General features: G+C 44.3%; 3 protein-coding genes across 12 annotated transcripts; all 3 read left to right on the top strand.

The window, feature by feature from the left end:
• The first annotated feature begins 63,274 nt into the window (after positions 1-63,274).
• On the top strand, positions 63,275-97,838 carry GPR132 (G protein-coupled receptor 132). Of its 4 annotated transcripts, none has more exons than XM_054828326.1 (2): positions 63,275-66,017; positions 96,212-97,838. In XM_054828326.1, exon 2 carries the CDS (start codon positions 96,236-96,238, stop codon positions 97,349-97,351), a length of 1,116 nt encoding a protein of 371 aa, XP_054684301.1. In that variant the 5' UTR covers positions 63,275-66,017; positions 96,212-96,235; the 3' UTR covers positions 97,352-97,838. The 4 variants fall into 4 exon arrangements, with proteins under 4 accessions (XP_054684301.1, XP_054684302.1, XP_054684304.1 ...); XM_054828327.1 differs by lacking the exon at positions 63,275-66,017 and adding an exon at positions 82,192-82,291; XM_054828329.1 differs by lacking the exon at positions 63,275-66,017 and adding an exon at positions 93,031-93,087.
• Positions 97,839-113,177: 15,339 nt separating this feature from the next.
• CDCA4 (cell division cycle associated 4) lies at positions 113,178-120,925 on the top strand. Its single transcript, XM_054827815.1, is given in 6 exon segments — positions 113,178-113,235; positions 116,183-116,231; positions 117,003-117,083; positions 118,925-119,084; positions 119,087-119,202; positions 119,345-120,925. Coding segments are annotated over 4 exon segments (1,071 nt in total). The 5' UTR covers positions 113,178-113,235; positions 116,183-116,231; positions 117,003-117,044; the 3' UTR covers positions 120,101-120,925.
• Positions 120,926-128,847: 7,922 nt separating this feature from the next.
• On the top strand, positions 128,848-143,767 carry LOC129207128 (SERTA domain-containing protein 2-like). 7 transcript variants are annotated; one of them, XR_008577381.1, is made up of 5 exons: positions 128,848-129,090; positions 132,071-132,189; positions 132,868-132,932; positions 134,403-134,494; positions 135,477-135,772. XR_008577381.1 is itself a non-coding variant. In XM_054827598.1 (5 exons), exon 5 carries the CDS (start codon positions 140,135-140,137, stop codon positions 140,984-140,986), a length of 852 nt encoding a protein of 283 aa, XP_054683573.1. In that variant the 5' UTR covers positions 128,905-129,090; positions 132,071-132,189; positions 132,868-132,932; positions 134,403-134,494; positions 140,131-140,134; the 3' UTR covers positions 140,987-143,767. The 7 variants fall into 7 exon arrangements, 5 of the variants coding, with proteins under 5 accessions (XP_054683573.1, XP_054683576.1, XP_054683574.1 ...); XM_054827598.1 differs by lacking the exon at positions 135,477-135,772 and adding an exon at positions 140,131-143,767 and having other exon boundaries at positions 128,905-129,090; XM_054827601.1 differs by lacking the exon at positions 135,477-135,772 and adding an exon at positions 140,131-143,767 and having other exon boundaries at positions 128,905-129,090; positions 132,828-132,932.
• Positions 143,768-144,179: the final 412 nt, after the last annotated feature.

Below are 144,179 nucleotides of genomic sequence, written 5' to 3'. Positions count from 1 at the left end.
AGAATGAGCCACAAGAAAATGTGCTTTGAAGTTATAATCCAAAGCAATTCTTCTTTGACAGGCTGACTGCTCAAGTCACACGCAGAAAGTCCAAAGTAAGGCTGGTTTTCTGTGGGTTTGGTTTGCTGTGGGTTTGGTTTGGGTTTTGGTTTTTTTTTTTTCCAAAGCCCAGTTTGACTGTCTGGAGGGTATGTGAGCCATAGCTAAAATCTCTTTGAGTTGGGTAGCAGAGACTGTGGCTCCAGTAGCTGCTCAGGGATTTTGCAGCTGTTCTCCAGCAGAGATGTGCAATAACTACGCACAGTAACATACATGTATTTTCTTTCATAGTGGATGTTAATTTATGAGCTCGCTTAGAACTTTAACACTTGGTTGGTTTATGCTGCACCTTTTTTTGTTACACATAGACAGCATTTCCTGAACCAGGACGGCAACTGGATACGGGGTTGCCTCAAATCCTCAGCGAGGTCTGCTGCTCAGAAATTCCACCCTAAACCCAGCCAGGTCTTTTGTCACAGAATATTATTAGTTCCCTCTAAAAGGCCCTGAAAGTAACAAAGTACTTTTGTTTTTTTAAAACCCAAACTTATGTCAAACGGGAGGGAGAAAAAGTGATGGGAGGCTTATTTCTGGTGAGGAGATGCAGCCTGAGTATAGGATGCTTTTCTCTGGTGCTCTCTTAATATGTGACACATCTGCAGGTCTCAAAAGAAGCCCTCCTCCCGTTATATCTGGCTCAGCATTGCTAATATAAGAAACCACTTATTTGCTTCAGGGTGGAGATCACATCGCATGGATTTCTGACAGCCTCCCGGCAAGCTAAAACCTTCTGAGAGGGACCCTAAAAAATAGGTTTCATGCAGCTAGCACTCAGCAAAATAGGTGCTTGGGCGCTCACCCAAAGGTAAGGAAGGAAGAACCAAGGTCTATGTGGCTCTTCCAGTGCAGCAAAAGGAGATTCCCATGCAGTAGGTGGGCATCCTGCTCGCTGGACTGCAGCATACAGGTAGCATCCAGTCCCTGCTTCCCTATCCTACACACACTTCCAAAAACCTCCAAAAATCTAGTCCCTTTCCCTCCAAATTATCCGTTTGCTTTCATGTAAAAGAAGCCTTCAAACAGTCCCAGGTGAAGCAGATTATTAGGGCTAAAAAAAATGGGGTGTTTTGATCTGCTTTTTTAAAGCTTTATTGGTTTTCTGGAACGCCCAGCAAACCAAAAAGAAACCAGGTTATTTCAAGCATGGTTTAAGCATATGGTTAACTTCTCCTGGTTTCTAAAGGGACTTTCTACAAAACTTGTAGGTAAACACATGCCCAAGTGCTTCACTGAATGAATTCCCCCTCTTCTTCAAACACAGGGAAGAGACAACCACGATAGCGTGGTATTGCAGAGATGTGCGAAGGGACCTCTTCTTGGGCTTCGGGTTAGAGCAGCCCTTCAGAGCTTGGTTTCTAAACCCAGACAAATATCTGGAAGTTGTTCTGACTTGTACTATAATAATAAATAAATAGTCACGTGGCATTTTATTACACCATCAGAACTCTCTTTGCATGGGATACCAGGGGATCTGGGTAAAGCCAATTCTAATTACAGATAAAAGGTTTGATGCATGAAAAGAAGCTGGTATTTACACCCAATTATCTGAGGGAGGAGAGATAGGGATGCGCTTCCTTTTATCATTTTCATTAAATTTCTTTTGAAATTAAAAGGCTCCTTGTGTCTTTTCAACTTGCCGTCAGTGACATACAGGTTGTTTTCCATGATGTGTTGGCTAAGTTCAGACACTGGGATCTCTCCCCCTCACTTGACTCCAGTCGTTGCATGGTGCTTGTTCACGCAGCTGCTTCTTTACTGTCCCTTTGCTGAAGTTTAATCTCCTGGATTTGCATTTCACGTATTTCAGGTCTGAGGCCAGGCAACCTGTATTTGTAAATTGTCTCTGCCTTTGCATCACCTGAAGTAAATCACTTTGAATGAATGAAACCTCCATGCCTTTGGACCCAGTTACAAGGGGTCCAGAAGCCTGGGGATGGTTAGGGAGGGGTAATGCCAGCCCATTGCATGCTAAGAGAGGGCAGCTGGACCTACAGATGCCATTTTACTGCAGAGAACCCTCTGAGGGAACAGGGAAGGAAGGAAGGAAGGAAGGAAGGAAGGAAGGAAGGAAGGAAGGAAGGAAGGAAGGAAGGAAGGAAGGAAGGAAGGAAGGAAGGAAGGAGGGAAGGGAGGGAGGGAGGGAGGGAGGGAGGGAGGGAGGGAGGGAGCCAGGTGGATGTGTTCTTCCAAAGAAAGCAACTCTCAGGGATGGGGGAGAGCAGGACCTTATCAGCTCCATGTGCTGCTTGCAGTTCAGAAGACCTGGTCTTTGCCACTCTTCTCCCTCCCTCCCGGGAGCTCTGAGCCCAGCCTCTTTTCTTGATCTCAGAATAGGTCGCTTACTTCTTCTCCTTTTCATTTCTCCATCTGCAAATTGGGGGTGATGTGCGTAAAGCTCCCTGAAATCCTCTGCAGGGAGGTGCCACAGAAGTGGAAAGTATTAGCTATCAGTATCCTTGTTAATATTCTGCTCGACTCTGAGTGAAGTCACGTAATCCTGTGTTTGGGTCATCACTGTTTGTTGCTATGGAAATGTGTGTTATCAGATATTACAAATTCAGTGTCTGAGGACATCTGAGGAGAGGGAGAATCCTTTGTTTGAAGAGACACTTTTGTCGGTGGCAGGAAACTTTGCCAGAAAGAGAATTCACCTATTTGTCTTTCATTTCTGAAATTTGCTGGAATGAGTCAATGCGAGCTCCCCCCGCTCAGCCCCCGAAAGCTGGTATCTCTTACTCGATGCACTATTCCAAAATGACTGCACATGCTGGGTGAATTTCCTGTAGTCATATGTGAATGCATCTGGTAGGATCATTAACACTAGAGCAGAAGACAAATGCAAAGTATGTGCTTGACCATATGGGTGAACGTGAGCTGCTTAAGAGTGTGCACCGTAATGGAGATGGAAAGTCTTACGAGAGAAGATCAGTATCCCCCCATCTCTTTGGTAAGGGATTAAGGCAGTTGGTCTTGCAGGAGTATTCATAGAGCATAAGGCCAAAGGGGACAGTTAGGTCACCTAGATTGACCTCCTGCATGTTACAGGTCACGGTATTTCATCCAGTCACCTCTGAGCTGAGCCCCATAACTTGAGGCTGCAGCAAAGCTTCCAGCCAGACCAAAGAGGCAGATGCTGACAAGTCCCTGCCCAGTTAGTTCCAGTGAATAAGCACACTCACTGGTAAGGCACAACTGGTAAGGTGGGTGCAGATCGAACCAAGCTTGCTGCAGTGGGGTCAAACCCAGAAATGGTTGTGCTGGCTCAGTGCAGCTTCCAGATCCAAACTGGTGGGGTTACATCACCCTGCGCCCCCATCCCTCCTGGCTCCAAACCTCTGCACGGCCCTCCGTTTCGTATTCGTACATGAATATGCCTTTTCCCTGGGAATGTGCTTACTCACCAAGTGACCATGCGGTCTTCCTTGAGTGAAGCAGAACAGGCTTTTTAGGCATCCTGCTGCTCATTTCTACGATTCTCTATTGTACCCGTGCAAAATTTTGGCCATAGTTTTTTTAAATCTACAGATGCCCAACACATGTAGGTGCTCCCTGTTAGTCCTGTGCATTGACTACCGATACAAAAATCCCCTTCTGATATATTTTCAGTATTGCTCTGATTTCTAGACCTTACTGTCAGGTTCCCTGAACAAAGGCTGCTGTAAGAGAAAACACAGTTCAGGTTTTGATAATGTCTCTATTTGAGGTATTTCATGGCCACACTCTTATCTCATGCTTAAAGATGAAACACAAGCCACACCTTTATTTCCCTTTGGATCTCTGTATTGAGTGCATTCCTTATCCTTTACCAGTTTCTCTTTGGGATTTTTTCCTCCCTGCTTCACAGAAAGATGCTTTCAGACTGAAAGCAGGGAGAAAGGTGCCTAACACCAAGCTGGCCAGCTTGAGTTTTCTTAACTGAGGTCTTTATTTTCAGCTATTCAGGCAGGTTGTAAAAGCTCGATGATACTTGGGGGGATGCAGCCACTGGCAGGCAGGGCTGATAAGAACTGTTGCCTGAACATCATGCATATACTATTTTTAGCAGGCAAACACCTGCACCCAGCACTAACAGAAGGCTCTTGCAGTGAGAAATGGCCAACTCATGAAAATATGTATGTGTGGTTTTATGCATGTATATATGTATATACACGCACATATGTGTACATATATGCATATATAATTGCCAATATTTTTTCCTGTGACAAATATTTAATCTGTTTAAACTAAATTTTCCATATTTAATCGAAACTTCTAGTGAAAGACTTTACTCTTCCTAAAGGAAGGAATATATGTTGTAGGGTAATTGTATATTGTGCTCTATAAATTCCCTGTCTAAGAAAGATGATACAGCTTTTATTTTGTACAAGTTTCAGGTTTAAAACTCAGACAATAAAGATCAGGCTGGGAATCTGAACAGCAGCTTACTATTCCTGCATCTCTACTACCATGGTGATTTTTGCCATCAGAACTGAAATCACCAATTATGGGGCTGAATCATGAAACTAGACAGATATACTTTGCTTTTCCATCCAAATTAGCAGAACCTGCAAAGCTCTTGGTACTCATAATTAATATTAACACTCTCCAAGTCACATTTAAAAATCAGGAAGACATCCAGAACTGCCTAAGGCGTTGCTGATCAAGAGCAGAAATGGTGAATTTAGAACTTGTATGTAGGAAGCCATTTTTGGACACTTTCCATTGCCAGCTCCATGCTATTACAAATTACTCCAGTGCCTGGGACGTTGTCACCTCCTCTCACACACTGCAGTATTCAGAACAGATACTGCAGACACTCTTAGGAAAGATGCCGGTTTGAAAAACCAGTATCTGTTCCCCCATGTTTGATGAGAGAATGCAGGTGCTACATGTTTTCCAGCTTGACAAGTTGTTCTTCATGGACCTCAGCTCTTCTCTTTGCTGAAGCACTGACCACAATTCTGACCTTGCAGGATGGTTTAGCAAGAGTTATATAGACTTAATTGTTAGGGCTGTTGCAGGTAAAAACCCCAAATAGACATATAATAACACAAAACAGAGTGCCATATAATTTTAGAAATATTTAATACATTCAAATTCTGTAGGTGATAGCCACAATACACGCCACTCCTTGTAAAACTCTACTTAATTAAAAAAAAATTACAATTTTGTAGCTTCATTTCATGCAGCTTCTCTAGTCAGGATTTGCAAGCATGTTTGTATCATTCTTTTTCCCTGCAGGTCAACTTTTGATCATTTTGGCCACTTGCAACAAACATTTGGTAGAAGGGGAGGGCTCTCAGATATGCTACACTCCTGATATTATTGTGAATACTTGTCTCTGCTCTAAGGGGAGAAAAACCTCATTAGCTTGCAGGGAAAAGCTGCAAAATTACCTCTGCCACGGCAGGCACAAAGGGTGTCTACAGAAGATGTAATGGCCCAGCCACAGCCGCATCTCATGTTTTATTAGACACCGGAGTCTCCAGCCACAAGAATGCAGCCCTGGGTAGCTCAGCTCTGCCTCTTTGGCTGGTTTTGGAGCTACTTGTTTTAAAACCTCGCGAGGGACACATCAGACGCCAATGTGAGAAACTCAGTCCGCAGCCCATGATTTACAAACCACATCAGCAAGACACGTTTCTTCACTTACACATCTCTTCACTGAACTCCAGCCAGTTTGAGCCAAGCGCAGTGTTTCTGCAGATCCGTCCTGACACTGTTGAACTTTGGCATCTGTCATCTCCCACCTCGATTTCTGCAAGCCTCTCAATGGCAGCAAGTGCCAGGGACTGAGCAGAATAAACCAAGGGATTGCTATGCACAGGAGAGAAAAGACCCTGGATGCTGCCAGCTGCATTGCACGCTGTTGCTAAATGCTGCACTGCCCGTGGGGAAGGAGTTTACTCAATCAGTAGTTGATTAGGACATCTCTAGGGTGTATTCAAAGGCATATAGGTGTTAGGACCCAACAACAGACACGGTTTTTAGTCCTGGGCTGAGCAGAACAGGAAGCATTTGGGTCTAGTTTATCAGAATTGACTAGTAAAACCCATATCCAGAAAGCGCCATATTCTGACCCCTTTTTTGGGAGCTGTCCCATGTGGCTGCAACGTAGCAGACCTCTTCTCCTGCCCTAGCTCCCTAAAAATCCTGCCCTGGCATTTCCCCAGGGCTAGTTGTCACTGCCCTGGGGTCTGCATACCCCAATATTTGCTGGCTTGGCTTCTCCTTGCAGTGGAGGAGATGCCTATGGCACATGCTGGTGACCTGCCCCATGTACTGCTGGATGTTTCTAGCCTGCTCCTGGCTGCATGACTTTGGTTGGCTCTCTGCTTGTGTACAGGCACGTGGGGATTTTCCCTGCTCTTGTGCTCCCTTTCACTGGATTTAAATGATGCCAGGTAAAGCTTAAGGGTTTTAATGAGCAAAACAAAAATGATGGTGAAATTAAGCCATGGGTATACAAGGTAAGACCGATTGCGTGTTTGCTACAGATACCCAAGAGCAAAGTTTTGTTTTTTATTCACCTTGGCTGCTCCAGGATGCCTCTCAGTTCACACACATTTCAGCCTGGGCCTTTATGGCTGTGCTGAATGATGACTCTCAGTCACTAGCGACATTTTCCTTCTCTTCTAGTCCACTTGGGTTTTACCCTCCAGTTCCAGCCACCATTTCCTGGCTTATTTTCCACTTGGAAGCAGTTCTCTACCTCCTCCGGCCATGTCTTCCCGACGTGTCCTTGCCCCTTCCATTCCCTCCAGCTCAAAATCTCAGCCCTTTCTCCCACATCTCGCAAAAGCTGCATCCTCCTCTCTGCAGGGACAAGCTGTAGGGATAAACTCCTTTCCCAGCTCTCTCCTCCACGTCTGCATCAGCAGCACACTCTCCAAGCCTCTTCCTTCCGTGCCCTTTTCTTAGGCTGGGCTCCCTTCTCTGAGCTCCCCCCTGCCACCTCCTCTCCGGGAAAAACCAGCGCTCGCCCTGCCTCCAGCCTTGGGACGCCGACTTCCTCCTCTGCGAGCAGCCGCAGCAGCTTCCTCTGACCGCGGCTGTCCCAGACACTCTGGCTCCGCAGCACACCCTCCACGTGCACAAAAACACTACACCAGGGCTTTGCTTTCTTCAAAAATTCAGCTCAGCCCAAGAAGCTGCACCACTGAGGAAACACCTGTAATGTGTGTTGCCCACCATGCCACCACCAGAACGGACACCCCGACCAGCTCCGTCAGCCATCATGACCCACTGCCACAGATGCCACCGGGAACTGCAGCATTCGCTCATGTCCTTATGCATCTATTTGTCCTGCAGGACCATGCCAGTAGTCCAGAGGAGGATGATTGTTTGCAAACCAGATCTGTTGTTTTGTTACAATGCAAACACCCTGAGGTTCGCAAAGGGCATCAAAATGTTAAGCGGATTTGTAGAAAAGCACCCTTCTTGCGTGGAAGTTTGTACAAGAGATGGGGAATATTCAGCTGGAGTTAGTGCCCATGGACAAGCTTGGCCCAAGGGGCCAGAGGTGCATGTCTCCTGGGGGAGCCCTGTTTGCTCAGCTGCCCTCCTGGGTACCATGACTCACCTTCCTGCACCGTCGGCTTGTGTAACAGAGGGCGAATCCCTCCCTGTGAGCGGCTCCTGTTGGAGCTTGCTTGAAGGTTGGCTGCTCTGCATGTGCAGCCATCCTGGGCAAAGCTGTCAGGGATGGAGACGGGACCTCATCGTCCCCGTGCAACCTTGCCATTGCCACATGGCGGTGGGGCTGCTAACGCGAGTGAAGTCGTCTGTGCCAATGCCCACGTGATTGCTGGCAAATGGATAACCAGGCTCTTCGTACAGTTCTTGCCTTTGATGCTGCCAGCTCTCAGACAGCTGTCTGTTTTCAGGTCTCATGAACTCAGTAGGCTTGGAACAAGCTGCAGCTTGGAGGAGACATCCAAAGAAAATCCAGATGTTGCAGGAAGTGCTGTCAGGCTGGGTCAGCCCAGGACTAATTCAGTGCTGGTAGGGACCATGGTGCTGCTGGCCTGCAGCCTCCCAAATGGAAAGCTACTTTTAATTTCCTGGTGGCTTGTGGCCACTAGAACCACCACGAACTCCCATTCCCAGATGTTAAAGTCTGAGTGTCATTGGCCAAGCCCAGTTTTAACTTACTTAATTTTCTGCTGTGATTTAAACCAGAGAAATTTTGTTGATTTCCTCCTTTCTAGGCTATGGTTGTGTAACACTCCTGGCTTGGGATAGCTGCTGTGTTCCAGTCCAAAGCAGCTGTGTTGCAGCGGCGGATTTTGGTGATCCATACGACTTAGATATAGTGTTTGCCATCTGTCTGGACACCCTTCAGTCTGGAGGGAACTCTATGATGATAACGAGTTAAATGCCTTGACCTCGTTTGGGAATTTTACTGGGGAACATGTGCAGAACTTGGCTAGCAAGGGGTAGGGATAGTCAGCGTGTTCTTTACATTTCTGTTCAGTTAAGCTACATATGCTCTGACAAATGCTATCTGGAAAGTCTGGCACAGCTGCAAGCTCTCCATCTCAAGTGAACCCCGAGTCTACCTACAAGACGGGAGACTGTTTGAGAAGTGATGTCAATGATGTCAAGAGATATTCTCTATGCAGTGGGGTGACAAGAAAAGCCTAGTTCTTTCACAGAGGGATGGAAGGTGGAGTGATGTGCAATCAGGAAAGCAATCTTGCATCTGTTACAAGAATAGCTTGTGCTAGGGCAGCAAGAGGACATGAAGACACCGGAGGGTGTAAAGGAGGATCAGTGAAGTGAGGCTGCAGCTGGAAAATTATCTTTGTGGATTGAGGACCAGGATGCTTTTTACTTGTCAGACAGCAGGTTGAGAAGCAATTTAATCACTGCGGGTGGGTGATTCCACCTGGAAGAGATCTAGCAGAGGGGAACTGAAGAGGCTTTTCAGTCTTACTAGTGAAGGTGCAAGACAATCGAACAACAGGAAGCCTGGCAAACCCAGCCTTACAGTAAGGAGTCCACTGACATCTCACCTTCCTACTTTGTTGTAGCAAGAAAGGATGTTTTTCTGCATGATGTGCTTTGATACAGCTACTGGGAATACTCCTCAGTGAAGTGAGTATGTACAACAGGGCAAGACTGAATGGTGTTGGTGGTACTCTTCCCTCTGAATCCACCTCCTGTTCTCCCTCTTCCTGGATGGTATGGAGAAGAAAGCCAGCTGCAATTGTCCTCAATGTGGTTATCATATACTGTCTGTCTTCAGAATATGACAGTAATACAAGCTTTGGGCTCCTACAGGAATAGATGCATTCTAAGAGTATATTTTTTTGATCATTTACCACCTCCCCCTGAAGGCTCAGGATGCTTCCAGTTCCCAATATGACAGCAAAAGAGACAGACCTGCAAATTTAAGTGCTCCTGAAAATACTCTTCTGTCTGGCTGATTGGCCTTGCTGGCATACCTCACATGCTCTACGAGGGTGCACACGGATTGGTTTCTCCAGAGACGAACAGTAGGAAATGTGTGTACGTCTGCAGAGGGTTGGGTGATTCAGCTGGGAGTTCCCAGAAGCAGCCAGTGAAAGGATGCAGCACTGACTGGAAATGCTCAGGTGTCATTTCCCCAGGACGGAGCGTTAGTGTAGGCGGTCGAGCTGGCAGGCCGCACTCAGTCACACTCACCAAACCAGGGTGCAGAGAGAGAGGATTGCAGTTTAGCAGTTCTCTCTTGTCGGACTTCACAGCATGTGTGGAAGGCAAGAAGGGGCATTTGCCAGCAGCTGAGGGCTAAGGGGAAAGGCCTCTGGCAAAGAAGAATAGAATAGAATAGAATAGAATAGAATAGAATAGAATAGCATAGCATAGCATAGCATAGCATAGCATAGCATAGCATAGCATAGCATAACTTCAGTTGGAAGGGACCTACAATGATCATCATGTCCAACTCCTTGACCACTTCAGGGCTGACCAAAAGTTAAAACGTTATTAAGAACATTGTTCAAATGCCTCTTAAACACTGACAGGCTTAGGGCATCAACCACCTCTCTAGGATCCCAGTTCCAGTGTTTGACCACCTTCTTGATAAGGAAATGTTTCCTAATGTCAAGTCTGAACCTCCCCTGGCGCAGCTTTGAACTGTTCCCATGCATTCTCTCACTGGATTCCAGGGAGAAGAGCTCAGCGCCTCCCTCTCCACTTCCCCTCCTCAGGAAGCTGTAGAGAGCCATGAGGTCGCCCCTCAGCCTCCTTTTCTCCAAACTAGACAAACCCAAAGTCCTCAGCCACTCCTCACAGGACATGCCTTCCAGCCCTTTCACCAGCTTTGTTGCCCTCGTCTGGATGCATTCGAGTATCTTCACATCCTTCTTAAATTGTGGGGCCCAGAACTGCACGCTGTACTCAAAGCCACACCAGTGCTAAATACAGTGGGATAATCACCTCTGCTGATTGATGGATTGCTTGGGGAGAGGCCAAGGTGCTGCCATTCTCTCACTCTTGTAAGATGAGGACACTACAGAGGGGCATCGTCTCTGAAAATTCTGGTGGGAATGTGTGTTTACATACATACATGACAGCAAATCCCCTTCTGGGACTTTATAGTATGTAACAGCAAGAAAAGGCCATATAAATGAGGAACACAAAAGAATTTATTGTCAAAGGCTCCTAAATTTACTGCCTGATAATTGATTTTCTTATAAGCTATTTACAGTATTCAAATGGCACACACAAGTTTTTGTGTTCATCAAGCCTTTCATTAAGAAATTACTTATGTTCATTTTACACGTTGTCTGGGAACTATTAACAGTTACTAATGAGGATGTTATACACTGTCACTCTGAACTTTTATTCAGTATAACACTGGCAAATCTGGCCAGAAGGGTTGTGGACCGTGCTTGAGCAATAAGTGGAAGTGCAACAAGAGAAGTGGTGCAACCGTTGTACATGGCAGTGTTGCCACATCCCCTTTTGACTCTTAGGTCTAACTTGCTGAGGCTCAAAGTGATTACTGTGTTTGAGGTTCAAAACTGGTTTTCCCTCAGATCAGAGAGCAAGGACCTGGATTCTTTTTTGCCTTCATCTACAGCAGTGAGTTGCTGGTTGCCTGCTGGTATCATAGAGGCACAGCTCACCCAAGTCCTTCTCTGCCACTGACAAGGCATCAGACAACAGCAGGATCAGTCTGTCCCATTCCCAGACTTTTGACTGAGACCGTATAGTCTTGAGAGGACCAAGATATTTTGCCTAACCAAGTTGCTGGACCCAGTACTCAGGTGAAATCTGATGGTCTGTGATTACCAAGCCAGGTAAGACAAACTAATGGCCCCTTCTGACTTCCGGCTGCATCATGCTTTGGGTCTGTATTGCTCTGTGTGTGTGGTGCCCTGCAGGACCTGGAGCATGGTCACTTCTGGGGAGCATGGAAGGGGACCCAGGGCTGGCCACTCAGAGGTGGCACAGCCAAGGGGACAGGTCCCCACCAGGCAGGCGGTGGGAAGGCTCGTCCCGAGGGGAAGGTGCTGAGCGCAGCTGGAGCCAGGGCTCTGACGCCTCCAGGAGGGCTCCTGAGACCCTGAGGATGCTGTGCTTTGAAATCCCACCTGAGTTTCCCCTGGGTGAGCGTGACCGGGTTTCAAAGCTGTTCTCAAACTGCTCAAGCGCTCACGTATCTGCAGGGTGTGCGATGTACTCTCTCCATGTTGAACTCCCACTAACATCTGCGGCATTTTTTACACATTTCCTTTTCCCAGTGCTGCCTCTCCCTTCTGTCTCCTCTCCCCCGCTGCAATCATGGACCTGTCCCCACCGCCCAGCTCCTGCAACGGGCTCCAGCCAAGCTGCTTTGGGAGACCCCAGGGGCAGCTCTGGATGTTCGGTAGCTCCCACCTCAGACGTGAGCGTGACTGCTGATGTGTATCGCTCACAGAGCACCACTCACAAGGGAAACTTCTCACGTGTTCTCCTTGGCTCCTCTTTATTCCCAGTCACAGCAATTACGCAGCTGCTTTTTGGCCTTCATTTGTCCTAAGCTGCTGTGCCTCAGTTGAGCGCCTATTAGCACTTCCTTCTCTGAAAAGGAGTGACTGCAAAATAAGCCAAGGGTCATTTCCCTTCCCTTGAGATCAGGAGACGTCCTGGCTTTTAAATCAGGCTCCATAAATTTTAAGCCTTAGCATCTCATGTGTTTTGCCTAGAGAGGGGTGGAGGTTCCCCTGGAGAGAGCGAGGAAAAGAAACTCCTTCTGATATGACAGTACTTTGCTTGGAGAAGTGTTTTTAAGGCATCTCAGACAAATGACAGCACAGACCGGTGAAAAAAAGCAATCATTAATATACCAAGTGTGTGAAATCAATCAGGAGAAGAAGTGGAAGAAGGAAGTGACCATTTTCTATTTCTTGCATTATCTTTACTTGTGTATCATCCTGCAGGGCTGGGCATCAGCAGGTGGAGTTGCTAAAGATCAGCCAACAAAAAATGCTGCCAGTAAATAAAATGCCGTTGTTGAAAATCAACATGAATAGACTGTGCTATGTGTGATGAATGTACATTTTTAGACTGAAAATACTCCTGATATCTGCAATGCTCACTATAAGCTCAGAAATAAGGATTCAGTCTAACGTAAGAAGCTTGAAACTTCTACAAGTCCATAAAAAGCCCAAATATCCCAGCACATAAACTGCCTTCTCAGCACTACCCATGGGTTTCTTTAACCCATGCTGATTCTTTCTGCAAGAAATTCCAGTGGGAAAAGACATCAGAGAACAAGGTGGCCCCTAACAAGTGATATCAGGAGTACGTGTTAGTAAGGTGATGTGGCAGTGGGGTCAAGAGCTGCAATGACTGGCTGGTTTCAATGGTGAGCATGATATTTGTACTTCAACATGTTCTGGTCCTTCGATGGAGTATCCTTCTAGTGCCTGTGTTTACATCCCAAGAGCAGAAACAAGGCTGCATCAAGGAGTTCCTCTCTGCCCCTTCCCTTTCAGGATGAGGGTCAGTACTGTAGATGGAGGTATGCATCCCCAGGGAGAGCACCCTCACCAAGGCAGCACACCTGGCCCAGAAACAACTGGAGGTCCAGTCCCAGGCTTGGCACTGTTTCTTAGTTAAAGTCAAAAGGTTCTCCATGTCCCCTCACTAACAGGTCTCCCACATACTAGTACTAGCTTTGATTTTCCCCATCAAGCCCATGCCTTCTCTTGGGCCACAGTTTTAATTTTTTTTCTACAGACAGAATGGTGACGTTGTTATAAGTTGCATATTCAGGAGGGCTCATGCCCCAAAGAAATCCAACTTTTCTATATCCACCAGCTGCTTAGTGAGATTTTCACGCAACCCACAGCTGCAATACAACCCACCTCCCACAGAGAGGCAGCTCATGGGTAGGAGACAAGTGTGTGTCAAGGCAGTAGACATCCTGCATGATCATGGCAGGACAGTAGCCTGACGGTTTCATCCTCAGGTAGGGATTAGACCACCAACACCTCATCCACCAGTGCAACCCACAAGGTATGTACGTGAGATGGTCCTAGCATAGGAGCTGCACCTGAACCCAAGCTGTGTGCAGCATACAACCCCACTTCTGTCTGAAAATCTAAGCGTTGCTCAGGGTATGGAGCAACCTATGTATAAAGGAAACCTATTGTCATCTTCTGTGCAAGTGACAGGGCTATGGGTGAGGATGTGCCACAGAGAGAGGGAGAAGGCAGGGAATCAGAATAATATTATTTCTTGATTTCTATGCTGCAATTAAGAAATGGTTGTGTTTTTCATTTTCACGTGCCTCAACTCCCACCAGCTGCATGCACCCACCCACAGCATGTGTGCCGTGTTTTTATTACGGCTGTAGCCTCAGGTAGCGTGGAATCGGGGCCAAGCATACATTAGTAAAATTAGAAGAAGTATCATCTGACGGGTCTGGACGGTGCTGTGGGCAGAACATATTTGGCAAGACTCCGCTTCCTTCGCAATCCAGCCCAGAGACATTCCCTGATCCTATCTGAACAGGGACTGAACTTGCAAAACGAGTCCCAACTTGTGAGCTGTGAGTCAGGGATGTCTTAAACACTGCCTTAGCATCCAACACCAACAAGCTCTTTTTATCTTGTTCATCCTGCTTAAATAAATGCAGCAAGCCCTCATGTTAATAGAGCAGCCTTGAGGGCTACAGGGTATAGGTCTATTTTTTTTCACACCCTCCAGTATTTGCCCCTTTGTATTTGGCCATTTTTGACCCATTATTCTCTCTTCTCCGGGTCAGCTAATGGGACTCTTGACTGCATTGCTCACAGACAGTGGTTTGAAACCTGCATCTGCTCCATATGGCCATGTTCACGTTCCTCACTGGTGAGCCATAAGGCTATACTCACTTTAATGGGTTTCTCTATGTAGCAGCCTTTGAAGGATGTGTGTCTGTGCTTAAAATCAAGTATACTTTCCAACTTCTTTGGAGTACCATCCTATTAAAGAGAGCCTCCTTCACAACTCGAGAGATTTTATAAATTCTCTGTCAAGACGGGCAGGATTCTGTGGAATACACTGTGGCACCCCTCCATCTGAGAAAGACTAAATAGAAATGTTGTGTTTGGGAATCATTTGCTCAAAAATGGTAATGAAAAACATCAGATCAGAGCAAGACAGAACTTATACTGATCTCTTCCAGAAAATCCCACCTGGTAATGCATATTGCAATGGCTAAAGCTATCCTTGCCCAGGTTTCAGTGAGAAAGTGCAGATGTAAAGGCAGTAAGGAATAATGACTGCAAAGGTGCATTTACCTTGTTACTAGAAAACGTAAAGAGAAAACATTATTTACCTGTGAAGCAAAGGAATTTAAGGCAGAAGTTTGTGGTGACAGAGTAGAAAGCATAGTGTTTTGTTCAAATACAGAACAGTAGAGACAAAAGGCTGATACCAGGGGACTACATGGGATGTGTCTGATGCTTTCATAGCCTTGATTTATCTTACTTCAAAAATGGGCAAGTCACAGAGAATAAATGAGTCCTGGATAGTAATAAACAAATTGCAGTACTATATGGGAGAGAGAGGGTCACGCTCCTGTGTACCACAGATGTACCAAGATTTACCATACCCTCGTGTACCAAGAGAGACATATTCAAGTCTAAATTTCTAAGAAGGCAAGAGAAGGATCAGATTGGAAGAGAAAATAAAGGCATCTTGAAGCTGGTTTTTATCTTAAATATATTTTGCTCCTCTTCCACAATACAGTGCAATGCAGTCTTCATGCCCCTTTTCTCACCTTCCTTTCGTTTTGCAGTATCACTCATTGCTCTTTACATGTCAGTACTGCCCGCTATCAGCACAATGCACATTCCTTTAACAAACAACACCATTCCCCTCTCATGGGCTTAGGATGAATTATTTCAGAGATATCATTCAAGGGCCTTTAAATATATTGGCTTTAGAGCTATTTTTACTTGCAAGTGCTTGAGCCAGACCTTTGATGTTTCATTTGGGTTCAGGGCAAAACAGAGAACACATTAAAATAAGCAAGAGCTGGTGGTTTTGTTCTAAGTGTTACCAGAAGCCAGTGTGAGACCCAAAAGAGGAAGGGAAGGGGATTGCCAAAGATTTCCGTTGGATACTTACTCTCTCAAGGGTTTGTAAATCTGTCCTGTAACACCCTTAATCCCTCCTCTTGCAGGGGCGTGCGATATCGCTGAAATCTTCACGATCTCCTGCAGACAGAGGTTTTAATGCAGCCCTTTGTTTATTGTCTCTGGAATTCTTTCATTTTTCAGGAGAAAAAAGGGGTCATTTCTTTGTTGGAGCCTGAAGGCTCAGGGAAGTTAGCCAGTGTCCTACCCTGCTCTGCCTCCCATCCAGCATTTTGACAGGCATGGAGTAGTCCATATCCAAACACCACCTCACTGGACCTGCCAAAGAAATGGAGAGCTGGAGACCATGGCAAGACAATTTTCCAAAGGCAGGGTGAAGGGAAGGCAACCACAGCTACTGGGCTTGAAGTTGATGTCCGTATGGCACTGAAAGCAGCCTCTGGAGAGGCCTGAAGGCCATCCAAGCTGTCTGCCGCCCAAAGGTCTCCTCAATAATGTTGTGCACAGGGCCTGTGGGTTCTCTGCATCTTTGCCAGGACCCTGAGAGTTGGGGCTGAAGAGGTATGCGGGGCTGCATGCCCCTCCATGGCACTCTATGGCTATGCTCAGGGCATGTGCCATGCAGGAGGGAGGCAAGCCTGGTCCTGAGAGCAGCCTTGGCAATACCCTTAGCCAACAGTACCAATGTCATCAAAGGTGGCAGGGTTCAGCAGGCTGAACTGATCTGCTCCTGCCTCCCCACTCATGCAGGAGCTGAGGAAAAGTGCAGAGCAGCTCCAGCATAGTCCATTTGGCGAGGCTGACCTGAGATCAGATAGGGCACCACCTAAAAGCAAGAAGTAAGGAGACTGTCCCCCTCCATCCTTGGTGGATTGTACAGGGAATGATTTACATCCAAACTGAAACCATCCTGGGAGCATGCCCTGGTAGATGTGCTGCCTACTTGCTGTTTCATCTGATGAATTTTACTTACCTTTTACTACATCTTTCAGCATGTGGGTAGACCCATTATTGTCTGTAGCCATTTCAAGGCAACTGTGTTAGATGTAGCCCCATATAAACTTGTTGTGTCTAACACAGCTATGTAGAAAGGAGAATTATTTTTTTTAAAGGAAAAGGAAATCATATAGAAGTCATTTTAAAGTAAAAATATTCTGGGAAGAATATGGGAGAATAGGAAGAAAAGTTTGGAGAAATATGAAAGCAAGTCAAATATAAGTAAGCAGGGGAAATGCACAGTACAGCAAGATGGTGTTGATGCTAAAATGGGAGGAGTTTTGAATGTTATTTAACAGAGAAATTACCCTGTGGCACCTACAGAGATTAGCAATGTGGCCAGGAAATAACATAATGAAACTGGAATAATATAGGCTACCAGCACTCACGAAAAAGATGTCCCCGAAGGACACTCAGAAGCAGCCATGTAAGGAAAGGCTGGGAGGCGATACAGGAGGACAATCTACACGTAACTTTTGGCAGCCAGCTTGCATTGTGAAAGACCCATGCCATTCTCAGTGGGCATCACACTAACTGGCTTGGCTTAGATACAGCTGGAAGGTTGCTGTTAATTTCTTGGCATCCCAATGCCAAACACTGTAAAATCAGAGGCCTCAAAGAAGAGTAGAGACATGATCAGATCATTTGGTGTGGGTTTGATTTATGAAGATTAAGTGATGCTTAGATATAAGCTGGCGAAGAGATAAGAAAATAGCAGACATGAGTCTACAAGTATCTGAAGGATGTAGGCAGGGTCACATAAATGTGCTTGGAGAGAGAGAAAATAGGGCGTGATAGGAAGAAGGGAAAATTCCCTACCAGTATCAAGTAGACAAGACTTGGATTTAGGGTCTTAGAGAAAATTCTCTTGCATGGGACCTTTCAGTTAGCAGAAAATGTTCTGTAGATGCAGCCTTGCTTGAATAGGGTAAAAGATAATAGTTGCAGCTCAGACTTGGAAGACTCTGCTTCTTGATGAAAGGTGAATTTTAAAAGTGAGTTCATTTCTGCCATGGATACAGTGAGCTGAAAAAATCATCACCTATTTCAGTTTTCTAAATTTCCTTTAAAAACATTATGTGCAATGAGCAATCAAAGGAAAGCCAAGAAGGTAAAAGTTAGTAAAATCATTAAAGAAACAGCATAGAAATATTAAGAGCACAATGCATTCAAATTGGCACAGAGGGCCAGATGGTATATACCCGAGGGTATTAAAGGAATTAGCTGAAAAACTCTTAGGCCCATTATCCATTATATTCAAGTGCTCCTGAAGAACTGAGGAAGCCCTGATGACTGGCAGAGGGAAAACATCATGCTTCTTTTCCAAAAGGGGAATTACAGATCAATTAACTTAAAATCCTTTCCAGGTGAAACTTGGTCTCTAATAATCAGAAACTACTAGTAGTTGTTCTGCAGGAAGAACAAAACAGAAATGTGTTACACACAAAGACAGGTCACATTAAGAGAAGCAGTTGCATCCAAGCGATAAACTCTACAGCCAGATTACACTCACAGTATTGATGGGAGGAGGAAAACCACAGTGTGTGTGTGTTGGGTGGGGAGAGTGAAGAATAAGAAACTGCTTATCCATCATGTGGGATGGAGTATACACCATAGTGGGCCATGCTGGTGGGAGGAGGAGGGGGATACAGTCCCTTGAGTCACTCAGTAAATTTGCCCTTGAGGGTTTCACTCATTGACAAGACAACTGGTTGTATAGAGAGCTCCCGGATTTCAGAAAGTAATTTTATTCAATTTCTTTAGACATAATACCCCTGTAGATCCTGACCCATCCCTAAAGGATTCCATGCAGACATAGTTGACTTTAACAGTGGCTGGACTGGGCCCAAAGCAGAACAAGAAAGATGTAGGGTGGATACAGAGAATAACAATGAAAAAGATTAAAATCAGCCCCTACAATAGAAAGTGGAGTATGAATGTAAGTATTGCCATGTTGGGCTCCTCAGGGACCCCTGCTGTGTTGGACATTATATTCATCTGCAGTAGCATTGAGGAAGGAGAAGAAAAATACATCAATCAGATTCAAAGATAACACTCAGCTGGAGTGTGAATTGCAAATCATTTATTAGAAGCACCATCCTAAAGGGATTTCAATAAATGAAGAGTGGGACATTGTGGGAATAGCAAGAAATTGAACAAATCTAAGTGCAGAAACATCCACGGGTAACAACGCTCACTGAAGAGAGGTCAAAACAGTAAGCTAGAGGCTGTGGAGAGAAGTAATCCAGAAAAGATCTTTGGATGTAAATGTTGATAGAAAACTACAACTGATAATTCATAAAAAAACAAAAAACAGATCAATCCACTTTTGAAGTGCTAATAGGAATACCACTTGGGGCAGGGACTACTGAAAAGAGTGCTGGCAAACAGGTAATGTTATAGATTAACTGGTATAGACAAGAGGGTGGAAGGCATGACCTATTTACTAGGAAGATCAAAGGAAATAAACACATACATACCCTGGAAAAAAGGGAGGCAGCAATATCTTCTGATATAAAGACAACCCTTACCATGAAGGAATGCTGCTGAGTGGGAGGGAGAACCAGGGCTCATCAGTTAGCAATGGTGGGGCTACACACACAGGGCCACACTCAGACTGGGAAAGGGGGTAATGATCTGATGACTTAACAAGATCTCCAGAAGGATTGGCTTGGAAATGTCTCCATTGTCCAGAAGAACAGGGTTTGAAACCACTATACACTCTGGTCCTGTGTTTGGTTCTCCACCTACATGGAGTCACCAGTTGGCTGCCTCTGAGTTCACAGCATGTTTACAGACAAATTTTCAGCAATGTTCCTTGGGCCAGCAGAGATGAAAATAGAAGCAAAATCAACAAAACTTGAATACCTAGAAAAAATGTCATGGTGAACAGAAGGAAAGTCTCTGCAGAAGAGGTGGAAAATCCCGACTGCATGGGGCTAGATCACTTTGGGTGTTCACAGCCATGGATGGGCAGGGCAAACGTGGTACACAAAGAAAAGGACATGAACTATCACATGGAGAAGGCCAGTCCCAGCACAAGGATTGCAGATGTCCTTTGCGGTGGTGTTATTTATTCCTCTTTCTTGAAGAATAATCAACATAGGCCAGAAGAGAGATAAATCTCACCTCCTTGATATCCCTGTGGTAGCATCATGGTTCTCCAGTGTGGGAACTGGGAGAAAGCTACCCTATGCTACCATACCTCAAGGACTTCTGTTAGCTCACAACCTCACCTAGACTTTCACCACAGACAGGAGATTAATGCTACACACAACAATCCTACTTTTGTCCATCATCTCTCAGTGTCTCTGCTTCCTTTGTGGACACCACCACCCAATCTGGGAAAAGATGAGATAACCTATTGGGAATTTCAATGGTTACCTTACAAAACAGCTGGACCACTAGTTCCACCAGTGCCCTCTCTGTTGGCTAGCCACCAATTTCCGGCTTGGATTCACAGTGCAGAGTATGATCCAGGAAGCTCAAAAAGTGCATGGCTAGCTGGCCAATTCTTCCATGTTTTCACACACATCATTCCTGAGCCTTTATTAACACAGAGGTTTCAGGAGCCTATGGCAGGATGTGTCTGCAGCAGGCCCTCTGCGCTTGAATTTACACCCAATAGAGACACTCCTCATTCTTATCTGATCTTCACCAGAAACGGCAGCTCTTCACCTCTCTGCTCAGGCAGTGTTGCTCACAGTAGACTAAGGAATTCCTGGCAATTCTCGGTGGAAAGGCTTTCACTACATGTAAACAATATGAAATCTGCCTACATGTTTGGGAGGGTGACAGTGTGTTATAATCATACGGCATCACTTCAGTGCCCGTGACAGCGACTGTAGCAACACTAACGGAAGCTCTGAAGGAAGGGAATGAGAAATTCACTCCCACCACTTGACTCATGTGGGTTGCTGCTTAGGTACAGGTTGAAGCAGCTGCTGAAGTCATGGGTGTCTGTGGGCTGCCGAGTTTCTAACTTGATGTTTTATGGGGCTTTGCCTATCAAAATATTTGGGATCTGCTCATCTCTGGTTACCGTGCCGGCTTCAGAAGCATGTTTTGACTACACAGAAGCCATAGTGAGGCACCATCTTGCTCAAGTGCTGGCTGAGTTAGCTACATTTTGAGTGTGGTTATCAGGGAAAGGCCATGCACGTACAGTAACTATGAGCTGTTGAAAATAGCTTTTAAGGGGCATCCCAAGGCTCCAGGGCTGCTATTCTGACTGGACAATGTGTTGCTTACATAAGTATTGTTTCAGAGAAACAATCGCAAAGGGAATATCCAGATATGTGAACAATTGTTGGATCTGGGACTAGTAATCAAAGGCCCAAAATTAATATTATATTTTCAAAGGAAATGTTACATTGTCTAGTCTTCAAATTCCATGCCACTTCGGTTTTATTAAATGAGAGGAAGTGCAGGCCTGTGATTGAGACGGTGGGACAAGTAGTTCAGCGTCAGTTCCAGGTTCTAGCCCAGACTTCCTGAACCCAAGTTACTTAATCCTCCTACCCTTCTGTCCGTCAGTTCCCTACCATGAGATAAGGATAATACTACCTTTCTCCACTCTTCTTGTATTTTATCTATTAAATAACAGGGGGAGATGGAGAGAAGATTTAATATAAAGATGCACAACCCTGTGCACAATGGAACACTTGATCTTGATAGAGGACATATGCATTATTGTTATTTATATTAATTTCAGCTGTCCCACCATATTCTCTTATACAAATGAAGACTATTACAGAAAACAACTGTTATAGAGAATGGCTAACTAGATAGTACATGGGTCTGTCTCTCTGGTTTAAAGAGACATGTATCTGTCTAGGTGTGGGCAACATGTTAGAGACCGAGTGGTTTACAAAGGGGCCAAGTCTTGTGAAGCAGAGTTTATTGTGACTGAAAGGCTGAAGACTAACTGTTTGTTTTCATGAAATGGCTCCCAGAATGAGCTATTATTCACTACACATCATGCCGTGAAAGGGTAATATGTATAATTAAAACTAATATAGGTATTTAATCAGTTGGAGTACAGATTACCATGCAAGTCTATTTTAATTCATAGTATAGTATCTATTCTATGATTTGCAAGCAAGAATAAAAGTGTAAGGTATACTGTTTTCCAAATCGTGGTGAGTCAATGATAGACTATTTAAAACTTCCTATTCAGGTGAGCGGTTATCCCCTTGTCTTCTTCCAAATTTATTACCTTCCTTCCTGCCTTTAATTGTCCTAGTTTTCCTGAGGAAATCAAAACATAATGGTATAAACCAGTCATTTTTTTGTACATAATGCATATGATTTGCCCATCTAAGGCTAAGAGCACAGCATTTGTATGCTGTGGGCCTGAGTCGGTGCTGTGATGGTGGTGAGGAGGCTCTGCTGCCTGATTGGGTTTGTTTGGCTTGTTCTCCAAAGTGTCTGAAGACACTCAGGGCCACATCCAGGCATAATGTCATCTCATACAATCTCAGGTGCCTGAAAGTCGGGAGCTTAATCCGTGTTAGGCACTGTAGTCATTGGAGAGACAACTCTGCAGAGCAATCCAGCACGTGGCTCTTCCATGGTTGTTATGAGAGCATGGAGAACAGCCAGTGCTGCCAACCAGACAGGGAAACTAGCCCTTCCTGTTGGAGAACTTTTGATAACGGGACAATCTGGTAAGAAAAAAAGCTCTGCCAGATGGCAAAGGGGTTCACACATAACTGCCCCTGCACCCGTCGGGTTCAGGGTGATCAACTGCCCTGGAATTTATACAGTTACAAGGAAACAGCCTGATAGTGATCTAGGTCCATCCCCACAAGGTCACGTACATCTTTCAAGTCCATAAACAGAAGCCTGAAGTATATACTTAGGTATCTGCTGTGCCCTTGCATTCAGCCTTCTGCAGCGACTGAGTTGCAGACATCTCTCAGAATAATTCTCCTACATTCCCTCCTGCAAGCTAATAGGGAAGGAAAGTTTAAAATTTCAGTTTCAGTTACCCATGCCTGCATGAATTTTATTTGAATAAATGGGATGGAAGGAGAGGTGTCAGTGTTTGCAAACCAGGATTCCTTGGCGGTATTGATGTGCCACTTTCAATTTATGTTTGATACATGTCACTTTCTGTTTCTGTTCTTAACAGTCATAAGTGACCTGACACAGAGCACGCTGAAATCCGTGGGGTTTGGAGCAGGTCTGTGGTGAGCTCTATGCATAGAAATGATGCATATATTGATAAAGCATGAGATTTTCAGTTAAGCTGGGGAAGCCATGCCAAACTTTGAACCGGCTCAACATTACTTCCATTGATGAAATACCTTCTAACATTATGCCCCATCTGAATTTTTCACTGGAACTGACTTAATCCTCCTTCATGAACCCTGTAGCAATAGCTGGCTCATATTTTATAACAAAAATCCCAGGTTTACTTTGCATTTATAGATGAGACTAATCTTTACAGTAAGGCTTTCATCACTGCAGCTCCTTTAAAGAAGTATAAGGACATAAGGGAAACAGGGTTGGAAATATTGATTTATTTTTTTTTTTAGGTAGTCAAATGCTAAATCACTACAAAATATGCACTGTGCTTTTAAACCTGCTGCCAAGGAAGAGCGAGAAAACAGACGCTTTCCCCATGTTTGTCTGTGTCACCCTCTCATAGTGTCTGTTCTACAAACAGCACCGTTTGTGCATTTGAGCATCGACAAACTTGCAGGCTGAACTCTCACGTAAACCAAAGGCAAGACAGACCCTGGCTGAGTAAAGTTCTCCAGATTATAGTGGTGTCCTGTTGAGGTTACTTTGCTGAACACGTTCAGTACTTCACTGGCACAGGTAGATGGGACAATTCACAGCGACCAGTGTGTTTGCCAAGCATAACCCCTGTGGCCACTGAATACTAGCTTCTTCAAATTTGTTAGCTATCTGAAAATCTACATTTTGTACATATCCTTCATGAGCAGTAGCATTTCAGTTGCCAAAGTGCAATGCTGTCAGGGCGAGCATTTCTGTTGGCTCATTTAAAATTTGTTTTCCCTAAACACACATGTGGCGATGTAACATTCACTTTCTACTCATTTGCTCCAACAGGCCATGACAATGAGTGTTAGGAAAGACGTGAAGTGATATTAATAAGATTTAAATTAGAATTATTTTCCATAGGACACAGATACAAGTTAATACTCCTCCTTCCACACTACTGTAGGATATATTTTGTTTTCAAAATATCCTAAATGGAGTGTCTTCCTGGATTCTCTGCTGCTCCCATATGTTGCTTTTAAGTATCAGATGAGTTTTTTCCAATTGGTTTCAACATCTTATGCTGTGGCCAGCTGATGTAAGTTGGCATAGGTTCATTATACCATTGGAAATATGTCAGTCTATACCAGCTGAGATTACAGCACAGTTCTAGTTTATAATACACTTAACATCTATTTAATGCTTTCTTGAACAATTAAAAGTTACCCGTTTTATCTCAGTTTCTGTCCTCAGTAAAGCGTATGGATAAAAGTGAACATCTTGGGGAAGATGAAAGAGAACAGGACCTGTCCCCACTCAATCTTAAAGGCAAATATCCTTTACAAAGTCATGATGGGAGGGACTGAGTTTCCCTAAGACCAGTGGGATAGAATAACATAATTTACCATTTTAAGTGGTTCTAAAAACAGTGCTAAATTCAAAGCATTGAAACAAATCTTTTTGGCTTCAACTCTGGTGCTGCTTAAATTATTCACTGTAAACATATGACCATACTGATTTAACACTTTTGCTGTTCTTTGTGATTTTGCTGAATGAGATGACCTTGATTTGTTGCCTGTTCAAAGCACAGTTTTGCCTGTTAAATAACTTTCAAATGTTCACCTTGGGCTGCCTAAAGATTTTACTGATGCGTTCACATAATTCCTCCCCTTGAAGTGCCAGTCTAGTTATATCAAAAAGAAGTATACACACATTCATCTCATGCCCCCATGTAAAGTACTGCTTTGGAAAAGGTTTGTACTTGCCTGGAGTCACCACGTGCTGGCAGTCCCTTGTGCAGTCTCTCATCTCCACACCCTGATATTCCCCATGGGATGCTGGGGGGGGGACGGGACATGAGGGGCGGGACACAGGCTGTCAAGGACTAATGATGTTTGGGATGGAGCAGCTAACTCCTATGTGTTCTCCCTCACCCAGGGTTCATTTTGCCCAGGTGTCTTTGGGATGGCTGCTGGTACCATGAGTGAAACCAAGCATCGTGAGCAGGGATCTCGATGGGGACTGCAAGCTGGCCTAGACAGAGGCTGAAACAGAGCTTTCCCGAATGTGTGCCAGCTGCAGGAGTGACGTTCCAGTACAGCAAAAGCCACTTTCCCAGCTGAGCTCACCCCAGCAGTAGGCAGTGCAGTAAAAACCCACAGTGGGGTATATCCTGACATGCCACTGAGCCTGGCACTCAGAGATTTCCCGTCGCTTTGAGGGGAGAGCCCAGCTCAGCTGTATGGGAGCTCTTCTCGTGTGCTCTGGGAGCCCACAAATATCCATCCCTGCTCTTTGGCCCCACAGCCAGCCACAGCCTGTACTACAGGGAATATGCTCAGCTGAGCTGTTGCTTAATGTGCACATGGATAGTAACTACCTACCTCAGTAAAACCGGGAGTGAACAAGAACATAAAGCAAATGTCAGGTGATGAGGCTGAAGCGTGGCTAAAGATGGGTGTTGTCAAAGTGGAAGGTGATTTGCTTGACTAAATGTACCTCCTCCTGAAAGTTCAGTCATTGTGGGAACACTGTCGTTTAGGGTGACTGTAATGAATGTCCCTGGGTGGTGTGGTCCCCGAGGTACAGCGCTTCAGCTGTGCAACACAAGGTGTTTATCACAGCTGCTGTCCTCCCAGGGTCAACACTGGCTCCTTTCCTGAGGAAAAAGCACCCCTTTTGGATGCTTTCAGAGAGCTTCAGGAAACTGTGTCTGTCATAGACCCCTCCTCATGCAACCCAGGCATCACCCCAGCCTTTCCTGGAGCATCTTACCTCTTCCTTCTCCCATCTGGAGAAGTGCCTGCCATGCCTTCAGAAGGGAAAATCTGAATTTTTTTAAAAGCATTTGTTTAAGTCAGAAACCTTTAAATCTCTCTCCCATTTTTGATATCTTTAAAAACCTGGTTTGGATCATTCAGCTCAAGTCTGGGCTTTGTGAGAGTTAAGTGTACGAATGAAACAGAGCTGATGATACACATTTCTGTTTTTATCTTTCTATACCCTCAGCTTGTCTGCCAGGCAGCACACTTGCTGCTTTTCAGATTCTCTGGTGATATCTGAAATCCGCTGAAGTGTGAGTGGGAAAGCAAGAAGGATGCCATTTGGGAACTGGTGATTTCAACATGAGCGCATTACTGTGCTGCTTTTATGCAGCAACAAAATAAAGCTTAAAGGTCTCCTCTGTGCATGCCATTTTCAGTATGTTGGGGAAAATATATTTTTACATATATAAAGTAAAGCAAGCTCTGGGAGGCTGCCAGCTCCCTCCAAATGACATAAAAATGCTAGTACCTGGAAAGAATAATTTAAAACCCCAGAGTTGTGTGAAATAGTAAAATGCAGGGCACAGACTTGAGTAGTGAAACTCTTCTCCAAAGCAGTTTGAGGGTGCCTACGTGGAAGGTCATGCTGCTTTTAGCTGTCCCATTAAATGTCCCTCTTGTGAGAGTCTACTACCTAAAAAGCTTTTGGTAAGTTTTAGGCTGATTGTCATGTCCAGAGGGCATGCAAATATGCCCCTTTTGACCTGAAGGAAGCATTGCTTGCCAAGGGAAGCTAAATGTCAATCCAAACTCAAATGTGAGTGGTAGCATCGGTATCCGTAGCCCTGAACACCAATGAAACTTCCAGCGCTCACTGCATAAAATGCTTCTCCTCAAGGTCCGAGTTGAGTCCATGAGACATTTGAACTTGATCCTGTTCTGGTTTAAGACAGTTTGGTTGTGTTGCAGCCCTCAGCAATTCTGCCGGCTTACGCCAGCTGGACATATCTCCCTGGCCATTGGTCTTTGCATCAGTGTTGCACCCGGTGACTGGCAAATATTCAGTGGTTTTTCTGCTGCTTGTGTTTCTCCTAATGGATCTCCTAAGTAACCTAATTGGTAATTCACATTTTAATGAGCTCCTTATTATAGGGTTAATAACCTGCATTATTTTGTGTGGTTCTAACCATTAGCAGCTTGATGTTAAATGGTTTTAATTTGTTTTGATGCACATCTGTTGACTTAGCGCTTCAAAAAATAAATAGTTCAGTGCAGATTTGATCAGCAACGAATTCAGGATATGCCCTTGAGGTCCTAAATGCAGGCATCAACCGTCCCACTATCTGCCCTCTTTCAATTTGCCTTATTAAGACCTTCCCAAGACCCAGCAGGATGTGTTTTTCCAATATGAAGCTCCACAAAATTGTCCCACTACTGTAGTAATTGGTAGCATGCTATCGTAACCCAACGGGCTGTTTTCAAAGCATCTCCCTAGGTGTTCTGCTCAAGGAATGAATTGATACTGGCACCCTGGGAAAAAAAGAAAAAAAAAAAAAAAAAAGGAGAGAAATGTGAAAAGGGACCTGAATGGGTGGGGGAGGAGGAGGACCGGTTCCCAGGGATTTCACACATAACTTCTGTTGCTATGGCAATCGCTCTGTCTGTCTGTACTTGCTCAGAGCAACAGCTTCATCTAGAGTCGCACAGTCAGGCAATTTCAATAGTTCTCATTTGGGAGTAGGGGGGACAAGCAATGGGGATATTTTCTCCAAAAAAAGTGGTGGTAGGGGGAGTGTGACAGAGAGAGAAGAAGAGTTTGCAAATATGCATTAACCTGGTCCCTGCTCTCACCAGGTGTCATATGGGGCACATTTCTATATGGCACCCAGCACAACCACCACCTGAGTTTCAGCTGGAGCTTCTGCTCAGACCCACTGTACAGATAAGCAAAAAGATTTGGGTTGGGAAGGTGAGAATTCAGCAATCACACCCTCCAGCATATGGAGGAACTAAGAAACTTGTCTTGTATCCAAAAGTCTCTTTTACGTGCTCTCAAACTAGCAGGATTGTAGAAAGTGTTGAATCACAGATATTGTCCTTGGTAAAACACCATCTCACCCACAAATTGCTTATAACACTAATAGAAACATGGCACAGACAAGAATCTGTGGGAAGAGTGATTCACTGGAAATGACATATTTATATAGCACCTCTTGGCATCGTATTATGGCAGCTCTGCTTCTGCGGGATCTGATCCTAGAGGTCGCGTCGCACTGTAGACCTTGAGGATGTACTCAGCCTTCAAGCTCCGCTTAATCATGGCCTTTCCAAATATAGGAGCTGGTCAAAGTGTTCCCTCCAACAGGGTACTAGGTGGCTCACCACCACTGACCTTGAGACAGGCCAAATTTCAGCTGAGCTTCATGATGCTACGTGCCCACAGAACAAGAGGGGTGCAGCGTAAGTCTGACCTGCAAGCAAGTATTCTTGTTTCTGCAGAAGGTATTTTCACCAGGGTAGAATCGAAGAACTCCATGCCTTCCCGCACCCTTTTCACCATGTGATTTCAGGAAACTGCTCCCTCGTGATGAAAAGTTCCTGCAATAATGCACCCCGAGGTGTTGGTTTTTAAGCTTTTCCAGCAAACAAGACGTGTCCTGCTTAGAGAAGTGTACTCACCAGGGTGCAGCTTGCCAAGTGCTAGGATTCAGACTTGGAGAATTTATTTTTTTAATTTTTTTTTTTTTTTAAATTGAGCTGGATCAAGTCTTCATAAGAAGGAGTATCTTGGCACAGCCTGGATAGAAAACAGAGATTATGCCAGTTGCGTGTTAACTTTTCAACTGGCATGTATTTCATTGTTTAGAGCTGGTATTAGTGGGATGTGATCTTCTCTCCGGTGCCAGAGAGGTTAATGTAACTGTCACTACAAGCATTTGAGTTAGGCAACACATATCTTAGTTTAAATCATGCTTCACGTGTGGACTTAGTGTATTGAAAGCATTTAGGATTTCAATCCACACTTCCTCTTTCAAGTCAAGGCTTCTTTCAGCTTCTCCGAATACTTTTTAACGACTTTTTAAAGAAACTGAACTAAGTGGATAGAGTGCTTGATACAATTTCCAGCATGTAGAGAGGTGCAAACTCTGCACCACGAGCATCGTGTCCAGTGAGCCTTGCTCTGAGCATGGACTGCATGACAGCACCTCCTGTGCTTCCCTGATCCTTCATCACCACTAGCGATGGTCTGGAGGAGCTTCTGCTCCATTTCCCTGCATCTTCTAGAAACATTTCCTGGCCCCATGTGCCCTAGAGTCTACTTTTTTTTCTGCTGGAAAAAATGTGAGGTGTCCTCTTGTGTTCTGGTTACTGGTGTGTGTAGCACCATCAGGAAGGGAGCATCTGATCAAGGAAAACTCCTATCAGAAAGCCCTGCTCAGAATAAACACCGGGCAATGCAGAGAAGGGTCCGTTTTGTCAGGCCACACGGTTTTTGCTGGCTGGAGTCATGTGAATCTCCCACACTTGCAGCAGCAGGATGGGTTTTTTTCCCAGCCGTTAAAGTATTCCACTTAAATGGGCTCCTAACGGGGTTGCCTCCTCACTACAAGAGTGAGAAGTAGTAGGGCCTATCTGAAGTGAACTGCCTGCAATCGTGTTTCTCTTTGAGAAAAATCTCACTTTTTCCAGAGGGCTCCCCCAGCCTGGAAGCCTGGAGATAAGGAGGTGAAGATAAAGGCTGAGCTGTGGGGCTGTTTGCATTGGAAGAGACAATAAAGTTGATGATAGTAAATGCTGAGTGTATGAGACTGAATGGATGGATGGAAAATTACCGAGATATTATATGCTGCTTTATCTTGGGAACTCAGCAAGCAAATGTGATTTCTAGCCCAGCATGACATAACACAAGCTGAGCTGCATCCTAAGATACACGGGAGAACGGCTGGCCTCTCCTGTGTGCCAGCGTGCTGCTCTTCTCAGGGGTCTTTTCAGAGTCCTGCATGCCATGGACAGCAGGCAGCCTGGGGACTGGCACATCCCCCAGGGACCACCAGGCTGTAGGGAATCGTGTCCTACCTGTACCACCCCTGGGGAAGTCATGCAGCCCTGTTCCTTACCTCCTTTTGATTTTTCTCTAAGCCGTTTTGGGGTTTGGAGCCTTCATCTGCCTGTCAGTCACTCTATGTTCATTTTTTATTTTTTTTTAAGGGCTAACAGCACTTCCCTTCCCACAGACGTGTTGTGTAGATAATAGGTGGTGCCTGAGGGTGTATATCCAAGCCTTTCTGTCAGAGTAAACCTGAGACCGGCACTGGGAGTTGGCCGCTGGTGCAGCAGAACAAGAGACTGTACTGCTCTTAAAACAACATCCAAACCAACAAACGAATGAGACACTTCCCTACCATCTGAACCCTTCCTGGTCCTTAACCAGTGCTCACGGCTGCCAGGGAAAGTCTTCGTGGAGCACTGAGCCGATCGAACGGCGGCACAAGGAGACTTTCTTTCCTCCAGCCTGTGGGTTGCTGTCGCACCAGAAACCTCCTTGATGGTGGGAGGAATTCTTATTTTCAAGATCCATAAAAACTGCTGACGTAGCTGAGCAGGAATTAGGGTGGAGCCTTCATCATTCCTTTATATTTTCCCTTCCTCCTCCTCTTCCCTCCCCACTGCCCCCCCCACTTCAGCAAGTCCAAGCAGGGGCTGGAGGGCAGGAGTGGGACCAGGTTGCATGTGGGGAAGCACATGCAAAGTCCATAGGATGCACCTGGGACCGTTCCAGGGAACCAATTGCAGCCTGTGGGTCATCTCTGGCCAACAATCCAGTTAGCCGCCATGCGGGACCCAGCCTCATGCATCCAAATCCAAACTGGAGGAATGGTCTGTGACCAGCTCAACAGCAACCTGCACCCTTCTCCTTTCTGAATTTCCTGCAGAAACACGAGGAGCACTGCAGGGACTACAGCTTTTTTTTGCTTTACACACAATGTTTCTAAAGAAAAGATATTAGCCCTTGAAGCACAGGGAGAATGGGAAGGGTGGAAAAAAATGCACGGGCTACATTCCTCTTAGATATAAAGCAACTGGGGCCACCAGCAATTAACTTGCCCCATTGCCTTCTAATCCGAATCACAATCTTTTTTTCACAGGGAGGCACATCCTTTTCAGAGGTAGGCACAGAGGTTTTCAGATGTGAGCTTCAGAGCTTCGGATTGAGGTTCCCAGTTTAACTTCTGAGGTCTGAGAAAAGACCCCCTGTTTCCAGGCTGCACTGAAAAATGGAGGGAATTTAGCGTCTCCCAGCAGCGTGCCGGTCCTGTCTGCTTTGGTCGATGGTGCAGAGCTCTCCTGCCCAACATGCCATTTCTTCACAGGCCTGGAATCTGTCAGGGCTTAAAAAAGGACAAAAACGACACAGATGTGCATTCCAGGCGTCATTCCCACATGAACCGATGGGGCCCAAATTAGCCTGGATTTACACTAAAGCAGTAGGTCAGCCCAGATGTGAGAACTGAGCTCAGCATACACCAAGAAGCCCAGCCCCACTCCCTCAACGTCTCTTGGACCAACCCAGTATGAAAGGGATGGGGAAGGGTCCTGGGCAGACCCCACCACCACAGTCTTCTCTGTGGTAGCAGCCCCTGCCTCAGTTTCCCCATACCCAGGTTGGTCTGAAAGGAGGCTTTGGCAGGGGTTGGTTAGTCCTGTGGTGTGTCCATCTGGAGGAGGTTATCCTGTGTTTTCACATCTCACAGGTAACTGGAAGGCTGGGAGAGGGTCCCACTGCCTCGACTAGTATCCAAAGGGCAGCACTTGTACTCTAACGTCTCACACCACTTCATGAACCACGTGAGAGCGCTTCTCGTTACAGGCTGCCCTGCATATTGACCCTGTAAACTGGAAATCTTCCTAGGAGCTTTGTGATTGATATTTGTGTGTATATATATATATATATGTATCTTAGGGAGACTATGGGGCCAGAACTTTAGCTGGCACAAATATGTGCAAGTCCAATATGGCTAGCTGGTGTATGCCAGAAAATATGGCTCTGTGTGACTGAGGCTGAAAATCTTACTGGGAGGGAATTGTCTGTGACATTTTGTCACATGTCACATTGTTAGTAAAGCTGAGCAAATAACTCTCACTAAATCACCCAGTCAATGAATGCAGCCACATCGTTGCTCACAAAGTCAGCGTGGGACTAACGAGCGCTCTCCTCCTGAGCCCCAAATCTGTGCTGGGACAAGGGCTGACCATGCACAATTCCCCCCTCCCATCTCCCCAATTCGCCAGGGAAGGACCCCCCTCCACGAGGCTGGAAAGGAGACAAGCTCTGCCTTGGAGTTCACATCCCCCCTAGTCTGGACATGGCCAAATTATCCAGGAGCAATGTCCAGTACTCACAGATTAATTTCCCATGACTCACGATATAGTAATTCCTGCCGCAATTCGTGGTATGACTCCCAGCGTTGTGCTTCTAGGATTCACCATCTGAAATTTGAGGAGAACTGCGAGGGCTTGATTGGATGTGCGGATTACAGGGCGTCTCCCAGGGATCTCACGGCCCGAGCATAGAAAGCACCCAGTTCTCAGCTACGAATGTTTCCAGCCCAGAAGTGTGGTACATTTCCTGTTTGCAGAGATCCCAGATGTTTGCTTTAAAATTCACTCCAGCCCAAATGTTCACGCTGGTGAACTTATTCGCTGGACTGTTTCCAGAAAATGAATGCAAAAATGGGGCTGGGACGCAGGGAGGAAGCAACGGGCAATGGTTTATTAGTTCGCCGTGGGTGAATCAAAAGCACACAGACACTGTCTGGGATTTGACCAGCCGTGATTGGAAAACTTGTAGGAATCAAGTAATGGAGATGGTAGAGGAAATCCTGTCATTCATTGTTTCAGTCTTACTGATGTCACTTTTATGTCCCTTTTATCCCTTGTCTCATCCAAGGCTTCCAGAGGGAAAGTTGTGACTGACAGTTTTGGTCAGACAACCAGACATGACGTGCAAGAGGTCAATTCATTCTCTGTTTGTCAGAGAGGAAGAGATTTATTTGCTGTAGGTACATCCGGCTTTGACTTCTTTGCGATGCTCTTTTGTTTATGCAAACCAGTCGGCTGGGGCCATGGAGGTCAAGATCTACATCCCAAGTAGGAAATCGGTGCTCAGAAATAGCAGCCCTGGGAGTTCACAAGATGAAGGTCCCTCCAGGCTCCCTCTCAAATGCGCCCTGTAGAAGGGAAAACAAAAGCCCTGTATTTCTACAGGAGGGTGTATTTATGGTTTTAAATTGCAAAGCCAAGCTTTATTACAATGCAACCGAATGATTTCAGGGCAGCTACACAGAGAAGGTGATTGGGAACTGTTAGCTACCCACATTTTTCAAATGGAAATTCCAAGCGCTTTAGCACATGTTGTGTTTTGATAATTTTGCCATACCGGCCCCTTTTGCAAAAACATTTGGGGATCAAGACAACAAATCCCTATTTGCTATTTAAACACAGAATAAAGGTCAGGTTTGTGCCCCAAAGAACACAGGCTCTCAATAAATCTGTTCAGGTGGCTTTCTTCTCTTGATTTGCAGTTATGTGGTAACCATTGGGGGTTTTATGAGCTGAAGGCTATCTCTACATGACATAGGACCTCTCTTTCTTTGCAAGTTACTTTTACTACTTGTTTGCAGCTATGGCTTCTTTCTTGTTTTCCTAAATCATTGCTGTTAAAAATTGGAAGTGGTTCAAGTCTCAGGTGAAGTAACTCCCTCCACTGACCCTGCTAATGACAGACCAATGGATTTGCCTTGCACCAAGTGTACAAAGTTGGTTGGTTTCCTTGTGCTGCCATCTACAGAGCAAGCAACAGGTAGTGCCTGGGGATTATTAACAGCCAGGTAATTTCAAATCCTCATCTTTAAATTTTTACAGTCAGTACCTTCTCCAGCTCTGCTAAGCACTGGTGGCAACTGGGATTGCTGGGTTTCTCTCCCAAGGCTATCCTTGAAGTCATTACCGTAAGACTGGCAATCCAGATGGCTTTGCTGCAGGTCTGTGCCACGGGCTGCTTCAATACCAGGGAGATTCAAGTCTCCAACCTTCTGACCAGTGACCAAGAGCCAGGTCTCAACTCTAAGAGTTTCTGGGCCATCCAGCAAGCGATCTCTTCCTCCCCATTCTCACTTCACGCTTTGATTCTTCATCCTTGTCTGCACAAGACTTCTATCTCTCCTTCAGCCATGTGAGGCTCTGAAATATTCTTTTGGCATCAGTGGTGACCTGTTTGGGGACACTTTTCTGCATGCCAGTGCGCCCAGCGTGACACAAGGGAACTGGAGTCTCTGCCACCAAGCTGCTGCATGCCCTTGGTCACATCACTCCAGTGGCCTTCTGAGACGGGGCAGAGCTGTGATGTTCTCCTGTAATGAGGAAAAGGTTGCCTGGGATGATCCTTAATCTCTCTATTGATTTCAGTAGTTTCAGGGTTTGGTGTCCAGAGCTAAGTACTGCTCATGCCAGATTGAGTGTTCTCTGTGCACAGGTACACAATGATGTACCTGCAGGGCCCAAGAAGTGGACAAGAAACCCCTAGAGACAATTAGGCTGATGGGAAACCATTTACTTCTGGTGGTTTAGACATTGCAAAAATGTCCTTTAGCAAATCCTGATAGTACTTAAACTGCATCTGGAACCTCAAGGTGCTGGATGGGCCTTCTAACAGAAGTGAAGAAAGCAGACAGGGAATGTATTGATTTATAATGTGCTAACATCTTTAAAAATCTGATCCAGCCTGAATGCTCTGAGGGTCTCTGTATGAAACCCTACCCAGGGTGACTCCCTTTAGGTTAAAAATAAATGCTGCATTTCTGTATGTGGTGTGAGTGACTGCAGTCAGAAAGTCTGGATGCAGAGCGTAGGGACCAGCCTGCAGAGGGGATTGCAGCACAGTGAAGTTTGTCACTGGGATGGGGCTGTCGGCGGGTATTCCCCTGCAGCAGCTAGAAGGAAGCACTCCAGCATGATGGCCTTCTCCTTCCTGTTGTGTTTGCTCTCTGGGATGACAGCGGGCAGGAAAGACCAAGGTCTGGTGCAAGGTTATAGGTTCAGCGTGCAGACCAGTGGCAGGGCACACAGTAAAGACGTTTGCAGACACGGAAAAGCCAGACTCTTGGGAGGCCCCAGCAAGCACAGCCCATGATTTCTCCAGCCCTGTGGGAAATGGGGGTGGGGGGGTAACAAGTGCCAGCCCTCCTGGGGGTCTGCCTGGGTCTGGAGAGCAACCAGGCACCGCAGAAGCAAGGGAAACACAGTGCTCCCACCAATTTGCTCTGTGGTAGAGGCTCCTGTCCCCCTTCACGACTCTTTCTCCTGCACAAAGCGGCAGCCAGTGCCGTGGCCTTGCAGGAACCAGGGAGGGGTAGGGGTGAGCTACGGCTCGTGGAGCTGCTTTGGGAAACAAGCCTACACACTGGCATACACAGACCAGGCGCTACCTGGGCCAGCTGTAGCTCCCAGGACCTGCTGTGGGGCAGAGCTTTCACCCAGCTAATGGCTGAGCTGAGCTTGCCAAAGCGGGTAAAGATATAACCTGCAGCTCCCTCAACGTGTTTGTGCAGCTCTGACTGCCTCGGAGAGGAAGGCAGGCGCTAGGCAGTAACTCACATACCTGCACTGGATTGTGTAAAATGTGGCTGTGAGCGCCCGCCTGCCATGTTGCTGCATGTGCATTGGTTTTATTGCTCTCTGCCCCAACAGCGTGTACGCTGGTATTTTCAGGGTGGGGTTCATCACAGGTTTCCATGATTTATTTCCCTTCTCTTTGTTGGGGTTTCTGAAGCCTCTGAAGAGGCTTTTGAGACTGATAGAAGGAATCGTATTCTTGTGCCTCTGCCTATTTTTCTGGATGAGGCTGTGTCTTAAGTGTCTTTGGCCTTAGAGTCACTCCATAGTATCCGCAAGGAAGGGGACTGCAAATTAGGGGGCTTTTATGCCACTGAGGCAAGGTCTGGGTGCTCTGTACTAGACTAGAAACAACACTTGAATAGGATAGGAATTGGTTTTATTCCCAAAGACTGACACCCAGGACACTAGCCAAGGGCTTATGACCACCACGTAGGTTTTACTGAAAGCCTTACCTGCACTGTGTAGACAGCTCACCAGCCTCTCACATGGGATCACAAATCCATTGCAAGGGGGAGCCTAATGAGCAACAACAGCCAGCCTGACTCTTCAGACTCAGTTCCCAGGATGCTCACTCCACCCTACACATCCCACACGGTGCCTTAAATCCCCCTGTGCCATCTCCACCTCCCGGGCTGACGGGGAGGCACCAAGTAACCTGCGGCAGTGAGTCAGCTGCAGGCACTCATTGCTGCCCGTGGGTGCCTTGCAAGAGGCTGGGGGTACAGGTGAGCACTCCTCCTTTCCTGCAGAGGACATTCAGTTTTATTTGAAAAGGCGTGATTGACATTAATAGCATGCACAGCTACCTGGAGGCTGCAAAAACCTGTAGGAAAAGCTGCCGTGAGACGAAAAGAAGTCGCCTGCAGTGCAGGAAGCATCGCGTTGAGCTACTGCCCTCTGCTGCTGTGTGGCCCCGACCGAGGGAGATGGTTGGGGTGTGCATCCATTTCTAGCAAAACTTCTCACTGGAGGCTCCCAGGGGATGTGGAGCCGAAGTTGCCAGAATCTGCCCTCCTGCCTTGCCTAAGGACTGGGAAGCTTCTCCCAGGTTTTTGTTCAGGATCAAAGTAAACAGATTTGTTCAGCTTGTCCTGAACATTCATTGTCAACGCAGGTAGCCTGCAAGGAAGTAACTGTCGTTTACCAAGATAAAAGGTTGCAATTTAATCACTAATTATCTCTTATCGTGCTTTGCTGGCCTGACACGAGCCAAAATGAAGGCAGCGCTGCCAATAGGTGCTCTGCTGGTGCCTCTGGGCTCCTCTGCAGAGGATAGATGGGCTCTGGGGTTTCGGTGTTCCTCTCACCCTTGTCATATGTCTGGTACCCCCTGCATGCTACATGCCACCTCCATCAGTCATATATTAATATAACACTACTTTATAAACAGATCTTTGCTCTATTCTGCTGTACTGATCAGTGTCTAAATGCTGCTTAAAAGCCAAGAGCAGGAGGTAGCTGGGAGAGGTAATAGCTCAAGGAATGAACTGCTTGATGGACACCCAAAACAGGCACATGAGCTCCTGCTGGGATGCTTCAGGCCAAACTGTGGACAAATGCATAGGGACAGATGACATAAGGAAGCCATTTCAGGGAGGGCTACAGGCAGTCCTGAATAACAGCAGGGTCCAGACAGCAGTATGAAAAGCAGAGGTTTGGGAGGCACCTGAAGCACAACCTGGCTCCTGATTTTGTCCCCTGTGATGGTAGGAAGTGGTTATTTGCTGGATCTGGATGCAGGTTATACCTACTTCCAGCTGGGCTGGTTGGCATACAGAAAAACATGATAAAGTAGATGGCAATTACATGTCACTTCCCTGGTGCCACAGCTTGTCCTACTGCTGCCCATACCTAGAGGTGTGATGAGGCTTTATAACCCTCCCTCCCTGGGTGAGTAAACAACATACGCCATGAGACCAGCTCAAGAAAATGAAGTTAAAATCTCTCATATGTGAGATTTTAATCTCTCATATGCCATTGTGTATTAAGAGAAACAGTCTCTGCTGTGCCCTGTTCTAAACCCCACATCCCCCTCCTACAGACAAAAAGGTTTTCAATAAGGTTTAGAGTAATCTATAACCCTAGGTTCACCTTTTCTTCTCTGTCTTCAGCGAAATACTTAGGAGTTTTAAAAGCCATCTGGAAAAATGTGTCATCTTCTATGAGACTAACGTATGGAATTAGCAAATTGATTTTGTAGAAAAGAATAGTTCAGTTGGAAGGGACCTACAACAACCATCTAGTCCAACTGCATGTTGGATAGATAAGCAAGTATTTTTACAGAGTTGTGTATAAATTAGACAAAATTTCATAAAACGGGATGGTTCTTTAGTAATACTGGGTGAAATGTCTGTCACTTTATCTTGAGCAGAGTGTACGATTACAATCAGCACCCAAAACAAAGATCGCAGACTACATCCCTGGTGCTGCTGTTCTTTTCACTCCAGAAACATTATGTCCTAGATATACCATAATATTTTTTCAGCAAATTAGCAAAAAAAAGTCTGTTTTAGTTAGCATATGAAATGCATTCTGTGCACTGCTACTGTCAAAATTGTAACTGACTGCATAATGAAATATAATTTGAGATGTAAAAATGGCATTTTAATATGCTGTACTCAGGGAGCAGAATTTGATATGTCATGCTGGCTTACTGGTAAGTGCATTTCCCATTGGGCAAACTAAGAGATATGTAGTCTTACTATCCAGAAAGGTGTCAAGTCATACCCACCCAAGAATAAGCTTTTCTAGGCCATACAGAAAAATGTTAAATTTTGCAATACATGTCTTAATTCAGAGAAGATAACTGGAGTCACATGCTTTAGAGCAAAATTACAGTAGTCAGGTGAGGTATTCACAATCACACCAAACTGGAAACAAGCAGAAATGATCTGGCATTACACAGCCTAAATCTTGCTCTGCTCTGCTGCTTGGGGTTGCTGCGATTTGGGGGTTAGGCTTGGCCTGGGGCTGATGTTGGAGTTGGGTACAATAACTGGAGTTGCCCAGGGTGCAAGGCATTTGGAGCTGCAGTTCTTGATGGATAGCTTTAACCACCCTTCCCTTTTGGTTAAAAGCTGGGGAAATGGTTTCTCAGATGTGTGACTTCAAACCAGAATTTCTGTTGACCACCTCGCAGAGGAGCCTGCCAGTTACATCTCAGAGTAGCTGCCAGAGGAGACCAAGAGAGCTGAGCTTGTGACTAAACCCCTATTTCCATTAAAAATAGGCTGATTTCTGAACCAGGACCCTACTGCTTTAGAAAAGCAGAATGCTTGGTGGTGCTGTGCATGGTGACAGATGTGCAGAGGAGTCTGCAGACCCAGCCACTGCCACCACCATCCATAACAACAGGCTGCAGGGAAGGGGTTTTGTCCCTGGACAGCAGGAACCTCCGAAACTGAGGCTATTCTGCACCCAAGGGTGCCCCTTCACCTCCTGCAGCAACCCTGAGCCCGGTGGCAGGCTACCTGGGTCTCTCCTTGGCCACACATCCAACATCAGGGAAGGTCAAGGTGTGATGATCAGGACTTGTTCGCTCTAACAGCAGCCACTGAAAAACCTGCACCCTGGCCATGGGGAGATGGCCCCTACCCGCAGCGCCAGCTGCCTTCGCTAATGGCGTTTCCAGTGCCAAAATCCACCGCAGTGCTTCATCCCGACTGCTCCTTGACCAATTAGTGAGCTTCCTAACAGGATGTCATGTCACATTATCTTTATTTGCACAGTGCTTCAAATGTCGGAGGGCTGGCTGGACGGCTGGGCAAAGCTGGACGCTGACTTAAAGGAACATTGGCCAGTTTATCATCTGCTCTCTTAATTTCTGATTGCTTCACGGGGAATCCCCTGACCTCTCTCCTCAGACTTGGAGCCTGGCCTCATGAGCAAGCCCTCTAAGTCTCCATGTTTTTGTTTGTTTGTTTTGCCTTATTTCTGATTTATTTTTGGGGTGAGGGACAAGAAAATCCCGGTCCCTCCTACATCTCTAATTGCGTCAGGCCAGGCTCATCCTGAAGGTCTGAGTGGAAGTGCTTCCCAGGTTCCGGGACCCACCCTTCTGGGAGCCGCAGTGGCGGAGGAGACTTCTGCCAAGGGAAAGGAGCTTTCAAATCCCACTAGAACATCTTGCCTGGGAAAAGGGAGTCTGACTCACCAGAGATCCTGCTTCACCTTTCCACAATATTCAACCAAAAATGTTGGTTCTCGCTGCTTGCAACAGGTGGGGTTGGAGCAGGGGATGGCGAAGGCATAGGAGACAGAAGTACTGCAGTGACCAGCTCCCACCATCCACCAGTACAAAGCTCCCAGCTAGCAAGTGGGATTTCTCCGTCCACTGCTCACAGAGCCCAGGTCCAGTGCTGTACTGCCAGCTGGGGTTGAATGGACCAGGACACCTACCCCCAGGATGAGCCCACCTTGCCTCTGAGTTACCTCAGCCACAAACAGACACTTGCAATAACATGCAATAGCATACAACCCCCTTTTCGGAAACAGCATGTTAACAGTTGGCTGCTTATTATCCTGATTGGTTTAGCATTGCATTTTGGCTGATGTGCAAAAGCTTTACAGTTGCACAAAGGAGCCAGTGTCACACTAGCTGCAGCTGAGCAGTGACATATAAAGCTAACGAAGGTAAGAGAGAGCACAGATCCCCATGAAGGCTGGGACTGTCATGCCAGGGAGTTTGTTAATGCTGCAGCTTCAGTTTAGCATCGTGAAGGATTTAGGATGACTTTTTTGGCCCAAGAGCCTCCACAAACCAGAGTGTCTGCTGCAGGATGGTCCACATGGCTGACAGGGGGTTATAGGCATGGGAAATGGCATGCACACCAAGTATGTAATGAAATATGCATTCATGTGAGCAAATGATTGAACATGAAGAAATGGAGGTTAGACTCAGAAGTGAGACCAAAATGGAGGAGAGACTCTTGGGACTGGTAATGCTTGGCCACCTATTTCTGAGCTGCAGTAGCGTAGAAATCCTGCAGCAGCCACCACTAGCCACCACATCAGCACCTGAGTTACCTGGGATTCCCTGGTGTACCATCTGCACTAAAGCCTTTCCTTATCCTTCCTGTTCCCACTTTAACTGAACATTTGTTGAACTTCAGCTTCTCCAACTGGACTAGAAAAAACATTGTGTTTAGGTGCAGGAAACATGGAGAAGCACTTTATATTATGTTTATATTATGTTCTTTACTGGAGAAAGAGACCTGGCTGGTGATTACATGGGGCGCAACCATGCAGATGAGGCTCTCTAAGACTGCCTCAAGCAGTTTAATTTCAGAGAAACTAAGACTGGCCTAGAGTTGGTGTCAGAGGTGGGAGAAGCAGAGAAGTGGTTTGCAGGCAGCCTGCATTCCTGTTCCACGCTCCCCGCAGAGCACGAGGCTCAGGGTTTCTGTGCAGTTTTCCTGAAGACAGCGTTTGAGCCAACACATCGGTGCTCAGTGGAGGGATTTCTTCACGAGAATGTGTCTTTGTCCACACTGCAGTTCCTGGGACCAGGCAGAGAATTACAAAATGACTGCATATAAAACAGGTCACCTCTGGGAAGAGGGGTGGGGAAATGTATTGTCACAAAAGATATGTGAGAAAAGGAAGTCATTGCTCTTAGAAAATGAGGTATGTTGTCCCTCTGCAAGCCCAAATGCGCCCTTTCCAGTTAAAGCACTTTAATAGCAATGGGGAATTGTCCTGTCCCATCTGCAGAGCAGCACCTTTGGACTTCTCCTTTGTTAATGGAGCTGAGATTTCCCCATCCCCCAGTGATGAGTGGAGTAGGTGGCCTGAGGAAAAATTCTTTATTCATGTGAAGACAACCCATCAGGTTCATTAAACTGCAGATTACATAGGCTGATGACAGAAAGAAATTAAATAAGGTTTTGTCTCTTTACTTCCTTATTTTTAATTGAATAATAGACAATTAATTTGATTGAAGCTAGTCGTGTTAAACAGTTTCCTAGGATATCATTCCGAGAAATGTCTCATCCTGCAGGTCGCCCCGTGACTTGGTTACTTCTTCGGCAGGGATTTCATGGCAGTGGTTTTGAGATGCCCACCGAGGTGTTGCTCCTAGATTGCTATGCCTTTTCTTGTTTTTGGAGGGGGTGGTGGAAGGTAGGGTTATTATCATTATTCCATATTTAAACCAGACCCAGGGGTGGTGGAAAAGCAAGCTAGTGTGAAAGTGGGACAACTCCAGTGAGAACTAGGAGGGAAGAGGGCACAAGACCCGGGCTGCTGAAATGGAGAAGGTCCAGGATGAACATTGGCTTGACAGACATCCCCCTCCTGTTCCTTGCGCTCGTGCCCATGTCAGTGCTAGTGCGTCCAGCGGGAAGTTTGCCTGGACATGTGAAAGGCTGCTTGAAGGAAAACAGACTGAACACTTTCCAGCCCACATCTGCAAAGTGCACGGGGGTGGGCAGATCCTCAAGGAAAGCTGCCCGATGAGTTATGGACAGACAAGCCACTTCCTCACCTCAGTGCCTCTGCCAGCACATGTACCAGTGCCCAGGGTGATTGAATCTGGTGTGGAAACGAAGCACAAGGTCAGTGGAGAAGGAACGTGGCAAGGTAGCTGCCCCTCGACGAGGCTGGCTGCCTCCCCGCCACAGAATGTGGAATACTGTTTTGCTCTGAGCACGCATAGTTTGTGTGGGTGTAGATTTACATTTCGTTAAGGAAAATGAAATAAGAGGGCCGGTTTCAACTAGCCTGCAGTTTTATTATTTGCAAGAGCCCTTGCCTTCATGTGATGCTTTACGTAACAGCCTTACACATCTGCAAAGTATGTAAAGCATTTCCACTGTTAGGAAAAAGAAAAAAGGGGAGGAGATTTCTGAAAGGTACTGTATCTCCCAGCAGGACTCGACAAGGAATTTTTGCTCCCACCAGGCAAGAAAACAGTAAGGATCATGAGTCTGCTCTCTAGGGCCAACTTCCTCTAGGTATGGGATAGTAGACCACATTTCCAGGGATAATCACAAAGTATGCTTAAGAACATACCCAATAACAGCTTCAGTTCAGAAATAAAATGCTGAAATGAGACGGGCTGAGTAGGAATAAAAGCAGCAGGAAACAGGGACGTGCATCCTGATCTCAAGGAGAAACAATGGTACCAGGAAGAACATGAAATTAAGAAATGGACAGAGCTCGGGGAGCAGGAGAGATGTTGCCGTGGGCAGTCTCTGAGTGGCTGCAGACCTACAGAGAGTTGAGCTGAGGGCTACATTTCTGTCTTACATCACCTAGAAGACGTGAACAAGCACACTCCTTCTTTAATGCTTATTATTACCCTATCTGATAGTGCAATGTATATACATGTAAGGCTGTGGAAAAAAATAGCAAAAATGTTATGAATGCCTCCAAGGAGGATTGGAATGAATGAAAAATGTCTGAAGTTGTTCAAGTGCAAAGTCTAGTGAATCAGCCCATCCACTTTTCTTTGGCTTCTGAGTCTGGGTGGACCCAAACCACAAAGAAAAGAGGAAACAAAGGTGGAGTAGACATCGAGAAAGATCTTTCTGAAACTTGGCATTAAAATGTAAGAGTTCCCAATCACTGCTCAGCCCACGCAAAGTGAAGCAATTGGAAAGGACTGGAAAATCACTGCACAGTGCCCTGAGATGCAAGAGGTGTTTTGTTTTTTTCTTTTCCCCAGGAGCTGCTTAAGAGCTACCTGACTTCTGAGGAATTGTCACCAAGTTCCTCTTCCACTGAGATCTCCCTTAAAATGATCTGAAAAAACACAGGAAACATGAATGTGCAGTTCAATTCAGTAGTTCTGCTCCTCCTTTGCGCTTAGTTGTCTTAATTTAGAAGTATGTCACCAATTCCAACAGTCTTCGTCATTTTTATAGTCAGGAATAAGTCTTAGCCGGTGAGCCTCCTTCAGAACAGAAACTTGTAACCTTGGTATACAGAGCTTCTAAATGGCCATCTTTTGGACGTAATCCTGGATGTCTAGATATTTCCTATAATCAGCATGGCTTACTCCTGAAAGCAGATCCCCAGTCCAAAGCACCATGGAGCCTGTCTTGATTCATCAGGTCTCAGGAGCATATGACCGTACAGCTCCTTTCTGACAGTTCCCACTCTAAAATCATACTATAAATGCTAAAAGAGCCCAGCACTTCTCATGCCATGTATCACCTGCACCCATAACCCCACATGGAGCTCAGCCTAGAGAAGTAAGGTAGATGAATATGAAGTCGTAGAGTAGCTTAGACATATTCATGCCTTCAAAAAGACTGGATCCAGTATTATCTGAGCCCTTTTACCAAATTAGCAGAAAGGCAAGAAAAACTGGTACACTATTTCATGTGGGCCCTTTGCCGTGTCTCTGCTCCTGTCCCACAAGCCTGTTGTGCACAAGCCAGCAGAGGGGCAAAGGAACCCTGCTCCAGGAGACGGGACAGCCACCGGCCTCTGAAACTCTGACCAGGGTGACCCTAAGCCCCTCAGATGTGAAACATGAACTCAGATAGAAGAGTTAATTCCCCTGCTCCCTACCAGGCCTATAGCCATTGCATTTTCCAGCAAATTAAGAGGGTGATGCTGCCTCTGTGGATTTCTCTGGATCCCCAATTCTGTCATATAAAACACCTTGCACTGCTGCCCCCATGACTGCACATTGCTCTCTTCCTGTCTTTGCCTGAACATTTTCCTGGCTGGGAGCCATTTACCAGGACCCTTTCCTTCTCCCAGCTGTGTGCTTGATTCGTACTCCTGTTTTATCCTCTCCTCCTTCCTTCTGAAGCATTTACCGCTCAGTAGAAATATTTGTATTACTGATCTATCTCAGGTCTTTTTACTGCTGCCCATCTCCACGGCATCTGATCCTCTTGCTTATCATTTTTTGTTACTTTTTCTGAGATCACTATGAGAAACTTGCCCCGGTTGTGCCACAGGGAGAAAGGGTCCATCACCTGAGGACTTTACAATTGAAATGGCTGAGGCAGATGGAGACCTGGGATACAGAGGGACTGACCACCATACTTGCACCCATTATCTAGACCACACGAGTGTCCTCCTTGCCCCTGACTGTGGTTTCCCCTGCCTGCCACATTGTAGTGGAGTATGACATGAATATCTCTTGCTTCACAAGCAAGCACCAAGAAGCTGGAGGAGTCCTCTACCTTCCCTGACCCACCCTGCAGCACTATCCTCCTGGACTGGAGCTGGGTCAGGTTCTTCTCCACGGGAGCTGCATCCCAACATAAGCACAGGGCAACTTATTCAGCTTTCAAAAGTGATTTGCAAGGTGCAGTTTTTACCGTTTGACCCCTGAGTTGCAGCCTTTCCTCATTGTGCATACATACTATTCTTTTGCCAAGCGAATGGCAATTTTTCTTTTTTCTTCTCTGAAGGGATAAAGGCAAAAATTTCCTCCTAGAGAGAAAGGAGAACTTTTCCCTTTTTTTTTTTTTTTGCCCCTTTTTGTAATGCTGGCACCAAGCCACCTTACTGCGTTTTACTTTCTTTCCTCTGTATGCATTTTTTTTTTTTTTTTTTTTTGCACAGCTCCAGAGGAAAAGGATTTCTCAGTCTTAACATCCTGTTCACTTTTGCATGCTTTTGAACAGTCATTATTAAAAGCTAGCTATTTATACACAGGAACAAAGTACATTCCACTAACCCCTTGTGGCATAACTCTGCATGCTGACTGCTAAGCTCTAGAAAGGTGAATCGAATGTATGACAGAGAGCTTTTTATAGGGATTGAATACCCACTGTACATCAACACAGTAATACCCTTTTAAAATTCTCTTTGCTATCATGTCTTTGGAAATATGAAAGGAAAACCTTTCAACAACCTCATTCCCTCTGACTCTAATCTTGATTGTGTTGAGAGGGATAGGTGCCAGATAACTGTATCAGTTGAAACAAAGATAAGAAGGCTGTGCATACCATAAACAGTTATATTGCTTGAATTATGTTCTTGGACAGATGCAGTGACAATAACAGGACAGCATTAATAATAGGGTGAGTGGTTAATTTACCTGCCTGGTATCTTTCAAAGAGATCAAGTTGCATTTCATTACTGGAAAATTCCTAAGGACCTAAAATGAATCAAGGACAAGTGCATTATCTCAAAATCACCCGTCTGACAATACAACACAGTGGACATCTCCCAAGGAGAGGTTAATTTAAGTGATGCCTTTGTGCAGCTCACAAAAGGGACTGGGGTTGAAAACAAGATGTCAAAGCAATCTCTCGGCTGAAGAATAGAAGGATCCTTCAGAGAGGATTTGGATGTTTTGGGTCTATCTACTCTTGGAATATCTTTAAGACAAAAGATTGATGCCCAAGGTGCAATTCAACATTTCTGCTTTGATTTTTCGCCTGTTTTATATTCTCATCAAAGGATACGTGATGCCCCCTCCAATTCACAGCTGGTACGTTGCTTTCAAACCCCACTGAATTACACTTTTAATCTTGATGGAAGCTTCTTCCAGCTATCTGCCCCAAAAGTGCTTTACTGTATGCACAGTTGTGACTGCAGTTCCACCTCTGCGTCCACCCACCTGAGCATTTGCTCTGGTCCTTCAGAAAAAAAAATAATCTATTGACATGGTTTAACCTGGCCAGCAGCTAAAACAACCAGAGAGCTGTTCGCTCACTCCTCTCCCTCCCAGTGGGATGGGGGAGAGCACCTAAAGTGAAAAAGAAAGTAAAACTTGTGGGTTCAGATAAAGACAGTTTAATAGGACAGAAAAGGGAGATTATGATGATGATGATATACAAAACAAGAGATGAACAGTAAAATTTCTCACCACCAAAAGTCAATGCTCAGCAAGACCCTGAGCTGCCTCACCTCCCAGCCCACCCCCCAGTTATGTACAGAGCATGATGTCATATGGTATGGAATATCCCTTTGGTCAGTTGGGGTCAGCTGTCCTGGCTGTGTCCCCTCCCAGCTTCTTGTGCACGTCCCTGCCTTCTTGTTGGCAGGGCGGTATGAGAAGCTGAACAGTCCCTGACTGCTTGGCAACAACTAAAACATCAGTGTGTTATCATCATCATTCTCATCCTAAGTCCAATACACAGCACCATACCAGCTGCTATGAGGAAAATTAAGTCTATCCCTGCCGAAACCAGGACATCTAACCGAATGACAGTGTCTCCCACAGAGCACCATGCCCCAGGTCTCCAGGAAGGGATTCTGGTGAGACCACATCCTGACTTCCATCAGTGTATGATGGGAACGGAGCAGGTACAGTACTTCTTTCAAAGTCCCAGCCTCTCAAGATGATAGAGGCTGTAATGCCATCCCACCTCATTTATAGAGGCTCTTTGATCAATGCATCGCCCAGTTTTCACAGGTCCTCATGCTTGTACTGTGCCTGTACAAACTGTTTCAGAAAGCCTTGGCAAAAGAGAGCAGAAAAAGTAGCCCTTCTTAACCCAGTTTACTTGACAGTTTCCATAACAACTTGACACAGCTATTTATATAGCTGGAGAATATAATTTGCTTTTCATCATTTTTAGAACCTTTGTTGCCATATCAACCTCAGCGCCATGTAGCAGAGCACAGCCCCATTCAATTCTCTCTTGTTTGCTCAGAAAGAAACTTCTCTCTCAATGAATTAAAATTCAGTTGGTCTCAGAAGGACCCTTGAGAGGCCTACATGTCACTTAAAGTATCGTTTGAGCCCTAATTTAAATGGGCTTGTGCCTATCTGCACCATCTTCAGTGGGAAGCGAAGGCGAGGACAGGGTGGACAAGCAGATCAGCAGTGCCAGCAGATTGCTTATCTTTCATGGGAAGCAAATAATCAGAGGGATAGGGCAGCTTCTGAATTTCTTTGTGATGGGTAGGGAGGCAAAACCTAATTTTGAAATGTCAGTGTCAAAGGCTTGGTGTTAGCAGTCCTGAGGCAGCATTTGGGGAGGGAGGGTCAAGGAGTTCCAGCAAAGAGTAAGGTTAGGATGCAGTGAAAGTCAAGATGGGTAGAAAAGTGGCGGAAGACAGCTGCCAGGGGAGAGACACTGTTCCCAGAGGAACCTTTCTGGTGCAGTCTCAGGTGCTGCTCATTGCTGGATTTATCCCCTGTAATGCCAAGCACCAAAAGGCAACCCAGAAGGAGACAGACATCCCCAAAGCACAACCCAGGTGGGGATTAGGCATCTCCCAATACCTCTCCTTGGAGGAAGCCATGGCACTTAAGTCCTTACAGCCAGGTGAAACAAATCTGGCCCTCAGGTTCTCACCAAGTCTTTTTTTCTGGTTCCTACTGGAGGGTCCAGCAATTGCTCATCACTCACATACCTATGGTCTGTCTGGGGAAGTTCAGCCTTGCAGACCATGACACCAAATCTTCCCTTCCAGGTCAGAATATAATTAATTTTAAAATACTCATACAATGTGCAATCACAAGTATCTGTAATCCACCTGACACCTTTGGCTCACTAACAGCGTTCAAAGAATCCTTTGGCTGCACTGCGTTTTGTCACTGACACTTCATCCTCCTGTTGGGAGATGGCAGGTCTGGTGTCCATGCCCTGACACCCTACTGTCTCAACTTGCTGCTGTTGCTACTTTCCCAAGACACTCCTGTTCAAAATAGGTGTCCAAAATAGGTGTCCCCCATCTCCCCTCCTTCTGAGATCTGAAGGTGTCTCTGTATTCCAAATGGAGCAGGCATCCATTTGGCATAGCAAGTTTCATACAAAGAAGGTGACCAGTTGAAATACTGCCTGTGATTTAGCCTGCCTTCCACGAGCAGCATTTCTAAGAAGCAGTGTCAGTTCCTGGTCTGCATTAGTTGTATTCTTCTGTCTTGTCCTAATCACCTCAGTATTTCTACAGGGTCTCCAGTGAGACTGAGAAGCACGTTAGCAGCCCTGGCACGGCTGGGTTTAGCTGTCTGTGTCAGCAGATGAGAACCTCTGCTTCATGGATGTGTTTTGTCATGTAGCAGTGCTGAATACAGACTCCGACAGCTTTATTAATAGCAGCCCTATTATTTTAACATGATGTTCCACCAACCCCTTGGACTAGGGACAATAGGAAACGGCACTTACATGTTTAAATCTGCGGCACACCAAACTGTTTGAATCTGTATGATTCATTGTCAGACAGTACTATGTCAGGCACTGCAGGCAAGATAAAATAGACTGCATATGCATGATCTATATGCGTTCTACACGTAAGCCGTATGAAATGCATCCTGACCAACTTCTGCTTGCAGAAGCCATAAATGAACTCCATGTATCCCTTAAAGCATTCTTAGTAGGATCTTGGGAACTGCCAACCTGCTGCTTTTAACCTAACCCCAGATGGTGCTGGGAGCTCCCTCTCATCTTGCCTGCTTGGAGGATGTCTGGCTGGCTACTGGAAGGAAATAGCTTTAGGTATGTCCTGGAAGAGATCATTTGATTGCTAAACCTAGCAGTTACCACCCACACTTCATCAAAAAAACAGAAATATTTGTAGTTTTGGGGTAGGGTTTTTTTCATGCTGACAAGTATTAGTTTAGCCCTGAGAAATCTGGGAAGCCCTGAAAGTTTGAAACTTGCACTCCTCACATTCCTCCAGCATCTGCCTTGACTGATTGGTATTCCTGGATTTCATTTCTCTCCACTCTCCTCTAACCCCTGCTTGATTTGCAGCATAATTGATACTATGTAAAGTCATTGAATTCAAGGGGAAATTTCACATTTGAAAAACTGTATCCTGAAAGCACTAGTCTTTGCACCAAAATAATATTCTGAAAGCTGTGACATACCCTGAAAGCTTGTGGCTCACTGTACAAATGGACCAACTGTAGGACTTTTCTAGAATGATTTGCTTTATTAAGACTGCATCTCCAGTCCTGGAACAGAAATGGCCCTAAGCAACATGTATGTGATTCTTCCTTTGGGATCCTCAGCCCAAACACAAATGAAACCAACTTGTCCTAGGAGGAGACTGAGGCAGAGACAAAGCACACTGCTACTAACACCCCTTTGAAAGACTGACATTCTCGTATCCAAATTAGGATTTCTTAAAAAACTGAACAATGCCTGCAAAATAAACAAAAGAGATCTGATAAAACCTTTAAGAGTGTTCCCTGGTAATTTCCAGCCCAGCAACATGCTCCATCTCTATTGCTATTAAAATAGTGTCTTTTTCTCTGCTAGTTGTTTTCAGTATGAAATTAGACCTTACACATAGTACCTCTTTTTGTACTTGTCTGCAGAAAATAATTCTCAATTTACATTCATATTGACAGTGATAGTCACCATTTTAAAAAGAAGTCCATTTGTCTGAAAGCTGCAGCAAAATCACTGCCTTTCCCTCATCCCTCAAAGACAGGTTTCTGCTCTGAGCATCTCGCATGGTCACTATTTAATACAGCTTTTCACTTTTCCCAGCTCTGCTCTTGAAACTATGTCCAACCTGGCCTGCCTGGCCCTGCTAGGAACTAAAACCCATCCCAGAGAGGCTTTTACTTAGAAAGCAGCAGTGAAATCCAGCAGGACTGTAGCCCCTGTAGCATACACAGGATGTGGTGTGCCTTCCCTGCTATAATGGGCCACTATGTAGGACCTTCCAGAGACATCCAGCCCTCTGCCTGTTGCTGATCAAAAATCTTGTGCATAAACCTCCCAGACCTTGTGACAACCAAGACAATTTCCTCACTGTCCTCCTTGGCCCCTTGGTGTCTGCCCTCCTGCTGCACATCACCACCAGCCCAGCAATGATTTCAGCAACAGTCAGAGATCTGCGGGCATCATCTCCCAGCGAGAGCTGCACAGCATCCCACCTGCCAAAAGCACAACCTGCTCTTTGCCCTTTCTGCATCAGGTGGACTCTGTATCTTTGGTTTCTCTCCACTTAAAACAAAGAAAGGAAAAAAAAAAATAAAAAATCCATGCTCCAAATGCCAAGCCAAGGTCTGGTACACTATAATGTGATCCATCCCATTTATTTTATAGCACTTTAATGCCTCTCTCAGTTGTCTCACTACAGAGGCTTCAGGCAGAGTGGAGCCATGTTACTTAGCAACTCACAGTACACATGACAAAATTAACCCAAACAATTTTGTGTATTAACTCTTAATAAGGAGCAAACAAAACAGCAACCTGAGAGTTTCACAACAAGAATGTTTTCCATTTTGGCTGCGTTACTAATATTACAGACGACAATGTTATCTTGGGTGTTCTGTGGGATTTTTTTTAGCCCTTTTGTGAAGACCTATTTGAAGCACAAAAGTCTTCCCCACCCTCCCTAATGCCTGATGTTTCTATAATTGAAAAACTTAATGTAATAATAGAAAAATTAAAAGACTACTGGAGCTAATGAGCTCTAGCTGATGTCTGCTTGGCCCTGTGAAATCCAAATTTGGAGGCTGGAGATGTGAATGTTACCTCCAGAGTCTCTCCCAGAGTTTGGACAAATGGCAGGGGTGGGGTTTTCAAACTGCTGTGATTTACTCCAGGTTCTTCAGAAAACATGACCATCAGTTACTCTGTTCCCATACCCCATCCCTTGAAATAGGGTCCTGCTTCGTAGAGATTTTATGAGGATACATGTATTAACACATGCAAGGCAGCACAGGCTTGATTTGAAAAGATATTTAAGTAGCTAACTAAATCACACTGATTTCAGCAGCAATTAGGCATTGAAAGATCTGATCTTCAGGTGCTCTGGAGATGTGAGCCAGACCTAAGAATAATATTGAGAATGCCACTTGTGGAATAAGTTGTTTTATGTCCATCATAAAAAGGGAGTAGATGTATTTTTATTGTTCCTGTCATGTGGAGTTTTTTTTTTTTAAATGTAATTGCTTTTCAAAAATATGTGAAACTTGCCAGGCTTTACCAAAGGACAAGAGCCTGTTGCCTTGCTGTCTCAGGGGATTTGGATGAAAGGCCCCTGCCAAGAATTTCAGCCCTAGGAGAGACCTCTGTAAGATTATTTCCAGATATGAAACCCTTTTCCTGCTGTGCTGCTGAGCCCTCCCTGTCCAACACCTCATGGCGACTGCTGATAATGAAAGTGCAGAGGCCTCCCTCCCAAGCATTAACCACAACAGCTGATCCAGGCAGTCTTTTCCGGCTTTTATGGAGAAGAATGAGTGACTTGTACGTTCTTGTGAGAAACTACTTAGACACCAGATACAGCATCTATAGGTTTTTATGGAAGCAGAATGCAGATTCTTATCAGCCTCCATTTATTTAGCAAGTAATGACAAATGAATTCCTTGGAAACTTACTCCCAGTAATCCCAGAGCACCGAGTGCTCGGCATTGAAACAGCTTGGAGGCAGGGTGGTCAGAGGCACGTACTCCAAGGGTCACGCTCTGGCTGGTGCCAGCTGGTGGAAGGGGTGGCAGGGAGGCAAGAGGAGAGGGACTGGAAGGGGAGCAGGAGGTGAGGGAGAAGGTCCACTTGTGTTAGCTCTGCAGTTGGGCTCAGTCTCTTTGATGGGTTTCTGCAAGTGAGGAGGTGCAGGCTGGAAGGATGGCAATATACCCTCACTGGATGCAATGTGGTGTAAGTAAACAGACAGGCTCTGAGAGCTTGACAAGATCTCTTATCTTATCCAGGCCATCCTCTGTCCTACACAAGAATTTTTCCTTTTTGTACATCTTCCAGTATGCTAAACCTCAGTGGATGTAAGCATTTCCCTTAGGAAGTCTTTCACAAGTGACTTGCGTTCCCTGCCAGAAGGTCTTGCACAGACTGCAGCTAGAGCCCCGTCGCCAGATGTTCGCAATAGAAAAAGAAAAGGGGGTAGGTTCAAATATATAGGGGATTCCTGCCAAAATTTTCCTGCAGCCTTGCTCACCTCCTTACCCCAAATTTTGGCTAACATCTAAGGCTCCCTGAGTATAGAACATTTCCCCTTTGATGAGCACTCAGTGCAGAGGCAGACCAGTCAGTCTGGGAAGGCGCAGAGGCAGTAAGTCTATTCGTGCATAACAAGTGTAAGGCAGATTCCCCTCTTACAGTGCCTGCTCAGCTTCATTTGCTGCACAGCCCATGGGCTCTTCACACCATGTCCCAGCCCCTTCTGTGTGCCCCCCTTATAATCTTATTACTGGTAGCTGTGAGATCCCAGACCATATCAGGAAAAATGGTCCTACCCTGCTGCATGGATTAGGCAAGGGCCTCCCTGTTTCCCCCCAAAATTTGCCATCTCTGTACCACTACGGCCTCGGCACACCCTTGTGCTGTGTTTTTTCCTCCATGAAAAGCCAGGCCAGCTCTGTTCCTATATCTCAGGTAAGAAGCCAACCCTCCTTCCCCGTTGTCTTCTCCTGTCTAAGCTCCACAGCCCCTGTGGTCCTTGACATTCAAACGAAGACATCTCTGGGGCACATTAGGGTCAGGTCTGCTGCTTTCAGTAATAAAAAGTTGGCAAAATCAAATGAACCTCAAAATCTAAACTGAAGAGACTTTCAGCTTCTCCTCTCTAGGACTGACATGACTATGTTGGCACAACATAGCACTGGCCACAACTGAAGGGTACACACTGATTTAGCACATCTACAACTGCAGCATCAAGAAGGTTGAGGTTCTGACTCTTTGCTGAGGGCAGCAAGAAATGTGAGTGGCTCTGCCTGACCCAGGCTGGGCTACAGCTTTCTCGTCTCAGCTGGATGCTTATCTCAAGTGGTAGCTACTTGGTGTTGAGTGTTGATGCTGTATGACAGAGCAGGAGCATCAAATCCTAGAGCATATAGACCAAACCTGGACTAATTTTCAACCTCTCCTGGCCTCTTCAACATGTAAATGAGACCAGATGAGCCTTGTGGAGACATCCATCCATCCATCCATCCTAAAGCCTGCTGTTAAGTGTGGCTCTAGGAACAAGGAAGGGGCAGGCATATGGCTCAGGACCTCAGCCCTGAGATCTGCTTCTGCTGACTCCACTGTGGACAGCTTCGAGGAGAGAGCTGAGTGGATAATTCATACCTGGTCCCCCTTAAGATGCCCAGTCTTTTTTCTTGCTCTGCTCCCTCACCATCCCCAGCAGCAAGGAGGAGAAGCAAAATATCCAGTCGCCGTTCTGCCCCCAAATCAGCATCTGAGAAAAGGAGAGGCAAGCTTTATCAAAGTGTGGCTGAAGAAAAGGACAGGATACCCTGGGGAAAGGAGGGGGCTTTCCCCAGGGTCCAAATTGCCCTGCCCCCATCCACTCACCAAGGTTTCTTTTCTATCTATTTTTAATTTTTTCCCCTTCCTCTGTGCACTTTCTCCAAAAGGAAATCAGAAAGCTGACATTCCCCATTTCAGGAAATCAGAAAGCATTCCCTATTCCCCATTTCTACTTTTTTTCATCCCCAGCTCCCTCAGTCACACCCATCTAACTCTATGCCTTGCAGCAAGAAGACTTGGATACACATGAAGGTAGATTTGAACTATTGCCTTTGATAGTTACAGGGTCTGCTTGTGCAAACCAGGCTTAATACAAAGGTTTCTAATGAAAGTTTATACCATTCAGGTCTCTCCTGGCTTGGACAGCAGCTACAGATGTCCCTCTCAGCCTAGCTCAGGAGACTTGCAAGTTTGGTTCAAACCTGTGTCTTGTAGAGTGTGGGGAGCACTTGGATGTTCAAGCCACTCTGGCTCCTTTAAACTCTGTTCATTGCAAAAACTGTTTAAGTGAAAATGCCCTAGACCAGAGAAAAATGTTCCACACGGGAGTGAGTAGATTATTCTCCTCCACCCCTTTCCCTTCTTTTTCCTTTCTTTGTTTCAGGGCAGTGGTCAGTCCCTGGCTCACCACACTCAGACGTGTGCATGCACAGCTGGGCCAAGAGGGGAAATGAATCATTTGCAGTTGGAAATCACAGTTGCAGGATTCTTATCTTGAAAATGAACATGCACATCTTCAGGAGCCTGGTGGGGCAAAAAGATCTTGGCCAACTGAAGAACTTGAAAGCAAGATTTCCTGGGGGTCAGGAACAAGTCTAGTTTCCTATTCATCACAATCTTCTTCACTCAAAAAGAAAAAAAAAACAAAAAACAAACCAACAATGCAAGCCAAACAACCTATATACCAACCTTTTCAACTGCAAAATATGCACATTGGGAACAGCAAGATGGGAAAATCCCTACAAGATCAGTAGCTCCAGGAGGGATATCCTCTGTGTTGTGAGCTTCAAGGGTCTTTCAGATTCCCGAAAGCTGGCTGCAGCCATTGTATTAAATTGGATTACATGGGTAAGAATTCCTGATCTGAATGTCATTTGGCTGCGGCTGCTGCGTATAAGCCAACACTATGTAGACAATGCTCTGAAAATCCAACAGGTCCTCTGAGAACTTAGAGCTTCTCAAGGCAAAATTAATTAAGAAGTAATGAACTGAGCTTTTGATACCACAGTGGAAGTGTTGCTGCAGGCACAAACACTAAGAGAAGGGTGCTTTTGACTGATTTTTAATTAGAATTTAATAGTGCCCTGAAGTTACATCTCTCATTAAAAAAAAAAAAAAAAAAAGCTTACCTAGTTCTATGTGATGAACAACCCAAATTAGATTTTAACATATGCAAATAACCAGTCTGAAAGATCTGCGTGGGAGCAATAGAGATAGGACAGGTTAAATCCTTGACCCTTTACAGTTGATTTTTCTTTAACTGATCCATCAGTCAGTTTGTTTGCAATTAAACATTAGAATTAATAGAGTTTAAAGGAAGCACGGAAAAGCCATGTGAAATGCAGACACCGAGGGCTTCAGCTGAGGTAAATTAGCACAGCCCATTGATTTTAACCGCATTAACTGCATTAACTATCTCACTGAAGTGTGCTGATCTTAACCGTACGCAACATTTCCAAGTCACGGCCAGTCCTGAGTCCCTGCTTACACTGAATAGCCTCTTACTCTCCAAGATGTCCCATTAAATACAGCTCAGCATGTATAAGCCTGAGGAAATCTGCCCATAAAGTCATCCAGATAGCTCAAAAAGCCCTAGCTGGAAAACAGCGTGTGTTAGGGTAACTCCAGGGGCTCCTGGGGTGGCTTAGCCAAGGAGGTTTGTATCTGTAAGACCTTTGCAGGTATGTTGCTGCTACTGATAGCATCAAGAAACCCTGCTGAGCAAGAGCCCACAGGGTCTGGCCCAAGATGAGTTGCCATGACAGGAAGCCAGCAAAATGCTTTAGCTCATCCTGAGCAAACTGCTTCTTTTGCTGTACTGTATGTAATAGAGTATTTATATCCTGTAAATATAACTGACCTTCTCAGTCTGGAATGCTGTGCTTTTGCTGCACTTCTCTCAATAAATGTCTGCCTCAAGATGAACAACATCATGCAATGCTAAATAGTAAAATTAAATAATAAATGTGATTCCCCTCAAACAATCCTGCCTAGCAGAGTTTACCACGTAGTTGCTTTTCAAGTCCATCTCAAACTCATCTCATGATACAGCTGCTCAGCTATTTAAAAAACAAAGACAGACAAAATTCCATCTCAATCTTACAACGTCTGGTGGCAATGGAGCTTTTCACACAGATGAGCAGGAGGGAGAAGAGCTGACAAGACACACAAAATCACACCTCCTGCTCGAGACACGGGGCATTTGGGTACCTAATGTAAGTGCCACAGCTGGTTTTTTCCACTTACTGTACCACAGCCTTGCAGTCCCGGATAATAAGTGACCTGAATCGCTTACAGACCTCTTGCAGTCATACGTTATAGCAGTTGTCTGTGTGCAGTACCAGCAGCAGACTGGGTACAGCCCATAAGCTCTGGTCTGCTATGCTCAGGAGTCTCGTCTGTACAGTTCTCTAGTCTTTAGGACTTCATTAAGCATAGGGGGAGCAATAAAAAGTGGTGCTTGTTGTGGTTTGGGGTTTTTTCCTTGCTTCTTTTTAATTACACAAGAATTTAAAGGTAGTGTAGAAAGGCCACGCCAGGAAACTGTATCTTTCCTCGCCAGTTCCATGTTAATTAAGCACTGATTCTGCAACTACTGAAAAGCAAGTTTGCACCTTCTCTTTGAAGGGACCGTGATCTGCCAGGAAGATTCCTGTTTACACACAAGGGGAGACATCCCATTGCCATCCTACCTGTCTGTGGGACACAGCATGGGGACAGTTGTTGGTGTAGCTTAAATGTCTAGGCCGTAATAATCTCTTCATGTCACCCACGGTGGGTTGCGTTCCCAAAGACAGAGGCTATCAAGGGGTGAGGGAATGGGCAGGATGAGAGTTTCAGGTCATGGGCAGGTAATCCAGGCAGCACTGGGCAAGGGGCTGAAGGTTCGCTGTGTTTGATGGGATGCTGTGCATTCTGAAGCAGTGTAGTGGCAGGGGATCATGCTTCATCTGGCCACGTGATATATGGGGTCTTTCCCTACTTTGAATCCTGTTATATTAGTATCAGTCACCATCTGTGGTGAACTCCTTACAAATGCATTTCTAGATACATGTTTTGCTTTCGCAGCTTTGGGACTTTTCCCCTCTGCATTCAGATTTGGTGCCAAAATAGAGGCACTGACTTTCCTTTGAATCGACTCTGTCATCTCAGCACTTAAATTGACTCATATCAGCACCAGACTTTGCTTGGTTGGCTGTTTATTTTAATCTTCAAGATCCCAGATCACTCCTCTGACATTTCTCCCAGCAGTCCTTGACTGTTCTGCACTTTATTCATGCCAGCCTCACAAGCCCTGCTAATTACCAAGGAAATACGGGGCACCCCAGCAAGCAACATTGTGAGCAGCAGCATCTAAATGCCCAGGGTAGATGAAGGTGAGTCCTTTGGATATGTAGAAGGACACAGCTATAAATTTGGGCATGGGATGCTTTTGTGTGCCAAGAACAGATGGGAAAGCTCATGGGTAAATCGTTCTCTTTTGGTGTTTATTGGGACCCCTCATCACTGGTTTGTACTTTCTCCTTAGCTCAGACACGAGCTCGGGGAGAATGTATGGGGGCTTGACAGGTAGATAATGATAACAGCTCCTTGGCAATTACTCTGCATCACCCTCAGCATGATGTGTTTAGAGAGTGTCTAAAGTGGGTGTTGTTTCAAAAGGACAAAGCAGCTCCTCAAACAGTTTTATGGCTTTGTAATTTATTTACCAAGGCAAACTCAGGTCAGTCACACTATCTATTTCTTTTTTAATGAGGTGCTGTTTATTTTTCACTCTCATGTTCTGGATGGATTGAGACACAAGAAGGTCAAACGACTTCTCCCTGAAGACTCCGGGGCTTCCAAAGCTAAGTCATTCCATCTTTTAATGTGCTAAGCATGGAGCTTGACTTGAAGTCAGGGGAACTGAAAACAGGTTTAAAGGTGCTTAAAAACCTTCCTAATGAGGAGCCTACACAAGAGCCCTGGTCTGTTGTGTACTATTGAGTTTTAACACCCATGCAGTTCCTCTCACTTCAGCTGAGTTTCACTACCAGCTGAGGTGATCTAAGGATATCCTTTGGGAAAGGTCTGCAGAGGAATATTTTTCATTAGCTCAACTACTGATCTGGACAAATTCAGATACTCCCACTGTTTTTTAGGTCTGAAATAGAAGCTCCTAAACTTAGCCTGGAGTTTTCTGTTTCAGACCAGTCAAGGCCAGGACACTTGCCTTTCTGCCCAAATATACCAAAGGGACTTATAAAAGATACTGACTCTCTTTCCATACCTTGCCTCCACTTTAAGATTGGTGCAGCAGACTGGGGAATTGAGAGATCCTTTGACGGTGCATGGAAGTTAACTATTAAATATTGAGAGTTGGTTTTGGTTTTTGGTGATTGTTTTTTTCAAAAAGCAGCACTTTTTCTTTTCCCCTTTCCTTTCACAAAACAAGCAAACCAAATCAGAGACTAAAAACAATCATCCCAGATGCTCTTGAACAACCAGGTCATTAAAGAAAAGCATCAGGTGAAACACAACAGAGACTGGTGTCACTTATGATGGTAAAACATAGAATCAGCACTCACGTCTGCGCTATGATGGTGCCTGTGGGCTTCAGACATGGATGATGCTCAGTGCTGCACAACAGTAAACCTGCAGGCAAGATGCTGTGCTCACCTCTTAAGTACACAGTCACCCCAGGGATCTCCCAGCTCAGATTTGGGTGTCCAGCCCTCTGCCATAGGGTATATGAAAAATGAAGGGGTTAAGGTCATAAGAAATGAGCTAACTGGGTAAGGCACAAGAATAACCCATGGAGGACCCAGAAGAGGTGACCAGGTGTTTATATCCATATGGGAAAGTCATCACTTGTGGTGTCCCAGTGTGTGTCCTGGGGAGGTATCATTAAGGATTTACCCTGTGGTTTTGCTCTTTCATCAGCACCTGCCTTCAGCCAAGGCTGGACACAGACACAGAGCTGGATGGACCTTTCTGACCCAGCTCATGCTTCAGGCTTTATGTGAGGTAGCTCAAGGTCTTCCCACAGAGACATCTCAGCTCTTATATCAGCGGTTCAGATGCTTGCATATTTTGCAGATGGACCTTGATTTCCTTTCTCCACTGTCTCCGGGAAATGCCCAATGAGCAGGCCTTGGATGGTCTTGGGAAGGGGGGTCTCAGCCTCTCCTGGAGCTGGTTCAGTTTGTGCTCTAGTTAGCTGTTCACCGGAGCAGGAATCTATAACCTGACTTTCCCACATCACACACATGAGTGTCCTGACTATGAGGCTGGAGAGTCCATCTTCCACTTCTTCTCTTTGGTCCAGTGAATGTTTAATTATTTATACAACATGGAACAGCTTCAGCAGGAGACTTTGAGACCAGACCCCAGAGGATCTATCAGTTGAATGCTCACAGCACTTTTTCAGGACATAGGAGGCTCTGCATAAACCATAGGAAATAGGGGTTCAGTCTGGGTTTCCAACAGCCCAGGAGTGGGCTTAAACCAGGGGCATCTGTTTTCAGTGCAGATTATTGGTGCGCTGAGAAAGCTTATGGGATATAGCCATTTATAGAGCTTCTTGTGCCCTGTGAATTTAGAGGATGAACTCTTAGTCAAATCAGGAGAGAAGATGGACTTCCCATTTGTTTCCATGGGCTGGGAAGTCATCAAGCAGGATTTAGGCATGATCATTTCAGCCAAGCCAAGATTTAAGCAGGTTTGCATATATCAGCATGTCAGAAATGTAAACACTACAGCTAGGTGGGGCAGATGGCCCTGGTTTAGAGTTAGGCTCAGTGCGGCACTTAGATACCTACCTACCTGTATGGGGTTAATCTGCAATAACTCCACAACATAAAGCTGCAGAAATGCTATATAAGTGATTGGGAATATATGGTTAAAATAGAGGGAGGTAAAGATATAAAGGCATACACAAATGCGACCTTCCTGCAGCATAGCCTTTGCTTAGGTTGTATATCACAGGGAGCGATTTTATTAGAGCTCATTAAATTTTAAAGCCTTAATGGTACCTTCTGTACTGCGTGATTGGTACAAAAAGGCGAGCTTGACAAAGCATTAATGCAGCAGGACGAAAGGCATCCTCCACTGCAGTGTTTGTGGCTGGGAGATGAGCTCCCGGCTCCAGAGCATCCGCAGGATTAGCATGACATCGTCTGGTGAAAGCTGGTACAAGTCCTTCAGCTCAAGGCTGGAGCATCCCTGGGCAGGCAGGAGCCGATCAGAGAAGCAGAAAAGATTTGCAGGGTGAACAAACTGGTCCTGATGCCTTTCAGGAGAGCGTGGGAGTGTGACAGTCAGGAGCACAGGCAGGACTGCAGCAAATAAAGCAGCCAAGTATAACAAACTTGCTGCAACAAAATTGTAAGCAACATAAAAGTCCAGATTGTTGCTTTGTATGATTTGGTTCCACTGTGGCTAAACCTGCCTGCTGGATCTACTGACTCTTGTCTTCTTCATTTTCCCTCATTTTCCCCACTCTTGGCTTTTTTTATACTTGAAAACTTTAGCAACTAATTGAGACATTTTCTCTGTCCACTTGTCCACCACCTCCAGCCACACTTTGCAGACCAGGTGAAACACACAGTCGTGGGCCAGTGCTGCTGGCTGTAGCAGGAATGGCCAGGAGCAGGAGGAGTGAGTCCCAGCAGAGCAATAAAGTTACTCTCAGAAGCATGCTCTGTGCATGACTTGAAGCTTTGCATTTAGAAACCAAGAATCCATCTGTAAGGCCGCTATATTTTAGGGGCACCTGGGTTGAATTTTTCAAAAAATCCTTAAGGGTGTTGCACATCTAAACCACGGTCTTCTTGGGTGTCGAAGGCCTCAGCACACTTGTGTCTCTCCCCCTCTGAGCTGTACACCCACAGCAGTAATCTGAAACTGTGTAAGTTGGTATCCAGGTCAGGGAGACGGCATAAGAGCTCATTTGCCTGACTCACCAACATCCTTGCCAAGTGAGCATGAAATTTTCATGACACTGCAAAGTAGCTGATCCACGGCCTCCTAAATGTCGCTGCTCCAGAGATTTTATACCCAGGAAGCACCCCGAATAATTGATTTACTTTTGGGATGCAGGATTATTTATTTATTTATTCATTTGTGGTGGTGGTAGTGCTGGTCATCTAGGAAAAATATATCGACTGAGTTGAGAGAAAACAAAATCTTTATAAAATCTTGGGTGGGACAAGACCACCTACCAGCTCTGTACAGAAAAACCTACGACAAATCATGGGAAGATGATGCAGGGTTGTGATTTCAAGCTTGTCCCTGGGCCAAGGGAACAGTCTCCAATCTTGGAGCTGGAGTCCCCACCAGTCTACATTTTTAATACAGCCAGTGTCAATCATTCAGATGAAGCTACTGTTCTCCAGGGATGATGAACATCTGTCAAAAAAAACCCTTTTAATGGCAGCTGAAAGTAATCTCCTAGAATAATTCACAACTTTGTAAGGTTTTTTAAGCTTGTGTCCATTATGTTTTATTATTCTCCAAAACGCTAATGAAAAAAGTGAATGGCCCAAGCAGTGAATCTGAGTGTTATCCATCATTCTCAAAGCACCTGGGCAGAACAACAAATGGCTTCAAAGTCTAAATGCTAGCACTGCTCCTCCCAACTTTTTTCTCATCATTGGCTCAAGTGCCAGCCACAGAGGCACAGGAAACCTTTCTCTGTACCCCACTTCTGCGGTCTAATGCTGACAGGGGCCTCCTTGGCTTTGCCCATTTGTACCCATAGTGTCTCAGACATTTTCCCTGCCAAGACTGAGCAGTTTCCAAGACAAGGGTCATCCATCCAGGCGTAGCCAAGAGGAGCTACAGCTGTGGCGAGTGGAGCAGCGGGACAGTCTGACGGCTCAGTGAGAACAGAGAGTCGTGCCCCATGCCCTGAGCATGACATCCCTTCTGCAGAACCAGTATTTGTAGAGTCAGCCTGGGACATTCCTGAATTCCTCTGGTTTGAGAGGTTCAGACAAAAAATCGCCTATCAGTTAGAGGTACAAGATACTTCGAAGCCACATGTTACAAGCTGAGTCTTGCTTTAACAGTCGGTGGGGCCCAGACTGGGTTGCTTTATTATTCAAACGCACTACATCTTAGTTATGTTATTTTTTTCAACGTGGAAGCAGCTACATTCCTTCTACAAGCAAAGAGGTTGGATGTGCAGCCCGCACAGCCGAGGCATGTCTGAATTTGCCTCTTTTAAACTCTTTGATAATTTTCTCTATCCCTGAGTAACTCAAATAGTTTTACAATGAGTGACCCAGGGAAAAAAAAAAGGAAGCTATCCCTGACTGCGTAAGCTTTGTAAGGTTCCTTTCAGATCACTAAGTTGTGACAGCTTTTCCGTGCCACCTCTGAGTCCTCTGCGTGAAAGTGTGCGAGCTCCCTTCAGTCATGCAGGAACAAGAAGATCTCTGCACGGGCAGCAGGCATTTGAGGATATTTATCGAGGCAGCCAGCCTAACACAACACAGGCAAAATGTAAATGAGCACCGTCTAAGTGCTCACACACCGAGAGCGTGCACGGGCTCCTCACCGCCGCTGCAGGGTCTCTTTAATAAATACCCAAGTAGAAAATTAAAAGCTGCTTGGTATCAGCAGCAGGTAGCTCTGTCGAGCTGCTCCTGGCCCAGCGTGAGGCTTCCTCCCCGGTGCTTCCCAGGCTGAGTCGTGCTCCTCCACCTGTGGGGGTCCAGGCTCTGTCCGTCAGACACATGGAACTAAATACATGTCCATGAGGAAAGAAGGCACCTACACCTGAGAGGGGCTGCGGTGGTTATCCATGAGCAGTAAAGAAGTAACAAAGCAGTAAAGAAGTAAAGTAAAATTTTTACTTTTAAAAGTTATCTTTCCTGTCAAAGCCAGGGCTGCCTTCAGACCATCTCTCACATAGCCTTTCGGAGCTGGAGTGGTGACCCTGGCGAGGTGGCTAGGTGGTGACAGCCCTGGCTGTAGCAGTTACGGATCTGCACCTCCAGCCAGGTGTCCAACCATCCAGGAGGTCCTGCCTGGGGACAGACAAGCAGACAGACAGACAGGCAACCCAGTTCCTGTCTGACACACACTTTCCCAGTGACTGACTGTTTCCCAGACGGACAGTCAGAGAGCGGCTAGAAAGTTTCATTTGCATTTTGAAACTCCCGAAACAACCACAAACCAATTTTGATGCATACAGAGAGAGGACTTTAAGCACAGCCTCGGGAAATTTTCTGTCAGTGGGAAGGCACCGCGGTGCCACCAGCTCGAGGACCGAGGGAAAACCCGGCGATGCTCCCGGCCATCACTAGATGCCCTCCTCGCTCAGCCCTGGGGGGAGCTCCTGGGTTCTCTTCCTTAAACCCCTGGAGTGGCTCTCCAGTCCCTTTCCCCATTTTGGGCAGTTGTTCTCAGCTCTCTTGTAGCCACGTCTCATTCAGAAAACTGGTGGCTTTGTGCTTCACCTCTCAGGACAACTGATACTGCCTGCTCATCTGCCCAGTCTCTGCTCCCGAGGTCCTCCTTACTGCTTTCATCTCCGAGGAGAAACTAACAAACCTGGTTGTGGGTACAACCGATTCCATCCAGATCCTCCCTGGTGAACATTCAGCCCTGTCTGCTCCAGGAGCTGGACTTTTTAATCCCTTGGTGTCTGTCCACAAATCATCTTGGCAGGCCTTGCCAACGAAGGCATCACCACCATTTGCCAGTCCCTCCCTTGGCAAACTTGTCCCTACTCCTTATCACAGTAACCATTTTTCTGAGAAGGATATTTTCATCTGTATTGTTAGTCTGACCTCTCTTAACTGTCAACTCTTACATGTCCCACCAGCAGCTCAAAGAGTGCTCTCCCTACAACAAACCTCTCTTTTAAACCCACTCCTGTTCCTGCTAACTCCCTCCTCGACCTCCATGCCAAATTCCTTCTCCTTTTCTTCTCCTGGCTTCTTATTCTCTCCCTGCAGTCAGATTTGATAACTTCTGTCTTTGCTTACAGCGTCACCAAACTCTGGGACTTTTCTCATCTTGCTCACAGTAAAATCTCCTGTCCACACCTCTTCACATCCTCCACCTTCAGTAGCACAAATTGCTCTCCCCTAACTTCCTATCCAAAATGCCACTGCTATAGAAATCCCATTGCCCTCCCTGCACCAGTCCACTCTTCCTGTCTTATTTTTATGCCTACTCTGACTGTAATATCTTGAAGTCTTGTCCTGACTTTCTAGACCTTACATAAAGATGACTCTTTTCCATCTGTACATTCCTTACTGCTCTCAGGAGGCTCCCTCTGACCCTCTTCACACTACCTGATGCAGCATCTATGCTGTGGGTTGTGGGACTGTAGCATCTACCTGCCTCAGTAGCCCTCTGCCTTTATGCAGAAGATGCCTTCCTCTGGCTCAAGATTTCCATTATGTTCCTCCAGCCCATTCCTGGCTCTGCAACCAGTAGCTAGGCCACCCTGCTATTGGGTGGGAGCTGGGACTGTGCTGCCGGGCACTGTGTTGCCCTACCACATACTGCAGCAGCTCCCCAGGTGGCAGGCTGTCGGGCTCGTGATGTTTTTCACTTTCTCAAATACACACTCACTTGCTGTTGCTGTCTTGTGCTCTCTTCCACAGAATTACAGAATGGTAGGGGTTGGAAGACACCTCTGGACACCTAGTCCAATCCCCTGCTAAAGCAGGATTACCTAGAGCAGGTTGCACAGGATCATGTCCAGATGGGTTTTGAATATCTCCAGAGAAGGAGACTCCACAACCTCTCTGGGCAGCCTGTCCCAGTGCTCGGTCACCCTCAGAGTGACAAAGTTTTTCCTCACGTTCAGATGGAACTGCCTGCGTTCCAGTTCATGCCCGTTGCCCCTTGTCCTGTCACTGGGCACCACTGAAAAGAGTCTGGCCCGTTCCTCTTGACACCCACCCTTTAGATATTTATAAGTATTGATCAGATCCCCTCTCAGTCTTCTCTTCTCCAGGCTAAACAGACCCAGCTCTCTCAGCCTTTCCTCATACGAGAGATGCTCCAATCCCCTCATCATCCTCATAGCCTTCTGCTGGACTCTCTCCAGTAGTTCCCTGTCTTTCTTGACCTGGGGAGCCCAGAACTGGACACAGAACTCCAGATGTGGCCTCACCAGGGCAGAGTAGAGGGGGAGGATAACCTCCCTCGACCTGCTGGCCACGGTCTTCTTAATGCACCCCAGGATACCACTGCCCTTCCTCCTTGAAATACACTCCCACCACAACAGCTTGTCTCACAAGCACCTTCCCTTGACCCAGATATTATAGATGATGTTTCATTTTTTATTACTGTAACAGCAGTTTAGAATCAGTCTCGCTTGTTGATGTTCATGTGAATATTAACAGATCAGCAAAACTGATCTTGAAACCTCCTAAAACTATTTTCTCATGAACATTCAGGTCTTTCTTGTTTTCATCCAGCCAGAGCTGATATGAAATAATAACCTGAATACAGAAAGGAGGATTTGTAGTTGACTAATATTCTGACATACCAAGGCAAAACAGAAGAACTTTGGGAATAAGCTGTAGGTGGCCAGCACAATGGGTATGAGGCAATCAGGTTTGCTTTTGCTTGTCTCCTAGTCTTGAGAAAGAGGGGTAAGAGCAGAAACAGAAAAAAATGACTGTCACATGTAGGTTCCACGTATTTTTACATGGGGCCACACAGGGCTGGTTAGACCAGCAATACTAAAGACAGCGCGGAGAAAGTGAGTGTCATGCAACTCTGTATGCAGACAACTCCTAAGCAAGCCTGAATAAGAAAAAAAAGAGAACTCGCAGTCATTTATATTGGTGCTAGAAAGGCCAGTAACAAATGAGAGGAACAGAAAGTTACGTGACTTGTGAAGGAATTTGATGTAACTGATGCCACGGAAACCTGGTGAGATGACTTTGCCAATTACTGTAATAAAACCATTGATTAGAAAGGGCAGAGTTGGGGTGGTTCTCTATATCGTCACTATCAGCTTGTGAGTTGCTAAGTCAGATTTACAAGATGTTCAGCAGAAGAGGAAGAATATCTGCAGAATGATCTGCTATAGAGCATCAAATAAAGTCAGAAAGTCAAAAAGCAGGATGACTTGTTCCTTAAATACATTCATTAAACTCTCATCCCATTTGTAGAATGAAAAGTTCTGGATCCATGGAGGACTTCAGCAAAGGAGACATATGCTAGAGATGTATGCAGCCAATAGAAGAATAGCATTTAGGTGATACAGGTGAATTCTCTAACGCAGCAGGTACCACACCCAAGGCGAGATCATTCATTGCGACGTACCATGGTGAACTAATTGCTGGGTAGAAAGTTTGTTGCTCTCTGAAGACCAGCCATCATGATTGTGACCTGGTTACTTGTGGCACTGGCTGACCTAAAGACGCAGCATTAAAAAGGTAAGTTCTCTAACTCGAGGAAAGTTACTATCCAGATTCATTGGTAGAAAAAATATGGGTAGCAAAATCTGAATGAAAGTTGAGACCTTTGATGAAGAGTTTATCAGATGGTCAAAAAGTCAGGATTTCCAAGTAAAGCATACAAACAGATCATGCTAAAAATCTCATCCTGGTTCACTGAGGAAGTGAAGGAATCAATGTGAAATAGAAAAGCATCTATCACAGATGTGAAAGGGAGAAATGGCTGCCAATTTATATAAAATAGAAATAACTAAGTGTGAGAAATGAGTAAGTGAAATGAAAGCTATCCGGAAACACCTCAGAACAGACAGAGCAGAGAAAGTGTTCTAACATCCACTAAGAAAAAAAGTAGTTTAACAACAGTGCAGGAATATAACTGGGGAGAGGTAGTAAAATTAATTTCAAATTTCAAATACAAATGAATGACCACAGCATGGGCTCCCAGTACAGCCCTCTAATGCAAGGAAATAAAGCAACTGTGAGTGTGCATATGGTCTTACATGTAGGCAGAGATGTAGGGAAATTATTTTATCTTTGCGTGTTCACACATAGCAGTAGAAAGATCAATGCTGAAATAGTCCCTGATATGCAGACTGATGGAGTCAGGGAGAGGCTTTGTGGAGAGGATACTGCGTGCTTTTCCCCAGGAACTGCATGTAGCCACCGCTGGAGACTGGATCTATAGCTAGACAGACCTCTGGTCCCCCAGAAAAGCCACTTGTATTGTCTTATGTTGTTTGCACACTTCCCACGTGTGCATTCTTCAAAGCAATCTGAAAAAAGGAAACCATGAACTACCTGCGACAGCAACCTGCAAAGACCAGAGCAAACACCATCCTCTGTGAGGTTCAGGGCTCGCTCTGCTCTTTGCCCTTTTATTGGCTTTAGCCCTGATTCCTCACATCACTTCTCAATCTCCTGTGACTGTGTGCAGGCTAATTGTACAAATATTTGCACAAAACCCACTTGTTTCTTGAGTTCCTAGCTGTCACCACAGCCTTTTAGCCTTGCCAGCACAGGTCTGGCCTTGAGCATGACCTTTGGCAGGGTGCATGGACAGCAGTTGTGTTTTGAGCCCAGCTGTCAAGACTATTTCTCCGTTTGATCCACTACAGCTGTCTGTTAAAAGACAAAAATAGCCCTGGCACCAGGGACTGGGACTTCCTTCTGAAAGCTGAGTTCCCCAGTCACCAGGCCAGTTCCCCAATTGCTTTCCTTCTGAAACGTAAATGTATTTTCCATATACTTGGCCTACTTTCAGTGGAAGAGGTACAGACCTCACCCTCTTCCACCACTCCTCTCTTCACCACATCTTTTCTCCAGAACAACTGAGACCCTCATAGGAACTGCCAGGCACAGACTGGTACCTACCACCAGCTGGGGAGTCAAGGACTACAGCTGCTGGATTGCCATAAACTAAACAAAAATATGATAAACAGGATTTAAAAAGTAAATCCTGGGTGCAGAAGGAACTGGAACATTTTCTGGAAGGAACTGTTGATGTAAGCTGGTTGTCCCCAGTGCAGATCTGCTTTACTGAGACTCCTGAGGAGAGGGATGATGGTTTCACCATGTTTTTGAATCCACACCAGGATTAGGTGCTTTGCTGCTCAGCACTGGGCGTGTGGGAAGACTCAGCTGAAGGTATGTAGGGACCACAGATGATAAAAAGGCATGATTTCTAAGGAGAGGAAACAGATTGTGGGTTATATGTGGGCTAAACAGAAAGAAGGGGTTCATGTTAAATGTCTGTTGTTCTACTAAGAATAGCTTCCGGGAGTTATGCCTTTTTTTTTTACCTTGAATTTACATGGAAGAAAATACCAGGAACTAAAGACTGCTTTACTTGAGGTGAGAAGGTCAAAATAGGTGTGTTCCTTACGTATTACACAGTTGTATTCCTTGCGTATAAATGGTGCACTGGCTCCTGCTCAGTCCAGACACACTGAGCTTGGAAGAAAGGAGACCGTTTTCAGCAGTGCTCTTTGATAACTGGGACAAAATACCATGGGAAGTGACCAAAGACAGCGGGGGACTGGTGAGATCTCCATTCTTTGCATGTCCAGAGCAAGCCTGCGCACCTCTGCAGGAGATGCTTTAACCCAGCAGGATCTCTTCAGACTTAATGCAGAGCAACAGGGTGAAATGGGGGGGGTGAGACTCAGAGCCGGACTCAGTGACCATACACCAACACCAGCAGGAACCTCCCCAGCCAAGGACCTGGCCCACTTTTACGCATACTGGAAATCCAGGGGAGGTTTCGGGAGCAGGGGATTGTTTGGGCTGGTTTTTCTTTTGAACCCTATAATAACACTTCTCATGTCTAGTTGCGCACGCTCTTTAAAGAGCTGGGATTCCCCCTTTTGATAGAAGTCACGCTTCCTTTAATCTCCATCAAACTATTATTTCAATATACCACCTACACAGCCAGATGAAAAAGCATCAGTAAAAGGGAACTGTTGTTGTTTTGTTTTTTCCTTCTCAGAAAAAAAAAAAAATCTTAGAAGAAAAGCTCAGAGTCCGGCTTTGTACGTACTAACTCCTACTTTCCATCTGGAAATTCCCCTTAGTTATACCATAAACAAACTCCTCTCAAATATGTTAAAATAAAGTGAACTGAAATTCAGTATCAGACATAGAAGTAGGGAATATTTGTAATCGCGTGGTAACAAAAAAAAAAAGACCAAGAGCAGATAGAATCTGATTTTTCATTTTATACTATTTTGAATTTCTTACTCAATGAAGTAGTAATTCATCTTATAAAGTATGTGACATTTGAATACAGCTTTTCATTTGATTTTCTGATTGAACTTGATAAGGTTTTTAACTACAAGAGATTGCTTCTCTTCATTCCTAAATAATGGATTAGACTTTGAAGAGTAAATACCACCATGCTGCTAGCATTTTTCAAAAGGATTTAGGCATCATAAGATGATTATTTATTGTTTTGCTGTCCTACCACTGATGCTTCTAGTAAGACCCCCCTCTTACAGGGAGATAAAAGATGGTGTCCTAACAGAAAACATTGCTGCTAGGAATAGGTGCACAAATTTTAGTTTACCATGACAGACTCATAATTTGTTACAATAAACCACTATAGGGGAACCACAGAGCAATCACAGAGAACACAAGAAGATGTCCTTTTTATAAATAATAAGCCAGCCTTTATTCTCTCCTCCTGTTTCCATGCCTTTGGATTGCTAAGAAGCTTTCTAGGAAAATAGGCCTGGTATGCATTGTGTCCATTTTATTAAAATTTTTATTTTAATAACATTTTAAAGCAACAAAATTAGCTGAAACATCCCTGTCTGTCATTCCACCAACCAGCAGACAGAAGTAAAGCATTTTTTAGATTGTGCTGTCATGTGCTAATAGGAACAGCCACTGGGAGCCTGATGTTGTTCTAACAGAGATCCACTTACTAAAGTGGTCCAGATCTAACTCCAAAGCTCTGGTCTAATAATAAGACCTCAATTCATACAGCATTTTAAGCACATGCTTCGGACTGATATAAGTTGCAGTTCTGCAGGCAGATGAGCCAACATAGCAATTTGCTGCCAACCGCCCTTGTACCATCTCTGGCATTTGTCAGAGCCTTGGTTGGGCCAATTCTTCTCACTAAAATGGCAGAAAACTGTCCTACTGTTTATTTTTCAAAGGGATCTGGACCTTCCCCTTTGGACAGAGGCAGATGATGTTGGCTTACCCTGCCTCCTGGAGCTGTGCCCTCAAGCAACCGTTTAGATGCTGTGTTAAACTGCAGGTTACAGCATTCCGTTTTCCCCTCACGTTGGTTTTGCACAGTGCCTATAAGAAAGGGGGTCTGGTCCATACAGCAGGGTATCAACTGCAACAGTACAAATAAAAAATATTGCAAACTGCAGGCCTAGGTGGCTGTTTCAGGAGGTCTGCTGGGGAGCAGACTGAGAGCACAAGTGGCTGTTTTCATACAAAGCAAAACGTATAGAAACGTGAATTACCTGAGGTGGTAACAGGAGGCTGATGACCAACCCTTCTGCTGTGGCTGCTGCTTTCCTGATATTTAAAGAAGTTCTGAGCAAAGGGACCATCTGACTGTAGTAACAGGATGTCAGGCTTCTCCAGGGTACCCAAAAACATCCATAGGATATCAGTGGCTGCTCCTAGTGCTACCTACAGATACTCATGTTCATCTGCCCACAGAAGTGAACTCGTGTATCACAGCCCAGAGCCCTCACTGACATCTAGGCATCTCAAAGATCTTGAAACCAAGCAGAAGCAAAGACACTGCATCCTTTCTGGACCATCTTCTTTCTTCTGTTGTCCTCACAGCACTTTCCTCCTGCTCTCAAAAGTGCCAGGATATCACCCAAGGTGGTGGGACAAGAAAGGGCCATTGTAGCGAAATCGAAGACAGACTTTATGGGTTTACTTGTACTAGTGTTTTCCTGGGTATCTGGCACTTGGGAGCTTAACAAGACATGCTTTATTTTGACTCATGTATCTGCTGTATGTATTCCATAAGCTGCAGCTCCAGGATGCAGCTGGACTGCAACCCACCTTTCTCCTGCCAGACTGCGTTCTGTTTGCCTGGGATCTGAGCGGTGATGCTGGCACAGCACACCGTGACACTTTTGTGCAGTCAGGTCAGCAGGAGTCTTGGCGTTTAGTTCCGTACAATTCTGTGAATTTCATGCATGTTTATTACATGCAGATATCTGTATTTTTTTATTTGTAATAATACCTGGGTCTCATATAGTATCTTTTTTGCTACTTCATCTCAAAATATCTTCAAAGGAAGTAGATAGAACAGCTGTCTTTTTAAATAGAGAAAACGAAGACTCAGACAGAGATGAGATTAATGAAAAGAACCCACAAGATCAGTCCAGAACTGAGTTACATCTGTTTCCTTCCCATTATTTGGCCATATACTCTAACGAAGCTGGTGGAGAATTATCAGATATTTGCATTTCTTAAAATATTGAAGCTACAGGTTTGTGCACTGAAGTTTCATGCAAAAACACCCCACATCTGGGTAACCTGGAGTACACAGAGCTTTGTGGTGTCAAGGTCCACTTGCTTCCACTCTGCAAACTCACTCTAGAAAAGCTAACTCAGGTATCGCTCACAGGCAGCGCAAACTGCAGGCCAGGCAGACTTTCCATCTCCAGTCTCACATGTTAAAATATGTCTGTACTACACCAGCATCATGTGAAGCTACACCATGTATCTTTCCATGGGTAGCTCTATTAACAAAATGATTGAAGCTGCTAGTGTCAGGAGAAAAGACAATGGCAGGGACGTCTTTTAATGTTAAAGAATCTTTCCAATTAATATGGTTGCTTCACAAATGCATGTTCAAAAAATACATTCCTGGCACCAAGCAGGGCATGGAAACATTGGTTGGAAAATAAGGCTGTAAATTCATTGTCTAAGTGAATGGAAACTGCCAAAGACACGCCAAAATCCCAGGTGTCTATAGGAAGACCAATTTATAGGAAGATCAGTTTATACTGAGAAAATTGTGCCAGAGTCAGCATTTTCAAGGGTGATTTCCAGTAGATTTTTCCGTTGTCTGTTCCATCTTTATGATAGAGTAAGAGGATCTGAACAACTGGTAGGAAAGGAGGGGAAAAGCTTGGATTTTTTCCCATCAGTATGTGCACATATCTGGAAATATCAAGGAAGATCATACTTATTTTTTCAGACTGTACCAGGGTATTTGGGAAAAGGTGAAGCAAATATTTCAAGATATGCGCCTCACTAAATCTCACTTTAATTGAAGTCTGAATGCCATGTCTTCATCAGACACCTTCCGTTCTCCAAAACATTAAGTTGCTTATGACAATACAGCAGCAGAGACTGGAAGGGCCTTTCACATATACCAGCATCCCTCAACACTCAAGGGAAGATGCCTCAAGAGAGGCATCAGAAGTAACCATCTGACTTTGCAGGACGTGGTTTCATGGCCTGGCCACTGCAGAGTGGTATCATCACCCAGATCATCACCCATGCGTGAGCCTCAGTTTCCCCACTGGAGTGGCCAGTGACACAAAGAAAGTGGAGCAAAATCAAGAAACAAGTAATTATAAAGTAGAGCCTGTGCAACTCTGTGAGGTCCCCCACTGAGGTGCAGTCAGGTAGATCACAATGTCTGGCAAAGGCTCAAACAAATCAGTTGTGCAGAGAGGTTCTCCCTGATGCTTTTATGGACATACATGCTGCTGGCAGGAGGTGTGTCTCCCATGGCTTGCTAAGGCTCACATCACGGCGGGGCTTCACCTCACAGGGAAGTCATGCAGACCTCTGAGGTCATCTTGCAAAAGGGAAAGTCTGAGAAGTGAAGCATGGGGGGCGGAACGGGACACACAACTCTATCATCATGTGCCTGCTTTGCAACCACTTCTCCATCACACAGAGGTGTTGAAGTTCAGGTCAGTGGCTCAGGGCCTGGTTTGCTCTAGAACATAAAATCATAGAACAGTTTAGGGTTGGAAGGAACCTTAATGATCATCTAGTTCCAACCCTCTGCCATGGGCAGGGATACCCTCCACTAGACCAGGTGTGGTGGGTTGACCCTGGCTGGAGGCCAGGTGCCCACCAGAGCCGCTCTCTCACTCCCCTCATTCACTAAACAGGGGAGAAAAAGCATAACGAAACGCTTGTGGGTCGAGATAAGGACAGGGAGAGATCACTCACTAATTATCATCACGAGCAAAACAGACTGAACTTAGAGAGGGAATTCATCTAATTTATTACTAGGCAAAACAGAGTAGAGGAATGAGAAATAAAATCAACTCTTAAAACACCTCCCCCCACCCCTCCCATCTTCCCGGGCTCAACTTCACTCCCGGCTTCAACCTCCTCCCCCTCAGCGGCACAGGGGGACGGGGAGTGGGGGTTACGGTCAGTTCATCACACGGTGTTTCTGCTGCTTCTTCATCCTCAGGGGAAGGACTCCTCTCATCGTTCCCCTGCTCCAGCATGGAGTCCCTCTCACAGGGTGCAGGCCTTCAGGAGCAAACTGCTCCAGCGTGGGGTCCCCCACGAGGTCACAAGTCCTGCCAGCAAACCTGCCCTGGTGTGGGCTCCCCTCTTCACGGGTCCACCGGTCCGGCCTGGAACTTGCTCCAACGTGGGCTTCCCACGGGCCGCAGCCTCCTTCAGGTGCCTCCACCTGCTCCGGCGTGGGGTCCTCCATGGGCTGCAGGTGGAATCGCTACACCCCCTCATCCTTCCTCCGTGGGCTGCAGGGGGACAGCCTGCTTCACCATGGCCTTCACCACGGGCTGCAGGGGGATCTCTGCTCCGGCACCTGGAGCACCTCCTGCCCTTCCTTCTGCACTGACCTGGGTGTCTGCAGAGTTTCTTACATCCTCTCACTCCTCTCTCCGGCTGCAAAAGCTCTCTCTAACTGTTTTTTTTTTTCTTCTTAAATATGTTATCACAGAGGCACTGATTGGCTTGGCCTTGGCCAGCGGCGGGCCCGTCTTGGAGCCGGCTGGCATTGGCTCTATCAGACACAGGGGAAGCTTCTAGCAGCTTCTCACAGAAGCCACCCCTGTAGCCCCCCCCCGCTACCAAAACCTTGCCACACAAACCCAACAGACCAGGCTGCTCAAAGCCCCATCCAACGTGGTGGTGTTGAACTTTGTGAGGTTCACACGGGCCCACCTCTCAAGCCTGTCAAGGTCCCTCTGGATGGCATCCAGATAAGGGCTAGCATGCCCAGGGTGATCCCAGCTGTAAACAAGAGGGAATTCCCGGTGCAGGAGAATGCCAAGATGATGCAAATTGCCCATCTTGTTAAATAAATACAGACTTTTCCTTTTGAATCAAAGGACACATGTTCTCAGTGTTCATGTGTGATCGCAGACTTCCACAACACATTGTGCTCAGGAGAAAACCCAGGACATTAAGTCCTGTCCCCCGTGAAATCTGCCAACGTGCTTTGTTGCCCCGTTGCCTTTTTCCTCCCATTCCTCCTCCATCTCATTTCCTTTTCCTGTGATGCTTACATGGCAGCTCCTGTACATGCCAATCAGTAAATCAAACCATTTACCGAGTATTATTTTCAATGTTATCTCTGCTCTGCAAAACATTTCCTGCTTTCCTGTCTGCGGCATTTCTCTAAGGTGCCCCTCAGCAATGAAGTCCCAGCACAGACGTGCTAAGGGTAGCCCACGGGCTCCTGCCAGTTCGGTGGCAGTTTCCTCTAGCAGGGTACAAGCTTCCTAAAGCCACTCACCCTCGGAGGGCTTGGTGCAGCTCTCCAAGGCGGACTGCCAGAGTCTTTGCTGTGGAGAGCTGTCAGTGAGGCTCCCTGACCATAGTAGGAGGAGCTGATGCAATGTAAACACCAGAGCCCTTTGAATCTCTGCTGCATCAGCTTGGTTAAGCCTAGCTGCAGAGCAAACTGTTGGAGGCTAAGGGGAAAAGAACGAGAGTAAAAAAAGAAAAAAAATTGATATATGGCAGACGTGTTTGAGTGGGATTCAGTTGATCTGAAACCCAGGTTTGTCCAAGGCACTTACTCTGCATATGCCTATTGCCTGTCCTTCAGTCACTCACCTCACTGGTGATTTCAAACGAGAGGACAAGGTTTATGACTTTTTTTTTGTGGTTGACACAATTTTTGTGTTAACCTGAGATACAATAACCAAACCCTAAAGAGCCATGCAGTAGCACGGAGCTCTGTGTAGCCATATTGAAAAGTCATATCTCCTCAGTAAGTTATCCCCTTAATGCATACTGAAATAGTGCAATTTCACCAGCTTTTGGCTCTTTCACAGAAGTCTTCCAAGTTAAAAACAAAGCGAGGCTTGAAATTTACAGCGCTGTGTGTAGAAGGTGCAAAACCACCTTGAATTTCTGTATATTTGCAGCACAGGATAAATGTGGTTGCTCAGGACTGTAGACAACACTATAGATGCACAATTGGTTCTTCCCACTGAGTTTGCTAAGGTTAAACCAACCGACTTCAGGTGTTGGCCCACCACTGCTGCTACTCTGCATTTGCAAACAAGAAATAATCAGACACACGTATTCTTGAACCGCACCCTTTTCCTCCCCTATGCACTAACAACTGTAACCTTTTTGACCTTGTAGGTGTTATAGTTTCCTAGTATAAAGATGGGGGGTTATAAAAAAAAAGCCAGACATATCCGTCAAAGGGCTGTGACCTGAGCTGCAAGCGCGGCGTGAGCGGCAGAGCCGAGCCAGCGGTGCAGCGTGGCAGTCGGTGCGGCTGGATGGTGATCAGTGTCTGCTGTCAGAGTCTATTTAAAGTTTTCAGTTGCCTTTTTGTCCTGGTTTCAGCTGGTATAGCACTGTGTTTTGGATTTAGTATGAGAATAATGTTGATAACACACTGATGCTTTAGTTGTTGCTAAGTAGTTCTTACATTAAGTCAAGGACTTTTCAGCTTCTCATGCTTTACTGCCTGAGAAGGCTGGAGATGCACAAGAAGCTGGGAGGGAAAGCCAGGACAGCTGACCCAGGCTGACCAAAGGGATATTCCATACCATATGACATCATACTCAGCATATAACTGGAGGGAATGGGCCAGGGGAAGAGGGACCACAGCTTGGGAACCAGTTTGGCATCAGTCAGTGGGTGGTGAGCAATTGCATTGTGCATCCCTTGGTTTGGTTTGGTTTTTTTTCCTTTCCTTTTCTGTCCTATTAAACTGTCTTTATCTCAACCCATGGGTTTTACCTTTTTTTTTCCCGATTGTCTCCCCAGCAGTGAGTGAATGGTAATGCGGTATTTAGCTGCTTATCAGGTTAAACCACAACACTTTTATTTCAGCAGTTTGAGCTGAAAAAAAGAACAAAGTGGATGGGCTGGGATGTCTGGGGACATGCACGTTCATGGATCGAGTTCGAAGTGCGAAGTGAATCCATTGCTGCTGCAGCACACTCACTCGTCTCAGCTTTGCCTGTGGGTGCGTCGGTGGCAGCAGGGTCTCCCAAACAGGCTGTTAGATATAATACAGCTGTGTACTTCACCTTGTCCCAAGGACCCCAAAGTACAGGCTGGCACCTCCGTACTCTTACCATACAGAAGACAACTGTCGTTGCCCCAGAGAAGTCACTAGAGTCAAAGGTCTCAAAGATGCACCATGTGACAACCAGCTGTGCCATGCCAGGGAGCTCTTGCCAGGCTACATATTAATCCCAGTGCATGACGGGGTAGGACTGTGAAACATGATAGGGCTTTTCTTCTTGGGGCAAGAGACTTTTGCTGGATGAGAGCATGATCAGTCACATACTTGTCTTACAAATTTCCACCCCTGAGGCACACAGTACATCACTGCATCAGTGAAAACTGAGGACCACCACATTTCTACACACCATTCACAAAAACAGGCAAATCAAAAGCAGGACTTTCAAGAGCAGATGTGGGATGCAGGCATTTATGCAACCTGACAAACCAGAAGCAATCTGAATGTGTCATCCCACCCTATGATAGCACAGCATGCATCACACATAGAAAAGCCAGTGCATTGAAAATCTCAGCAGAGGACACTTCTGCGTTCCGCTTTTCATTTCCAGCAGCACAACAGGAAGGTTTCTGCACTCCCTGCAGACTGCATGCTATGAACTGAATGTGCATGGGAAGCCAGAAAGCCCTGTGAGCTCTGTGTTGGGATCAGCTTAATGGTTTTGCCACTGAACTGGCCTGATGGCCAGGGTGGAGCAGAGATAGACTGCACATGTGAGGGGAAGACTCTGCAGGTAGGTGGTTGCTGGGAGGAAGCTGAGCTCTGGTTTTAGCTCAGAGCTCATCCCACACTATCTAGCTGCGGTTGATCCTGATATCAACAGCAAAAAAACCCCATGGCTGGTTTTCATCCTTGTCCTAGATCAACAGCATCACAGCCACTGCCAAAGATAAACCAGGTTTGAACCACAAGCTACTGAGACTCTTTAATAGGCACAGTTGTATATCATACCAGTGCAGGGCAACTTGTACAGCGCTTGGTCAGAGGGGCACAGAGCTGAGCAGACTTCAGTCCTCAATGCTTCTTAGCCCTGCTCTGGCCATTGCTGTCTTGGAGATACTCTTGAGCACTTTTCTGCTTTGCTTTTATCATTAAGAAAGTCCTTCTTGCCATCCTGTACATGCTGCATTCCCCAGACAGGTCTGCAGCTCAGTCCCCATTCAGTGTGCTGTCTGGTAACAAGAGAAGCCAGATATTTGGCTTTTTCCTACAAGACTCATACTTCAAGGAGCTGTTCTCACTTCCTCATTTTCCATGCTGCAAAATTTAAAGCCGTGTTCCATCATTTTCCAAGAAAAATGAGCCTCACTTGCTTAGAAAAAGATGCATAACTGTACAAAACCTGTCATCTTGGGTAATCTTTTGCAGAGCTGTTATGTGAGTGTCACTTTGTGTGTTCATTCATATGTGGAGGTAGGAGAGGCAGACAATGTGAGGTTTGCTCCATGTATAGGTTCTTGTTGGTCATGACCAGGGGAAGATAACGCTAACACAGAGTCTTTTTATGTGCAATGGAACAGAGAAATGCCAAATATCCTACCAGCTTTTCTCTTGAAGGTTTCTTAATGAAAAAGGAGAGTGAAAAACTCAGTCTGAAAGTCTTTCAAAGACATTGGATCCCATCAGTCTTCCACAGATATTTCTGCTTACTAGTCAATGGTGCACAGGCATTTTCTCTATCATAGTGCTGTGAAAATCCCCCCACAAAAGGTCTGTGTTATGCAGCGGTGAGCTAAAACAAAGCTGAACTCTTTTCTCCCTTATTCTTTGGACAGTCACTGTACCTCAGTAGGAAAATGATGAAGAGTGCAGAGAAGGCATCTCGTATGCGGCTTAACTTGCTTAAACATGCTATCTTAAAGGCAACTATCTAAATAGCACTCAGCAATTAAAAGGTAGAAAGAAATATGCCCAAACTGCCCAGTCTAAACTCACTGAGGCTCAAAGAAACATTTCCATTTACTTCAATTGGATTTAGACAGAGGCCAGAGGGTTTCTGCCTTCTGCTATAAATGGTTCTTTATCTCATCTTGTTTCTGCCTGGATATGACATCAGTACAATACAACTCAGGCCAAAATTTATATTGCTGTACTGCTTGTATTATTTCAACTAAATAAAGACTAAACTTAATTGAAATGTTTGATTTGTTTTTGCCAACCACAGAAGCGCTAGCTCTGTTTTCATCTCCATAGAACCACAGAATCGTTTAGGTTGAAAAAGACCTTTAAGATCATCAAGTCCAACCATTACCCTAGCACTGCCAAGCCCACCACTAAACCATGTCCTGAAGCACCACATCCACATGTCTTTTAAACAACTCCAGGGAAGGTGACTCAACCACTTCCCTGGGCAGCCTGTTCCAGAGCTTGACAACCCTTTCAGTGAAGACATTTTTCCTAATATCCAATCTAAACCTCCCCGTGGCACAACTTGAGGCCATTTCATCTTGTCCTATCACTTGTTACTTGGGAGAAGAGACTGACACCCACCTGGCTACAGCCTCCTTCCAGGTAGTTGTAGAGAGCAATAAGGTCTCCCCTCAGCCTCCTTTTCTCCAGGCTAAACAATCCCAGTTTCCTCAGCCGCTCCTCATCAGACTTGTGCTCTAGACCCTTCACCAGCTTCGTTGCTCTTCTCTGGACACATTCCAGCACCTCCATGTCTGTCTTGTAGTGAGGGGCCCAAAACTGAACACAGCACTCAAGGTGCAGCCTCACCAGTGCCGAGTACAGGGGGACAATTGTTGAGGGATATTAGTTCTTTAATGTAAATAAGTAGGTTTTAATTAGAATAAATTACTTAGGAATATAATAGAGTGTGATTTCTGCTGTTTGCTTAGCTTTACTTAGCATGAGTGGCTAGATTTGCTGAAGCCTTTAGGCTGCGACAGAGATATTTTTCTCAGTAATTTTCCTAGTAGTTTTCCTAACAGCTAGTACAGTGCTGTGTTGAGTCTTTTAGTATGGGAAAGTATTTTCATATCACTAATGTCTCAGTAGTGTTTTTTCCAAGTCTGGAACTCTTCAGTTCTCCATGTTCCACCATCAAGGGCAGGTAAGGAGTGTAAACCAGAAAATAAGGAGGGTCCAACCTTCAGGGAAAACTGCAGAAACTGCAAGTCAACAAGATAAGAGCCTCCTTGCCTGGACACAGAAGAAGAATCCAATCAGATGTTAGAAGACCCCAGACCAAAAATCACCATTGGACTAAAGGACACGTGGACAGCGTGTGAAGGGCGCATGAGGGGCGGGTGTATGGGACCCAAGGGTATAATTGCCCTGGGGTTTCTTTGTTCTGGGTCCCTCTCTTTGGAGACACCCAACCCAGGCTTATCCTGCTGCTGTAGATTTCAATTAAATTAATTATTTTATAAAATCTGACACCTGAGACTCTGCTGCAGGAAACCTAGGGTCAAGCCTGAAGAAGGAGGAAGCATGCCCAAGAATAAATGTGTGTGTGTGCAACACCATGAATGGTGTGTGAATGCTCGGGCAGCAGCTACTCTACAGGAGATCCAGTCACAGAAGATTTTGTGAAAAGTTTTTGAAAGCATCTTCCACTGTGAAATCTCTGGCATCTGTCTTCAGCTTGCTAGGGCAATGATTGTGGGTGATGTTGATTTGGGCCATATTACTGAGAGAAGCATAAAGCAGCAGTGACTCTAAATAGCAATGTTTTTCAGATCTGTCTGAAAGATTCAAGGGCACAGAGATCTGTTGTCTTCCATTCCTATACGGAGAACCATGCAATTTTCAATGCTTCACCATAAAATCTAGTTGACAAATGCATATGTGCCTCTGGATGCAAGTAAGCATCACAGAGAGCATAATCAGGCAGGTATTTGACTGCACGGTTGACTGCACCCAAATGGAAACTGTGATCTGGTACATCACAAATACCACAGAGGAGCCCACTGGTCTCCACAAACACTTCAGTTTTTCAGGGTGGAGAGCACTCTCCCCTTTTCTGTCCCACGTCTGAATGAAGAATGGTCATTTACACAGAGAAATCAGTTCTAGCCATCTCAGAAACATTATTCCCATCCTTCTTAATGGGTTCCTTTGGGTTTGGTATCTACGCAGAGGAGGACAAGGATGAAAGCATGGGTTTGGAGTAGTGCACACACTGGGTCCAGTACTATGTCCAGCCATGCTGCGCTGGTTTAGGCATATTTCACCCTTTCTTCTCTGCAGATGGAGGTTACCAAACTGTCTTCAGCCTCTTCCCCTGTTCCTTCTGGCCCCTGAGAATGAAGTGCTCTTCACAGAAAAACCCTTCCCTAGAAACCTTCTCAAGCAGAACTGAATCAAAGTAACCCCAGAATGAAAGTACATGCCAAGCATTTCTTTTATTTTCCAGAAGAAATGTTTCACTTTTAATACAGCTATCAAAAGTATATTCAGTTACCTGCTTGCATTAGGTTGTAACCCAGTTCCTCCCTGTCCTACCTTAGCCCCCAGCAGTCTGCAGCACTGACAGACCCTCATGGGGTGCTGCAAGCACCTTACCACAGTTGGATTGGTGGAAGTTGATCAGGAAGTTGCCTGAAAACTTAATAAATATATTTATATAATAATATAATAAACTTAATAAATATATTTATATAATAATATATAATAAATAACTGACTTTCTCAGAGTCACACATAGCATCTGGAAATACACATGGAACAGGTCTCACAAACAAGGTTTAGGCTGGCAATGTAAATCTGGGCTATTCTTTCTCCATCACTTAGAGCCTGAACTAGGGCACTTGGTAAAGCTCATACGCTCCTTTGCATCAATGCTCTTTGCCATTAGGAAACTCATGCAAATCTACTCTCCTCAAAGCTGCTCAAACCACCATCTCATCTTCTTTAGCACTCTCAGCCTTTTGTAGCACCATTGGCACCAGAATGGTCTTTCCCTCATATCACCATCCCCTTCTGTTGGGCTCTAATATTGCTCCTCATCCATTTAAATACTTAATCATTTCATATATATGCATGTGAATATATGTGTAGCACCCAGGGTGGGTACTACCTCCGCTGTACAAATAAGGAACAAGCACCTACTGCAGGCATCTCTTCCTCTGCCAGAGCCCAGCAGCTCAAGCCAGTAGGGTTGGGGGCAGTTTGCTGGTCTCTACTCCCTCCATGGCACGTTAGCACAATGATTAAGGTGCACACCCAGACCACAAGTCCAAGAGATAAAACTTCCGGTCACAAAAGGAGTCTGGCAGTTACAAGAGCGGAACCTACATCTTCTCACCCACATACAAGTGACAGAATCTGAAAGCAATCACTTCTCTGGTTAAGGCTTTTTTGTCTCTTAGCTGCTCTTCTGACTGCACTGGTCAGTCTCTGCTTCCTCCATCAGCTCATCGTGCCAAAGCTACACATGCCCAGCAAAGAGTCCAAGGTATCTACGCGTGGCTTACAGCCCTGCTGGCACAGCAAGAAGGGTACATGAATTGGAGGCTGGAGTCAAACAGCAACAGCCCAAACTCCCCCAAACCAGGCTGTGTTGTCTGGTTTGGCACAGGAGGGCTGGAAGAACGGCTTTTCACAGGTGCCCTCCTAAAATGCCACTGTGCTTGCTGAGCCACCGACTTGTGAAAAGCAGCAGCCACACAGAGCTGATCTCAAGTCCACCATGCAAGAGCAGTGCTTGTGTGTGGGCACACTTTCAGAAGCAATACTGGTGACAGCAATGAGAACAGACTGTTTCAGAAGATTTTTTGAAACCTTTGACTTTGCAGCAATGTTGCAGAAACTCTGATATCCTGTGTACTCTGCTTGGCAGAAATGTAATAGCCCTTGGTCCCTGCGCTGCACTTACACGCAGACCCACCAGCACAATGCTCTTTATTCCTTCTATCTTCCTGGTAATTCCACATTTTCCTGTCCTGACCATTTGCTTTTTCCACTTTCTGATTATATCCTACTTACAGTAACTAGTAAATAGTTTCTTCTGCCTCTTCTTACGCTTTCATTACATCTGCAGGAGAGGATCTTCCCCACGGGTATTCCTTGCCACAGATGTCTTTTTACAATGACCTTCTCAAGTGATGACAGGACTAAGATTTTCAAGGCTGGGGTATTCCAGTCACCCTCCTATCTGTAAGTGTGTGTTTTACTACTACGTTTTGGGAGCCTGACAGTCACGTCACTTATGAGTCTACACAATATTGTTAGCAACTTCCTACACTTTTTATAGAGCAGCCTGTGAGCACGGAACAAATTGCAGCACTTCATCATCTCCTCTGCAAAAGCCAGAGAAAAAAGAAGTAAGTGATTTCTGTCCCTGAGGCAAGGCATTACTTCTACTTAGCAATATTTTGCTTTGTTCTGCTTTGATTACTGCTTCTCCATGCTGTGCGTTTGTGCTTCAGAAATGCAGACTCTGTTGATGTTTCACGGTAGTCTAAATCTCCTTGCGATTGATATAACAGACATAAAGTGTTGTTGGGTCTGTATTAATTAGAGTTCATTGCAGCTGATAGTCTTTGCTACCTGTCTTCCTTACGAATTCCCTTTCCTAGAAAAAACATACTTCTCTCTTACAAAACAATTTTTGTTCCAGTCAGGGATAGATGATAACTAGGATTGAAGGATTTTGGCAGGATACAGGTTGCTGTGAAGTTAGATTTAACTATCACTGCAGAGCATGAGGCATGAATACAGAATTATATCAGAAACATGAATGCTGGGCTTCCTTTGATAGACCATACGGAGAATTCACATCCAGCCCTTCCTATCTTCCTTACTCTGCTGGAAAAGCAAGACAGGCATTCTATTGTGATGTTTACCTGCTGGTCTATTGTGACTAATTGGATACACTTCACTTCTTCTTTTTCTCCATCTTTTTTTCACACAGTACCGCTGCTCTCTGGCACTCAGAATGTGGAGACTGAGTTAAGCTTGGGTTTTTTGGTCAAATATTTTGGAGCTGACTTGTTTCTCTGAGCCTTCAAAAATACTGGGTCCATCCTTAATGCTCTTCTCAGCAAACCAAAGACCTTGCTTTTAAATGAAAGCTGATACTCCTTAACGTGTAGCATAGCCGTTATTCTGTGTAGTAACTGCTGCTTTAAGGAGACCACAAGTCTTGTAATAAAGTCACAGGCTGGTAACAGCAGTCGCACCGCACTGGTAGATGGGTACAATGAATCACTTTGGGTTCCTTCCCTTGAGACTTTAAAAGATTCTACTTTTGCTTTGAAAGATTCTGAGACTGGAGAGGATCTTTTCTATGACAAATAAGATTTAGCAAGGGGTAAACATCCTACCAGAGCCAGGGTGACCTGCTGACTTGATCAAACTGAATTGTTTCCTGAATTTAGTTTCTCATAGGGTCGTCTTGGTTGGTTTTCTTCTCCCCATTACCTCCCCCATTTGTTTGTATTTATGTTGCAATAGAAAGCACTACAGATTATAGCTACTGGCTTCTCTTGAAATTTTAACATAAAATTTGCTACTCTGCCAAAGACCAAGGGGAATCTGGGCTTAGTTTTAACCTGTCATCCTGTTTAGACCAGTTGCTGCCTTTAAACCAGTGATTCCTTAACTTCCAGCAACCTAATTTGGGGAGAAAAAAAAAAAAAAAAGAACAAAACCTCCCACTTATTCTGCTCTTTAGCACTCAATGGGCAAGGCTGATTTTCTTCTGAGGACTTTTCCACAGTTCTCTGCACAAGACACTACATTTAAACAAATAATCACAGTTTGAATTGAGCACCTCCTCTTTACAGAATTCTGCCTGAAACTGCAGATGATTGTCAGGTTCAGCAATTCCCCTGCCTTTCAGGGAGTCATTAATCTTATCATGATCACACAAATAGCATTGCTGTCAGAGCAGAAGTGCCTGAGGGCAGCATTTAAACTATCTCAGGCTGCCCGGGCAAAGCTCAGTCCCACTTCAGAGCAGAAATGGAAATTTCACAGCTTTGTGCAGAATGATTTTGCCCTCCCAGCCGGGTTCCTTTATTTTTGTATACAAGAGGCTACCAAAGCACATGTAAGTCAGTGGTTCCCAAACCAGAAAGAGCTGGGAGTGGGGAAATGGAGAGCAGCGTTGCTGCAGTTACAGAGAGGGTCATGCCACCGCTCACCTTAGCAGTTGTAGTCCCAATATCACAGAAACGTGGCTGGAGTAGCGGCTGCAGTAACTGCGGCACCAGACGACACGAGGATAGGTTTCTGTAGTTGCTCTCTGTGACTTAATGCGTGTACATCTGGTCTGAGCTCAGCACAACCTCAGGTTTTGCTTGTCTTTTCTTGATAGCACAAAGCTATTGTGTTCTCAGTGTGCCATGGGGTGTAATTAGCAGTTCAGTGCTGAAACTAGTGTTGTCCCATTTCCACCCGAGGTTGTTTTTTCTCCTTTTACCTCTTTTCTCTCCCTGCACAAACTCAGCTGCCTGTCCAAAAACATCTGGATATCTCCACACTGCTCCTGGCTCCGGGGCTGCTGTGCATGTCTCATGCATGGAGCCAGGACAGGTCTGGCAGGGTTTAGCAGAGAGGACACCTTCTCACATCCCTCTTCCACACGTTATTGCCTCCTGAGTGGGGTGTGCCTCACTGTGTGAAAATCTCTGCTTTAAACTGAACCGTTTGGGGGCTATATGGTATATGGCAGAACGCTATTTTCGCTTAGACCTGCCTCCTATGCTGGGGCTATAACGGAGCAGTGGAGGAGGAGGTAGTCAAGGATCCCACCATACTGGCTGAAATCCCACCATCTTTACAGCTGCTTTGCATAAAGCACATCAGGTTTGACAGAATCTGTCTCAGACTACTGCTACTTTTATCTTATCTGCTTTCATGAATCAAAGCTATCTTTAAAGCACGGTATTTAGTTCAGATATACATACTAACAAACACTTCTACGGTTCAGACCTGGCTGCTGCTGTCGGTGGAGCACAGCATGTAACAAAAAAGTTCTTCAAGGACGAAATTTCCTGCTGCAGACCTGAAGTCCATAAACACAAAGGATTCAGCATTGAGTGTCAGACCTGGAAAGTGAAACGGGTTGTATCAGTGCACAGGCCTGACTGGAGTGGAAAGGTCCGAGGGAAGAGGGAAATTCAGAACAGGGTCTATTGGAAACAATGTGTGATTTTGATATCCCTAAAGAAGGACACATTGGGGAATACCTGGTAGCTGGGGTTTTTACATCAATGTCTTCCAGTGTAGAGTCTAAGGGTCCCAACCAAGAATGAGATGCTCGTTGTGGTAGGTGTACAAACAGCCAGAAGACATCGCAGCTGAGGGTTTGGACAAGGCACCACAGGAGATTTAGCAGACATGAGTGGGCTTACAGAGATGTCAGAGACAAGTGTAGGTGCAAAGAGGAATCTTTGAGTGTCACAGTTTTTGCTGGTGTAACTAAGGTCTTAAGGGGAAAACCCTGCTGCTGGTATGTGAGCTAGCTGGTGACCCAGATGGCAAAAAGGAAAACAGTAGTTCTCCAATTAGTTGAGAGTGAATCATAGAACAAGAAGGAACAAAGAATTTGAGTTTCATGGTAAATGGAAAAGGAGGAAATACTGGTGTCAGAGTTCAGAGCACTTGCACACACCATCTTTAACTGCTCTGCTAAAAACAGGATTGTTTCAAGTGTAGAAGGCACTGTGGTTTTCATAAGCAGATCCCACTTGCTGAGACATATTCACTTTAGACAACAGTAAAACAATTATGAGGGGAAATTAGCTAGACTTCGCAGTGACAAGCAATATGCCAGTGAGCCCAAGTCTGGTAGGTCACAAAATTATTTTGGGCATCTTTTTGCTCTGGTTTTTCCCCAGCAACCTCTTGAGTACTGATGATGCTATCAGCAGCAGTGCAGCTCCCATGACAGAGCAGCTCCCACACAGACCCACAAGGGCAGTGCCAAGAACAGTAAGTAAGTCCCCCATGGGAGAGAGTTAATCTACTGTCACAAGGTCAAAGCTCAACACCGTCTTTGCATTTTCCTGCTATTGGCAGAGAGCAGCCATCCTGTCTACACTCTTTTCAGTACAGATAAACCACACTCTGGCTGGGCTACGTCAGAGGGATGAAAGGGACAACCATATTTTGGGGATGTAGGAAAAGTTCATGACTGTCGCTATTGCAACGGAGGTGTCATTGCAGAAAGGGCTTGTGAATTTGGGATTTTGATGAAGAGATGTGTTTGGTTATGAATAAATATACTGCCTGGTGGCAGTCCTGCCTGGACACTTGTTCCCTGAGCCAGCATCCTCTGGCTTCCATGGGAAGCTGGGTGACAAAAGAGGTATGAGTTACCATTTGCGGATCTTCTGGGACAGCAGTGGTTTGAAAACCACTGACTGACTTGGGACAGAGGCAGGAAAAGCAGCAGTGGGATGGCGAAAGGCAGGAATGAACCATAGCAATGCAGAGACCGCATATAGGGAAAGACAGACCCATGGGATGACAGGCTGGCAGGATGCAACCAGGTCAGCAATGGAGAACAGAGCTTGGGCAGGTTCAGCAGTGACAGGCCAACAGGAACAAGCTGTCGTTGGGCACAACCCTTGGCCATTAATAAAACCAAACCAACACAGGGAAACAAACAGAGCCATTGGTCAGCCACAGTCCACAGCCAACTTCTTACAAACAAGCAAAGAAGGTTACCACAAGGCAGGATAACTGCATGGTCACTAAAACACATGCCCTCTACCTGACTCTGCTATAACAACATTGTTCATGTGTGGCAGCAAGAGAGCCCGAGGTCCTCATAGCCTTTGCGGGTCCAGGAGCACAAAGGTGCTGGGTGCCAGCTAAGGGCTACCGCAAGCCGTAGGCATGGCTATGTCATTCCCACACTGATCACCCTGCCTGCCTGAGACATGATGAGAATGAACGTTCACACCTCTGGACATGATGCTCCTCCTAGCAGGGACAAGTCTCTCTCTTGGCCACAGGGTGGCTGTGGTTGTCCTTTGCTTGCTCGTGCATAGACTTAAAGCGCTTGACTTAGTCCTTGCGTTGGTCCAGGTGTCACAGGTGGCCACCTGCCAGTGTTCACTGAAGGGTGAGAAGATGTATGGCCTCAGTTCAGAAATCTCCAGCAACTCCAGGTGAACAGTTGCTGCCCCAGAGATGATTTTGAGTCATGATAGTTTGGGGTGAAAATGGCTCTAGTACAAGCCTTTCTGTGACTCCTGGTGTGTTTCTGACTGGAGGTGCCAGGGGTTTGGCAGGAGTCTCCTGTTTGAAGGCCTCTGCAACTGAAGCCCAGAAGAAGAAGGAAGGTGTCCATAAGTAGCTGCTGGGGAGATCCTAAATTCTAGAGTGTGACAGAGCATCTCTTTGTTAGGGGCACACCTTGGGGTTTGAACATAGGGCTTGGCACTTTGATCAGCCACTCAAAGTTGGATTTTCCTTAAACCTGTCAGTTAGACACACTCAGCTCTAGCAGCGTGCCAGCATGGCCAGACCTCCTTGCTTTGTTAAAACAGCTGCTCCCTCACACCCCAGCCTGCTCTTTTGGGAGTCTAGAGTAATGGTCATCCACATATAAGCCCTCAGCGTCAAATCTGTCGGCACTTGGCTATGCTTTGACATCCAAGAGCACTCCGGGGTGGGTCAGAGAAGCTGTGCATGGGAATCCCCCTCAGATCTCCTTCTTCCAAGACTCTGTAGTTCTAACATGAGCCAGCAAGAAAATCTGGTCAGTTAGGTTTCCAAATGAGCCACTCAAGTAACAGGAGCCTCATTTAAATAGCCCCCACTGCCAAGGCTATCAATTAAGCTGTGATAGCTTTAGGAAGGCATTGAGCATGACTGCCTGCTGGTTTCATCTGTGAAGCAGGTGGGTGAAGAAGAGTGTGAATCAGCAGCACAAAAGTCGCCAGTCCTGGGGCTGCTCTCAGCTGTTCACTTTCACTGCCGCTGTGCCAAACCAGCATGTTTTCCTCAGACTTTTGACTCGACGGGCTTTATAGTTTAGCCTCAAATTTATGACGGCGTTTCTGGGGTCCCTGATGGCTCTCCTGGACATGAAGTCATTCCTTTGGCTGCGGGACCTTTTCTAGACGTACTGCTACGTCCCAGGGAGTACATCTGCCCTGCAACAGCCGCTGTCTGATGCTCTCAGGGAGGACTGAGAAACTTTGCCAGGTCCAAAAGTCCCAAAATCATGAGTTATGGCCTCTGAATCATGAGACTGGGGAAAAAAGTCCGCTGGTACGGGGGGAATTTGACATCTGTTTTTCACCTATGAACTTTCCCTATCTACTCTGTGTGACACATATGTAGTTTTACTCAGTTTTAGATGTTTGGAGTAAGATGGTTTTAAACCCTGTGGCAGGAGCTTTCATTTACACATCTCTCTCTTACCTGCCTGGCATTCTTCTCTCCTACACAGTCCCTCACCAGGTAGTGTAACATGGCAATAGGACACCCAATTTATGGAAGGATCACTATTTTAAGCTGGGTCCTATGTCAACCCTGAATTATGACAGTTCACCTCATTGATGCCACAGCTGCTCATGTTACCAAAATAGTACATTTAGTTGTAGATCGGGGGAAGGGGGGAAGTGGATGTGTGGATCTAGCTAAACACCATGCACAGGTATTTAAAATCTCTAGTTGCTGAGAGTTCACATCCATGAACAGTGTATCATGAGACAAATCAAGCACTTTCATCAGAAATGATTGCTGAGTTCCCCTCCCGAAAGGCAGATGATGAATATCTTATCTAACAAATATCTTCTTTATTTTGTAATAAGACTACTTATATCTGCAGTACAGAGTTCAATATTAAGGCTGCAAAACCAATCCCAAGGTCTTGCTGCTTCCTTACAGCAGGTATTTTTAGCCTACAAATGCTCCATAGCTTGTTTTAACCAGCACGAGTCAACAGAGAGATTACCTGCTTCACCGCAGTGCTCTCTGTCCATGCCTCGCAGCTGGGCATTAGTGTAACCACTGACACAGAAGTGCTTGCCTCTAGCAAAAAACCTACCTGAACTTCAGATGACTACACTTGGTAACTAAAACAAAGCATATGCCATGCCTCGGTTCAGCAGAAGGCTGCTCAGAGGTCTTTTTTGTTTCTTAAGAGTCTTCTCCATGGTCGCAGCAGCCAGGAGAGTGTTCAAAAGAAGGTAAAACTCAAACAGAAATCTAGCAAATACAAGAAACTTCCCAGTTTCATCCTTCAGAAATCAAATGGAGATTTCTTTTTTTTTTTACTAGGCATTAAAGCTGCTTCATACAGTTTTTATTTGTCTCTGCACTCAAATCCCATCAGTGGTTTCCTTCTGATCAAGCTAGGATGGAGGCAGACCTTTTAAGATGGAATCGTGCTCAGACTGGATTCCCAGTATAGTCCTGTAGCTTTAAAACATCCTTTTTTCTCTACAGAGCTTTGAAACTACATAGTTTCAAAATTATATATTATTATATTATATTGAAATTTGAAACTTTATAGTCTCAAATCTCACTTTCTTGTGTGTGTCAGTAAAAATGATCGGTCTGCTGGGTAACTAACTGGATCCATTGCTGTTTTTCCTTTGTATGCTGAGACTTGCTTACAGGAATGACTTCATCTACTAATTTGTTTATTACTAATGGGAAAAAAAAAAACCCAACCAAAAAATAAACCAGCTCACTGACTTGCTGGGCTAATGGGTCATAATCTATTTTTATCCACGAAAATACCACAAACATTTTTTCTTACTTTCAAGAACAGCAGAGAAAATAACACACAACAATTTCTTACTTTCTATTAAAGTTAACAGACACAAAAGCTAGTGGCCAGAAAGTTTAATAGTTCATAAAGTTTACAGACAGGTAATGTAGGTTCTGCACGCAAAGGAGAAGCCCAGGTTCAGAAGAGGAGTGACATTGCTGCTGCTGCTGAGTATTGTAGGTGGTATATCTGTCATATCTGGAACTGATGCCTTATGACACTCGATCTGAGTGGTCAGACTGACATCATGTTAGTAACCTTTTGGCACACAGTTACGGTACTACATGCTACTAAGGAAAGCACACAAAACCACTCAGGAGAAACTCATCTGTTTCAGTAAAGGTTGATTCATGCTTTAAAACATGTAGGTTCTGACCTTTTCCAAATACTGGGGGCAGGAAGGAAGGTGCGAAGGGATGGTTTGGTTTTATCTTAACCATTATGAACATGGCACTTTGAAAAATTATTCTTAATATCCACATAAACCCCTCCAAATTTTCAGCTCTAACAATAATCCTTGGCATAAAGGGTGATCAGAAAATTATTAGAAAACGAAAAATACATAATGTGCTCTGCTGATCTAATTGTACTTATGGATTTCACTGTGTCTTTTTTCTCTTCTGTCCCTCTGTATCCCAGCTGAATTAACTCAAAGACTTTCAACCAGTGCTTTGTTCAACTGTTGGGCTTTTTTTTACTTCTTCCTTTCTTCTCTGTGACTGTATCTGCAATTTTATTTTTTACCTTTCCTAGTAGGGCTTATTTTTATCACTTCAACTTCTCTGTTGGAAATTGAAACAGTTTTACATGGGTAGCTCATAGAAAAATAAAACACACAAAAAAAAGCAAAATAAAGCCTTTTTCTTCCCCCCCTTGTTTTCACTTCCCTCTTTACACCTCAGTGTTAGCAAAAACACTTCAGTCTCTTGAGGGAAGACCAGATATTGATGCAACTGGCCTGAACGAGCAGCAGAAGACCCCTGTCAAGTCTCTGCATGTCCCAGGACCCTTTCCTGCTTCATTCAGGGCCAAGATTCCAGTGAAGATCTTAACATTCACTCCGGAGCAATAAGGTCTAGGCTGACAGGCTCACAAAAGTCCACACACTTTTCAGGGCTTAGCAGTTACATTTTCAAGGTAAAAGAACTGAAGAGAGTGGTGTTCACCTCCACGTGACTCCAATGGCCAAGTGCACTGCCTATCCAAAGCCCTCTGCTTAGCACTTGCAGCATCCACAAAGAAGGTGCCCCGGTTGGGTTACTCGGTTGCAAAGACCCCTAAATAGTCAGCAGAGACCAGCAGTGCCTCTGGAGACTGATGGAGGGTGCAGCTCACACTACGGCGGAGCTGCTCTCAGTACAACCCCTACCTGCACCTGCCTCTGGCTGCCTCACTCCTGGCCACGTGCTGCTCACTACCAATTCCGTTGTGCCAGCCCTGGTGCTGCTTTGACCCTAGTGAGCCACTTCAGAAAGGTCAGCTGTTGGACAGAAGACCCAGACAGAAAAAGGGGACAAGTTTTCTGCTGGCTTGCCACTCTGGGCACATTCACTGCAGGGACAGGTGACCCGCTGGTCAGGGACAAGGCAGCGAGAAAAGAGTGACGGCCAGGCTGTTGTTCTGGTGTGGCTGTGATGTGAAACCACATCTTCACAGCATCCCAAGTTCATGATTTCATCTCCAATGAGCTGTGCAGGGCACCTCTGTAGGATAGTTCAATGCTCCCTGGTGCTGGGTAGGAGAGGACAGATGACCATCGGACATGCTCTCCTGCACAACAAAGCAGTGCTTTGGCCCCTGTCCACAAGATGGAAGATCTGATATCTAGACCAGACACCAGTTTGGTATTTGAAATCTTCCACTTTCTAGGAAAGCCTGAGAAAGAGCACCTTTCCATTTCTCCTGGTAAATCCAGGCCACCTGCCACATGGAATGCAAGGTGCACTGGATCAAAGAGAAGGCGAGGAAAGGGCAGTCAATCTCAATCTGGTTTCACAGCCCTGCTTGGCGAGTCTGCAGCAAGACACTTCTGCTGCTTTCTCATCACACTCCAAGAAAATGGGATTTCATGTCCATCATGCCTCTTCCATCCACAAACCTTTTTACTTGGGCATCTTCAGGTGCCCTGCCCTTTTCCAGGGTTTTCTCTCCAAAGGTCTCAATACATTAGAGCATGTAGGCACTCCATTTTAGGAGTAAGAAATGTAATTATGTATTCATCTAACAGCATGAATATAACACAACAACATTAGAGATGCTGGGCCTACCTACCCCAATATTGTGGCTATAACCTAGGCCAAGACCAGATGTCCAAGGAAGAGTGTAAATACAGAGCAGGCACACAGCAGATCTTCCTTAGTGGATAACTCCATCTTCCAGTGATTTGTGCTCAGGCATTCCCTGAGCCAGACGTGATGTCTCTGTCCTGGAAGATGAGATGTTTTTCTATGTCTTGAAGGTGAGAAACATGCACATGCTGCCTGCGGTTTGTTGTATGCAGCAAGTCTCACGGAGCAAGGAGCCTCAGAGTGCTGTTAAATATACATTGAGCTGTTGATGCAAAACATAGCCAGGACCTGATGTAGCACCTCATAATGGTTGGTGAGCCCTAGCAGAACAAGATAGCTCACAGAAAGGTGAGAAAAGCTATTCTGGACAGGCTTTGCTCAACTGAAAGCTACAGGACAGCTAAAAACCCTAATGTGTTGCAACAGCTTGTCTCTCACAAACATGTTCTTGGATATTGCTCATCCTTGGCATCACAGCTACATTTGACCCTTTATAAATGCTTGAAAATTGCTGGATGTGATAAATCTCTCAAGTTCTGCTGTTCTGACCAATGTTTCTATCACTAAAATTGCTCATCACAAATATTAGTGGAAAATGGACACTGAAACAGTGTACATTTTTTTTCAGCTGTGTAATTATTTTTCATTTGAATGAATAGCTGAGATGCAAGTTAGCCTGCACCAGTGTGGGACAACAGCAAAGTGCTCACAGGTAACCAGCCGCCTCTTTAGATAAAGCAGTAGTTATGAATGCTACATTTGAGAGATGTGGGGATACATCCATCACAGCCCAGCCACATAAGAAGACAGAACTGTGAATCTTCTGGGCTGAATCAAGTATCAAACCAGCAAACTCTAAAGGCCTGACAACAGGATGAAAACGTGCATTCAGTTGCAGAGGGGCAATGTCACAGGGAGAAATGTCATTAATTGTCTGCTGAGTGCTGCTTTCTGATCTTCAGTTTAATGAGGAAAACCCTCCACAGGCCTGGAGAGCTGAGCAGAGACAAGTGAAGCTCAGAACTGGGGCTGGATGCAGTGGCCAGGGCCAGAAGACTCTTCCCTGGACAAGGCAGAGAGCCAGCAGAAGGTGAAGGAGGGGAGCAAATGGATGTCCTCCTCTCCTCCTTCCTGATACAGGGCTGAGACATAGAGCATTACCGCCGGGAAGGATCCAGGCTCCTGAGATGACAAGCCAGACCTTCAGGAGAGGCAGTCAGCACATGTTTTTTCTCTACAAGTGTAAATTCACGTCTACGGCTGCACCTTGCCAGTTGAGGCTTTGTGCTTGGCAGCTGACAGTCATTTAAGGGTGATGGTCTCTTCAGCTCAGTCTCAGCCCTGTGGCTTAGGCCACAGGCCACAAGGCAAGAAAAAAAAAGCATGTCCTGTGCAGGCAGCTTAAAAAGTCACAGGCACCTCCATGCTGAGGCTCACTCACGGGTGCTAAGCGCGGGAAGGAGACTTGGAGCAGAGCGCGAAGGGAAGAGGCAAAGGAAAGAGGCAAGAGAAAGAAACATTGGGAACCATGTGTCTACAGAATAACTCTTCCACCACTTCCTTCCTGCAGCATCTCCAGCTGCTTGCTGGTGAGACGTGCGCTTCTGGGGGATGCATGCCTTCACACAAAGAGCAGTGAACAGCAGGCGTAGGCAGTGCAGAAAGGAGAATATCAGACAAATGCAGGGTCAAGAGAAGTATGCAAAGCCCAGGGGGAGGGGAGGAGAGCGCACCTTCAACCAGTCTTGAAGGTTTTTTCGTTAAGGCACAAGACGTAGATGGCCATTGAGTAACCGACATGGTGTGTGACTGTGCTGTCCCTCACTTACAAGCCGTGTTCACCTGCTGTGCTTTACAGGTGTATAGCAGCTCTCACATCAGTCAGGCGTGTCTGAGTCGAGGACAAGCTCTTGTATGCCATGTCCCAGGTGAGGTCTGGGCAGAGAACCACTGCTGACCTTGAAACCAAGCATCCTTTTTTATCCCTTCCACACAGCGGTTTGGTAGGTGGCCCACAGAAGACCCCACCTCATTCACAAAGGGTGGCAGATGCCCAGAGGCAGAAAAAACCTCAAGTCACTACCAGCCCTTATCGTAACCATTGTTTTTCTAAGTTAACAGCAGCTATCAGTATGCTTTCACTGCTAGAAAAGAAGGGAAGTAATTTTACACCCTCTCATGCAGAAACCTCGTGGCAGCCCCGCTGAGTAGGGTGACATCTTCGCCCCGCACAGTAGTGAGGATCCTCTTCTGCAGTCCTTCTTAAGATGGGACATTTGAAACTAAAGGAAACTTCAGATCCCCCTTGAGAGGGCTTGTACCCACCAGACTCCAGATGGTACAACTGCTAGATGTCGAGGGATGTGGCCCTCTAGTAAGACACTTTGGCCCGACCAGCACGGCGACCACTGCCTGCTAGCCCTCATCAATGTGTCAGCACGCAAGCAGAGCATGGATTGCTGCAGGGGGAAGTGGAAGGTAGTCACAGAGCACGGTCGCACCCTCTGGTGTACTTCTACACATACAGCACTTTCTCAGTTCCTCTGTCTGCAGAGGCCCCTTTCAAACGTTCTCACCCCAGGGAACAGCTTACTCTGCTGCTGGTGCCGGGGATGGCAGGTACTATTTGCCTCTGCCCTGTCTGCTGGCTTGCCAGGACATCTGCACTCAGAAGCCGCTGTCATTGAGCAGGCTCTGACTGTGTTGGGGTACTTGCTGGAGATGAACACCTCTCAGCATGGGCCAAGAGATCCTCTCTTGGCATTTATGGCTGTGGCTAGCACCATGCTGCTGTGAGGGTCTTGCAGGCCAAGGCAACCTGTGTCCATTTTCTCATATCATTCTCATCATCTGGTAACTACACTAAGTCAGGGGACCTGATTGCCCTTCAAGCTCTAGGGATCTTGCATGTAGGTGGTCTCTTAGGCATTCAGGGTGGAGCTGCTTGTGCCACCCCAGGGACTGCTCTTTCCCACATGGAGGAGAAGGAATGGCCCCACCAGCTTGTCCACCTGCCCAAAGATGCAGAGTACAACCCCACTGCACTGGGAGCAGACTGCCTCCCCTTGGTCTGCTGGAGGCGGGCCCAAACAAGCAACAAATAAATGTTCCAAGGCTGCTAAAAGCTACCTTCTCCCCTGCATGAACTCAGGGTTAAAGAAATTACTCATGCACAGTGTGGACCAGGAAAGCTTATACCTCTCCTCTGTCTGAAGGGACTCAGTTTCTGTCAACACATCTCCTTGTGGAGTTAGCTAGCTGTTCCCTGGAGCAGGTGTCCACCCTGTAAGAGAATGCTCAAAAGATTAGGCCAGACAAGACCTTGTTTTTATCAAGGATGTTATACAATGGACACCTTCAACTCATAAGTACAGCAAAGTACAATTTTTAAGGGCAAACAACATTATGGTGCATGAACCTCCATATTCCTCTCTTCACTTGGAGATGATTTCTGCAGGGAAATCATCATGTGACTTTGCCAGAAATGCTTCTCCCAGCACTACTTAGCACTAACCAAATGCCAGGTCTGCTTTTGTGTATGGTCATCTTGGAAAGGTGGAAGTTTTTGTAACGACTTGCATTCAAAGAGCATTCATTTTCTTCGCCTTTACTTCTTAAACGTGGCGTGTGTATATTCTTTTCTTTGGAAGAATGCATTAGCTAGATCTCAACCACTATGTTGTAAAACAGTGTGGACGTACACACCAGTGGCCAGATTCCGGCTCCTCCATGCTGGGTAGTCACGGACACAACTACCACCACCCACCATCTGACCGACCATAAATGGTAGCTTCTTTTGGAAGTCTGCCTCTGAAAACTCTACGGTTTGCATTTTTGGTTACTCGGTTTGAAAAAAATGAATTGAAGACTAATGCCCTCACTTTCTTCTGGGAAGTGACTTTAGTATTTGATCAGCAGCTCTGTCTGATTTATGAGGCAGCCTGGTTTAGGTACAGTCCCCAACACCCTGTTGTAGGCATGCTGTAGTTGAGAAATTCTTTGTGAAGAAAGGCACTTTTTCCTGGAAAAAATCAGACTTGACTCCCAGGGGACACTGCAGGAGGTCCTGGAAAACTTGCCTGTCTCAGATGCTTCCCCAAGACAAGCATTCCACTTGTTCCCCTGACGTGTCCTGTTGGCATCTACGGGGCCTTTACTGACACATTTTTAAATTAGGCTAATGCTAACTTTCCACCTTGTCTTCTGATTCTCAGGAAACACCAGCTGGAAGAAGAATAATGGAAAATTATACAAATACCTCCGCTTGCACAGGAATTCCCTACAAAGACAGCAAGATACTTCTGATTGCTGTTTACATCATCGTTTTTGCCATAGGCGTTCCAGCAAATTGCTTAACTTCCCTGCTTACGTTTTTACAAATCCAAAGGCATAAAGTAATTGCCATCTACATTTTCAGTTTATCATTGTGTGAGCTGATGTATTTAAGTACCTTGCCTCTCTGGATTATCTACGTGCAAAATGATCACCACTGGAATATGGGTATACTGGCTTGCAGAATAACAGGATTCATCTTTTTCTGCAACATATACATCAGCATTCTGCTTTTGTGCTGCATTTCTGTGGATCGTTATGTGGCGCTGGTGTATGCTCTGGAGTCAAGGGGGAGAAGAGGACAGAAAAACGCAATCAGAATAGTGTGTTTTCTCTTTGCTGTGGTTGCGATAATCCACACTCCAGTATTTTACATGGAAGGTGATAAAAATCCTAACGAAGAAGATACACGTATAAATAACATGACCTGCTTTGAGACTTTGCCCCTTACCATAGAACTGGCTTCTTTCAGCTTTGCCAGATTCCTGTTTGGATTTGCCATACCTTTCATAATCCTCATTTTCACAAACTACAAAATTTTCCAAAGTACAAAAACAAGCACCAGCTTGACTTATCACCAGAAAGCCAAAGTGAAGTATCTGGCTATCGCCATTATTGTCATTTTCCTGATCTGCTTTTCTCCCTATCATGTGGTACTCCTAATAAGATCTATATACTTCATGTTTCACCAAAATTGCCCATGTCCATTTGAAAGAGATATATATTCGGTTTTTACAGTGTTTTTGTGTTTAGCCACTGCAAACAGCGTTGCTGATCCAATCATCTATGTGCTGGTTAGTGAAAACGTCAGAAAAGATTTTTATAGGAGTCTCAGAAAATGGAGGTGGAACTCATCCAAGCTGAATTCATCCATTAATCATAAGACTGACATCACAGAATTGAAAATTCTGTCAAAAGAATTACAGGAAGGAGGGCTAAGAAAAGAAAACAAAGAAATACCAGATTCATCTGGCATTCAAAAGAACTGTAATAGTGGCAAAGACCAAGAAGGTGGTAGCTAGCGGTTAGCTGCTGACACAAATAAGATGTTCCCGAAACCAGCTGCCAGCTGCAGACTGCAGCACACGAGTATTTACCTGCTGACGTCCATAGGAAATTTTGTCATAGTGTATAGGCCAGGAACTCCTTGAAGACACTACAGGAGTGACACTTCTTATTTCTGTTTGTCTCCTACAATAAAGTTTGCCCACCAATATCATTGGTGAAAATATTGCTTTGCTCAGGACATGTGGAATAGACTAAGTCATTTACTTTGACTCAAACTGAAATCTTAAAAGCTTGGTTTTTGGACTGGCTCTTTTTCTCATGTGAATTCAGAATCAGTTTTATCTTCTGAGAGGGACAAAAAAAAAATCCCTGCTGAGGAGAGCAATGTAGGGCCCATTCTTATGGCTGAAATTTTTACTTCTTGAGGAGGTACATGTTCAGATTCTCATACACATACTCTGTTGATAACGTTTGCAGTTAACCAGTGGAAAATATTAAAAATGAAGAAGTCTTTCAACAACAGCTTTGAAAATGTTCCTAATACTTCAGTATGCAGCTTTATCTACCTTGCACATTCTGGGGAGAATTAAAGAGCAAAACAGTGCCCTGATAACACAGACCAACAGTACTTCTACTGTGTTCATCAAGATCCTGCACTGTGCTGAAATTCTTAAAAGGTACAATTCTAATGCTTGATATTTTACAATTAGTAGATTTGAATTATTTTGTAGTTAAATTTGGAATGCACTGAAGTATATAAAAAAATCATACATTTCCGAGTGGTGTCATGCACTGGTTTTATGCCATCTCCGAATGTTTGTGGAACTTGTGTTTCGTTTCTAATGAAGCTAACACCTCCCTTTTGGTATTGATCCAACTTTCAGTGTTCATGAGACTGTCCAAGTGTTAAGTGCCTTATTGACAAGGGCGGGCTGGCAGCATGGAGAACGGAGTCCCTTCTCCCCATAGATGGGAACTCCCTTGGACACGCTGGTGGTGCACACACGAGACTATGCTGGGCCAGACTTCGTTGTTGCTGCTGCCACTTTCACTATGAATAAATTATTGATGGTAGTATCCTGTGCCTTGAAACCAGAAATTAAAAAATGATACAAATCTAGCAAGATTTATCTAAATGGCTTCTTCATATTTTTATGTGATCAAAGTAAAACAGACAAAGAGCATTAATCATCTGGATGCTTATTTGAGTATGAGTTTGTAGTGTTCCACAACATCATTCTGCTTCACCTGTAATGTTGTATTTCTGTAATATTTTTAAATTGTCATTAATGTTGACAGTTCTGAATTGAACCAACATTAGCCAATGTTAATGTAAATACTTGATAATGTTTTAATTTTTTTGTAGGCATTTCTGTACATTATGCTTTATTCTTACACACTTTTGCAAAGAAACATTGTGCCAAAATGGCATTTCCTTAAGTTTTTGTATTTATGACATATTTGATTTTGTATTTTTTGATGACTCCTCTGGCATCTACCTATGAAAGGCTTATGTCCTCAAAAGTAGTTCACATAATACTGAATTGAACAGGAGAAAAATGTGAAATTCTGTTGTGATGCTAATTAGCAGACTGTGTTTTTCTATTTTCATTTGCATCCCAGAGGATCAAACTCTCTAAGGTACAGAGGAGAGATCTGCAAAGTGCTGAATATCTGTAACTTTGCTGAAAATCAAACTTTCCATTACTAAAAAAAAACCCCAACCAAAACAAACGCTGCAGACATCGTTTGTAACAGGCCAGTCAGCCAGGGCATTGGCGATTAATCTCTGAAGACGCATACGCAAACTGCCCCAACCTCAGGATTTTCATAGTCCAAATGTAAAACTCTGATGCATAATAGCAGTGAGTTTAGAAGAAACCAAAGATACAGACTTCTGAAATAGATGTAAATTAGATATTCACCTCGATTCTGAAATCTCTCTGACGTTTTTCCTCTGATAAAACGTGAGTGTTTTTGGAGCAACCAATATTTGAGCCCAGCGCTGCAGGTGCAAGGGACAGGGATTAGCAGGGTCTGATGCAACATCTGTAATTCTTTTGCCTTGCCTAATTTACATGCTGTTCTAAATTACTGCTTCATTATGCATCCTCTTTTAATGAAAATCCTTGAAGCTTTTTTGTTCAGATGCACTCTGAAATAAAAGCTTTAAGGGTGACAAGGCTCTGTACATCCTGATCCAACATTGAAGATGACCTAGATGATCTCCAGAGGTGCATTCCGAACTAAAATATTCTGTGACAGGGATTAGGGGCCAGGTACCAAGCTATGTATTCACATGGGAAAACTGCAAATCCTGACTTCTTTGGATAAATGGAAAAGCAGCTTGACATCTGAGTGAGGACATCAAGAAATGATGTTTCCACGTTGTTAAACAATCCCATCAGATAAGCCGTTTCTCATGTGATAAATTGAAGCACGCGATCTGTTTTGTCACACAGATACTGACTGCACCATACAGTCAAAGGAAGGGTCTCAACACTGGGACACTTACTAGAGACGCAGCAAAGGACACTACTCAGGTCAGAGCAGATCTGAAGGATGGATTGATTGTGTGGATCTTCCCATCCCGTCCTCCTGCAGGGAGAGTACCAGTGAGCCTGCAGGGACTGCTTCGTGCTGTGAAGAAAGGTTCACCTACTACATCACATCTACAGTTCTCAGCCCAGCTATCTGGATCTGTCCCCCGATTTCCTCAACTCAATTTAAGCTATAAGATGACTTGGAGAGAGTACAGAACCAAGCCTAGGCCATGCTTCCCAACTTGATCTCTAGACAGCCAGATCTCCACATGTATGGTTCAGAATGGGTAAGTTGCTCACCAGTGTAATGGGGGCGAGATTCAAAAATTTCACTCTCTTTTGTATTCAGCGTTTACTCAGGTATAACTTCCATAATTTGATTTAAAGAAGAGTGGGCTACTGAATAAATAAAACATGATTTTATTTTTACATGTGTCTCAGACGTTCATAATGTACCTGGGAGATAAGTGGATCACTGATTATTTTAAGTATGACTGTGAAGCATGAAGTGAATAATTTCTGGCTATGAACTAGAGCTGGCCAAACTAGTTTTTGCAGACAATATATCTGATTTGTTTGTTTATTCATCAATTTTAAGTTATTTCTAAAGACTGCATTTTTTTAGTAATAGTGTGGGGTAACTCACTTATAAAACTTTATTCCTGTCTAAGAAATGCTTTCATGTTCAGTATTAAATTTTGCTTCAAGACAATAGTTACACGAAACAGGCAAAACCAGACACGAATGAACTCAGACTCTCTAGGCATGACAAAGCTGGTGACCCTGTAGCTGATCTGATTTAGTCCCTGCTATCATGTACAACCCAATGTTGAATTTCTGTTGGGTAGTAAGTGATGAAACCTAACTCAGAACCAGGCTTTCAAAAATGTCTGCATTTGTGGAAATAGCTTTTCTTCGTGAGCATACTGTCATCCTACAGGTCACGCTGTGGGATAGGTCTTTTAGGAAACATCCTCTATAGTGAAATGACGCCAACGTTGCCTCACAGGTTGGAATACCTGTCTTATTGTCAAACCGGCACAAACTACAGGTAGCAAATAAGGGGGGGGGGGATTGCATCAAAGAGATTAAATAACTTTTTTAACCTCTTTGGTGTGCAGGGAACCACACGGGTTGGCAGCATCCCCAAAGCTGGATCTCCTTGCATGTCTTCTGCATCTAGTATCTAGAGACGAGGATGTGATACCTACTAGTCCTCTCCATCCCCTCTAGTCCCTCCTGGGGTGGTTTGCATCCCACTGCATTCCCTATATCCCCTGCACAATGAACCTTTGCACAGGAGAGGGCGCTTCTCATACTCTATTTGCACGAGGGATGCCGCATGGCCTCACAATGCAATCTTCAAGTGAAAGCTATGTGAACCATAAAAAGAGAATCTATTATCCCAAATTAGACTAATAATAATATCCTGGTAATAGATGTTAGTTGCTGCCATCAAGAACAATTGGTAAGAAAGAGTAAGACTCTAAACTCATTATGTCTCATCACTGTAATGCAGATCACTGATAACTTTGAGTTTTACTCTCTTATTCCATCCTGTAAGAAATGGTCAGAGATAACAAAGCAAAAATCAGCCTTGCAGACAGATGGAAAGTCTGCTGAGGAGAGATGATAAGCTATGTGGTAAGAATTTCACAGGACATCACATGAATATCATCTACACAAGTAACCTCAAAGTAAGCCTTCTCTGGACACCAGGAAATGATCCGTCCTTGTGGCAGCCTCAGTCTGTAAAAGGGTCCATACACTTCAGCCCGCAATCACAGAGCATCCCCTGTACATTCAAAGGTCTCTCTTGAAATATTTTCTTGAGGGAGGTGAAGAATCAAAGAGAAGAAAGATACGGTGGGAAAAGGGAGTTGTACGAAATACAAAGTCCTGAAAAGCCCCGTAAACCTAAAGTTGCAGATGTTCTGAACAAGTATGCAAATACCTGTGTGTTCAGAAAGCTACTTAGAAATGCATCAGTCTGTATCACAGTTCCCCATCTGTAAAATGGGACATTTCTTCCCTTGAGCATTGTCTGTCTGTCTGCTTCATTTAAAATACAAGCCCTCGCAGGAGATAACTAGAAAGAGCAAGCAGGTGTGTCGTACACATATTCAGCGCTTACTGCAATGGGGCAGTGAACTGCATGGAGGTGACTATAAGGTACTAAAGCACAAATTTTGATGAGCTAGCACTTTCAGGGTCAGCTTCAAAGCACTTTATTTGCTTCTATTTATCCTGGCGCATCAGAAAGGAAAAAAAAAAAAAAGAGGCAGACTTTCATTTTAACTGTGGGTCTCCTCCTGGTAACATGGGAACTAGACCCTTGGGGACTTCACTGGGATATTTTGGTGTTTGGAGGTGTTTTGTTGCTTCCGCAAGAGTAATACCAATCCACAGAGTTGACTTCCAGAGTGGGAACACTCAGGGCCAAGCGCTCACAAGGCTCACAGTACCTCTCCGGGTACAGGACTGAAAACAATCAGTAACACTAATAGCATTTGTTGTTGCAGCTTCTGTACACAGTAGGCCACCAGTAATAACCTTTAAAATCCCCAGTGCTTGAGACCTATCCATGTGGATGCTGCCCCTCAAGCTCTTCCCTTTCTGGCACAATTTTTGTGGGTTGGGAAGTACTTTCCTAGCATCAGATTTCTGGAATGGGTCTCTGACAGTGTAAGCCTGATATGCTTGAGGCAACAGCGCTATTACTTACCCATTTGATTAATTCAGGGTTGGTTCTTGCCTGTCTTAAATATACTCAGGAAGACTGGGCTCACACTACCCACTACAGGTAGTTTTTATTATCGTATGTTTGACATTTATAAGTGACTTGACAATATGTTGGGTAAAGGACATTTGATAAGGTATTAAAGAAATTCTTCTATTTTTCCATTTAGCTGCATGTACAGTTCCTGTCTACCTCTAATTCTTTTGTTATAAACTTTTCTAAAATAAGGCTTATGAAAATGGACAGTCCATAGCTCTCAGTGGAACGGGGCACTTAACTGCACCACTTGCAGTAAGAGCTGTGTCCCAAAGATAACAAACGCACGAGGCTCAAACGAAACTCGGGACTGGATGCAGCAATGTGCAAAGGGAAGAAAAAAGTACATTAAATAACAAGGGAACTCAGGACTATGACTGACTTCTTGCTTTCTTGACTGTTACTGCAGGAATGGCCCATCAACAAAAGGCAGGAGATTCTAGCCAGGCCGAGTACGAATCTGCAATTTCTGTCAGAAACAAGGAAAAGGGGGTGAATGTGGATCTTCCTTTGTACACTGGGGTGTGAAGGAGATACAGACAGACAGTGAGGTAGAAATTATTTTAAATATTTGTCTTTTTGTTTTCTTAGCACTGTTTCAGATACTAGAACCATTTCTTAGTCAAATGCCAAGATGAGAAACACCACTGTACAATGGAAAATCCCAGAAAATATTTTTTTTTTCCTCTGGAAATACTGAAAACCATTACAAACAAATCAATGCGAAGTTAAACCAAAGCAGTGAAAGCAGCCCTCCTCCCCTGAAGGCTGTGGAAAATTGAATGTGAACCTGAATTTGATTCACTGGCCTATAATTTCAGATCATAATGACTTCAATCCTCCAGAATTTGGAGAAATTTGGGGTTTTTAATGTAGAAATGTAGCTTGGATGTATTATTCCACGATGTAAAGCAATATTAATGTATAATCCTGACTTGTCCATGCTTCAGTATCATATGTCTAATTGACTAGCATGAAGAAAAGCTTTTATGAAAGCAACACATCACTCAAATATTCAACATATAAGTCAACTATGGCTTGTGAATCTACTACTTCTGTTCCCAACCATGTAGCAGAAGTTCTGTTTCAGAAATGACAGAGGTTAAGTCCCCTTTCCTACACTTCCGCTTTTATTTGGATAAATTTCTTTGTGTTTTCCAGTGTAACTCAAGCCCTTGATCCCTTTTAAGACACGGGATGTTTTTCCAGGAGTTGAATATGGTCACAAGAGGGCACCAGACTCTAGCCTATTTCCTCTGCTGGCCATGGTGGACTTCACAGTGGAAGAAAAAAAAAAATTACTCTCTCTTATATCTCTTAAGTTCGCAGCCTGTAATCATAAAGACTTCGTGCTGCTAGGTAAAACAGTCCATACAGATGAGTGTGTGTATGTGTGCTCATGTTAACCATACTGTATTTACAGCTGTTGAGGCAGACACAAGATCGGGTTGTAATGTTTATCCAGTTATGGCAGAAATACGCAACCTTTTTCAAATGGTGGCTACAAACAGGCAGAAAAACAAGAAACAAAAAAACCCCCAAGAACTGAAAACAAGCAAGACAAATCACGAGGAGAAACAGAGAGAGTCAATTCCCTTGCATCACACAATAAAAAATGGAGGATGATGGAACTTGCCAGGATCCATCCGTGATTCCCTGGAGAGGCTGTAAGTGGCAGGAGGCAAACATACCATCTAAGGCTTTCAGCTGAGCCAGCCCCTGCGGTATCTAAACACCCAGCAAATTCTAAGCAACTGTTTCAGGAGCCTCACTCTGCCTCAGCAAACCTCTCCACATCCTCCTGCACCTCTGCTCACTGCAGCTCCAGTGACTTTATCCCAAGTCTATTGGCATTTGGTGCTGTTAGTCAGATTAAGTAAGGGAAATTAAAGATTTATTATTCTGTTAACATTAGACATGTTGAAATGATTGCTGGGAAACCACTGGCTACTGACAGAGCACCAGGAGACAGGAGTTAACATTCCTTTATTGTTACAAAAGTCAAAGCTGTCATTCCCATCAAGGCACAGGACCGGAGCAGAGAACAAGAGTAGCTCACAGCCTGCTATCTGTGTTCATACTCATGCTTCTAATTAGGTTAACCCTTTAACCAGATAAGGCAGACAAGCAGTAACAATCATTCTCTTAGGAAAAAATAGGGTAAAAAAATACATTTTTAAAATGCCTTTTCATGCCCTTACCTACTTCTTATGCTCATTTTTGGATACGGTCCCTAAACTATAATTGCTATGTTCCTACTATAATTTATTACATTTTTTTTTTCTTATAGACTGTGCAATTCAGATAAGTCACCATCAAATCAACATCAGCAAAAAACTGTGGATACAGGACATTTTCCAGTTTAACCTATCAATTCACCAGACTCTAAAACAAAATTTGGAAACAATCCAAACACTCCAACAAGCCACCACAGCCTTCAACTACTCTTCTAAAGAGCACAGAGAGTCAATTTAACTTGCAGATAAAGCGTTAACTTCTATACCACCATATATCTCTTACGAACACTTCACTTTATTCTCCGTGTTATTAATGATGGGTCTATGGAAAATCATGTTTCACTAATGTTGTCAACGGGTTGTTACTAAGTCTCAACCGCTAGAATCAAGTTCTTGCGTAAGAAACTCAGTGTCCTTATTTTTCTACTTTTTTCCCCTGTTTTTCATGGTCCAAATGCTTAACAACTTGTGGTGGGTTGACCCTGGCTGGGGGCCAGGTGCCCACCAGAGCCGCTCTATCACTCCCCTCATTCACCAAACAGGGGAGAAAAGGTGTAATGAAACGCTTGTGGGTCGAGATAAGGACAGGGAGAGATCACTCACTAATTATCATCACGAGCAAAACAGACTGAACTTAGAGAGGGAATTCATCTAATTTATTACCAGGCAAAACAGAGTAGAGGAATGAGAAATAAAATCAACTCTTAAAACACCTCCCCCCACCCCTCCCATCTTCCCGGGCTCAACTTCACTCCCGGCTTCAACCTTCCCCCCCTCAGCGGCACAGGGGGACGGGGAGTGGGGGTTACGGTCAGTTCATCACACGGTGTTTCTGCTGCTTCTTCATCCTCAGGGGAAGGACTCCTCTCATCGTTCCCCTGCTCCAGCATGGAGTCCCTCTCACAGGGTGCAGACCTTCAGGAGCAAACTGCTCCAGCGTGGGGTCCCCCACGGGGTCACAAGTCCTGCCAGCAAACCTGCCCTGGCGTGGGCTCCCCTCTTCACGGGTCCACCGGTCTGGCCTGGAACTTGCTCCAGCGTGGGCTTCCCACGGGCCACAGCCTCCTTCAGGTGCCTCCACCTGCTCCGGCGTGGGGTCCTCCATGGGCTGCAGGTGGAATCTCTACACCCCCTCATCCTTCCTCCGTGGGCTGCAGGGGGACAGCCTGCTTCACCATGGCCTTCACCACGGGCTGCAGGGGGATCTCTGCTCCGGCGCCTGGAGCTCCTCCTCCCCCTCCATCTGCACTGACCTTGGTGTCTGCAGAGTTTCTTACATCTTCTCACTCCTCTCTCCGGTTGCAAAAGCTCGCTCTCTCTAAGTGTTTTTCTTCTTCTTAAATATGTTATCACAGAGGCGCTGATTGGCTCGGCCTTGGCCAGCGGCGGGCCCGTCTTAGAGCCGGCTGGCATTGGCTCTATCAGACACAGGGGAAGCTTCTAGCAGCTTCTCACAGAAGCCACCCCTGTAGCCCCACCGCTACCAAAACCTTGCCACGCAAACCCAACACACAACTTTAAGGTAAACTTAAAAATAAACAACTGACCTACATATTTGGAAAAGTTTTGTTAGCTTTAACTGTGCTTTTGAATTATAAATCTCCAGTTTGCCACTACTGCAGAAATTAGTTTCCCACCAGTATTGTAATTTTCAGGGACACAACTTCTAGAAAGAGCACAGTGCCTTCCAAAAGGCTGGTTTCAAGAGCAAAACACTGTAATATCAAAAGATGCAGAACACCAAAGGTGTAAGCCTCAAATCTGGCCTAAAAGATCTGAAAGCCATACTCTAATGTATGTTCAAGGATATATGAAAAAGGAATTATTCATTAACTTCTTCAGCTTGCAACCGCTTCAGGCTATTTTGTTCTTACAGCATCTGTAGTTTTCAAAGGAAGGTAGAGCTGGTGGGGGAAAAGAAGATCTTCATATGCACAGCACAAACACATTCATCAGAAGCAGACTAACTCCCAGCATGAAAATATGGTACTTAGCTTGCTGCAAAGAAAGGCATACCTCCTATAGTGACAGGCTGCACATGGTTTTTGAGCTTGTGGGTGCTATTTAATAGTAGATGCTTAGTTGCTATAGCAACTGTCATACCCTATGGTATTTATGCTTAGATATGGAACACATATTTTAAGCAGCACCAGACAACATAGCATTCAAGTGTCCAAAATGTATGTTTAAAAGAAAATCCCTGTTATGAAGGAGGTAGGTGTGTTCCTCTAGTTATTAGAAAACCTTTATAAGAAAACACTTTTGCAACAAAACAATCTTGTCCCTTACAAACAAAACAGAACTACCATGATGATCCAGAAGAGGGCTTAGAAGCCTTAAAATAAAACCCCAGACAAAATTCAGCACTTAAAAATCCATCTTTGCTGGCTGCTGCTACTGCATAATCTGGAGACTTTTGCTGTTTGGCACAGTGCACAGTGCTTTGCCACTAGAGGTTCCTATCGTGGTTTTAGTATCTCACTAGGTAATGCTTACAAAATCTTAACTTCGTGTCATCTGGGTTTTGTTCCTGCCAGAGACGTCCACTACCAACACAAAGCCACGTACTGGCTGTTGGCCCCTGCCTGCCAGTGCGCATACGTGTTATTTGTGGTTTCGTGGCTGGAATTTCTCAAGTCTGCTTTGTAGCTCCTTTGGCTTTTGTAGTTTTGCATATCACCCGCCACAGAGAACACTTCCTCTGAATTGGATGGCAACTGTAAATCTTTCTGAAAACACTTCTTTTATTTTTATTTCGTCACATCCTGGAGGTTATGGAGCATAAACAGATATTGTAATAGGAAGGCACTCTGTCTTTCAGGTCCTTTCCACCTTAAGAGGAAACAGATAGTCAGTAACTTCTACAGCTGTCTGGGAAGGGTCCTTAACTCCAACACCATCACTTTAGCCAGGCAAGCTAAAAGAGTTTGCAGACTAGTACAAGCTTAACAGCTTTCACAAGTCCCATTGCCACTGTATTTCCTGCAGTCAAAACATATTAATACCTCTTCTTACCAATTTATTATCGGTTCCATAAAGTTACTAGCTGACCTGGATAAACACAGTGGTTCTGGTTTTAGTGCATTTGGTTTCTTAGTTTGAATAAATTCTTTTTAGCTCATTCTTTGCTTGTTTCATATCTCATGTCATCCCTAATCCCCCTGGCCTCCTAGCTGATAGATCAGATACACACAGCCATAAAACCCAAGGCCTGAGGCAGACAGATTTCTTCCTAGGAAAGGATTTGCTTTGCCACTGTCGTACTGACAGCCACATACCCTCTCTCCCATCACCTGTGCACTACTGCTCTGCAGTTTTTCGCCAGCACAAACACCCAGTTGAGCCAATACAGCCAGCCGACTGTTGCCATATTCAGACACGTATTAGCTGATGCATAGAGTGTGATGAGTGCTCTGACCACGCTATTCTCATTGTGTAAGCCACTAACATTTGATACTGGCATCATTCTCATCCAACATCAAGCTACAGTTAGCCCACAAATGCTCACTCATTCACTATGAATGCTTTGGGTTGTTTTACAGGCACCAGATGCCTGCTGTTCTTTCTCCAACCCCCTCCTACAGGTAGAGCAACAGCCTTTCCAGGCTCAGAGCAGTGAGGGAGAAGCTTATCCTTACTGAAGTCTGAGCAGAACTTTCAGCCCCCTTTGGTGGTCCACACATTAACACACTGTAAGGATCTGAAAACACTTTCTCTTAAATTCGGTGCACTGTGACTGCAGCCACATGTAATGAAGTTGTATCCTGTACCTGGCTTATGGGGCCCAGCTGAGCTGCTACAACAGGCTTACTTCTTAGGGAACAGCCACATTTAATTACCCTCCTCAGCCTTTCTTCCATCTGCTCCTGGATTTTTTAGGCTAGCTCTGCTGCAGGAATGTGCTCGTCTGCAGAAGCACTCAGGACTGTTTCATAACACCGCCTATCTCAGAGGTAATCAGAATTTGCCAGGTTGAGCTTAAAGGAAATGGTACGTTACAAGTGGGCCTCCTGCCCTACTCTGGAGCCAAATTAAAAAGACAAACACTTTAATCAAACAGTAATTATGAAACAATACAGACTTATAGCAAGTCCACATTGTCTTTAGCAGGCAGAGGCAAGCAAGCTCTGTCCCCATACTGAACCAGCAGGATGACAGCCAAAAACTCTTCCAAACCCCAGGCAGTCGTGCCGGCACAGCACAGAGCTGGAGCTCACACACCTAGTCTCTCCATAAGACTCGCTAGCCAGAGCACAGCACCGCACTGACGACAGCTCACGGCTTCCAGCTCAGGGCTGAGTCATGTCTAGTTGGCTCCAAGCACCAGCAGCGCAAGCACACGTTTTCCTGCCTCTGACTGTACAGCCGTACTCTGAACTGTTCGCCCAGCTACATAAACCCCAGGGCCCTCAGACCAGAGACAGAAAGCACTGCAGGAGTGCAGAGTGGAAAATGCTTCACTGTCAGCTCAGTATTGGTATTCAGACAGGACTCCATACTATCTCACTGAAACTATTTGTTTCAAAGCTTAAGCAACCTCCTGACTAATTTTCCTAACCTCTTTATCTGAGGGCTTGCAAGCCACCGCTTGTGAAACATTGTGCTAAGCCTCATACAAACACTGAGTAAGAGACAGTACTGTAAGAGCCGAAGAACACTCCCTCCGACAGACCTTTCCACAGGCTAGAAATAATATCAGTGTGGGGATCCAGTGGAAAGTGAGGAACGTCACTCAGCATGTATTTCTGTTTCTTGTTCATCTACATAAAGATTATCTGCATTAGCCCTTTAAAACTATTAAAACCCACTATTATCATAATCATTTGTAATGTGGAAATGTCATGGACTAAGATCCTTTGTGCAGCTTGAAATTGCACAAATAAACTGGAAATTCCATCTTCTTTGTCTTTTAAAAGCTCAGTTTCAGCCCTGCTCTCGACCATTGATTTCCTGTTAATTTCTGCGGTTTTATAAACATCGTCCAACTCTAAACCAGCCTTCCCGTCACCGCCGATGCGCGAAAGTCTGGCCAGCTTAGCAGGGGCTGATCAGCTCTGAGAAAGGAGCAGCAAACCTGAAGCATCAAGCACAGCCCAGCACAGGCTTGCTCCAGAAGGGAAGGAAGGGTGCTGGGAGGGTGGGGGTAGTGGCTGCTTTCCAGTGAGCATGGCATGCAGGTCACACCACCCGGTACCAGCCACCACCAGAGGAAGAGGCCGGCTGAGGCTCCCGGGAAAGCAGGCTCTCTGCCAGAGCAGGCAGCCGGTGGGACGGGGAGAGCTGAGGCTGGCTGCCAGCATGGCTCCCACAGCCACAGCCGCTCAGCAGCATGGATGGAGCTCATGTTCACGTGCAGCTCTCACAGACTGAACCCGAGCTCGTCCTTCACCCATGCCAAGCGCAGCCAAGGGAAGGGGCTCAGGGTAGCAGCTCCACTGGGCTCAGCCCTCCTGCTCTGGGGCAGGGGCCTCAGCTCAAATGAGCTCCAACACGTGCTAAGACAGATCTGCACCTTGGACCCGCTCGGAGAGGTCGAGGCAATGACTGTTCCTGTTAAACCAGCCCTGTACCTCCTGTTTTCACACAAAAAGGGCAGTCCATTCACCCCTCTCTGGCGATCACACTTGTATAAAGGCTGCCAGCACTTTTAAATCCCCTCGGGACTGCCATTCCCTATAAGATTTTGCTGGGTGCCAGTGGCCACCCATCTTCCTAGGAGAGATCTGCTGAGCTGGTTTGCATCATTTTCTTCCCTGTCACCCATGTTAGTCACTTCATCAGCAAGCAGGTTGCTCTGCAGTGTCTCACTAGGTGCAATGCCTCTCAATTGTCTAGAAACTCTGAGTACATATTCGGAATCACCTTTCGATTTAAAAGTCTCCTGCCATTTCTGACTAGTCATTTCCCCCCTCCCCTTTTTTCTTTTTTCTATTTTGTATGCAGTTCTTGTCTTCATTTCCAATAACCCCTATCAGGTTGCTTTGCAGACGTTTCTTTCCAGTTCTGCTCTACGCTTTTCCTCTCTAACTTCGACTTAGGCATCAGTTCTGCTTTTGCTTGCAGATCATCTTAGCTGCAAAAGTTTCATGGGCTGAGAAAGCTTTATCAATACATAAATATCTGTTTAGGAAATTACCAGGTTTTCACCTGTTCTTTTTAACTCTGGTGTTAAAATGTCGTTTACTGAAACCAGTGGGAGGATGAAAAAATTTAGCACACAGCTAAAATTTGATGAACCTCTTTCTCACATTGTGGTTACAATTCAATTAAATTCTTTATACCACTATTTTAGCCCTATCAAAGATTGTTTGCTTTCTAGTAAATACTTTGGGCTGTATTGTTTTGCACAGGTCTGTCCAGATTTTTTCCATTTTGACTTTTCAAGTTTTGTTTCTCACATATATGAGATATGAGCTGTTTTCTCCTGAGAATAATCAAATCTTGTCATACCTAAATGACACATAGTTTCTCAGCTTTTCAAAGAAGACGGAGTGCTGAGAACCCTTCACAATTTTTCTTTCGGTGACTTAATCAGAAACGCAGATGATGTAGTTTTTAAGCCATCAGACATCCTCTCGTTTCACTGGAGAATTTATTGGGGAAAAAGAACCCCACAAACAAAAATGTCAAGACCCTTTCATTGTATCAAAAAGGAAGAAAAAAAAATATAAGGAGAGGGGACTTACATACCTTACCCTATAGATGATGCTATCACTAGAAAGAGCAATACCAATGAACTCTTCTAGCAGTGATCCTGCAGGGAACAGCACCCACACTGCCTCGAAAAGGAAGTCCAGAGAGGCTCTTGCAGGATTTATTGTGGGATTACCTATTTGAATTATTTGCAGCGAAACTAGAAGCCAATGTCGAGCTGAATAAAGCATGAGAACATTTCTCTGTGTGGTATTGTTCTTCCAAAGTTTTGACTCGTATTTTTGCACCACGATGCAAGAAACTGTACAAAAAACCCCAAGGGGAAATACAGCACTTTGTAACCTGTCTTGTCCCAACAGCAGATCTTGCCTTACTATGGAAATGTTATTTCCTCCTGCTTTCTCGTATCAAGCGCCAGCTCGGTCGTTTTACAGCCTTTCCTACCAAACCTCAGCCCAGGCCCGGCTGATGCCCCCCTCCTGCTGCCTAGCCCACCCCTTCTCCATTTTCCCCCACTCCTCCCGGCCCCTGCCTGAGCCGCGGGCTGGCGGCAGCAGCTGCCGTGCCCCCGCGGCTCTCTCCCGGCAGCCGCAGCCAGGACAAGCCCGGCTCCCCCCTCCCTCACTCCCCTTCGGAGCCAGCCGGCACGTAGCTGCAAGACCGGGAAAGCCACCGAGAAACGCTCGGTCCGCTTAAGTACTTGCAGATGTGCAGCAGCATCGAGCTCGGAAGTCATAGCAGCGTTCAAAGCTTTCGGCTTTTTGTTTGGTTTTGCCTTTTTTTTTTTTTCCCTCCTTCTCAGCAGGGCGGTTGGAGCTTTTGGGACAACGGCTTCCTGAGGGGTGCGCGGCTTCACCCCTTCCCCTCGCCCCAAGGAATCGGCTTCCCCGTCCCCTGACTCTTAGACCCGGGGCTGGAGGCCAGGCCCAAACAGGAAATGCCACAAGCCTTGCTAATGGAGTCATGAGGCTTGGCACCCCCCGCGGGGCGGCAGCACCGGGGATGGGAGAGCGGCTACGAGGGCGTGCCGGCAGCGGTTGGCGCCGGGGCCTCCCCGGCCCTGAGGGAAGCAGCGCCTGACGGTAGAGAGCGGCCGGGCCCAACGGGAGGGGGGGCTGGAGAGCGGCCGACCCCCCCCCCTTGCGGCTCCCCAGGCGCCCCACGGGCTGCAGCGAGGCTGGGTCCGAACCTGTTCCCGCTGGAGCCCATGGCCTGGAGCCCAGATGCGCCACGGGGCCTTGGCGGCCGTTTGAAATCGGGGCTCCGCCTCGCCCCCGCCCCCGCTGCCGCCAGCCTCTCACGGCCGAGGGGAAGGGCTCGGGCGCCATGGCAACCCCGCAGCCTCCCGTGGGCGTTGCCTGGGGGCGAGAGAGGCCGGGCGCCATGGCAACGGCGCCGCCAATCGCAGTGGCGAGCGGCGTCTGCATGGTTTGGCGACAGCCAATAGTTGCTGCCGTTCCCTTGTAGGCGTGGGTGGCGGGCAGGCCCGCCCCGCCCAGCGGGAAGACGGGGGCGGGGGGGAGGAAGCGAGTTCCTTTGTGGGCTTTGACAATAAGATGGCGGGTGGGAGGAGGCGGGGCTGGTCTCTACGGTTAGCCCCGCCCTTTCCCAAGCGCGGAGCGGTCGGTGAGGCGGGAGCGGGGGCTCCTGCGCTGGCAGGCGGCGGCAGCGGCAGCGGTGGCCAGGCAGTGAGTAGGGCAGGCTGGGCTGGGTTGGGCGCGGGGTTTCGGGCCCGCCCGCCTTCCCCGGGGCTCCGCGTGGGGACGGCGGGGCGGGGAGCCGGTACCGGTGCAGCCCGCGGAGGAGGGAGCCGATTCAAAATGGCGGCGGGCCGTTTGCCGGGAGCGCGGGACGATGAGTAACCGCCGCCCGGCGTCGTTCGCGGCTACCCGCGTGCCCCTGGAGCGGTGAGGGGGGGCTGCGGCGGGCAGGCCAAGGGGACCCGTTTCCCCGTCGGCTCTGGGCGTCCCTCTCCTCCGCTCGGTCCGTCTCCCAGCCGCACACACTCATCGCCCGCGCCTCTACCCCCGGGCACCCATCCGGCACGGCCGCACGCCGTGGCGCCGCTGCCCTCCCACCGCCTGCGTGCTGCGGCTGGGGTCCTCCCCCGGCTCCCTAAGCGCACGCATCGCGGTTCAACCCCGCCTCGGCCCCCGCCGCGCTCCCTCCCCAGCCTGCGTGCGCCGCGCCCGCCGGTCACGCCTCTCCCCGCCGGCTCTGGCGGGCCGCCCCCCCCGCCCCTGCTCAGCTCCCCCCCCCCCGGCTTCCGTCCTCTGCGTTTCCACCAGCTTTCTGCTCCTCGCACCGCCTGCCGTCGCCCTGCTCTGGGTGTGCAGCTGCCCCAGCTTCCCAACCTGCCTGTCCTCGGGAGCATGTGCCCCTTCCCGAAGCCCTCGTGTCCTGGAGGGGGGCCTGCCAGCTCCCTACGCCCGGGGGGTGGACCAAACCCCAGTCCTTCATAGGTGCCTTTGTCCCGGTCCCAACAGGGATGTTTCTGGCCCTACCAGCCCTCTGCTGTGTCTGCAGCCTGCTTTATAACCCAACACCACTATACACACACGCCTGAAGAGGAGTACCTGGCTTTCCATCTTCATCATTGCACATGGCTTAAATTACTTCTCACAGTTGTTATAAAGGACAATTCTGGAGTGGGGGGATTAGAGCGGTAGAGGGGAGATACAATACCTTCTTACGTTCCCATGCTAACCATCATCACTATACTTAGGTCTGTCCAAAAAGAAATAGCACCCTGTTTAAGTGAGCCTCCAGTACTGGCTGAGGTAGTTCTTGTCATCTTGTAAAGATGAACAGTGCTAAAATTTCCTATCTGTTATCCCAACTCTGAGAAAGTGACTTTTTCCCTTAAGGCACATATATTTGGCAGCATATTACTACAGGAATCTGAATTGAGTGTGAATCTGGAATGTTTAAGTTGATGCTGTAGTGAGAATTGGATCAATTTTCAAGCAACTTATTTGTAAAAGCAGACTGGGAATTTGTCAATCCCAAAAGCAAAACTTTAAATTAATTACATAATACTGTGCTACTATTAAAAAAAAAAACCAACCAAACAAAACCACCATAAAACCTCCTTTTTCATGCTGTATTATGCTACAGATATCTGTTGTCTCCTTGACAGCTTTTTTGTACAGCTATTTCAAATGGTTAAGTTAAACACACTAAGTTTGGGCTCTTGACACTCAGTAGTGGAAGAGGGGAGATGGTACAGCTAGCCGAGATACTGCCTCTTTGACAGAGACAGATGCTGCTTGAAACCATCAGAGAATTTTGAACATCTTGACGCTAAGGCAGCAGCAATCTTGCTTTCATGTACCAAGAAGTTTTACACAACGGCTAATACCTTTTTGAGTATGTTAATATGTAAATCAATAGGGAAACATTTTAATTAATTAAGTTTTAAATTTAGTATTCTCTTGAGATGAGTGCTTGTTGGAGATAGCGCAGGGAAATCTGGGGAAGTTTGTTTATTTGGGAGGTTTTAATTGCATCTGATAATGGCTATGAAGTTAATTTTTATTTTTTTTATTGAGAACTTAGGTTCTGAGGCACACTTGTATGCCAGTTAATGGAATCTGAATAAATAATTGTTGTGATGGGCATATTCTTTATGCTAACAGTTTACGCTATGGTTCGTTTACTGCTTTAGGGAAGAACCTGGAATCACATGCAGCAGGTCTTACTCATTATTATATTGCATGGGAAAACTGTTTCCTTTAATATGTTAATAGATTACAGACTGGACTGGTCTGCCAACATCCTCGATGTCTCTTCGCTTGTCAATGTGATAATGGCTCTTTTACCAGGAACTCGCATCAACGGTCCCTTCCTGTATCTGTCTGCCCTTTTGGGAGGCAAACAGCCAAAGCCTCTTCCTCTAAAATTGTCAGATATCCAAAATAGCGCTAGAAAATATTTTCATTTATTGTTCTCGTGACTGCATCATCTTTATCTGTAATTCTTGTGGATTTTTGTGGGGTTTTGTTTGGTTAGGGTTTGGGGGTTTTTTTCAACAAAGTTTATGCCCTTGTTACCTACTCTAAACTAAAAACTTATCTAGTAGGAACTTGCAGATTCAAATAGTTATCATATACAGGCTTTCAAAGAGATTGCCTTTCATTTATAGATTGTTTTGAAAGTATGCCTGGGGATCAAAAAAACTTCTGAACTTTTATAGCATCATAAGGTGTTTGACAAAGAAATACTTTATGGACTTGGTATTTTGGTTTCTCAATGGAGTTGTAGTTCATCTGCCTCATCACCCTGTCTTCAATGTTGCTGTGAGCTCAGTCTGTAAAAGAGAATGAGACTGAGTGGGTTGAAATACAGTTTCTGTGACATAACAGCATTTTAGTCTGAGTATTTTGGGATTGAGTCAAAAGATTTTGCCTTGAGAGTGTTTAAGGTGGGTTTTTTGTTGTGGTATTTTAACAAGTATGCAGCTTCTTGAGAAAAACATGTTTTCTCTGTGTGTGTCCAGCCTCCCAAGTCCTTTGTCAGCCATCTCCTCCCCCAATTTTGAAAGTGAGCACTCTTGGAAATTTTTTTTATTACCAGCCACAATAGAAAACAAAAATAGATGTTCTTATGCATCTTCTTTACTTGTTTCTTTTCTAGATATGTACTTCGGTGGCAGATACTGAACTGTCTTGCACTGTCTAAAAAAGTATCTGAATTATTTTTGTATTTTATCGTATAAGTTTTTGTAGCCTGTTGAAATGGAACATTTTTTAGGTTTCAGTAATTAAAGGAATTGTTGCATGTGTTTGGTAGTTGTATTTGGTATATCAAATCTTATTTTGCCTTAAATGTGTGTTAAAAACTCAGCCTTTGTAACTAAAACAATTTGATTACTGTCATTACTTTCATTATTGTCATCTTGCAAAGTAAATCTTAGTCATAAAGTTTCTGTGCTGGTAAAGGAAAATTCTCCCTGGTTTTGTTATGTTTCAGTTTTATCTTTGTACATGCTTGCCCTTTTTCTTTAGATGCTACAGAGATAACGTGGTTTTTATACAACAAAGGTGAAAACCATAGAGTTTTGTGATAAAAGTAATGAAGGCTTGCTTTCAGTATGCTTTTGTGTGTGTTTAAATTTTCAGATGATCACTAAAGATTTTGTTTGCTCTTTAAATGGCAAAGGCATAGGGATAAGGGAGAGGCTGGTCCAAAGGTCAGGGTAATAGCCTAGGACTTGGACTTAAACTGGCAGTTTCCTTCTGCCACAGATTTTGCATATATTGTTGGGCAAATCACCTTTGTGGTCTAGCTGTAAATTGGGTTTAATAGTACTATTCAAATTTGTAGGAGTGTTGTGAGGATAGAGATAGTGAAGCAATTGACAGAATATAGAGGTGTGTAAGTTTCTGAAATGGGAAACTATTTTGTTCTGCATCTCCTGTACTTGGCTGACATCTTGCTTCCCGGTACTTGGTAGGTGCTGCTCTAACTTCTACTGTATGGACTCTTGCTCAGTAGCATGGGAGAAGAGGAAGGACTACACCAAACACAATTACTGGTATGTAATTTTTTGCTGCTTAAATGAAACTGTAATCTAGTATTTTGTGCAGTCTCAGGAACAGGGTAGCAAAGAACTGTTTTTATGATGGAAGATATTAATTGGAAGTGTTACAGAAAAAAAAATCCAGTGAGTGCTGTGAAAGGTTTACCCTTAAGAATCTTTAAATATTTTTTCCTCTGCTTCTACAAACCCAAATGTGTATGATGTATTGAGGTTTTCAAGTTTTCTGCTGCATTATGTTCTTCTATTGGTGTGCCTTAGAATAGTAGCTGTATGAAAACCAGGTTGACATTCAATTGAAGTTTTAATTATTCTTCACAATAATATAAGTTGAAATAAAAGAAGCTTCAAACTCTGCACAGAGTGGTTAGTGTTTGATGACATAATCATCCATGGTTGATTAGTAGTCCCAAAAGATGTCTCTAAAGGTCAAGTTTTATATCGGAGGGGTGTGTGTGTTTAGAAATTACTGTACATAAAACTTTGTAGAAAAATTCAGTGGGATATCCTCCAATAGGAAGTTGTAGAAATATCTAAAAATCTGGAAAAGGGGCACTATCAAGCAAAAACTTGGGTTGTATTTAACAGGAATAATGCAAATATGTTAGGTTACAGGAGAAAACTTTAAAAGAAACTTTCAAAGCATTTAATATATTGGTAATTCATGGATAGCTTTTAAGAAGTCTATGAAAATGACCGTAAGTCCAAGTTTATATATTCTGTATTGTAGCCTCTGCATATTATGATTTCTAAAGAGTTTTGTACCTTCAGTGGAAAGAGATCTTTAAGAGTTGGCAAATCAAAAAAAAGGTTATTTCATGAATAGCATGAACAGCAATATTAGAAGTGTTGTACAGAGTTAGACCAAATGTTTGTCTAGCCACTGTGCTATCCCCAGGTTTTCAGAGTAGATAAGTATGTAATATATTTTGAAAGGAACAATGTTGTTGCACTTTGGATTTTTATTGACTCTGAGAAACCTGAGAGAAAGCTCTCTGGAAATATGTGGAACATACCATAGCAACCAGAAAGCAAGGCAGAGGCTAGGGCTTACCAAGGGAAATGGAAAAGGACACTGCAAAAGTCTTTTGGTTTTATCAGCTTTTAGTTGAAAAACTTTGTTTTGTTTGGGTCACTATATTAAAAAAAAATCCCCAAATATTGGGCAAACAGGAATTCAGAAGTCTTAAAGGGGACATAACAAAGGTGCATAAATGTAATGTAAAGATCAGGTACTAGCTTTCATTTGCAGCCTAATTTTTATAAGACTAAAAGTGACCTCTAGTGCATTTAAAAAAAAAAAATTACTTTGTATTTCAAGAGATCAGCTGCAATATTTGCATGGGGCACTGTTGTCAAAATTAGTGCAATTCAGAAGAAGATCTTGAAGCTAGTGCTTGAAAGTCAAGCCTTGAAAAATTCAGCAAGTGATTTTTTTGGATATAAATAATGAGAAGCCTGCATGTACCCCACTTATTTTTAGCTGGTGAACCTAAACTAGGAATACAAGAATTTTGCTTTCTTATAGTCAACTGGGAAAGAGGTACAGAAGCCCATACACAGGATAACTGTGCTTATCCTTATTGGAATTACACAGTTCAGTTACTGACCTGAGTAAGGGAACCGGAAGGATTGCTTTAGGCACACCAGTTGAATGTCTCAAGTTATATAGAACAAATCTAGATCTTACTCTTTCTGTAGCCAAAATAAGCTAACCTTTTCAAGTATGCTGCCCATGGTATTTTTTTCATGTTACTCTGTTAGGCATGTTGATGTTCTGGAGGGGTCAAATCTTTTAAAGATGGTGTGCCAGGTTGTATTTTTATTTCCAAAATTAGAGGTTAAGCATGCCAGTAGAAACTCAGGAGGAGCGAGGAGAAACTGCCTCTCCAATAGGTGAAATACAGCCGTTGAGATGTTTGCTTCTGTGCGAAGCAGCGGCTCCTGACTTCCATCAAGTGTGGAGCTTAATGGGAGCCAGGAGCTGGGAGCCCATGCCTCTCTACGATGCCATGACTTGTGGACCTGCTCACCCCTGGTTCCCGAGTGCCGTCTTTGGGACCCAGTCCATATGTTCCTGACCCCTGTTGTACCACACAGGCCATTCTATAACCTGGTATGACAATTCTGATGTTTCTATCTTAAAAGAATTTGCTGTTTAAGATTAAAGCTTTCTGTTTTGTTTTTTTAGTCTTTTTTTTCACCTTTTTCTTGAGCTGTTTGTTGTACAAGATTTCTTTTTTTTTTTTTTTAAACAGGACACAATGTTTGTGCGAGGATTAAAGAGAAAATGTTTTGATGGCGAAGAAGATATTGAAGGAACTCTGGCTGGTATTAAGGCTATTCCTTCATATAATCTTCAGCGGCAGTCACTTTTAGATATGTCCTTAGTTAAACTTCAGCTGTGTCACATGCTGGTTGAACCTAACCTTTGTCGTTCGGTACTTATAGCCAACACAGTACGGCAGATCCAAGAGGAAATGACTCAAGATGGGACTTGGCAGATGATAAATACACAGAGTACAGGGCAGGCATCCCTGGATCGTCTTGTTTCAACAGATATCCTCTGTCGTTCATCTAGGGAACAAGCTGAGGGAAAGCATGTTCCAGGCTATGGTACTTTCAGTAAAGACTTTGAGGGTGACCAGGCACAAGATAGTTCAGAAACTATGTCAACAGCCTCTTCAGTGCAAGCTCCAAGAAACCTGCAGAGCGATGTGTGGGAAATGGAGAATCCACAAGAAAATAAAGGAAACTTTCAAAAATCATTAGATCAAATATTTGAGACACTGGAGAATAAAAGTCCTAATTCTGTTGAAGATCTCTTTTCAGAAGTTGACAATTCCTACTATGATCTTGATACTATGTTAACAGGCATGATGAGCAACACAAAAATGGGACACTGTGATGGGCTTGAAACGTTTTCTTCTCCAACAACTACAACGTCTAACTCTAATTGTAAATCTGATCTTAATGAGCTTGATCATATTGTGGAAATCCTTGTTGAATCATGAGACTCCTTGCGTAGGAGATAAAGATCTGTTAGTGGGGGGAAAAAAAAGACTCAAGAAAGCTATTTCCACAGTTTGTTCTATCAAATCTGCACGTATATTTTACAAATATCTATATATTATATAGATATATATATTAAAAAAGCACTTCATATTGCAAAATAGTGTTAACTCTTAAAGTTAACCTGCAACTTGTAGTGTAATAATCCAATTTATTGTCCATTGAACTGTAAGTACATACGGTAAATGTTTTTTAAGTTTGGGGTCCAAGGCTCTTGAAATTGGGTTCCTTTTACCAATTTGTTTTAGGCTTTGATGGAGGACATGCTCAGTGAGAGGGAGTGTCTCATTGTTTTCTTTTACTTCTCCCAGTAAAAGTGGTAATAAACATAGAGAGAAGTTGGATAGCTGGTTCCCTATTTTACTCTGGTTTCCACTTTGTTACACCACATAATTCCTACTGTACCTGCTGCTTCTGTTCTAAGTTGCTACATGGCTCTTAAAGAGCAGTTTGCAATAGTTCCTGTTATCCTAGCTAGCTTATTCTGGTTTTTGCTACAATTTTTACTTCAAAAATAGTTTTAAAGTGTTTATTGGTGTTTAGATTTTTCCAGGTATTTTCCTAAAGTATATTTTTACTACAGATGTTATGTCAGCTGCTAACTTAGTAACTTTTGATCATATCTGCAGTTGATGTATTTTTTTGAAAGATTTTCAAAAAGGGATGTTTTTTTACTGTGAACTACCCAATGTAGTTCAGTAAAGTGTATGTAAATGTAAATATACTATTTTATACTTTACATTAAAATGTAAGAGCTGTTTTCATGATTCTGTTTTATAGAGTAGTACTTTACTAAATTGAGAATTGTACAATTATGCTTTTCATACCCCCATGTACTTGAGTATCATTAGAGGAAGAGCTTTGATCCAGCTAGATACAATTACATTTAATTCATTTCAGACCATATTTTTTGTTAACTACAAACCTAAATTATGTAGGTTTTTATTTATGTGTATTTATATGTAAATGTCATCAAGTGAATTGTTTATCACTGAAGTCTACCATCAAATATTTGTTTATATGAGATAACTATCTTGCACTAATTACTACAAAAAGTGTTATTAGCGGCCTTTAAATCTCAACTGGTATGTCATGATGTCTTGTCATAATTAATATGCTCCACTCTTACCAAGGATTTCCTCTTGGCTTTTTTTTAATAACAAAAGATAATACAACATGGGATGGTGTTCTTTTCTTCAAGTACTCACATTCATTTTAGAGTATACATAATTAAGTCTGTTCCTATGAGACTTTTTTGGGGGGAACGGGGTAGATTAAGTACAGTGTATGATTTTGTTGTAAAATGACAAATGCTTACCTTCACAAGTTGGTACTGGGGAAGAGCTCCAGACTAGCAGGGAATAGAGAAGGGGGAAAAGAGTGATTGGTTTCTGGAATGTGTTAGCAGTGGTTCTGCCAGTGGAAGGCATCCAACAGTAACTCGGTTGTGTTCTGTAGACTTGAACGAAGCAAGTCGCTGAAGACGGAAAGTACGTGTCTGCGTCTGACGGACTCTGCCTTCCCACAGGTGACCTTAGCTACTATGCACTATCCTCTTCAGATTATCAAACCCCTAAAAAGGGTAGGGTGGGGGCAGAGGGTGTTAAGGACACTCCAGTGTCACCTCCACAAAAGGAGACCACTGAGCTTATGATTTTGAGTGCTTTAGAAGCATCTGGTTTGGGGAAAAATGATACTGCTTTGCTAAATTTTTCAAACTTGATAGTCAAATACGTATTAACTCAGTCACGTGAAACCATGCAGTTGGTGTGAGTCTTCCATGAATCTGAAAATGGTTTTTGTATTAAACTTGGACATAAGATAATCCATAGTTACTTCAATTGTTAAACATTGCTTCCTCAAAGCTTGATTAATAACTTTATATTAAATTATGAAATACCATATAGATACTTGCAAGTTTAGTCCATATAATGCAACTGGACCAAAGAAACAAGCCAATACTACATGTCTTAATAGAGAGATCACTCATAACTGAAGAGTGTTGCAGTAGTATATCCTGCTTCAGGAAGATACAAATATTGATGCGAACTGTCATATCTCACAGTGACATAAGTCTGTTTTATTTGGCAATGTTTGTTGCAGTATCAGAGATTCTTCCTTCAAAATTATAAATCTGCAGGGAATTTTTCTTGATGCTTTTCTGTGTGTGAATAGGTCCACTGAATCAGACAGCAGATGCCTTAGGGTAAAGCAGAAAGTCAGGTGCTTTCAAAGTTTTGTAAAGGGAATGTTAGCATAGAGTCAAGTAACTGAATATCTTCTGTCCCTCTGGGAAAGTTCCCCAAAACTGCTATGAACTGTGGTTTAAAACGACTGCGGGTGTTCCCCTCTGCCTCCCCTTGCCCTCCATTTTCATTAAATGAGCAATTGCACATTAAGATATTTTAAAAGATGCTCTCTCCCACCTCCTTAGTGTGTACCAGTCTCCATCGTACAGCTAGGAATTAGTGTAATTTGTTCATAACTCTGAAACTGTGTATGTCAAATGCATGTGTGTGTATATATCTTACTGTCCCAGGCATGTGGGTGCATTCCTTTACTGAGGTAGCTGTGCCTAGTTAGAGTAATTTGTAGAGAATATTTGGCTTAACAGGAAAGGTATTAGGTAAGTATGCATTTATGCAGTTCAGCATTTAAACAGAAATATATATCCTGGTTTATTACATTCTTAAAACTTATGCCAAATCTTACGTGCTTTTACATGCCTTATGTCTTGGCTCGAGTCTTCAGCAGGAATAAGAATTTGTATTGCTGAAACTTACAGTCACTGTACAGAACTGATGCATTCCTGGAACTGGTCTGACTTTGCAAGGACCAGTCAGTGTAAAAGCAGCTTGTTTCCCTACTGCTTTATTGGTTTGTCTCAGTCTAATTCCACTGCTCGTTCTCAGTAGTTTCACTCCTGTTTGTTTTTGTTTTTTTAAAGCTTTGTTTTTCTGAGTCGCGTTGTCATTTCTTTGCTAGTCCAAAGAGGTTTTAGTTAAATGTGCATCATTTAAAGATTAATAGAGTCTACTTCCCATATATGTATTCTTCTTAGATACTAAGAGACAGCAGAGGTGATAGGGTGCCTGTAAGACGGTGAATGTTAAATTACTTACTTTGAGAACTGTTAACTACAAATGGCAAGAGATGCTGATACTTGCCGATGGTGATTTTCTTAATTTCTGCAAATAAATGGGAAATAATCTCTGTTAAATTAGGAAAGGCTTCTGTAAGACTTTGCCACCACTTTTAGCAGCCTTTTTTCTTTTATGTGCTCCTAGGGAAAAGAGCTGTGAAACTCGCACAGCAATCACCGCTGTGTCTGAAACAAGGCTGCTGGTCAGAATGACATAACCCAGCTGTACACTTGCACAAAAGAAAGTACTTTCAAGCAAATAGCTAACATCAGATCTGCCTCCTTCTCAGGTAACCTTGAATATCTGTCCTCTTCTGTGTTGGTGGTTTTATTTCTCCTTCTCCCTTGCCAGAAAATCCCGAACACGTGGAGGTTGTGTGGCTCAGACATTCAGCAAAGGCAAGAAGTGTGAGGATCCAGGCTGTGTTAATGATGGCTTATGCATGTGAAAGCTTGCCTGCTTTTTGCTTCCCTGTTTGCTTGGTGTATGTTGTGTTGTTTGGTGTTCTTATTTTTAATCCCCTCTCTCTTCCGCAGCTCTGCGAGGTTAGCAAAAGATGTTGCCTGTCTCTATGAATGTAGCCGTATTTGCTTAAAGGACCAGGCTGGTAAACGAAGAGGGAATTGTTTCTCCAGAGGAAAAGCACTTTTCCAGACCACCTCAGAGGCACAGCAGTGAGGGGTTTCAGTCTTGAGCAGGTCAGGGATTCGCACGTGGGTCTTCATGCTCACCAGGAATTGCCTGTTTTCAAAGCTGTCCTTAGAGTGGTTTTGAAGTCTCAGGTATGTCTGGACTGCTTTAGGAGACATTTTAAAAAGCGTTACTGTAAATTGACTCATAGTATAGTTTTATATTGTAATTATCAGACCATTATGGATGTCTTGTGCCTCAGAATATTGATTTGAGTGTATGACTGCTTTACAGTTCTGTAATTTATTCCATACTCTCATATAACTAAACACTCTCTCAACAGCTAGGATGAAAAAATATCCATTTATTTGCTGACATCTAGGATAAGGCAAATAAAAGTGCTTTCAAAAGTGACTTTTGTTCAAAGTGAAAGTATGTTTATGTCTCAGGCCTAGGATTATAGTCCCTTATGCAAAAAACCCATGACTGATCATGACAAATTTTGATTGCTCATCAACTCTCAAATGAGTGTGATTTCACACTCTCTGACTAATATTAAAAGTACAAAAACCCCAAGTTCCAAAGAAATGAAAAATACATCTTAGGAAAATATGTATTTTTGTCAATTTGGCTCATTCAGCTATAAGCTTTCACAAGGATTGTCTAAAGTCCTTTTGGTGTCTCTTGCAAAGTTGACAGTTAAGATAAATTTTCCTATTTTTTTTAAAGAAGTTCCACAAAGAGATGAAATCCCCCTGAATAATTCAAGTTGTCAGGAAAGAGATTTACTTCAGATGTCTGTAGTGACTTGACTTTTTTTTTTTAAAAGCCAGTGAAAAATACTAAAATTTCATTATCTGACATGATTTTCATAAGTTTCTATGGTAAAAACAATTACTCCTTTGCTTAACCAAGATTCCCCCAAAATGAGTGTTTTATGACCTAAAGAATTATTGTGGTAAAACTTGATGCACAACCAACGTGTCAACAGGAAAATATAAAGCTAGAGGCAACTTTCCATTGCAGGGAAAACATTCAGTAATTTCAACTATCATCTTTTTAGGGAAGAATAATTGAAGATACAGGTGATTACATGACTTCTTGCAAAAACAGAATTAAAAAGAAATTGTATTCACATGTCTTCTGTGAAGTCCCCTAGGAGCATGTGGGAAGTGGCAAGTAAGTACTGCAATAGTAAAGTGTTACAACAAAGGAACAGTGTATTGTGTTTTTCATGTGCCAGTTACATTACATTTTCTTGATCTCCAAAATTTGTCTGTAACTTCAACTTTGTGTTGTGTAAGCTTCCAAAACAAGATTTCTTAAGGAAAAGCAGGTTATGTTGCTTAAAAACAAAACAAAAGCCAAAAGAGTTTAATAGAGGAGAAAAACAGTACTTGTAACAAATTCACTTTTTTGTGTGTGAGATCATTACTGAGAGAAAGGCTCGATATGGAAAGTACTGGGTGGTGGGGTTTTTTTGTCTGGTGAGCTGACTGAAGTTTAAGATAAAATTTTTGCATGGTTATTTGTTTTAATTGAAGCCCAGTAATGTCATTTGCTTTTGTGTCTCTGCTTTGCTTGAAAGGTACAGGGAGAAAGTGCTTTTTCTTGTAAATTGTGATTCTTTTGACAAAATAGAGTAACAGGTTATTTAGTACTCTGACAAATATTCAGTAATGTGGGGTTTTTTTAAAAAAATTACCATCTTGAGTCATGGTGCTTTTTTTTTTTAACTTGAGTAAGCGCAGGATTAGTTTGTAGTTCACAGAGGCTTTACCACCAAAAAGAGGTGGTAAAACAAACCAAAGCTGGATGCAGTAGGCACTGTCCTTTCTCCCTTTCCTATAGAAGTATGGCATACATGATTGTTCTGTTTTTCAGCTTCAGAATAGCTACTTATTTCAACAAAATCTGGCAAATCTCTCAGTGTGTGTCACATTTTTAGAATTTATTTGTTTTAGTGTGCAGGTGAAAGAGAGGAACGCAGAAGAAAACTGCGTTCTGTATGGATAGCCAGTAATTAAGATAAGAGAAAGACATTTATAAGTTTCCAGATGTGAGACCAGTTTCAATTAGAGCTTGTACCTTAAGACACAGAGGCAATTAATCACAGGCATAAATCCATAGGAAACCAGCCTTCATTAGTTCCTGTGTCCCTAGAACTGTGGTTTTTCAATAGGTGCCTAGTATGAAGGTAAGTGGAAGTAGCAGACCTCCAGTAATCCTTTCAGATGAGTTACATAGAGACCCTGATTGAGTTCGGGGTCAGGGTTTTTTCTGGTTCATGTGAAATTTGCTGCAAAAGCAAAACGATGCTCATGAGAATGGTATCCTGGCCTGCTGTGGTGAGTATAGTCATACTGAAAGACCATGTTTTAATCATTTAAAAAAAAAATCATATTGTTAAGTCTTTTGTTTGTCTTGAGTTTAATTTAAGGCAAAATGGGAGAACATTAGAGAGTCCTAGAACATGACTTCATTTGAGAAAGGGCCTTTTAAAGAAGGCTTCTGTCAAGAAAGACCTTATATGCAAGCTCAGATCTCTGAATTCTTAAGAAAGCGTGTGAGACAAACAGAGCTTCAGATTTGAGTTTCGGGTCACATAAACACCGCTCAGCTGAACTGGGTTCCAGTTCCCTGGTGTTAACGCTTGACACAAGTGGAAAAAGTGACAAAACCCTTTGCAGATAGTGTGTACTTTGTGTAATTTCTGTTAACTTCTCTAAACATTAGGCCATAAATCCAAAGTTCTGGTGTGTGTATTTAAACAACCCCGTGTTAACTTTTTTCACAGATCTTGTCAGAGCACGTGTGAAGCAGAACTGACGGTTCTAGAAACACCTGCTGTAGAAGGCATGTGCACCCTTTTCCATTAAACCAAACAGAAATTGGTTACAAGAGAGCTGACCATGTTAGGGTAATACCTTAAGCAAAGGTGGGGAAAGCGAAGTGACCAGCATTGGTGTCTGCTGAAGAGGGAGAAATGTGCTTTACCCTGTAGTTTTTGCCAACTGGAGTCAAGTCTAGAAAACCTAGTTTTCACTCAAGTTATTAAAACATTGTGGCGGTGGTGTGGGTTAAATTGCCCCTTTATGTGCTGCATTAGACATAATCCTTCCAGCTACGTCCCTTGTACACCAGGTACCTTTGTAGCCTATCCTCTGTTCCCTGGAGATAATCCCTAGCATATGGCAGGGGTCGGTCCTGGTGCAGTACTCCTGGTTGTCCCTGGCTGACTTGAGCAGAAGAATCCTGAACATCTTGGAGTTACTCTTCCGCTTAAGCCACAGCGTGTGGTGGGAAGGGAAAGGAAGGGAAATGGGGGGCATTTGGTCTGCTCCTCCCCCTTAACCCTGCCACCGGACCCCTGCTTCTACATGGTGGAACAGATGGGCTGTGGGGGCAGGGGTGTCACCCCCAGCCATGCGGGGAGGCGTGCTCCTCTCCGGCACAGCCCCGGCAGTGTGTCAAAAAGGATTCATTAATGCTTCTTGTGGCAGCGCTCGCTCCCCTTCTGTGCTCCGTGACCCCTGGCAGCGAGGTCGGAGCACAGCTGTGGCCCAGAAAGGGGTGGCGGGAGGAGAGAGGTGGCCTGGAGAGATGGTCCCCTCGCCTCCAGCCGTGGATCCTGCCTTCAGGTGTCCCTCTGCCCATTGCCCCTTCCTTCGTCATCCCACCCCTGTGGGAGATGTGAGGGTTAAAGCCTGTTCGACCCGAGGGGTTTCATAAAACTATCAGTTTTCTTTAGCTGAACAATTGCAAAAAGCAACTGATCTTTCATCAAAGTTGTAGTTTATCTCCACCAGATGACTGCAAGTGTTTCTGTAAGTATTTATCAGGCCAATGTACAATCCTTGCATGAATTCCGTCTGTGCTCACATTCAATGTGGGAAGAACCTGTCTGTGGAAGCGCGCTTCATTTTTGTTTGGTTTTACTGTCCAAGGGATTGATCTAAACCTAGCTCCAAGAGCTGAGCAGCTTTTGGAGGATTCATCAGGTACCTCATGGCGGGCTTTGACAAAGGCTCAAAATCAATCTTTAAAAATACCTGAATGTCAGATTTTGAAATCTGGTTTGCACAAACTCTTGCGCCAATATAACTTGATTACGCAAATGCCCGTGGAAAGCAAATATAAGAGGTTTGAGCATAGCCAAACCCACCTCATCTTTAAAGAAAAAAAAAAATCAAGTGAGTATTTATGGAAGAATTGTGCAATGTTTGATGTAGCTTTATCGCTGGTCGAGATGTATGCGCTTTGTTTCCCAACTGCCCTGGAAACGGGAGTTGGAGGAATGCTGCTCTATGGAGGCCCTGCCGAGTCCTCGTACTTAAAATTTGGTAATTTCGGTCAGAGACTGAGAGTTTAAACCAAAAAAAAAAAAAAAAGCGTGGGTGCGGAGGGCTGTGCAGGGCTGGGCCTGGGCTTGCCGGTAGCCCCGCGGATAGTTTCGAGCCCGGACGTGGGGCAGCCGCCCCTGCTCGTCCGGAGAACGCCGCCCGCCGCCACCGCGGTCCCCGCCGGCCCCGGGGCCTGGCGCCGCGGGCGGGGCCGCACCGCGCCCTGCCCTGCCCTGCCCGCGGGCGGCGGCGCGTGCGGCCCTGCCGCGTGCCGACCCGTGCCTGCCCGCGCGCTCCTCTCCTTCCCCCCCCCCCCCCCCCCCCCCGCCGCCGCTCTCGTCAGCGGCACCCGCGCTGCGCGGGCGGGGCCGCCTCCCGGAGCGCCGCGCCGGGGGACGGGGGACTCGGCGGCGCCCGTCTTCCGATTGGGTGAAGCCGGCGCGCGGCCCCGCCCGCCTTAGCACTTTCAGCTTTCTCATTGGACGATGCCTCGGGGCCAGTCGGAGTCCAACCCCCGAGGCTCGCCGGCCAGTCAGAAAATGGTTGCTGGGCTGGTTGAAAGGGCCGCTGGCCAATGAGAAGGCAGCCAGCTGGCGGGCGCGGTGCGCGCAGCGCCCCCCTCCCCCCCCCGCCGTCGCTGTGGGTGCCGCGGGCGGAGGGAAGGGCGGAGCGGAGGTCTGCCGGGGCCCGGCGGGGGTGGCGCTCGCCTCCGCCTCCTCCCGGTCGGAGTCCCAACCCCGCCGAAGGGAGCCTGGCCGGCTGGCTAGGGACGGCACGGCAGGCTGCGAAGGAACGGGGGACTTCCTCCGCTCCCAGGTGGGGCGCCGGGCAGGGTCGTGTCGGGCCGGGCCGGGCGGCGGCTCTGCGGGAGGTGCTGTGAGGGGGTAGGGACCGGGAGTGCAGCCCCCACCCTGCGCGGGCGTGGGGCTGGCGAGCCTGGAGGCAGGGAGACGACCCGGCGGAGGGGGGGGCGGCAGTAACGGACGCAGAGGGACGGTTGGGCACGGCGGCTGGCCGAGGTGAGGGCAGTCGGAACCCTCCTGAAGGAACGGGGGGTCCTGCCGGGGGGCTGTGGGGTTGTGAGGGGTGGGCCGGGCACGGAGGGCGGGGGCCGGCGGGAGCGCGGGTACGGGCTGGCGGAGACAGGTGGGGAGGGGGGAGTGCGGGCACGGCGAGCCCGCAGGAGTTACGGTTGGGTGCGGGGCGGGGGGGGAAGGGTGTGTGGAAGCGCAGCCGGGGCTGGGGAGGCCGGCGACCGGGGCGCCAGGAACGGGGACTGCGGTGGAAGTTGTTAGCGCAGTTATAATTAGCTTGGCCGGGGTCTCTGGTAAGCTGGGGAGGAGGAAGGGGGAGGAGTGTAACTTTTCGCAGCTCGGGAAGCCCAAGGTTGTCTCTGGTTACTGCTGCCCACTGCTGCGGGGGGAGGCGCGGGCGGCCGCCTGCAGGAAGTACCAACTAGTCTCCTTCCACAAAGGCCAAATGGTGGCAGGCTCCCTTGGGTTTTATTAGTACTTGTGCACTCGCAGGAGTGGCTGCAGGGAGGGTGGCAGGAAAGAGGCTTTCCCTGAATCGCAGCTTTTGATTCTGGCACTCGTGATCGCTGCCTCTTGAGAGTTACGACTTCTGTATTCGCTGCAGTTACGTTTTTAATAGCAGGTTTTGTTTGTCGCAATAAACGTGTATGTTAGTCTGAACTACAAGTAGGTGGGTAAGGCTGGAGAAGCACAAGCCTGGCCTCTTCACGCATATCGTAAATTCATCTCACTAATAGATGCAGTTAGTACTTTCTGCCCTAGATAGGCCTGGAATTTTTCAAACCATGGTGGAACGGTTCGTTTCCAAAAACATGGGTAGGAGCTTTGTACAGTAGTTTTCTACTTTGTTTTTCATTCAGCTAAGATTCTTGAGTTCAGGCAGTTAACTGCAATATGGAAAATACCATAAACACTGAAATTAATGCTATAACCTCAATTTTCTAAAGTGACCCATAAACAGGTACTAGGACACTATGAGGGACAGCAGTGAAAGAAAACAAAAGAAAAAAATAATCTGTTGCACATATAATTCATAGTGATTTACAGCTACCATGTGTCTTCTGTATTTTTTTTAACAGACTGTAAAAACTAAACCTAGTAACCGTACCTCTGTACTTCTTCCTGACACTTGTCCCAGTGTGACATCATATACAAGAAAAATCATAACCTCAGCAGTTAATTTTGCAGGAGTCCTTTAAAGTATATATTAAAAGAATTAAATTTGATAACTTCTTGAACATCAGCTCCTTCTAGCAAAAGGCTGAACTTCTAAAATACAATTAACAGTATCAATTTTTTATCAAATGCTTTTAACTTTTTTTAACTAAAGTGCTGAAATCTAAAACTTCAACATTTCAGTATGCTTGTTAGCTTTTTTAAGGATTCAGTGAATGTACACCTCACCCGTGACCTAAGAAGTACACTTCAATAAACCTCAGTAGTGACCTTCTGAAGTCCTGCTGTTTCCAAGCAAATAGGTTATGAGTCTTCGTTCGTCTATTTGTTTTTAATTTACAAATAGCATGGATCTCCTTAAGATAGGAAAGAAGTCAGCTTCTAGAAGGAGGAGGGAGATATTAATGTGTTTATTGCTGTGGATTAGATGTGGTGTTCTTAGGTCACAGGTATTTTGCTGCATCTTTATGATTCTGAGATTCTGTAAACGGAGGAGTCCTTTTCTAGCATCAGGCTATGAGTTGCTATGTAAAATGAACTGTATTCATTTACTTGTTCATCTGTCTAAATGTAAGACTGCCTTTCACTATGTATTGTTTTTAAGATTTGTAAAATACCATATGAACTCTTGATCCTTGATCACGAAGGACTGTAGTTATCTGGATAAGTACTGGTCCTCGCTCTTATGGCAGTTTCGTGAAGTAATTGGTTTACTGTAGTTGGGGAGCAGGTGTCTGCATGTGTTCGTGTGTGTACAACATACATACATACCTGTTAAATACAATCCAGTTGGTAGGCTGTATAAGGGCTTTAATTCTTGGAATGAAAAAAAACTTCGATTCTTCAGGTGGAGTTGAGACCTCAAGAGCATGGATCATGCAATTCCTTCCACATCTCCTGGCCTAGTCCATAGTTTTCTGTCACTTCAGCCTTTTCACATTTCCCAGAGTTTCCAGTGCCTTGATCTAATCCATGATTTAATCCATGTGATCTGTAGCCAAATTGCAGATGTTGCTTTATCAGGGTTTTGATGAAAATGATGCTACACTGAATATTATATGCAATCATAGGACATCCTGCCAGCTATCATCTCATATTGGTTTTGTGTATGTTGAAAATGAGGGAAATTAGGGAATTTAATAAACTAACCCAGCCTGTAAAAATCTTTTCCAGCCTGTAAATGTTAGGGGATAATTCTGAAATGTACTTCTTTAGAGTTCATGGTATTGTCTCTCCTGTTACACGATTTCTGAGATGATTAAATTGGTGTTCAGTAACCTGAAGAAGTATCAATGCAAGTTCTTATCCTGAAGCCTTACACTTAGAGGATCAGTGTTCTATTCTGTAGTATTAACTTATGAAAGATAATTTCCATGTTTTATGTGTTCATAGGTGAAACCTCTTATTTCAGTGTATTCATGAACATCAGTTTTTCTTATTCAGTTTAACTTTTAACAGCATTTAGCACAGACTGTTTAAAAAGTTGTATTTAACTTCGTGTTTCATACTTCTGGTTAAAAAAAAATAATTCACATAGTAATGAAATATTCTGTTGTTTGTTTTTGTTTTGTTTTTTTCCCCTTAAGTCACATCATCCTACGTTGGTGGATGGCTTGGCCTCTTGAATAGTTCAAGACTCTTGGATGACCACACTTTATGCAAAATTTGGAATCTTCCTGCCTGGGCTCCTTTCTGTTTTCTAAGGGTAACTACTTGTATGTTTCTATGAAATCATATCGTATGTGCATACTGTGTGTTCTGATAATCAGCTGTAGATGTTATTTTTGTGGGTTAGAATGGTGAATTGAAAAATAATTTTCAAAAATGGGGAATATGATAGGAAGTGAAGTGCCTTCGGCTTACTGAATAGTATAAGCACTTTAGTTTGAATGTTCTGAATTTGCCTTTTTTCTCTATAACAAAGGAAGTACTGTAATGTAACAAAGAATTAATACTGCCATAAGATTACATTTTTTTTAAATTTGTTAAATAAGGCCTCAATCTTATAGTGAGGTCCACTGTTCAGCTGCTGAAATTGAGTGTTACAGTCTTGTCTTGTGAGGAGAGGGCACTTTGGATACTGAAGAAAAGTTAGTGTGTGCTACTGTGTTAGAGAAAATTTAAAGTGATTTCTGATCTGGTTATTGAAAATTATTTACCTAAATATCCCATACAGAGAGCTAGAGTAAATGCATGGTCCTCTATTAGGAAAAGAGAGCGCTTTTTTTTTTCTTGGTTGCTTTTAGTGTTAAACCATGGGCATGCTGATTTGATATAGTTAATAAGCTATAACTTCTGTTATTAATGGATCTTTTAGATCACTAGCACTAAAATACATGTCAGTGTTATGCAGGTGAATATATCTGGTACTCTGTATTTGAAGTAAATAGATACTGTAAAGAAAACGGATTGAGAGCTGTTCAGTTGATTAGAACAAGCTGTGAAGAGGTATGTCATAACATTTGCAGTTCTAATGATAATTTGTCTGTCCAGTGAGATATTTTGGTGGAACTGTGGTGGTTTGGTTCTTGTTGTTTGGATTCCTTTGTTCTCATTTAATTACAGTTTTACTATGGGAGTTTCTAGATTTAGTAACTCTTGATCATGTGTTAGCTTTTGCTAACTACTATTGAACCTTAGTTTAAGTGATTCTAGGCCCTTCTTCTGCTAAAAAAAGAAAAAAATCCACCCAAAATTCCTGAAAAAAGCTGCTAAACACACTCTTATTAAAAATATACACCTGTGAGCTTTATTCTTAAACGTAGAACTAAATACACAAGTGTGGAGAGGAAGGAGAAGAGTGACAGTAGTTTGGTTTGTTTTAAGGATGGAAGTTTTTCTCTACTTGACACTGGTACTGCCTCAGCAGCTTTCTATATTAGCCTCTAGTGATAGATGTCAGCTGCTGAGAGTATGGTTAATTTACTGTTGTAAACAGCCCAGATCCATTTGTTTTAGCTTGTGGAAGGTACACATCCTAAGAGAGGAATTTCTTCTCCAGAATGAAATGTGCTCTGAAACTTAGCTGTGGTAGTTTGTAAAGCAAAGCTCTTACCAGTGCTTTGTGAAATAAAATGTGAGTAAGGAACTTAGAAAGATAAGTGCAGGAATTTTCCAGATTCCATTAGACATAACATAGATTGGGGGGGGGGGTGTTCAAACTAACTTTGAAGTCAAGGTAAAACTTACTTCCAAGTGCCTTGTAAACGTCATTTTGGCTCCTAAAATACTAGTGTATGATACATATTTATTCTCTACTTCCACAAATAGTGAGTGGAATGACAGTGGGAAGGTTATGAATTCAGGCTAATTCTGTGCTAGATTCAGTCTTCCTCTCATTCCTTTCCTCTACTTAATGAATACTATTCAGCCTACTCTTATTTTCAAAATGTGGGAAAGGATGTTAGGTACATCAATAGATGTGGGTTTTTTCTGTGTGGTTTTGGGGGTTGGTTTTTGGGGGTGTGTGTTCTGGGTTTGGATTTTTTTTTTAAAGTCTGAACAGTAGCATATCTTGGTTCTGCGTTCCAGTTGCTTTAGTGGTAACAGACTTAGGTGTGTTATAGGTCAGGATCTGGTGACCAAAAAGTTGACATTAATTCTCTCTTCTTTGAGCAGCTATTCTCTGGTCATTTCTAACTCCTGTAAAAAGGTTGCCACATAGGAGTTCAGGTTTGGGAGTAAGGTGGTAGGACTGTACTCCTCCCTGTATGCAGACTTTTAGCTGCTTGTGCCTTCTTCAGCAGTTACTCATCTTGGCTAAACTGGAGTAGGGCTGGGGGGGGGAGCAGGGAGGCAATGGACTTAAATACTTTTCTGTGTATTTTAAAGTGTCTTTACATCCAAGTTACTTTCTTTGGTGTTTTCTAAGGTGTTTAATCCTCCTTTCCCTCATTTCATCTTAATTTTTGCTAACAGCCAAGATGTGATGTTATGGGGATCTCCAACACTTGCTGAGGACACCAGATCAGATACACTGTTCTGTGTAGTCTGACAGCTTACTGTGTTACGTAAGTCATGTTTAAGTGATCAGTGTTAAGTCCGGATGGGAGGAAAGGATTTATGCTGTGTGTGTTAACTGTACCTTCAGCCTTACCTTTTTCTTGTGCAGCTGCTTATACATGGAACACTAGTCAAGAGCTAGTCCACTACTTAATTAAAACTATTAATGAAGTTACGTTGCCTAAGCTAAAATGTAAGTTGGGTAGGGGAAAGGTTATCTTTAAAAATAGTATGTGGCATACATCAAATAATTCTGAGAAATAACCATAACTGTAGGCATATTTGTCTTCCTTTGCACTTCCTGCTTGTGAAACATGTCCATGTAAGAGAGAGGAGAGCAGAAAATCAGGTTATCAGTCAGCTTTGGCCAGTCACTAACACAAGTTAGCAATCCAGAGAGACTTCTGTCTGGTTTTACTGTTACATGCTTTTTACAGTTACAAGCTAAAGGAGACTTTGAAAGGGAATTACCCAAATTACAATAACAAGGACTCTCTAATTTTTATTATAATACTTAAGTTGCACTACTGAAAACTAGACAGGCAGCTTTCACTCATGAGGTGCTTACACCTATTCAAATCCGATTTTTCTGTCCTGTAAGAAAAATTTATCACTTTGAGACAGTCTTAGGCTGAAAAATGCAACACTGTGGCTGTATGAAAAGCATCAAACAAGTCTGAATTTAACAGTATCCTAAAAAGAAAAGCCAGAAGTGACCATTGTCCATGAAATGATTTTGACCTGCATAGTGCAGGCCAAATACTTTATTGATAATCTTGCTATTTAAACATATTCTTTAACGGTAAATGAATAACTCTTGTGTAGCTGACTATAGTGCATGAAAAGTTTGTGATCAGACAATACTAACTGTGGCAGTTGTGTTTTATGTGCTCATGGTTTTTTTAAGCTTTTTTCTACTGAAAATTAAAGCTCTGCGTGGTTCTGAGTTCTGAACATTGTTTAACTGGCTCTTAAAACCTTTTTTGGAAGGTGAGGAAGAGGAAATTAAGAAGTAGTTTGCCCAGATAGAAGTAATTGAGGATTTTCACATGCTGCATTCTTCTTTGTGACCATTTCCAGCTGTACTTCCTAACCATGTGTCAGTGGCAGCTGCACTGCACTATTAGACCCTGTGACAGATGGAGCTGTGTTTTTCCTCTGAAATGGTGGCACGAGTCCTGTATTGTCCACAACACATCGCAATGTGAATTTTTCTTGGTAGCCTGGAATGTTTCTTCTGAGTAGCTGCGCGCTCTGACCAGGCCTGCGTGGATTTGCCAGCCAGGGACGTGGATTTGCCAGCCAGGGACGTGCCTCTTCCTTTCAAGTTTTTTTCAGACTCTGGTACGGTGTAGGATTACAGTGCATGGATGCTTCTTCTCATCTTAGCAGGGAGGAGTTTCTGTGGAATGTCCTCCATGGAACTGGAAGGAACTGAGGAACATGCCGTCAGGGGCAGAATTTCTACGTACAGACTCCTTTGTACTTCAGTGACATGAATGGAGAGTTTGGCGCTCCTAAACATTGAGTTCAGTTTGCTTCCTTTTCTCTATATCTGCAAAATAATTTCAATTAAAAAAGCATTCTGCCATGAATGGCCTGTGGCTCAGTTTGCATTACTATAATGAGAGAAGATGAGAAAATGCTAGGAAAAAATTGAGATTCCTCATCGTTCTTGGTTTTTTTTCATGACAAAAGATTCTAAAATAGAGCATCTGGACTAAAAAAAAAAAAATTCATTGTTGAACTTTTTCTTGAAGTTCAAGAAAAGGGTGATTTACAGCTTGCCTCTTTAATTATTGAACAGCTGCGTATAGACCTCACATTTGAAGTTGGCATAAACTTTAATTTTTGTTCAGTTTATTTACTTATAAATTACAGAGTTATCAGATTGGCATGTTCCAAAATCTTGTTACTTGATCCAATTTTTTGAGATCTGAGTAGGTTCCTGGAATTAGTCTGGAATAAAGAGAGTGCAGTTTCTAGACATTCTTTGTGGTTTAGTATGCCCAACATGCGCTTCTTTGAACTGACAACTGCGCAGCAGTCACCCAGTAATACGGGATTGTCTGGGCATGGTAGCGTGGATTTTTGTGTGGACTGCAGTTTGTTTTCCTTAGTACCAAATATTGAAGTTGGGGGAGCACTGCATAACTAGATAATGTGATCAACATGTTATATTATCTTATATCTCTTACAAAGAGAGCATTTGACTGGTTTGTGAAATTCGGGGTTGGGACGTGTGTGCTAATATGCAGTGCTACAAAAGGGCAAGTTATTTAGAAAAAAGGGAGTAGTTTGTTAAGGATATGACCCTGTCAGAAATTCTTATGCTAGAAAGTAAAGCAAAAGGCCTGATAAAATGTAGATTAGCTGGTAACAAAGGGGCTTTGTATCTTTTGTAGGTCAGCAGCTGAGTGCGTTTGACAAGAACTGAAATGTAATGTCTCCTGTAGCAACCATGACACTAGTCATTTTTAAATCCACTGTACCAGTGGTACTCTGGGTTTCATTAGCCTTTTCCAGATTTTTATGTAACTTCTGAACTTTTACGGATCCTTGCAATTAGGCAAAAATCGTACTATACAGGCAGAATTTGTAAAACATAAGATAGGAGAATGTTTGTGTATTTAAATAAAAAAAATCTTTGACATCTAGAGAGTGGGGAGGCTCTTAAATAGAAACGTTTGAAGTTGGAGCAAGTAATGTTTCTTGCACTTCATTTTTATAGTTTGTGGTGCTGTTGTGCTCAAGCTTTGTTACATATTTCTAGAATGCTCTGGGACAAATTTTATGAAGGAAATTTGAGGAATGAAAAGGAGGGTGTCTGTGTATATGAGCATGAAATATTTAGTCTAATTAGACTACTGTATGAATTTAGAAGTTAAACATTTAATTTTAAGTTTTTTTGGTAATACTATATATACTCTCATATGATAGTTTGCTTGCTCTTTAAGCGTGCTTACAGAATTTCACTACTACCCCATTTTTGAGATGCTAGAAATTAGCATTATTTATATAATTCAAATAGATAAGTCTAGTATTTCCTGTGTGTCTAACAAAGTGTAAGTATATATTTTAAAATATATTAAAAGCAGTAAATTGTCAAAACCAAGCATTCTGAATGTATAAAATGTCAGAATTACTGTTCCCTGTATGGTCTTAATTTAGTTCCCTTGTGAGTGTGAATTTTGGTCTGCTTTAATTAGTTAGTGGGGAGAAAAAAAGGAAAACAAACTGGTGTGCAGCGTATGGGAAGGATGGTGCTTAGTGAAGAAATAGCCATTTTGATGTATATTTCTGTTCTTTGTAGTAATGGTATGGGGTAATGCCTTAGGTAGTAAACAACATTTAAATGCTACATAAAATGGAGAGGTAATAATTTTATTACAAGTTTTCTATGATTTGCAGACACTAATTGTCTTCATGATGTTATGAGTTGGTATATTTAGCAACAGTTTTACTGTAAATCCTACATAATTGTGATTTTTTCCATAGATTCTGTCTGAAATTATTGGTTGCTGACAGTTTTGTTGATAGTTTGACTGAGGATGCCTGACACAGACATACACACCCCCTCAAACTACTTTTTATTATTATATTTGATGCCTGAACTTTGTATCCAGATTTCTGCTGATTTTGTTTGTAGTTGAGTGCTCAGTACTGTCTGGTTCTGTTTGTTCAGAATGGGGTGCTGGAATGGGGGAGTGCTAAGTGTGGGAAGATCACCTAGGTAAATAGGGACACCACATCCAGACACCTTGCACTTTTTTTTTAAAGAGACTTGGCTGGTGCTGTGGCACTTTAGCAGAAAACTTTGGACTAAAACATAGACTTCCAAAGTAAAAAAAAAAATCTAGCACTGTTAAATTACAAGTAATTAAAAAGGTTTTTTGGTTGGTTTTTTGATAGTGAATGTGTTAGTAAACTGAACTATAGGCCAGACTACTACCTGTTATGTAAAAATGCATTCTTATGATAAATTTGATGTCATCCAGCTATGTCCCTAAAAGAAAAAGTGGGTATGATCCAAGAAGTCTTAAATTTAAAACTCCTTTACCAACTGTGTTTTTCCTGTGTGTTTGACTGAGAAGTATGCACTGCTTGCCTACTTTCTGTTCCTCCAGAGGAGCTGAGTTCTCCAACAGCCTTGTCTAGGCAGATGGATGTAGCCATGGAGCCCTGCAGTGCTTCCTGCAAATCTGGAGAAATCCCAAAAGTAAAAGAGGCTTTATCCTGCTGCCATCTCCTTGTCCCCAAAAGTCTAGCAACAGGCTAGCAGCTGGCAGCTGCGGCAATCAGCTGAGCTATTGCTGGCAGTGTCCAGTGCTCACATGAAAAGGAGGTTGAGAGGCCCTGTGCAGCATGCAGGGTCTGGATCATTGTGTATGAAGGATCTGCCCTTAATCTGCCACTGGGTGTCTAATTTATGATTGCTTAATTTTTTTTAATTGTTTGGGAGTGAGGTGTCTGTATTCCATGTGCACATTGAGATGTGGGTAATCAAGATTTTACCAGTGTTTCCTGTGCATGGTATACTCCTTTTCTGTGTTCATACAAGTGATTGCATAGTGCTTGTTGTCCCTAATAAAACACTTTGTATTTTGAATGGTAATTGCAAAGTATCCAAGCATGTATTTGTTTGGATCACGTGTATTTTAGGCGTACATGCATACGGTTTTTGTACCACAGTGTTCTAGGCCTACCGTACTTCAATGCAAAAGCACACAAAGCAGACTGAAAGCAACTAAATTCTATTTCTTTTAGTTATTCACCAAAATTGGTCACTTTTAAAATGCCATTTGATAGCCTCCTGCTGGATGCCCTAGTGTTAAGTCAGTCGCAAGCTGTGAGCCAGCAGCCACGAGCACTGATCATCATCCTGTGAGCTCTGTGGCCCAGCCAAATTTCCTCCCACTGTTTAGCTAAAATGCTAAGCTATGGAATGGATATAAGGATCCCATGGGAGGCCCTGTTCTTGGTCTAGCTTGGTGGTTCAACTGTAGTAAAACAACTTTCAGTCACCAAAGAAGAGAGAAAGAAATGAGTTCTGTAGAGTTCTCAGAGACACTGAGCAAGACATGAAAAATACCTTAATGAGATCAAAATGAGTGTTGAAACTAGCTTTAAAATCTTACCTACTGTAGCTAGTAACAAATGTTAAGATGAAAACATTGAAATATTCTGTATAGCTATTTTAATCATTAAGATAAGCATCTATTTTATTTCAAGTGGACATTCAGATATTTCTCATTAATGAATCTTTGTATGCTACATAATTCAAATGGATAAGAGGCTAAAAAGCTCACCTATTAAAGTTTTTAAATTATTCATATTCTCATAGTAGAGTTAAAAGTAAACCTTAAAACCAAAACTTAGAAATTTTTAAAAAACAGTTACTATATTTTTCATGTTTTCTGTTTAAAAAAAAAAATAAATTGTTGTGAAACAGTAGAGCTGGAAGTGTATCTTATGAAACCAGTGTCTTGTTGAGGATTTTATTGTGTCTTTCAGTGTTCTGTGGCATTAGAGTTTAAGTTAACCAATACATCGTATGCCTCAGACTTTTCAAAAGTGTCTGTTGGTATCTTGCAGAAGCAGTGATTGTCTTGCCCAAGGTTAATTCATAATTTCTCTCTTTCAGGTTCATGTTGGGGAGAGGTCTAAAACGCAAGCTGAGTGACTATGAGGAGAACATGGCTGGTCTCTCGAGTGCCTTTGATTCCAGTCGAAATCTGCCATATCCGCTTAAGAGGCAGTTGGTGCTTAATATGTGCCTCACCAAGTTACAGACATACAAAATGCTGGTGGAACCGAACTTGCACCGCTCTGTCCTCATAGCCAACACAGTACGGCAAATTCAAGAGGAAATGAGACAAGAGAGTAATCAGCAGCCAATTAATGTCTGCCCTGGCATTACTCCTAGTACTCAGAGCTACACAGGGATGGAGTCATCTGGGATTTCTCTTCAGTTGCCTTCAGGTATTAGTCAGCAAGAGTCTAACTGTTGTGACTTACGGTCTGTAGAAGACCCAATTGAAAATAGCCTGCTGATAGTTTCAGATGATGATATGTCATCTGCTATTTCATCTATTCTGAAGGATTTAGACTTTGTAGAAGATATAAGCCCACCTACTTGTCTGGTTCCTACTGGAGATGACCAGCCAAAGTTTCCAGAAAATACTGGTCTAAAACTAGAAGACGATAGACAGGATTTGAAGGGAGCTGAATGTGTGTTTGGTTCCTTTGAGATTTCAAATTCAACTAGTTACTTGAAGGATTTGGCAATAGATGACATTTTTGAAGATATTGACACTTCAATGTATGATTCGGACTTCTGTTGCCCTCCATTAATGCCACCCAGACCACCATCTCTTGCTACAGAAGAACCATTGAAAACCTTTCCGTCTTGTAATTCTTCTTCAGCAAGCAACATTCAGCTATGTAGAACAGATCTGAGTGAGTTGGACCACATCATGGAGATTCTCGTTGGATCCTGATACTTGTTTTACCCAAAGATACTTTTTAACTGCCACTTTCATTTGGTTTCAGGATAAAAGCCACTGGAAAAGTTGTAAAGAATTCTTTAAAACACAAACTAAATATAATTTGTCCATAGTGGGATTTTCTAAATAATCCCAAAATTTATAAACCAAAAAAGTGGCAAGTTTTTTTTAAAAAAAAAAAAATATTTATTTATCAGAACTGTGCAATCATCTTTTTCCTTCCAAGGTGTATGTGGAACAATAGTCACATACCCTTATCACCCCTCATGCCTCTTTCAATAAACTTTTTTATGTGCAATTTTTAATTTGTCAGAAGAATTTACATGCAAAACAAATTTCATATGAGATGATCTTTTTCAAAGCCTCCACTTTATTTTTAATATCAGAGTCTATGCCAAGTTGGCATATGTCAAGTTGCATAGTTGGATTGCATGGATTGGAGACGCATTACTAGAGATGGGTATATTTTACAAATGAGACGTGCTTTGCTTTCTTTTGGTCAGAAAAGCAGATCAAGACACTTGTCAGCAAAGTCTCTTGCATTTTCTAAAGCATTCAGAACTATTTATTTTTGTAAATTTTATAGTCTTTCTACATTTTACTACGTTATTTCATCATAGTTCAAATATAATGGACTTCTAGTTGGATGTGTTTAGCACTACCTCTGAGCTGAAATGCTTTAACTCTTTCCAGTGCTTCGTCTAAGACTGCAGATCTTTTTGTTTCTATTTTTTCTGGGGGAAAGTACTTCTAACTCATTAAGCTGATCCTTTGACAGTGACCTAGCTGATTTGTGAAATCAAGGGTATTCAATGTTTAAAAACTTTTAAGTATTTACAAATGTAATTTATATGTAGATTGTGCAATTTAACACTTTTCTGTCAGTATTATGTGCTTAGATTTTGAATAATCTTGGCGTTCTTTAAATTAAAACTTGCTATGTACAGGTAGCTTTTTAATCTGTTTTGGAAAACACTGTCCTTCAATCCTGCTTTCACTACAAAGTTTAAGATTATTTTTATGTGCAATATTATTTAAAAAGATACACATTTGTATACCTGGCATTGTGGAAAGAAACGCTTCAAAGTTAAAACTTCTAGCACCTTTGGAGGATACTCAAGAGAGTCAACATTTCTGTATCCTTTAAGAAACAAAGTTGAGAACACTTCTTACTACACCAGTGCTTACTGCTCTGAATACTCCTGAAATACTCATTGATATGTGGTGAGTCAGCGCCGGTGACTAAGAACTGTCGTGCAGCTGTGTCTGTGAGAGCTCAGGGGTCTGACCGCTGGGATGTAGCACCAGGCCTGGGGCTGCCTGGGCTTTGGAAGCTTCGGGGCAGTTGCTGATGATGATGCTGCAGATTGTACTGGGAAGGAGGGGTGCGAATGTGCAGCAGGTGTGTATATAAGTATATACAAGCGCACTCATTAACTGAAGATGAGATTTGCAGTGAGAACTATTTTTCCATAAGACAGTTTGGATATTGAGTTTCAGCTTGAACTGAGGCCTGTATGGATCCTTGCTATCGTCTTCTGAATTACACACTTGCACATTAGTTTTTGGTTGTGTTTTTTTTTTAATTATAAAACTTTTACTCTGTTCTTGAAAGCTGCAGCACCTGTCTTGTAAGAAAATTTGCAGTTGTAAAAGCTTTGCTTTGGTTTGTTGGGTTTTTGGGATTTTTTTGTTGTTCTGCTGAGACTTTTCATGAATGGGGCATCAGCAGAGTTAAAAAATGTTGCCTGTGTGTTGCATCTCACAGAAGTTGAAATCCTGGCCCTATTGAAGGGGCCAGGGTGTCACCTGGTATTTCTAGTCTTAACTGATGCTGTGGCACACCTACCTTGTGCAAAGATCTCCATTTCTTACTGTGACTATTGTGGTTAACAGCTGCCAATACAATTTGGTATCCCGAACCAATGGAGAACCAGTTCAGGTCACATCCTTGCAGCCATCTGGGTTGTTTAGCAACCGAAGGGTATAAATGTATTTATATGCATATAATGTATTGATTCTAATATAAAACTTCTGATCTAAAGTATTTTGAATTGCTGGATAAAGGGATTTGTTTGAAGAGTGTATAAATAGTTCTTGAAGAGGTACAGCTTCAGAATGTACACAGATTGTGCATTGTGTATAGACTACTCTGGCTTTTCCTCAGCCTCTACTTTTGTATTAAAGATATGACTGAATAAATCCTTGAAATATTAAGGGCCTTCTGCACTGTGATGAAGCAGAGTTGTGGTTAAAAATGTCTTTAAATTCAGTGATGAGGGATAAAATAAAAAGACTGCATCTAATTTCTTTTTGCATTTGAAAATATGGAATGTTACTATGCAGTAAAGATATTTTGGTATGAAAATCATATCATGTAGCAAATAGCGAACACTTAATAAATCCACTTACTCACCTTGCAGCCCCTACAGAAACATAAGAGAAGACAACTTGCTTTTCAGCATTTACATGCTAAAAATTTTTGTATACTTCAGAAATAGATTAAATTGTTGGTAGATGTTTTATCAACAATTCAAAATGCAATTTTTTGTTCAAGTGCTTGCTTCAAAGCTCTGTTTCTAATTGGTTGCTTGCATCACAGTGCAATGCAGTTCAGTTATGTATGGAATTATGTGCAAAGGGAAGTTTAATTTTTAAATATGCACAAACTAATTTTAAAATCCTTCCATGTAAAATGATGTTAGAGGCTAGTTGTGGTGGACCTATTTATTGTATGTTTGGAAATAAAAGCCACAGTTTTGCAGTTTAACCATTTATATTTTGAAGCCTTCAGTATTTGACTGTTTCAAAACCAAAACCCGCGGTACCTTGCCACCATTCATTTGGTCTTTTACTCATGGAGATGTAACGTTTTCCCTAGGTGATTGCTCTTATACTTTTTTCTTCTCTTCCCCCCCCCTTTCTCCCCAGAAATACTAAATACTATACAGGGCTTCGCCTCCCCTTTGTGTCAGGAGGTGTCCTGCAGAGCATTTCTTCCAGCTGGTGGGGGATTCATGGTGTGAGCAGGTGACACTGGGCTGGTTTTGTCTGGACTGCCCAGTGTAGTCTTCCCTGCCTGTGCATTTCTCAGTTTTGCTGCAGGGGTGGCCATGCTTGAAAGCAAGCATCAGATACAAGTGTCCTTGATGCATGTACTGTTGACACTTCAGACTTGTACACTTTT

Source organism: Grus americana, chromosome 5, assembly GCF_028858705.1.
Source record: "Grus americana isolate bGruAme1 chromosome 5, bGruAme1.mat, whole genome shotgun sequence".
Taxonomy (NCBI): domain Eukaryota; kingdom Metazoa; phylum Chordata; class Aves; order Gruiformes; family Gruidae; genus Grus; species Grus americana.
Note: the sequence above shows the minus strand (reverse complement) of the source record. Positions and strands in the feature narration are given on the sequence as shown.

Coding starts and splice junctions, on each gene's coding strand:
- GPR132 (XM_054828329.1), top strand. CDS start 93,031: ATGCAGTGGCCAGGGCCAGAAGACTCTTCCCTGGACAAGGCAGAGAGC. Junction 93,088..96,211: donor AGGCAGAGAGCCAGCAGAAG/GTGAAGGAGGGG, acceptor TCTGATTCTCAG/GAAACACCAGCTGGAAGAAG.
- LOC129207128 (XM_054827599.1), top strand. CDS start 140,135: ATGTTGGGGAGAGGTCTAAAACGCAAGCTGAGTGACTATGAGGAGAAC.